This window comes from Rhinolophus ferrumequinum, chromosome 20 (assembly GCF_004115265.2).
Source record: "Rhinolophus ferrumequinum isolate MPI-CBG mRhiFer1 chromosome 20, mRhiFer1_v1.p, whole genome shotgun sequence".
Taxonomy (NCBI): Eukaryota; Metazoa; Chordata; class Mammalia; order Chiroptera; family Rhinolophidae; genus Rhinolophus; species Rhinolophus ferrumequinum.
Window position 1 is genome coordinate 532,792 of NC_046303.1, and position 139,691 is coordinate 672,482.

The following is a 139,691-nucleotide window of genomic DNA, read 5'->3' on the forward strand; positions in this document are numbered from 1 at the left end:
ATATAATTAATTGGGAAGGTGTGTGGGAGGAGCTGCTGCCTGAAGTTGTCCCACTCTAATGCTGTGGGCCCTCCCGGAAGAACTCTTAACAAGGCTCTGCGGGTCTGATGTTCCCGTCCATTAGCTCCCTTTCCCTTCTATAAATAGTGCTCCATCTCCGCACGCAGGCCAGCATATCCCCGTGGCTTCTCATGTCTGTGTACACTGGGTTGCAACCCTTTCTTTTTCCCCAAATAAATCATTTCTCCTGATGAAAAACCTAGCTGATACTATTTTTCAGTCAACATGATTAAAGCACAGGGTAAGCCAAGCAAAACATACCGACGGTTTATATGTGGTTTGACAATTAAGTTCACAAACTTGCCGTGAGCTTACATTGGCAGCACTGTACAGACAACTCGGTAAGGTTTCGTAACCTTGGGATATCAGTGTCTCACAGTTGTGTTTGTGTCGATGTGTGGCGGTGTCTTGCTGAGTGGTGTTCATTGTGTGTTTTTGTGTGCTGTCGCGAGAATGTCTGAGCTTGAATTAGAGCAACGAACAAACATTAAATTTCTTGTTAAACTTGGCAAGAGTGGAAGTGAAATCAGGGACGTGTTAGTCCAAGTTTATGGGGATAATGCCATGAAGAAAATGGCAGTGTACAAATGGATTAAACGTTTTTCTGCAGGGAGAGAATGCATCACTGATGAAGAGAGGTCAGGGCAGCCAGGAAATAGCAGAACTGGTGAAAACATTGCAAAAATTCATTGAATCATGCATGAAAATCATCAACTTACTGTGAGAAGCATAGCAGACCAAGTAAACATCAATAAACAGGAAAGTCTTAACTGAAAATCTTGGCATGAGAAAAGTGTGTGCAAAAATGGTCCTGAAGGAGCTCACCAATGAACTCGGTAAGGTTTCGTAACCTTGGGATATCAGTGTCTCAAGCAAAGGAGAGTTGAAGTTTGCCAAGACCTTTGGGAGAGGCAAGATGATGTTTTGGGCTATGTTATCACTAGTGATGAAACATGGGTGTACCAATATGACCCTGAAATAAAGCATCAAAGAGCACATTGGAAGTCAGCCAATTCTCCATGACCAAAAAAGTTCCATCAGGCCAAATCAAGAGTCAAAACGACGTAGCTAACCCTTTTTTGATATCAGAGGTATTATTCCTTATGAATTTGTACCACTGAACAAACAATTAACCAAGTTTACTATTTGAAAGTGCTGAAAAGGCTGCATGAAAAAGTTAGACGACCTGAACTGTTCACCAACAATTCATGGCTCTTGCATCACGACAAAGCACCAGCTCACATAGCACTGTCTGTTAGGGAGTTTTTAGCCAGTAAACAAATAACTATTGGAACACCCTCCCTACTCACCTGATCTGGCCCCAATGACTTCTTTCTTTACCCAAAGATAAAGGAAATACTGAAAAGACATTTTGATGACATTCAGGACATCAAGGGTAATACGACGACAGCTCTGATGGCCATTCCAGAAAAAGAGTTCCAAAATGGCTTTGAAGGTCGACTAGGCACTGGTCGACCTCCCAAGGGGAGGTCATAGCCTCCCAAGGGGAGTACTTCGAAGGTGACCGTAGTAATATTCAGTAGTGAGGTATGTAGCACTTTTTCTAGGATGAGTTTGTGATCTTAATTGTCAAAGTCACTGAGTTTATGGTAGTTTTGTTATAGCAGCCTGAACAGACTACGATACTATACAATCCAGCAACAGTGCTCCTTGGTATTTACCCAAAGGAGCTGAAAACTTATGTCTACTCAAAAACCTGTTCATGAATGTTCATCTTTGCCAAAACTTGGAGCAACCAAGATGCTCTTCGGTATGTGGATGGGTAAATAAACATGCTCACGTCCCTGAGGGGTGACCGTCTCCCTGGCTGTGCTGCTGGCTGGCACAGAGCAGCTGAGCCTGTCTGCGGCCAGGTCCCACAGACTGCTGGAGCTGGCACCAAGACCCTGACCTGTGGAGCCTTCTAAGGAAGAAATGGAATCCACGCTGCTCCTGACTTCCTCCTGTCTGGGATCTCCTAGGGCTTGAGGAGGTGAAGCCTGACACCCAAGTGAGGTGTCAGGCTTGCTGCGGGGTGAGGATACGTGGCTGCCCTCCTATGAGTTGGCCTGGGTGTAGGTATTTAAAGCCCCGCAGGTAACTTTAATATAGATGAACCTCGGAAAACCAGGAAAACCAGGACACAGATGGTGGTGCCATAAAGAAAGCTACCTGGTCTTTTTCCCTTGTTCCTGGCACAGAGGTTCAAAATCGGCAACTTCCTGAGTGATTGAAGTGTCTTTCGTTATTCATAAGGAGTCCCTTTCTCATGCCGGAGTTTATGTTAATGAGGTGACTCTTGGGTGGCCCCTGGAGGGCTCAGGGTGTGTGGCTGGTGGCCAGAGGAGCCCACAGTGATGAGAGGGCTGGGGACTGATGTCACCACCAGGGGACAGCCTTCCATCACATACCTGTTCGTGAAGCCTCGAGAAAATGTCTGGACACCGAAGCCCAGAACCCAGGCGACACGTGCCGGGAGGGTGGGTCGCCCACCCACACTCGGAAGAGGCTCCTGTGTCTCCCTGCCCCGCCTTGTGGGTGTGTCCCTCTCTTTGTTGGTTGTTCCTGCTCCACATCCTTAAAAACAACTATAATCCTAAGTATTGTGCTTTCAGAATTCTGTGGGTTCTAGCAAATTATTGAATCTGGGGGGGTTGTGGGAACCCCAAATTCATGGCCAAGTGAGTCACAAGGGAAGGCAGCCCCCGGGCCTTGAGGCAGCGTCTGCAGTGGGGGTCCTGTGGGACTGAGCCCCTGTGGGCCTGACTGGAACTCGATGGTCGGTGTCAGAACTGAGCTGAGTTATAGGACACCGTGGGGTGTCCGCTGGGCAGGCACACGGGACTGGAGGTCCCCAACAAGCTACCGGGAGTGGGGTGTGTGCCGTAATGCTCGGTAACTCTGCCTTCGCTCCCTGCACAGCCGCAACGTGGTCGAGGCGAATGAGGTGTGGACAGGCTGTAACCCTTCGAGCCCCAGCCCAGCCCCCCGCAGGCTCCACTTTGCTCCTGTCCCCCACCCCCACCCAGCCATGCCCTGAAAGGGGTCAGATCCTGAGGGCCAGCGCCTGAGACTGTGGACAAGCCTTCCTGGCCCAGCTGGGGTCCCCCCCGCCACCCCTTCCCCTCCCCGGGGCCTGGTGCTGCCGCCCTGCCTGTTTCCCAGAGGCGGGGCCTGCATGCTCATCCCTGCCATCACATGCCGGGATAGATGGACAGAGACGGGCAGCGGGTGGGGTTTTATTAGCAGCAAGCAGTAGGCCTCATCTGGATCCCGGAGAGGAGGCTGAGCAGCCCTGTGGTCACTCCTGGCAGCAGGGGCTCCCGGTAAACCCCTCACTGAAGGTGGTCCTCTGTAGGGAACACAGAGTTCTCAGAGGTGGCACCGCCACAGTGGGGGCAGGGGCCCTGAGAGTGGGTGCCCCCCAGAGCCCTCCACACCCCCCACACCCCCGGCCCTCACTGTGGTTCCCGGGCAGCAGGTGGCAGGGATGTCAACTGGGAACCGCATCTCCAGGCTCCTGACCCAGAGCTCCTCCCACAGTTGGGAGCGCCGCTGCTCCCCACCGTTCAGGTTGAAGGCTCAGGCCTTGCAGGAGGGCAGGTGAGACCGAGTCCCACCTGGTAAGTCTCGGCTTCTCTGAGCGACCTTTGCTCACCCCACACCCACTCTGTACCCCAGAGGCCACAGCAAGTGCCTGCAGAGGCCTGCAGGGGGTACAGCCCCCATCACGCTGCCTCCCTCCCAGACCCTGCAGTGCCGCCCTGGCTGGGTGGGGTGAGACGGAGAAGGGTGTCCCATCCCTAGGCTGTGTCCTGGGGGTGGGGCCTCTGGGATGCTTACCTGCTGTGGGGTCCAGACACCTCATGGCACACAGGCTGAGGCAGCACTTCTTGTTGCTGTCACACTGGTCGTCCCCAGAACACTTGCTGCTCTCCATGCAGGGCCCGGGGGTCCGGAGGGCCTGCATCTGGGGGCAGCGGCCAGCCTTCTGGACACGGACTAAGGAGAGACAGGCCAGCCCTTCATGGTCTTCCGGCCTTGCTGAGGCCTGGAGCCCTCGGGCAGGGCTGGGAGGGAGGCTGCCGTGCCTCCTTCACTGAGCCTGGGAAGAGTTGGGGACAAAGGCTGGGCTCATACAGCAGCTTATGGGGCTGCTGGGGGGTCAGTAAGAGAAGGGTGTGGAGTGCCAGCTCAAGGGGCACCCCTCCCCTCAGGGCTGGGCTGGGGCACAGGCTGGGGCGTTACTGATGAGGGGGGCCATGCAGGACTGGCCTTGGTGCCTTGGTGACAGTTCTGGTCGGTGACACAGATGTTTATGCAGGACTCCTCAGAGGAGGAGGAAGAGGAAGAGCTGAGCTCGGGGCACACGGCTGCCGGCCCTGCACACAGGAAAGGCGGGTGGGCAGGGGGCCGGCCAGCGCCAGCCTCCCCCAGGGCTCCTCAGGGACAATCAAGGTGAGGAAGGACAGGAACCATGGGGCATCTGGCCCCCAGCAGCCCAACAATCCATTTGTGGGAAGGAGAAGCGTCTGCCAGCAAGGGGACAGGGCTGACAACAGGGGTGCAGTTCAGCCCTTGCTCTGAGGACAGGCTGCCCACACCCAGTGAGCTGCCCGGTCATGTCTCATCCCAGGACAGTGGCCTTGGCCCTGCACGTGGGCGTGCGTGGAAGATCTGGGCAGCGTCCTGATCTTCTGCTATCACTGACTACCCCCAGGGGTGCACCTCCCCCATCTTCTGTCCCCGTCACCAAACCTGCAGGCCCGTGGTGGTTCAGGGCTGCATCCCAAGTAGAGGGACGTGGGGAGGACCCCCGGCATGTCCGGGGGAGGAGGGGCCGGCCTACCTGGCAAGGTGATGGCGGGGCCAGTGCGAGGGGCCTCCAGGGCCAGCAGGGCCAGGCTGGCAAGGCGGTACATGGTGGCACGTGGTGCCTGTAGAGGAGGTGGCAGGAGGGGGAGGGGGATTGGTGCTGCCACAGCTGGGCCCAGAGGCTTCCACCTTGGACAGGCCCCAGGCTGACGGCTGCTGTCTTGAGTCATGTTTTAAGAATTTAAGCAGTTCCCAATAAGGTGGCTGTTTTTCCCACTTGGAAAGGAATGCACATTTATTCTGAGAGTTAGGAAATGAAGTGTGGCAGTGGGGAGAAATGGGCTCCCTGAGGACAGCCACGTGTTCTCCACAGTGACGGTGACAGAGTGGGACCGGCTGGGATGGTGATGTCCCCCTTCTGTCTGTGTCCACAGGAGAGCCAGGGGAGGGTCTGGGTGCTGAGGGTTCTGGAGGCGCTCATTCCTCTGTGGTGCTTTTCGTTTTTTCTGGAACCTTCTACAGCCACTGTCGTCTTGTTTCTGAGCTGCATGCTCCTAGCTGAGTGTTGGGAAAGGGAGGACAGGCCCAGAGCCGGGCGTCTGGGAGGGCAGGCACCAGGAAAGCGCCTTCCCAGAAGGGCCTGTGGCCAGTGAGCAGGCCAGACACGGCCCTTGTCCGGGAAGTTCCTGAGGGCCTGGACAGGGAAGGTGGCCTCAGGGTGCCCATGTGCTGATGGACAGTACCCACACCTGGTCCAGGCCGCCCTCCTCTGCCTGGCCTGTGGCCTCCTGGCCTTGGACACAGAGCGCTTGGTGCTCCCCTGAACCCCCAGGCTGTACCAGCCCTGAGCACGCCTCCATTCTGATGGGTGGTCACGTGCCCCTGGCTGTCCCCACACCGGCTCAGCAGAGCTCTGGGGCCTCAGCCCAGGCCCCTACCAGGGAGGCAGTGTCAGCTCTGGGGGAGTGGGGTCTGTATATTCTGGCAAAATGATTCCCCCCGCCCTCGAGGCAGCACACAGGTACCAGGGGCCACTGGGACTCTGAGAAGCCAGGGGTGGTGAGGCCATCGTCATCCACCGACAGGCCCTGCAGCCTTTTTGTCCCTGCTCTCCTTCCCTCCCTCACCACAGCCGGGAAGACTCAGGGACCTCCTTGCTCAGGTGCTGGACCCAAGGCCAGGCCACTGGCCAGGGCTAGCCTGGTTCTGGGGCACAGCCCTCAGCACAGGGCCCGGCAGGGGTCCGTCCGCCTCTCCCCTCCTCCCTGCTCCGCTTGTGACCATTCCTTCCCAGACTCTCCCAGGGGCCCAGGTGCTTACTGTGGCACCTTGTTGGACACGTGGGAGAGGTGCTGGATGCAAAGCTCTCCTCTCTCACGTCCCTCTCTTCACTAGTCATGGTGTCTTAAAAAATGTGTCAATCTAACAAAATAAAAATGAAATGTGTTATGGCATTGTCCGTTTTGATGCCGACAGGAGCGCATGCAGCTCTTACGTGGAGTCTCCCAAAACACTGGCTTCCCGGGCCCCGTTCTGCACCCACACTCTCAGCTGCCTGCTCCACGCTTTTCTTTTTGTTTTCCGATTCCAATCCTGCTGAGGAGCAGCTTCCTGTTAGTCCTTCTTTCCTGAGAAACGAACCATTTGGCTGCTTTGTCAGACTGGCTCTCCCACCAGCAAACCCACAGCAGCCCGCGAGGGGCCTGGCCAGGCCGGCAAGCCTGGGGTCCGCCTTGCTTCCGGGCTACTCAGTTCTACATGTATTTTTAGGTTGATGAGGATGAAAGTGTCCTTCTTTGTTTTTATCTTTTATGGAGCTATAATTCACACACCATAAAATTCACCCTTATACACTGCACAATTCCTTGGTTTTCAGTCTATTCAGAGTTATGCAACCAATGATTTAATTCTAGAACATTTCATCAGTGCAAAAGAAACCCCATACCCATTAGTGGTTACCTTTTATTCCCCCTCCCACAGTGCCTGGCTCCCACCAATCTTTTTTTTAATTTTTATTATTATGTTTTTTTAAATCGGGGACTATTGAGGAACAGTGTGTTATTCCCGGACCCATCGGCTCCATGTCAAGTCGTTGTTTTTTCCATCTAGTTGTGGAGGACACAGCTCACTGGCCCATGTGGGAATCGAACCGGCAACCTTGTTGTTATGAGCACCGCACTCTAACCACTGAGCTAAGCGGCCTCCCAGCAATCCGCTTTCTGTGTCTGGATTTGCTTGGACGTTTCACATACATGGAGTCACACACTGGGTGGCCTTGTGTGTCTGGCGTCTCACTGAGCACTGTGTCCTCGAGGTCCCTCCCAGTTGTGGCGTGTCTGTGCCTCGCTCCTGTTCATGGCTGAGGAATGATCCAGCGTGTGGATGGACCACGTGGTGTTCCCACTTTTTGGCCGTCGTGCTGATGCTGCTCTCAGCATTCCTTCCTCACTTCCCACCCCAGTGGTCCACACGCCCCGTGGATGGCACCGGGCAGCCCGAGGAGGAGGAGCCAGGCTTCCATCCTTTCCTTCAGCCTCGTTGCTTGTCATTTTCCGAGTAACTGGTGGGCTCCTACCAGGAAGAATGCTAGCTGGAAAGGCAAGGCCAGGTCCTTGGTTCCTCCTGTTTCTTAGAAAGCGCTGCTTCTCGTGTCTGAGGTTCCTTGGTAGCCAGGGCCTCTGCTCCCCTCCAGCTGGGGCTCATGGGACATCGCGGGTGCCGTGTACCCGTGGGCAGCCAGGCCCGGTGGGCACACAGGTGGCATGCATGGCCCTGCTGTCTTTGTTGGGAGATTTCCCAGTACTGCTTCAGTCTCCTTACTCAATGGTCTTTTCAGATTAAGTCTTTTCAGATTAAGTCTACTCCTGATTAAGTCTTGGTAGGTTATATATTTTTAGGAATGTATCCACGTCTCCTAGGTATTATCCAACTTGTGGCATAATTACAACTGTTGGCCCCCTCCTCGAGGGGACCACCTCCTTCCGTGTTCACCGAGTCCCGTGGGTCTGACGGAGGGCTCGTTCCCTGCTCCGTTGGGACACAGCCTGGCCCAGGTTAAGTGCGGTCAACACTGGGCCCACACAGGCAGGCTCTGAGGGCCCACTCACAGCACAAGCTTCCCTTTGATTCAGGAGGGGTGCGCAGGGCCGAGAGGGACACGGTGGGGCAAGGGCTCAGGGATACATCACTCACGAAGACCTGAGCCCCTGCGCTTCCGCGGCTTGGTACTGGGCATGGGGGCGTAGGGATGGGCAAGGCAGGCTGGCACCCTCTGACAGCTGCGGAATGCGGCCGCTGCGCGGCTGACCCCCACCTCGTCTTCCTCTGCCCCTGCCTTCCGTGCTGTGACGGTGCCATCCGACACCACGGAGAGCCCTCCCTGCTGCAGGCCCCCAGCACTCTCAGGACGTTTTCCTTTCCCCTTTTCTTGGTTTAATTAAACAGAAGCCTGGGTTTTGCTGAGTAGGACTGGGGAAAGAGCAGTGAGTGGCTGCCAACCACTGTGGACTTGAGTGTCTCCTGAAACCAGGAGAGAGAGAGAGAGAGAGAGAGAGAGAGAGAGAGAGAGAGAGAGAGCATGTGAGCCAGCCTGCTGGCTGGGATGGTGTGTTAATGGGGACAGTGTCACTTTGGGAAGACGAAAGGTTCTAGAGATGATGGTGGGGATGGCTGCCATCCCACACTGTGAATGTACCAAACGCCACTGAGCTGGATGCTTAGCAAGGTTAAGATGGTGAGTTTTAAGTTATAAGACACAGAAAGTTGAGTCCTGGGCCTGGGGCAGCTGGGGAACAGCTGAGGGTCAGACCCCCTCTCTGTCACTCCTCTGGAGACAGACGCTCTGCTGGCCGCATCATGCATGGGTGTCACAGCCGCACTTCACTGAGCATGGAGGTACAATGGTTTACAGTCTGTCAGCAGGGGGAGCCAAGCACCCGTGCACCTGCCCGCCGGCTGCCTCCCCTGAGGCTCCATCCCGTGATGCCTTCTTTAAAGTGACTTAGACCCGGTTTGCAGTGAGAGCCGTCAGTGTCGGAGCTCGGGGCTCGGGGCTTGGGGCTGGCGCTGGCTACGCCTGGGCCTGGCCCTGTACCCACCTCTCACTCGCAGTTACCTGGAACCCTCCAACCTTCCAGCAAAACCTGACCGCCTCTCATTTCCAGGAGGAGCAGGTACGAATCCCAGAAGCACAGAGAGGGTGTAGCTCTCTCAACAGTAGCCTTTGGAAATGCTTTCTGCTGGAGATGGCTTTCACCAGGCCTTGTTTGTTTTGTTTTTTTAAAAATTTTTCAGTTAATTGACATGCAGTATTATTTTATTTTAGTTTCAGGTGTACAGCGTAGTGGTTAGATGTTTCTATAACTTACGCAGTGGTCCCCTCGTCCGATTTGTCCCCATGTGCCACCATACACAGTCACTATGGTACTGTTCACTGTATTCTCTGTGCTGGCCTTTACATCCCCAGGACAGCAGCGGGCTTGCAGCCTGAGGATGAGGGCGTCTGCGTGCCGCCCTCTGGGAGGGTGCTGTCATGTGGGTCTGTGATCCAGGGCGGTTAGGCGCTGGAATGTGACCATGCCACAGACATTGAGCCGGACCCAGTTAGTCCAGAGGCGTAAACAGTGTGGAAACAGTACACTGAAGACGCTCTGTGGAAACTTGTCTGTCCCGTGTGTGTGACCTCCCTCCTGGTTCTCAGCCTCACACAGCAGGCTGCTCGTCGGCTGCCTTACTAACCAACGGTACCTTCACCGACGCCCCAAACCAACACGCATGGGTTGGTGCTTGAGGTCCCACTGGCAAACGTGGCTTGACGCTTCACACCATGAAACCGTGCAGTGCGATTTCATACCTTTCTTTTCTCTAGTCATAGCATCCAGTTCCTTCTGTAAACATCGTTTGCTGTTTTATTTTCTTGGTTCTCCCATCCACATGGAAAGGAAGAGAAGGTACCACAGGATTTAGTGGTTGACGTTTGCTTCTCTCAGTCTGAGAATTTCCTCTGACAATAAATCTGTCACTTATTAACAACAATTAGAGAGACGTCCTGATAAATATGGTGTAACAAACCCAGATCTTAGAATCTCCCTTCTCCAATTCTTGAAGACATTGATAAACAGTAGAAAAAAATTAGCAAAACAATTCCCACTGTCAAAAAAAGAGGTATAAATCCATGCCATGCATTTGAGAATGGCAGCCACAGAAAGTGACAGAAGATTCTCGTGCAGCACAACTGCCCAGGGACCATTCTGGGAGGAGAAAATTCAATAAAATCTCATCATTCTCACGTAAACTCCTTAGTCTTAGGAGTACTGGACAGAAAGGGGTGTACGTCCTGGAGAGAAGTTTCAAGAAGCCCTCACGTTCGGGAACTCTCAGCTGCTGCTGTGGAGTCTCAAGATCTCAGCAGAGGCAGGAAAATGACCAGGTGTGACATTTTCTAGGACTCCCCCTGAGTATCCTGCCGAGGGACCTGACATTCCCTGAGTGACACTGAGCACATCTCATTTAGCACGAGCTCAGAAAAGACAATAGAACCCAGGGAATCCAGCAAGATGAAAGGGACATTTTAGAGCACGTAACGTCAAGTGGATACAAAAAACAGAACTTTCACAGAACAAAAAAATAACCAGGAACAGAATATACAGAGCTAAAATGTCATCAACTCTTCTAGAGGCAAGGCTTGAAATAACCCTTGTGAACAAACAGGAGCTGCACTGACATTAAAGCAATTAGAAAACATCACAGACTTGATGGGCAGACCGCATGACCCAACATCAACAAAATTTGTAGACCTTAATTAGAAAAACCAATCAATGAACAGAAAGTGTTTTAAAAAATCGAATAGAAAAAGGTTTCTGAAATTAAGGAAACCTAAAGTTATAGATTGAACATGAACAACTAGGAAGAAGTCTAGAAAAAAATTCATTATTAAATGGATGTATTACTAAGTGGGCATGTTTTGATTAAATTATTGAACTTGCAGAGAAAAGAAAATTATTTGGGTTTTGAGGTAGAAATGCAATTTATATACAAGGAGAAGAAAATCAAGCTGACTACATACTTTGCAATATTCAATGTGAAAAGACTACTGAGCAATTAATTATTTGGGGCAATTAAACTGTCACCCTGAAATGTTGAACCCAGTAAAACTGTTGTTAAGTATAAAGGCCATAGGAGACATTCTTTAAAAATGTCAAGAAATATAGACACAATGAGTACTTCCTAGGGGGAAAAAAGAGACCAGTGAAACAATCAGGTGACTCAAAGGGGAGTGAAGAGGTCACACTCAGGGTCAGTGATCACTGATCAATGGAGCAGCTTCCAGAAAGTTCTGAGGGAAGGAAAGCATGACCCAGGAATTTTATGCCCAGACAATCTTTCTTTCAAATACTAAGGATGTCGACAGACATTCTTGAGTGAGCCAACCTCAGAGAAGAAGTCACCCATGACCCTTTCCTGAAAAAATATGACAGTGAAATCCAGCCAACCAAAAGTTAATAAAAACAAAGAGTGTAGAAATGGACAGAACTGGAGAGTATATAGAAGCCATAGAAATACACTTCTGTATGTGGGGATTTGGATTATCAAACGTAATATAAACGCTATACATCTAGACAAAACAAAATTTTCACAAATTTGTGAGGAGTTCCTGCGTATTTTCTCATGCCTCCTAATTGCAATGTGTTGTGTATTTACAAAACCTTTTAGGAATCTACATTGTCTTTTTTGGTGAGTAAACATTTATCTGAGGTTCAGCATTTATTGTTTCATCACAATTTCTTTTTATTTTTTAATATATTTCAAGTAAATTCAATTTAAAAAGTTAAATTGAAATTAGTATGTGTAAGATGATTCCATCTCAATAAAATTCAATTTCTCTTCTCATCTATCTATAATTTTTCTATCAATCATCTATCTTTCTATCATTTATCATCTATCTGTCTATATCATCTCTCTATCTTTTATCTATCAATCATCTATCTCTCTATCCTATCTTATCCTATGTTATCTACCTACCACGTATCTATCTATCATCTACCTTTCATCTATTATCTATCTATCATCTATCTACCTACTTATCATTTACTTACTCCCAGCTTAACTATGTAGTATTTCCGTTTTTGTGACATTGTCTCTGTGCACATGTGTGTAAGCAGTGACAAGTGTTGGAATCATGGTAACTACCATGTGTCTTAGTCTGCTGAGGCTTCTGTAACAAAATACCGCAGACTGTGTGGCTTTAACAACAGGATTTTTTTTCCTGACAGTTTGGATGCTGGGAGTCCAAGATCAAGGTGATGGCTGATTTGGTCTGTGGTGAGGGCTCTCGCCCTGGCTTGCAGATGGCCACCTTCTTACTGCATTTTTCACGTGGTAGAGAGAGAAAGGGAGAGAGAGAGAGTAAATTCTCTGCTATCTCTTCCTATAAGGACACTAATCCTACTGGATCAGGGCCCTATCTTTATAACCTTATTTAACATTAATTATTTTCATAAAGATTCTATCTCCAAATACAGTCACGTGGAATTTTGAGGTGGCAAAAGCATTCAGTCTATAACCCATTGTATAAAAAAGTTGTTTTCTCTCTGTGTGTTTTCCCACATTTGTTGACTATTTTACAATCTTACAAAATATTCCTATAAAATTTTATAAAATAGTCATATTTTATAAAATTTTACATATCTTATAAATTTTATAAAATAGTCATTATTCTAAAAATGTATACCTGATGTTATAGATTTTACTGGGAAGTAGGAATAACCAGTGTCATCTCTATAGCTTTTTTTTAAACATGACTTACAAGCACCTTCCATTTATTTATGACTCTCCGATCCGCTTAAGGTCGGCAGGGACACTGAAGTTCACAGAGGCTCTGGTGTCATAGCTAGTGAGTATTCGAGTCCAAACCCAGGTCTTTATTGTTTATCATCTCAATTTTTCTCTGTAGTAAAGGGTGTACATTTCAAGGTAACTCAGTAACTTGCTCTTTATGTGTTTACTGATTCAATAATCAAGTTCAAGATCATTCCACATAGTAAAAGTCAATTTGATCCTGACTTTGCAAAGAAGTAAAGACAGCTTTGATGCCCCAAAGTAACTGTTGTAATAGAAGGGAGAGTTCTGGCCCAGGTGATGGTGGCCTCTGTGTAGCAGGGACACAGAAGTCAAGCTCTTTTTTTTCCCCAATAAATTTTTATTGAGGAATATTGGGGGACAGTGTGTTTCTCCAGGGCCCATCAGCTCCAAGTCGTTGTCCGTCAGTCTAGTTGTGGAGGGCACAGCTCAGCTCCAAGTCCAGTCTCTGTTTTCAGTCTTAGTTGCAGGGGGCGCAGCCCACCATCCCACGCGGGAATTGAACCGGCAACCTTGTTGTTGAGAGCTCGCGCTCTAACCAGCTGAGCCATCTGGCTGCCCAGAGGTCAAGTTCTTGTAGAGAGGTGTGGAGTCAGTTCACTTGTTACCTGGCCTCACGTGACCAAGGAGGTCACTGCGCTGGGTGACTCAGCTCCTGGCTTTTCAGAAGCCACAGTGGCCTGGGAAGCCTTCCACCTGTCGGAAATGTCCCTTCTCATGCGCACTCAGCATATCCTTGTCAACACATTCCACTAATTCTGAGGTTTCAGAGGGCCAGGAGCGCTGGAGGGTAGGACTTGGGAGGCAAAAAATACCGTCACACGTTTTGGTGCCAGGCTTCCTCTCTGACCCCTCCAGGAAATTAGAGTTGGCTTCAGCTGTGCCCCACTCCTCCTTAGGGCGTCTTCTGCTTAGTCTGGGTGTCCTCCTTTTGGGTAGACCAGTTCTCCATCAGACACAACGTGATCACCAGTTAGTCTGACGGATACAAAACTGCTGCTTCTCACCCTAATTTACCCTCTGCCTTGTGCTGGCTCTGGGAGTTTGGACCATCATGGCCACCTGAAGGGCCAGAGCAGAGGATGGGCTTCCCGGGCCGTGAGCCCTCGGCTCAGGACTGTACAGTCGTGCCAGGGGTCATCACACTTGACGCTGTTGGGCTGATTCCTGGGCGCGGGTCCCCGAGCCTCCCAGCCACTGCTTGTGGCTGTGCAGGGTGCGGAGGCAGAGCGACGCCACTGGGGAGGGGCACGCTGGTGCAGTCAGTCAGCCCAGGCTGGGAGCGAGGGCTGCGGCTTTGCTGCGAACTCCCAGGGCCCAGCGTCCCCGCCCCAGCTACCCAGCTGGGCATCCTGGACCCAGCGTCCCGGGGCGCGGGCCCCGCGTGGTGGGCTGGCCTCTGCTGCCCCCTGCCGGTGGCGCGCCGCCACGCGGGCCCTGAGCTCGCTCCCGCGCGTTGGCGGGTGTGCGAGCCCCGATCTGCCGCTGCGGCGCTTCAGAGCGGAGCGCAGTGTCTGCTCAGAGACAGACGGGCTGCCTTCCTTAAGTGTGCAGAGAGGTCTCGCCTGTTGGCGTGGAACTGGCGTCTCCCCCAGGCCCCTTAGCTTTCTTTGCCGGCACACATCTGAGCACCCCTGCCCGAGGATCTTGGGGAAACTGCCTTAGAGACCAGCGCTGGGGGGAGGGGCGGGGGAGCGGAGGCTCAGGGGCACGTGGGCCGACGCTCTGCAGACCCGAGGGCCGGGCCCCAGGGAGGGTGCGCCTGCAGACAGTGAGGGGCGGGCCAGGCCAGGGACACGCCCTCATGACTTTCAGCCCAGGGTCCCAGCTAACATGCGTGTCCTCAGAAACCTGGGGAGGGGACCAGGGCTGGAGAACGCGGGCCTGTGTGGCTTTGTGGCTGTGCGTGTGGCCATGTTCCGAGCCGGACTTGCCGTTTTGCCCGGTTTGGGTCCTGGTTCTGCCACGAGTGTGCTGAGGCGCCTGGAACTGCTCGTTCCACGTCGGGAAAGTGACCAGACTGGACAGATGTGTTTCTTGGGCTAACGGTCTGCCCCTTATTAAAATGCAAAGCCCCAGGCAGGCGACACGCCACATTATTAAGAATGACTAGTAGAAAATTTTAAATGCATTTGTTTCAAAACGAAGTGCTAACCAGCTCTGAAGACGCTGGGGAGGGGTGACCAGTAATGATTATTGTCCTGGAACAGCTGACTGCATATTTCAGGCAGAGTGGAAGAGGCTGGGGGTCCGGTAGAGGGGAAACTAAACTTTCACTCCTGGGGTGGGCAGGTACCAGGACTACATTTTTACTCCCCCCTCCACACTTTATGTTTTCGATGTCAGATTTTTAGATGCTTTTGTTTTGTATATCTCCTAACCACTTATTGTAGTTTGATTTGAATTTGGTACTTCTGTCTTTTGACCCATGTAGTAGCTTTTTAAACGCATGATTCACTGTACTTATTAAATATTTGGCTTCACCTGTGAGCTTTTTTTTTTCTTTCTCACATTTTCTTATTTCTGGTTATAGCCTTTCCTTTCCTGCTTAAAGAACACACTTTAACATTTCTTGTAAAGCTGGTTTAATGGTGATGAGCTCCTTTAGTTTTGGCTTGTGCAGGAAACTCTTTCTGTCCTTCACTTCTGGGTGAGCCTGCACTCAGGCGATTGAGGTGCAGGGGGACACAGGCGGTGGTGCTCACCACAGCCCCTGGAGGCCCCACGCGGGGCCCGCGCCCCAGCCTCTCTATTCATTCTCTTTCTCTCATTTGCTGTTCAGTAGCTGTTCATTCAGCCCTCAGTTGTCTCTCAGGAGTAATTCCTCTATTGGCACATCAGTGGGGGCTTGACCCTCAGGCTGACTGGCTGTGGGGTTTGGCCACGTCCACAGCTTACAGGCACAGTGTGGGCAGCTTACCCCACTGACTGGGATTCTCCCCAGTGGGCTCTGGCCCCAGGACCGGGCTGTCGCTAACGGGTGGGCTGCCTCTCAGGCTGCCGTTCCTCCTGGGCTGTGTCCCTGAGGCTCGGTGTCACTGGCTTGCTTCCGTAGCCTGGAATCAGCATGGTGGCTCCAGCTGGTGGTGTCAAGACGTGGCCTCCTCGGCAGTTAACTCCAGTTAGCGGTGACGCCTTAGTCATGAGCTGGCTTTCCGACTAAACAGCGGCCTTCCGGTTTGCAACATGAGAAATGAGGGTTTTCAATTCTCAGCGCCCTCCCTCCCCCACCATTTCCACCTGTGGGATCTCAGGCCTTTGTCTCTGCAGGTCTGGCTTTCTGCTTGTGGAGCCAGTGACTCAGGCTTCACTTATCGGGTGGCAAATTAGCTCCAACTGGTGAGTTTTTGTAATTTATTGAAAAATGCTGAGTACAGAACATTGAGGGCATCACAACAAAGGCAATATAGGATGTAGGGCACAGCCATGAAACACAGAACATCTGTATATACGGGGTGCCTGGCTACCCTCATTTCGGGTTCTCTGGAGTGAAAGTGGGTCATAGCTTTTCTCCCCCCTCACTTTTTAAAGATAAACGAGGTTTAGCAATGAGGCAGGCTCCAGTTTACACCCATGACCTCTTGTCAGATATGACGGGATGACTCTGTCACCAAGCAGACAGTAGGACCCTCAGGAACCTGCTGAAGGCAGGGAAGGGGACCAAGGCTGCAAAGCCAGACTTGGGGTGTTGCTTCCCCTGCTGCACACCATCAGGCCTCAGCCACACCCCCTGCTGGCGTGGCCGGGGACCAGAGTCACCAGAGCAACCCACACACCTGTCGGTGTCCTGGGAGCGCAGGTGGTGATGGGCAAGTGTCCGCATAGTTTCTACAAAACAATGAGACTCTTTAAAGGACTTGAGTGAAAAGAACAGCTTCCCAGCAAATACGCTAAATAAACAGCGTTCACCTCCCCAGGAGCATCTGTGAGAGCCCGATGGGAACGAACGGAAACACACAGTGAATGAGGTGCATGAGTGCGTCTGAGCTCCACGGGCCTCTGGGAGGTCAGAGGTGGAGGAAGCGCAGCAGGCAGGTGACAGGTCCCCAGCCCAGCAGGCAGAATACATCATTGCTCCTCAGTTCATCTGTGCACTCAATGCAAATCCAAGTCTTTAAACATCTTAAAAGGATTTGGGAGTGAATGAAGCATTCGAGAAAAACCCTGAAGATAAAAGGAAAGCACATGGGCAAGTGTCCCCTCAGCCCTTTAGTTCTTCTGGCTGTTCCAATTACTCAAGTGACACACAGAAGATTAACAGGAGAAATGTAAATGTCAGTACATGTGCTCGGGGAATTCACACAAGCATGAAAATTCCAAAGACAGTGAGGCAAAAGGAGGTGTGTATGTTATTTTGGAGTGCGAAGGGGAAGGTGGGCCATTCACAGGAGATGAGAAAGGCCACTTGGAAATGGGGACACAGAGGGGAGCCCAGGGAACAGGCTGTAGCGGGGTCTGCCTGTGGGCCACACTCCATCGCCTGTGCTAAGGTGACCTGCTGAGGGGCACTTCCTGAAGCAGGCCTTTGCATCGGAGTCCTAGGCAGGAAAGGAGGTACAAAACGCTCCCTGAGTTTGTTGTGCTTTAACTGTCTTCAGCTCGAAATAATCTTCACATCAGGAGGGAACATGATGGGGAGACTCGCTCCTGACCCCCCATTATCAAAGCTTTTAGCAAAATAGAAATGATTAGGAATTCAAGTTCTTTAAGACAGGGCCACCAAATTAAAATCCATAAAAGAAGGTTGAAGAAAAATATGGGCACCGAGATCAAAGGACATGAATGAAAACACACTGACTCTCGCGGGAAGGAGTGTCTAAGGAAGGGAGGGGCGGGTGTGCTTAGGAATGTTCCTCCAACGAGTGGAAAGCTAGCAGAAAACATGAAATCAAATTATCATGGAGACAATATCCTCAGCTTTGAAGTAATGTGAGAGATCAGGAAGAGTTAGATTTATTTATTTATTTATTTATTTATTTATTTATTTATTTATTTATATTTTTTTATTGGGGAAGGGGAACAGGACTTTGTTTGGGAACAGTGTGTATTTCCAGGACTTTTTTCCAAGTCAAGTTGTTGTCCTTTCAGTCTTAGTTGTGGAGGGCACAGCTCAGCTCCAGGTCCAGTTGCCGTTTTCTAGTTGCAGGGGGCGCAGCCCACCATCCTTTGTGGGAGTCGAACCAGCAACCTTGTGGTTGAGAGGACGCGCTCCAACCAACTGAGCCATCCGGGAGGCAGCTCAGCTCAAGGTGCCGTGTTCAATCTTAGTTGCAGGGGGTGCTGCCCACCATCCTTTGTGGGACTCGAGGGATCGAACTGGCAACCTTGTGGTTGAGAGCCCACTGGCCCATGTGGGAATCGAACCGGCAGCCTTCGGAGTTAGGAGCACGGAGCTCCAACTGCTTGAGCCACTGGGCCGTCCCCAGGAAGAGTTAGATTTTAACAAAAAAGTTAAATTATGATACCATAGAAAAATCCAAAGTCAAAGGGACAGAGCTGGTTGCTGAGTAGCTGCCGGGCGTGGAGTGTTCTGCAGCAGTGGGGCCAAGAGGTGGGGCAAGGCTGGTTGGCAGCCTCTCCAGGGCATTTTTCTGACCTGAGTGTCTTCACCCAGGTCAGAGGATGATCCTGCTTTCTTAGAATCGGGAGGAAAGAAATCGGTGACCACTGACAGTGGACATAGAGCGCGGGCATCCAGCTGCTAAGATGCTGACTCTCGCTGTTCCTGCCACATACCACACACAGGGTCTGTGAGACTTAGAGTCTCATCGACATCTGCGTAAGAAAAACTACAGATGGAGATCCCATAGACAGAGCTATCCTTTCCTTGTTTACTTCCACCTAAGTTCTCCTTCATCCAGAAGAGAAGCATGAGCAGTGGACAGTCACCCGATTGATCAGCTCCCTTAGATTTCGTAACCTAGAGGGAAGCACCTCTGATTCTCGCCAGCCAACTCGAGGTGCTAAAGAAGTACTAGGAACAAAACACGCAAACCCTCAATGCTCCCATGAAAGCAGGTGAGCATCTGCCATGTCCCCTGTCCCTTCACACGAGCCGTCAGAAGCAGAGCAGCGTCAGCGGCCTGACTCAGTGCCCAGAAAGGCCCAGGGATAGGCCAGGCTGTGTCATCCCAACCCTGGAGGGTGCTGTCTGCTGGCACGGCAAGGGCAAGTACGAATTTAAAGAAGAGGCCCCAACCTTCTTAAAATTAAGGGAGCGATGGCCCTCCCTTTCCTGGAGCATGTGCTTTAGGGAGAGTGCAGTTGGAAGTCCTCTGTGCCCCAGGAAATGATAGAAATCTGCTTAAAGTAAAATAAGGCTCTCTCCAGCTTGGCAACCCTGGAGTGTCTTTCCCAAGGACACTCCTAGGCTGGCTGGATGACTGGACAGCATCCTCTGTCCATTTTTCCGATGGCACGAGGCTCTGTGTATCCACGTGTGCTGAAAAAGGGAATCTGAGGAGATATTTTGTGTTTTTTTCCTAAAGAAGCTAAAAGAATTGCTGATCTTACAAGGAAACTGCTCTCTGAAGACATTCATGCTACTTTTGCACATTTAGAATTTCAAGCAAAGTCCAGATTTCTGGGGTTCACTGAATCACAAACATCCGGACCTCATGCAATGTGGACAAGGCTGGTGGGACCAGCTTCTGGAACCCCCGAGCTCAGGCTCCTGCCCCCCAAATTCTTCCTCCTGGGACTGGAGCACAGAGCCATCTTTTGGGAGCGCAGAATCCAAGAGAGACCGTGTCAGTTTCTAGTGTCTGTGGGAGGGAGAGCGCGGTGGGTGCCTGGCTCTAAGGTACAATGCCCCCTCCCCGCTCCCCATCTCAAGGACAGGAGGCGTTTCTTCTGTAAAGAACCGATTGGCTGGCCTGGGTGGTCACCCCAATGACCAGCGTGTCTAGGATGGACCGTTGTGGCAAATGGTGCTGTCCAGTCTCTTATGAGGACTAATGACCGTCTGTCTTGAGAGCATGTGTGCAGGGGGCTTAGCCCTTGAGGGTGGGGCTCCTTTCTGACCCTGCACGGCTCTCAGCCTGGGATGTGCGTCCCATTCTCTTATTTTGCTTCTTCAGTGATAGACTGGTTTTCATTGTTCCCTGTGAGGAGGTTTTCTGGGACGGGAAGTGCTTATGTTTTCAGTTACGTTTCCGCAGCAGTGAGCAGGGCTGTGGTCAGTGTCAAGGGTCAAGGTGACCAAACCCTGCTGGTTCTCAGCAAAGGGGGGGGCACCCGCAATCTCAGGTTGTTGTGACATCAACTACTGTGTGTAATGTCCAGAAGCTCAGTCTGTCCTCTGGGCTGCTGTCCCTCCATCCTGGTGCTTGGCCGAGTCCTGCAGTGATCGAAGGAGGTGTCCCAACCTCAGCCTGTTGAGGGACCTGAAGAACCAGTGTCCCCGGCCCCCACCCTAGGCTGGCCGGATGACTGGACAGCATCCTCTGTCCATTTTTCCGATGGCACGAGGCTCTGTGTATCCACGTGTGCTGAAAAAGGGAATCTGAGGAGATATTTTGTGTTTTTTTCCTAAAGAAGCTAAAAGAATTGCTGATCTTACAAGGAAACTGCTCTCTGAAGACATTCATGCTACTTTTGCACATTTAGAATTTCAAGCAAAGTCCAGATTTCTGGGGTTCACTGAATCACAAACATCCGGGCCTCATGCAATGTGGACAAGGCTGGTGGGACCAGCTTCTGGAACCCCCGAGCTCAGGCTCCTGCCCCCCAAATTCTTCCTCCTGGGACTGGAGCACAGAAAACGCAAGGGCAGGGCAGTGCTGGCAAGGGGTGTGGTGCCACCCAGGAGGGGACTTGAGCCTGGCTCCTGGGTCCCCAACCCTGAAGCCATATAAATGACCGAGGAAAACACAAATGGGAAAACTTTTGCAGCCCCCAAACTAGAGAAGACTGCCACGTGCCACATGCTGCCCGGGCTGTGTGGCCGGGCCACCTTTGGCAGAGGACGTGGCTGCCCCACTGCTGAGGAGATAACCTGCGGTCTATGAAAAGGAGATTTTCAAGTAAGGGGTGGCAGCGGCGGGTACAGCTTATCAAACACACAAGTGCAGTGTCTCCATGAGAAGGAGACAGCAGCACGTGCTCAGTGTGGGGAGGAAACCAGGGCAACGAGATGAAGCCAGGATAACAAGCTAAGGCTTGAGGTGACAACAGAGACAAAGTAAAAGGACCATGAGGAAACACAGTAAATAGTTTGCGTTGGCCCCCTTCCTGTCCAGGCCCTCACCGCCCCCCAAACCCACACACACCTGTGACAGGTGGTCCTGGGAGCACCCACTTTTCCCGGGTGGGATGCCCAGGCTTCTCCTCGCTGGTGGGGAATCCCTGGAAATCACGGTGAGCTGGACCTCGAGTGCCCACACAGCGGTTTCTATGGAGCCTGTGAACCGCCCCGTGTGAGCATATCTTCCTGCTCATCACACTTCCGCTGCCCCCTGGCCAGCTCCTCTGTGCTCAGGGAGAGGCCAGCCGCCCGCCCCAGGCGGAAGGGCTGGGGATCCCCCCTCGAGGGGAAACCGCCGGCAGTGCCACCCCAGATTATATTTCTAGTGTCCTTATGAGCAGTGGAGGCGACCCCAGGCTGCGATCATCTCTCTGTGTCCCTCTGCCACGGGAGGACAGAGGAGAGGCGACGTCTGCAGGTAGGAACGAGTCCTCACCAGGAACCCAATGGCCGGCACCTCGCCCTTGGACGTCCAGCCTGCAGACTGTGAGAAACAATGACGCAGTGTGGACGGATGGACCGGGCTGCATGGACAGTGTGGACAGAGGGTCTGGGCTGCAGTGTGGACAGAGGGACCAGGCTGCACGGACAGTGTGGATGGAGGGTCCGGGCTGCACGGACAGTGTGGACGGAGGGTCTGGGCTGCACGGACAGTGTGGACGGAGGGTCCGGGCTGCACGGACAGTGTGGACAGAGGGTCCGGGCTGCCCGGACAGTGTAGACGGAGGGTCTGGGCTGCATGGACAGTGTGGACGGAGGGTCTGGGCTGCAGCAGGCACCTTTCCTTATACCACAGACTTAAGTTCTCAAAGGCATTTTGTTCTTGTCTGAAATGTGCCTACATCATACCTGCTGTAACAATAGTCACCTTGTTAATATAAATTATGCTCATATTGTTTATGACCTTTGGAAATTATATATACAGGTTATGATATGTAGGTTAAGCCAGGTAATAAAAGGGAATAAAAGTTCCTGCTTTTTGGTCTCCTGTCTCAGTTCTGATAACTTTCCCTCTTGTTCTTTGTCTTCTTCTTTTTCTCTCCTAGTCCAGTGACTCCTGGAAGTGCTGCTGTCCCCCAGTCCTCTCTCCACCATTGTGGGGGGGCCCTGGGGAGAGGCAGGGTCCGCAGGGGAGTTCTCAGCCTGGGGAGGAGCTGATGAGCCCAGGGTGGGGCTCCCAGCACAGCAGGGAGGGAGGGGCGTCTGGGCGTGTGGGCCAGTGTGACTGGGCAGGGACTTGTGTTGGTGAAGGGGGAGGGATGTGGCAGGGTTAGCCGGGGAGGGGGGACGTTGTCCGAGGTAGCTGGAGGCGCTGGGGGTGAGGGTCAGCGCTGGTGCCAGCCACACCCTCCAGTCACAGGCCACTGTGTCAGCCCATAGCCTGTCTCCTGTGAGAGGTGATGGCCCCTGTACTGTGTCCACCTGGGGGTGTAGGGACCAGCTCCCTCACCCAGGTGATGCAGCTGCAGGTCGGAGCTCCCGTGTCCCCTGCTCATTCCTGCTCCCTGACTCACAGGCATTCACGCGGAGGGCTCACCCTGCAAACTTCCTGCTCACAAGTTGCCATGTCAGAAACCACGGCTGAGCTCCACCAGGCTGCAGCAGGGTCAGGCGAGATGGTTTGTATTCACCAGCTGTCAGCTTCCATGCAGGGCTGCAGGAAAGGCTAAGGAGTGAGGGAGCCCCGTCATCAGCCGAGAGGGGGCACTGTAGGCCAGCGTGACGCCCCAGGTTGCACAGAGAACAGCCAGCGGCTTCCTTGTTCACCGCGGATTTATAGGACAGCTGAGGGTCCTGGGGCCACAGCTAGACCGCGTGAGGTCAGAGATCAGGAGGAGACCGAGAGGCAGTACCACCTGCACTGTGGGGAGAGGCCCGGACGGCACCTGCTTACTCCAGAAAGCACTGCGAGCACCACGGCTGGATCTGGAGTGAGACGGCTTGTTGTCAACACGTTACAGCTAATGCGGAGGGAGGCTTCCTGGGGGGCAGCCCGCTGGCTTCCCAGAGAGTATGAGTTTGATGCAATTTAATTTTTGCAAAAATACACCGTCTTTTAAAAGGCTGAGAGCTATAAAAACAGCCACTTACAGTTGTTAGAACGGCATTTTTCTTTTCAAAATAATTTAGTCTCTAAGGAGTGGAAAGGAAACCGTGGCTTCGGGGGGCTGAGGAGAAGGCGTGGCTGGCGAGTTCCCTGCTGCTCCTCAGTTTGCCCTTCACACCGAAACCCCCAGATGAAATGATTTTCCTTCTCCTTTCAGAACAAATCAGGCATCACACAGAGCCAGTGAAGAAAATTGATTCTATCATTTCTAATGAGGAGAAAAACCGCACTGAGGGCCATGGATTTTCAAGGCACATTTGCAAACACGTCTCTGGGAGGTTGCAGGAAATATGGGGTGACCTGCGCACTACTCTCCTCCAAGAATGGCCACCCTCAGAATGACCGATGTGGGTCTCTGGGAAGAGGCCAGCTGCAAAGGCTGTGTCCTGTCACGGACCCTGTGCCAGGCCCATGGCGAGGTGCCCCTGTGGCTCTCTGCCCTTGGCCCCAGAGCAGGGCCCTCGCAGCTCAACAAGGGACAGCTGTGCACACACGGCCTGGCCCACGGCTGCACTGAGGCTCATTCTCACCCCTCGCTGCCTCTTTCCTGTTTCCAGTGCAGGCGTGAGTGAGCACCCTGGAGCCGAGCTGCTGTAGGGAGCCGTGCGGGACCTGCAGCGCTGTGCCGCGGTGCCGTGTCCCCATGTGTCCCCACCTCCAGCTCACGGCAGTACCTGGCCACAGGAGGGCTCTAAGTACCGTCTGTCCGCTGCCATTTGTACTCACCGTGGAAACAAGGGCTCCTGCACCTGAGCGTGGGCTCTTTAGGCACAAAGAAATGTTTATTGGTAACACTTTGTAATAAATACAGCAGGTCACCTGGGAAATGTTTAAAATGCACATTCTCAGCCCAGACCTACCAAACCAGAAACTGGGGGGCAGCCCTCCAGGGGTCCCGATGCTCGAATTTGCGAAGCCCTGATTTACAGCACTTAATTTGGGGGAAGGCTTCGATCACATAATTCAGTGAAACACACACGCACATGCACACACGAAAACGGTATAAGGCTCTGTGAAGGCACAGAGCAAAGCAGTGGGCGGGTTCTGTCTGTGAGTGACAGCTTGAACGTCTCTAGCTGACTTTTCCCCCAGATCTGGTAAAATAGGGTTTTTATCATGTGTGTGCACACCCCTAAATGATGCACAGTTCGAATTTGCTTGCTTTCAAGTTTTATGGAAATAGTACCACCGTTTCCCGAGCCGTGCACATTTGCGCATGTACCGACGCCGCACGTATTTTTATCGTCCTATAATATTCCGCCAGACCGCCGTGTCATTAGTCACTTTCCTCCTCCGGTGGCTGGAGGGTTGTTTCCTGTGTCCTGTCGCTAGAGACAATGCAGTCTGCACCTTCCAGCGCTTGTGTTGGGCGCACGTTCCATGCCTTCTCCAGGCTTTTGAAACCCAGGACGGCCTGCTCTGGGTCACCGGGCTTGCAAATGTTTACATTTACCAGATGACGTCAAGTTGTTCCCCAGGAAAGATGGTTTTCCCTCCTGCTTCTGTGCTGCGTCTCCTCACACTGGGTCCGTGCCCTCTGGGGGGCGAGAGGGGTTCCATCGTGTTCCCCCGTCAGCTCTCATGTTTATTTGCCAATTTCATTTACTCTCCCTGAAAACATTTGTCCCGTCTTCCCATTTTCAGGGCACGGGTCGTTCATCTTTTGTTGTTGATTTGCGAGAATTTCGCATATAATTTGGGTGGTAACCCGCTCTCATCTTCAGGTGGTACAGGCCTTGCCAGTTTGTGGCTGACCCTTCCTTGTTCGTGCTGTGCTTGGTGCACAGAAACTTTCAGTTGTAATGTCATCATATTTGTTCAGTGAGTGTCTCGTTTGGGCATCTTGTTGACGCAATCCTTTCCTGCCCCAGGGACAGAACGGCCTCTCCTCTATTTTTCCGGAAGAGAGTTAAAACGTTGCCCTCACGTTTGTCTTTATTCCATGAAGACTGGAGTTCTGTGGGAGGTGTGAAGTGAGGACCCAAATTCCGGATTCTCAGCAGGTTACTGAATGTCTCTCACTTTCCCCGCGGGCGGTAACGCCACCTTCGTCATATATCAAACTTGCACGTACATGTGGGTCCATTTCTAGGTTATTCTCTTCCCTGGTTCCACTTGTCACCCAGCTTATTCCGCAGCAGTGTCAGCTCTCCTTGGTCTCTGCCCTTACACAGAGTTTTCGAATCAGCTCGTCAATGTATCTTAGAAAACTCTTTTGGGATTTGGGTGGCATGGCAATAGGTTTATAGGTCAACTTGGAGAGACTGGATATCGGATGTAGGGTTTTCTTACCCACGAACATAGTGTATCTGTCTGTTCATTTGGGTTCTCATCAGCAATTTCTGTAAAGTTTTGTATTTTTATCCCTATATCACTCGCGCTTGTTTTGTTAGATTCCTTCCTAGGTACCTATAATTTTTGCTATTTTTATAAATGGGGTCCTTTGGAAAATTCTGTCTCTGTTGCACGGTATAAACATGTTGGTTAATTTTTGATGTTAGTCTTATGGTTAAATGCATCTCACTTCTAATAATTTAGGTAAAGACTTTGATGAATTTTCTATGTATAATATCATAATATACAAATAATAACAGTCTGGCTCTTTATAATTTTACAATACTTAAGCTTTTTGCTCTTTTAGATTTCTATACTATTATACTTGGCTCACGGGTGCTGGTGTGCTCAGGTGTGAGCAGGGGTGCTCAGGTGTGCTCGGGGACGTGGGCTGGTGTCGTGGGGCTGTGCACTTCCGCCCTTGGGGCCTGGGGCCACAGCCTTTGCGGCCACAGCCCTGAGCCCTGTGTCCTCCACGCAGCACCCTGCCCATCCTCTTGGAGTTCTGATCTCTGCCACGATGACTTCTTAGAATTCTCTGTTTCTTCCCGGAAAAGAAGAAGGAATGAATGCACGATACCTGCGCGTTTCCTCCCTGCTTGCCCAAGCACCGGGAGGAAGGCTGCTGGGAGAAGCCTGTGTCGGGAGAAGGAAGGCTTGCCTGCAGTGTCCCAGCTTTCTCTCTTTTAAACAACCTCTGACCAAAGGAAGTGCCATCTGCTATGGTTTCTGGGGGCTCTGGAGACAGGTCTACTGTCCCGAGAGCAGGGACTTAACTGAATGGAATGAATGCATACATGGGCTCGCTTCTCTCTCTGTCTATAATCTGTCTTGACCTGCAGAAGAAATGGCACAGCACTTGCCTGTGCTTTGCAAGGACCAGAGCCACTCCCCACACATTCTGATTTCTTCTTTGGTCTGCACAGGTCCTGTAACCTGTTAGATTTCAACCAAATGTCGTCGTATTGAATTGCATTTTTCTGATGATAAAAATCTGTCATAAAATTTTGTAAACCACAGAAACATGTACAGGAGAGGAAGACGTCGTCGGTATTCTCCGCACTGGACAGGCGGGCCCTGGCTTTGCGTGCTTCTGCCTGCTGGCAGCTTCACCTGCAGCGCACGTGGGCGGGGTGACACAGGTGTGCCAGGGACCACGGGTGACTGAGCAGCTGGCCCTGACTCCGGCCTCGCTGCTCTGGAACTCTGGGCCCTCAGCGCTGAGACCCAGTATTTGCTGAGGACCAGCCCGGGGAGGGGACATGAAAATGAGTAAGAAGTGGCCATGGTGCCCCAGGAGTTCACAGGGAGAGGGTGGAGGTGGCTTCGCAATTGTCACTCAGATTGTCATGGTTTCCGGGTGCTGCAAATGGTGCTTGTCTCACGATAGAGGTGCTTGTCTCCTTTCCCCACCTGGAGGTTGGAAATCAGAAATCAGGGTGTCAGCAGGGCCATGGGCTTTGAAACCTGTGGGAGCAGGCTGTCTTCCCTCTGGGTCCTCTCCTCTTACAGGGACACCCAAGTGCAGGACGGGGCACCTCAAGTCCTTCAGTGCTGCTGTGAAGACCCGATTTCTAAATCAAGTCACTTTCTGAGGCTGCAGCTGGACACGAATGTGTGTGTGTGTGGGTGTGGGGGGTGTTCCAGCTCGCTACAAAGGCCAACATGGGGAGCAGAAAGGCAGACGGAGTGCGGAGGGGTGAGCTGGGACTCCTTCTCTGAAGAGGGAGACAGCTGGCCCATCCTCGGGGCCTGTGGTGACTGTGCTTCTGTCCCTAGCATCCCAACCTTTCCTGATTGACATGGCTCCAAGGGGGGCCAAGCTACGGGTCTCCCCGACATCCCTGTGGGCAGGGGACCTGGGGCTCCCGGCACAGCAGCTGTCCCAGGTGAGGGCACAGGGCCCCAGCAGGCAGGCAAGCTGGGGCTGTTGGGCTGTCTTTGAGGCACGTGGCCAGAGCTGACCAGGGAGTGACCCAAGGCACAGGGACACCTTGCCTGTGTTGTGTCCCTCCTGCTGGCATCTGGGAGATAAGGTGAGCACCTCAGGTCCCATCACAGACACATGTGAAGCAGCTCCCACCCCACCCCTGCTCTGGGCTGCAGTTGGAAGGTTTCCAGCCAGTGCAGTGGGTCAGACTGCCCGGCAGAGGAGAGGATGGACAGGGCCCAGCCACGCAGGGGACAGCAGGGGACCTGAGTGGGGGCAGTGGGCAGCCAGTGTGCAGGGGAGAGGTGCTGGCCAGCCAGCTCACAGTGCCACCAGGCCTTCTGCGGTCAGCTGGCTGAAAGGCTGAGTTAAGCCAAGGGGAGGGGTCTTGCGAGCCGTGTCCCTCGAAAGCACAAGCACTCGGCTGTCCTTAGGGTTTCCCTCAGGACGCGTGTGCTGTGAAAACATGCCTGGGGGATGCTGGCAGGCAGGGGAAGCCCTGTTTCTAGAGCAAGGAATGGGTAGGGCCCTCCCCATTTAAGTGTGCTGGCGACTGAGTGATGGCAGGGTGGCCCCAGGGCTGCTGGCAGGAGGTGGGAAAGGCTGGATGGGGGCGGCTGCTCAGGGCAGAGGCTATTTTGGGGCGGACCTCCAGGACGTGGGGACAGATGGCACGTGGGCGAAGGAGGGAGGCGAAGACGGAGGCTGCAAGCTCCAGGCGGCGGGTGAGGCGCTGTCTGCAGCCCAGGCTGGTCTGGGTGGGGCCCTGCCAACATTTCGGGGGCGACCTGAGCCCTGTGAGCACACTGGGTGTGACGCAGAGCTGCCGCCCTCAGCACAGGGAGGGGACGTTCGTTGGCAGAGCCACAGCACCGCCGTCAGCAGGCGCTCGTGGCGTCTCGGGCGTTTCTCCAGCATCTAGTCCCTCCTTTCACAGGACAGTCTCTTCTAAATGCTTCTGGACTGTTGGTTTCCTTTTCATCCCACATGGCCTTTCCAGCCGTAGCACCTATATTTAACCTATTTAATGAGATTTCTTTTCCAGTAATTCCTGAAACTGGTAATCTCTAATTGGGTCAAATTCTCTATCCACAAGCTAGCGATTCTATTTTTAGCACAAATCCTCGGGCTGAAACTCTGCCTCTCGGGCGCAGCTGTCAGAGCTGGCTCCGTGTGGGGACCTTATTTTCCGTCTTCCCGGTGCGTGTGTGAGGGTGTGCCTGGTGCCCAGCCTCGGCGCCGCCCCCATCTTCAGCCCTGACCCTCGGGGTGGTTTGCACACATCCATTTAATGCCAGTCACCTTAGGTCCCCTGTGTTACTATAAATAACCAAGTGCCTAGGGTGAGCGCGGTGCTCACCCATCCTGCCCTCTTTGTCCTGGTTGTGGACGTCCCCAAGGGACAGTGAGCACTAAGGGTGTTGTTTCATGAGTGTCACTGTCACTGGGGGCTCACAGACAATCCCACCCTTGACCCCATTCAGCAGGGGACCCCACCTGCCTTAAGGTGCAGCTGGGGACCACCTGCAGGGTACAAGGCCCTGGTCCACACGGACCGCCTGTTCTCGTCCTCTCCAGTGGCAGAGCTGAGTCCTGGATGCTTCTTGTGTCCTCATCTTTTTCCCTGCTGGACTGAGAGCTCCTGGTGAGCAGGGTGAGGGCTCTGTAACTGCCTGTCTCCTAAGGTGGCTCTATCTTGGGGGGCCTGACCGGGGCCCCTGACTGAAACGCACATGTCTCTGCACAGGACCAGGCAGCCATGTCTGGGGAGAGCCCCCGATGGTGCTGGGTGTTGGTGTCATACTGTCCATCTGCTGAGTGGGTCGTGGGGGACCCATGGCCATATGGAGCCCAGCCCCATGTCCCTAAAAGTTGGGAGAGGGAGACAGGCTCACAGGAAGAGGGAGCAAAGCGCCTGGCTTCTTACCCGGCCCCGATTGCCAGCCTCCATCTCTCAGCTTCTGTGCCAGGCAGGCGTCTCCCTCTGGGCCTCTTCTGGAAGCTTCTGCCCCTCCCACGCCCACGCCCCCACGACCTTAGGTCTGGATGGGGTCCGTCCTAACCTCAGGCAATGTCCCGCTGGTAGAACTCCGCCTGGTTCGGGCTGCCATCTCTGGTTCCTTTTCGGCCTAGCTCCGCCGTCCAGCCGATTCCAAAACAGAGCACACGGGGTCCTTCCTGAGAAAGTCACATTGACATGGCTGTAGATCAGCCGAGAGGTGTCCAGCATCGAGGTGGCAGCTGTGTCCCAAAGGTGCCCTAGGGTGATGCTCAGCCGGGTGCTGGGCCTGGACGCCCGCCCGTCCCCTCTCACGCTTCACCCCTGCACCTTCCCGCGTCCCGGCCACGGTGCCGACGACACGTGGTGAGGACTGTAGCACTTGTGAAGTTGCTGTCATTTTGGGATAAACAGGGATAAGTGACAACCTGTCCGGGGAAACTGCTTGGTGGCTGACCTTGCTGGAGGAGAGCCGTGCCCTCCACAGCGTGGCGCAGATGGGAACCGGCAAGCCCCGTGTGAGAGTGCTGTCCGCGTGCCCAGGTGGCGACAGCCTGCTCCTGAGCAGGGCATGTGGCTTGCTTGGCCGCCGCTGGGCAGAGAGGTCCCCTTCCTTTCGGAAATACCCACCATACCTGCTCAGAATCTATTCATAACCTCTTTTTAATTTAGTAGAAAATTGCAATTGAGAGAAGAGCGGTGGCTCACGTGGGCTGTGGTCACGTGGTGGACACGGCTCTTCCGTGAAGACCCAGTGTGTGTGGGTGGGCTGCATCTGACAGTGCCATGGCCTCCCTCCCAGGGTTATCCGAACCCTTCTGCCTGCTCGTGGCTGGTACCCACTCCTCGTGAGGCCACGTGTCCCACCAGATGACACAGCCACCTCAGGGGTCCCAGACTCTGTGCAGGATTCCTATCGGGGCACCACAACTGCCCTGGGCCTCAAGGGCTCGGCACCCTCGTGGGTCCTGGGCGTCACCTGCGGAGGCCAGCGTGGCCTCACCACCGTCCCCACCCCAGGCTCGTCTGAGGACGTGCCTGCGGCTCCTTCCTTCAGAAGCACCTGCCACAGTTGTGGTTATCTACTGTGCGGCTGCTGGCCTGGTGCCGGCCCGTCCCTCTGCCAGGAGTCCTAAGTAACAGGGCAATTGGTGGAAAGTGCTCGTCACACGAGCCTCCTCCTGCCAGCCATTCTCCCTGCAAAGCAGGCGGATAGTTGGATGACATCTGATGCCTGTCACCTCGCAACTGGCCGACACCTGGTACAGGGGGAACCCGGTCACCCAGAGAGCAGAGGCAGAACCCTCTGAAGCCTTGTCAACCTTTATCCCACCGCGCGGTGTGTCAGGGGTTGACTTAGACAGTCCCATCTGGCCGTCTCTGCCGAGGGGTTCAGGTGATTGGTATCTGTGGGGCCTGAGCCAGCTGTCCAGGCTCCCAGTGTCTGGATTAAGGCAGTCAGGGTCACTTCTGACTGGAGGAGTCCCAGATAGGTCCCTTGACAGTTTCTAATCGCCGTCTACAAATTGTGTTGGTGGCCCTGCATTCCCCAAGCCACACGTCCCCAGGAAACATCCCAGACAGCTTGGGAAGTGGAGCACTGCGTCCAGCTGCTTGGGGGATGCAGCCGGCTGAGCCTGCACCAACAGGCGCCAGGGTTTCTCCATCCTAATGGTTAATAGAGCCTGTTGTGTGGGTGGTTTGGTTACCTAGCACCGGCTTTGACCAAGTCGGCTTTCCGAGAGTGGTCCCTTGGTGAGTGCCAGCTGCCCATTTCCCCACATGGCGGGGCAGTCCACCAGGCGGGATGCCTCCCCACCCACACACAGGAAGCGTGTGCCAAAATGCAGAGTGGCTGCAGGGTAGAAACACGCGCTTCTGGAAGCCAAATCTGCAGCTGGAGTGCAAGGGGCTTGGCGAGGGGTGTACAGTGACTTCTCGGCAGTGACGGTCTGTGCCCAAATATCTGACAGTCACAGAGGCCTCACTCCTGTGAGCACAGAACCCGACTGTTTAGGGGCAAAGCCGGCTTTGCTCTGTGCTCACTGAGTGCAGGTGTGTGTGTACTGGGCCTCTCTTCCCACGAGAACTCTGTGAGCCAATGCGAGGAGGAGACGAGGCACAGAGAGGTTGAGTAACCTGCCCAAAGTCACACAGCTGGGACACGTGACTCAGGGTCCCTACGTAGCCATGACACCACACGTGCCCCTGTGGTGGCCCACCCACGATCCAGGGCAATTTGTTTGGTTTCTCCAAAGGCGAGAGCCCTTGACAGTTGTGAGGCTCCAATACAAAGATACACATGAGGCTATAGACGGTGAAAAGTCAGACGGATGCCGAGCGGTGTCACTGTAGCAAGAAGCATTATATTCGTGTCTCAAGGAGGCCCCACCCTCCTTACTAACACGGGGAGGCCAATGGGTTCTCGCAGACCGAGAGGGCTGACGGTAGCATCCGTACTTGTTCCGAGAGGAAAGCATATGTGTGGTTACGGGCAGGTGGCTGAATGCCCAGCCCCACAGGACCAAGGGGACCTATGCTGGTTCCCTCCTGCTGCTCGGTTCTGGGGGAGGCGGCCCCCAGAAGAGCAGAACTTCCTGTGTGACCCGGGGAAGCCCCTTGCTGATACTCACTTTCTGTGATGTGGGCAGTCACGCAGGATGGACCATGTGCCAGCTGCATAGTTTGCTGGGGCTACCATAACAAAGATGCAGACCGGGGGCTCAAAGGACAGACATTTACGCTGTTATGGACGTTTGAGACCCAGGTGTGGGCAGGGCTGCTCCGTCCGGAGGCTCCAGGCAGGACCGCTCGGCCTCCTTCCTGACTTCTGCTGGTGCCTTGGCTTGTGGCAGCATCACTCCCAGTTTCATGGTGTCCTCCCTGTGTGCCTATCTGTCTTCAAATGTCCCCTTTGTAAAAGGACAGTCACATTGGATTGGACCCACCTATTGCTGTATTACCTTGTCTTAACTACATCTGTAAGGAGCTTCTTTCCAAGCAAGGCCACTCTCTGAGGTCCTGGGGGTTAGGACCTCAGCATATGAATTTTGGGGGATACAATTCAACTGACGACGCCCGTGGGGCGCTCCAGGTGTACCCCGTCACTCTTCTCAGTGATGTCCCCATGTCCCTGCTGGGCATTGTCCATGTCAAGCCCTCTTCTTCCAGCTCAGCAAACGGGGAGGGAAGAGGACATGTCAGCAGTACAAGTCCCCCCTCCCAGTCCCCCATGACAGTGACAGCCCCTCTGGATTTAACCATGGGGTTGGCATTGGGAGGCCGACATCCCACTGGGCTCTGGCTCGTCCGGTCTCTGTGACTTGGCATGAACCTCTCCAGGCCTCTGCTTCTGTGGTCAACCTTCTGTCCAGGGAGCCACGAGGAGCCCGTAGGATGACCCACAGGGCGGTGCCGCAGACCCTGGGAGCTGTGTCAGGACAGTGTGGGCCCTGGGCACTGAGCCTGATGAAAGCGGGACAGGCTCCTTGGTCCGCAGTCAGGCGCGGGCACCATCTCGAGCTCCTGTGGAATTGAGGGGCCTGGTGATATTGGGGGAACGCATTTGTCAAGATTCCCCATGGGGAATAGAGCAGGATTTTGGCATTTTTAACGCCCCAAGAGACCGCCCAAAAGACGGCAAACGGCTTGGGAAACTGAGGCTCGGAGGGGCAAAGCGGGCACCCAAGGTCACCCGGCCGGTTGGCGGCGGGGGGTACAGGGGGCGGCATGGGGGTGCGCGTGGGCCATGCGCGCCCAAGCGGGCGGCTCCAAGCTCGGCTGTCGCAACGCGGTTGCCCGAGGACCGCGGCGGGGGCGCGGGCAGCGCCAGTGCGCAGGCGCGGCGGGAGGGAGGGGACGCGCTTGGGGCGCGCGCGCGCGCGGGGCAGCCGGCGCCCCAACTTGGCCCGCCGGCCCCGGCGCCTCGCCGCCCGCCCGCCCTCCCCGGCGCCCCGGCCGGCGAGGGGCGCGCCCGCTGCATGGCGCTGAGATGGCGGGGGCGCCGCGCGGCCGAGGCGGAGGCGGCGCGGGCGAGCCTGGGGGCGCCGAGCGGGCTGCCGAGCCAGGCGGCTGGCGCGGGCTGCGGGCGTGCAACGAGGACTTCGCGTGCCCCGAGCTGGAGGCGCTGTTCCGCGGCTACACGCTGCGGTTGGAGCAGGCGGCCACGCTGAAGGCGCTGGCCGTGCTCAGCCTGCTGGCGGGCACGCTGGCGCTGGCCGAGTTGCTGGGCGCTTCGGGGCCCGCGCCCAGCCTGGCGAAGGGCTCACACCCGGTGCACTGCGTGCTCTTCCTGGCGCTGCTGGTCGTCACCAACGTCCGCTCGCTGCAGGTGCCGCAGCTGCAGCATCTCGGCCAGCTCGCGCTACTCTTCTGCCTCACCTTCGCGCTGCTCTGCTGCCCCTTCGCGCTCGGCGGCCCCGCCGGGTTCCACGCCGGGGTAGCTGCGGGGTCTGCGACGGCCGACCAGGGCGTTTGGCAGCTCCTCCTGGTCACCTTCGTGTCCTACGCCCTGCTGCCCGTGCGCAGCCTGCTGGCCATCGGCTTCGGGCTCGTGGTGGCCGCCTCGCACTTGCTGGTCACGGCCACCTTGGTCCCTGCCAAGCGCCCACGTCTCTGGAGGACGGTAAGTACCGCCGCGCGCCCCCTATCTGGTCTGGGGCACACCTGCCCAGGAGGGACTGCAGACACAGGGAGCTGGGGCGCATCTATCTATTAGGGCAGGTGGGGAAACTGAGGCCCCGAATTGGGGGGGCAGGTGCATTCAAGGTCACTCAGCGAGTTGGAGACGCAGTGGGGGCTGGCCCCCTGGGGTGAGGCTGTTTCCTAGTTACAGTCTACAAAGCGCCCCTGGATGTGGAGTGTGGAGACAGGAGACCAGAATGGAGAGGGCAAGGGTTGCTCCAAGGTCAGGCAGCTGGTCAGCCGCCACACGGGGCTGGAGCTTGGGTCTGTCGCTCTGGATGCACCCATCCCCGAGGGAGGGACGGAAGGTGGGCGCGGAGAGCGGAGAGCGGGTCCAGGCGGGCAGGGTTCCTCACTGGCTGTGCGCACGGCTCGGGGCTCTTTTCCCGTGCGCCTGAGACTCGCGCACGGGGATCGCAGACTCCCCTCCCAGCCCCGAGGCCCCCCAGGGACATGGGAGTGGAAAGGACTTTGACCCCCTTCAGTCTCTGGCGTCCCCGTGGTGGACCCGTTTCCGTCGAGGAGGACTGGGTTTGCTGATGTCGCACAGGGTTTTCTGATCCCTGCCGCCCCCGCTCCGCTGTGGCTTGGCACTGGCTCGCAGCACCCAAACTTTGTCACTGTCATCCGGGTGGGGTGGGCTAGATGGTGGTAAGGATGAGGTCGCGGTCCCTTCCCACCGGCTCCTCCCAGGCGAGGACCCTGCGACTGGAGCAGACGTCTGCCGTGTGGGGCTTTCGCAGCTTCTCCAGCTCCTCCGCCACGCAGCCCCTCCCACCCGGGCTGGGAGCGGGTCCCTGAGGGAAGCTCTGCTTCCGTCTCGGGATGTATTTTGGCAGGAGGGTGGTGGGAACCAGAGGAGGAAGAGGGAGGGAGAGAAGGCGACAGATGGAAGCGATGGGGGTGGGAGTGAGGAGGGAAACTGGACAGACAGGACAACTGGGGTTTGGGCGGACCAAGGCTCCGCCACACCTGGCCCGAGGGAGCCAGGTGCCCCCAGACTGTGATGCCTGGGTTGGACGTGGTCAGAGGGGCCACAGGACACAATGCTGGGCCTGCACTTCAGAACCCAGAGAGGGGGTGGGCCTGGGAGGGCTGGAGGGTGGAGCACCTGGAGGGACCTGGAGGGAGGAGCCAAGACAGAAAGAGAAGTAGGGGTGAGGGCCAGATACAGAGAGGAGGCAGAGGAAAGGGAAAAGACCCGAGAGGGCTGCTAGTCCAGGGAGGGGGCGGGGAGGGCTTCCAGCAGGCGGGCCTCTTGCTTGCCTCCTCTGGGTGGCACCTGGCCTGCTTGACCTTCTCAGGGGTCACTCCTGCAGCTCTCTCCCTGCCACCCTCCCCTCTATTGTGTGTCCCCCATCCAGGACAACCTCCCCACAAGGACCAGAAGAGAGGCAGAGAGGCCAGGTCAGGTGTGTGTGGGGGGTGGGGCCTGAGCTGACCTGACAGGCTGGCGGGCCACGGTGGGTGCAGGACGCTGAGGGTTCAGCTGGTTCTGTGAAAGGCTGTGCTGTCAGCCTCTCCTTTTCACATAGAGAATGTTCTACACAGCTGCAGTCATCCCTGTTAGAGAATTAAAGATTAAAAGAGGGAGGAGAGAGTCGGTAAAGGAGCCTGAGGCCCAGGGAGCTCTGGCTCCTCCGCAGGAAGACGGGAGCCCATCTTAGGGAGCAGACATCTGGGGTTCACTGCTCCTGGCTGTGCCCTCCTGAGCAATACAGGCCCTTCCCTTGCTGAGCCTCAGTTTCCCCACCTGTATAAGGGGCATGGCGGCTATCCTGCAGGGCTGTGGTGAAGGTGAGACGTTCATGCTAGAAAAGCTTGTTTTCGAAAATTCCTGCCATTTCTAAATCGTTTGGCTTCTTTAGAATGTATTCCAATTCTCGAGTGGATGGCAATGGTGGGCGATAGTGACAAATTGATGGGGGTGGGTGCAGAAGTGCACATGGTGAGGGGAATCGATGATGCCCAGGGACTCCCCCATCTCTGCTAGGAAGTCTGGGAGTCTGTGGCTCTGTCTTGAGACGAAGTGAAGAAGACAGCACCCACTTTTACAAAGCACGTGCCCCGCCTCTCCCTGCTCCACGTCTTCCTGCCACCCTGTGGGGCAGGCACCTGCTGACAGTGGCTTCCTTAGCACCGTGAATTTGGGGGGCAGAAGGCCTCAGAGCAGGGGGATGCCCCAAAGAGGCTGAAGAAGGACGATACACGAGGCCGTCTTTGCTGCACAGAAGCAGCATGTCACACGCATGCTGGACATAGGGTGCTCTGGGGACAGACAGGGTCAGGGTGCTCCGAGCACCTCTGGCCCCTGCAGGGAGGATCTTGGGGTTTCTTTCAGTCTCGTGCTGCCTTGCTGTGCGGCATCTGGGGTGCTGGCCCTGTGCTTTGGGGCTCTGTAGAGGCCAGGCCAGCTTTCATGCTGGGGAGCTGAGAGCATGCAGAAAGTGGGTGCAGGATCCCTGTACAGGGCAGGACCCCCTGTGGCTGGGGGTCCCTCCTGTGGGCACCCTCCACTATCTCCAGCATAGTCCCTGTCTGGAAAGAGCTTGCTTTATTTTTGAGAATTTTTGTGGGAGTTTATTTGAGCCAAGCTGGTGACATGCTGGGAAGCAGGCTCTCAGACACTCCTGGCGGCTTTTTGTTGTGATTCTCAGTCTGCAGCGTCTCCTTGGCCCTCAGAAGTGGCTCGGCTCAGTCTGAGAGGCCTCTGATGTCCTAACAGCATTCAGTCCCAGCCCCTCCGGGGGCAGGATGTGGAGCGAACAGAAATGGCAGGGGCGTTTGCTGGGAGGGAGTGAGGACAGATGCCTCCCTCTGCGGGGGCCGGGGGCCCTGGCCGACGGGACAACGACAGGGGACTCAGTAGTAGTTGTCTTGACAAACTGATACACTGGCTGTTTTATGGCCCATTCAACTGCTCACGCAGGTTTGTAATCTAAACCTCAAAGATGGCAGAAGGGAAGCTAAGATGATGAGAAAATCTCAGAAGGGACCTTACTGATTTTCTTAATTATAGTGTTTATTTTGAGGGCTGGGGTCCACTTTTCACTTTTTCTAAAAGGTGGTGTTGGCCTCTGTGCAGGCGGCGTCTCCTAGGGCCTCCTCGTGTGGCTCTCGTGGCTCTTGCAGGCTGATGGTCCTGGCTCCCGCCTTCAGCCTTGACCCTTTCCAGACCCTGCCTCCACCAGTGGCCATGGCCAGGGGTCTCTGCCACCCGGACATTGCGTTAGAGTTCATCTCTCTGGGCAGTCTGTTCACATTCCTCTTGAAGGCTGTTTCATGGCCACTCCCTGCCTCCCCAGCACTTGTGATGGGTCCTCATCCTGCGTCCCTGTTGTCCCTCCTCCCTCAGCCCTGCCAGGCACTCGGCGACCTCACTCTTGGCCCTGCCAGGCACGTGACCTCCCCTGCGCTGGTCCTTCCCGCTCTCAGCCTGTACTCTTGCCCTGTGTGGAGGACAAGGGGAGGTGGAGCCATGGTCACACCCCGCCCCCCCACCAGGGCCATCAGTCCGGCAGTCCTGAGCCCACCAGAGCCTATGTAGGGTCCATGGGACCCCAAAGCCCATCCTCCCAGCCCTGGAACCAGAGATGGCACCTGGGTGGGGCGGGCAATGTAGTTATGTGCTTGTTGGTCTGGTGACCTCAGGGAGGCTGGACCTCTCTAACCCATGTCTTCCCCCCAAATATGGACAGTGGCAGCCTCACCCCAGGGCGTGCCTGGCTCCTGCGTCCTCTGCCCTGGTGAGATGTGCACCCCTGTCTGCCATCTCCAAGTGGCCTGCAAACCGCTCCCACCACTGCCTGCTGGGGACTGCATCGGGGGGGCCCTCTGCTGCCGCTGTTGCCTGGTCCTTGTTTTGGTCCCCAGGCTCTGCCTCCAGGTGTGGCCCACGTCCTCCCACAGCGATGATGGTGGGGACAGTGAGGACAGGTCACTGCCCAGGAACATGGGCCCACTGCGGTTGTGGGGCTGTGAGCTGTGGGCTCCAGAAGGGTTGTCGGGGACAGTGGCCCAGAAAGAGGCCAGGGTGCCGGCCAGCACTCATTGAGAGCCCACCCGCAGAACCCAGCTGGGGGAGGGCTGGGGGAGCCAGCCGATTGCGGAGGGTGGGGACTGGGGAGGGGCGTGGGCACTCCTACTGGCAGCATCCCGGGGCAGGACCTGCTGTCGCTCATCAGATTGGGGGTCAGGAAGCATCAAAGGTGGCAGCTCCAAAGTAACTGTGGGACAGTGAGGAGGGGTCAGGCCCCAAGAGCGAGCAGCTGGCACTGTGGGGAAGGGGACCGGGTTTCCTCAGCTCAGGAGGGAAAAGGACAGGTACGGGGCTCGGAGAGCGCTGACCACAGGCTGCATCGCCACAGGCTGGCCTTCTCAGCCTCACCGGAGCCCAGAGACCAGCCGTAGGGTGGCTACCCCTCACTGGCCAGCCCTGCCATCCTCGCCGCTGTACAGCCCTGCCACCTCCTGCAGTCCCAACATGTGCTCTTCCCCGAGCTCGGGTCCCTCTCAGCCTGTTTTGCTGCCAGTGACCCAACACCCCCTCTAGGTCACGCCGCTGGGTGCTCAGTGAGCACCCAGCTGGGTGATGGTTCCCTGGGGGGTTATCATGGCTGGAGTAAAGTGGGTGTGGAGGGGTGACCGCCCCTACTCCACTAGTGCTTTCCTCCCTTACCAAACTGTCCTGCCCCTCAGCCCTCGGCACTCCCTGACCTCGGTGGGGACGCCTGCCTTCCCCTGTCCTCTCCCTGGGCCAGCTGAGGCCTTGCTTCCTGGAAAAGCTGTGTCTGTCTGGCCCATGAGTGTGACCTGCAGTGTCCTGAGGAGATGACAGCCGAGAACTCTGCTGCAGGGGCCCTCAGAGGCTGGGGTGCCGGGCAGGGAGAGCATTTTGGGAGGGGCTGCTGCCGCCGGGCAGGGTGTCCTACGTGTCATATGTTCTGCATGTTCAAGACGGTAAAATAAAGCCGGGAGCGACATGTGGGAGCCAGAAGGCTCGTGTCTCCTGGAAGGAGAAGTGTGCCTTGTGCCGTGGCTGTGCCTATTGCTGTGTCTGTGGGCACTTTAATACACTCAGCATGATTTAAATATTGACTACAAAGATGCACTTTATTGTTTCATATTTGCTGGTCTTCCAACTGCCACCAGTCAACTGTCTTTGTAAACAGACTGGCGTTAGCATATGCCCAAATACAGCAGACGGTCTGTTAGAGGGCAGGAAAGCCGCCTTGATCACCGGGACTGCACACGGCCCCCGGGCACAGCCAGAGCTGGCCACCCAGCCCGGTGAGAAGCTGGTGCCGGCACCACAGCCACAAGCCTGGAGTGCTAGATAGGGGAGAGCACCCAGGCTGAGAGAACTAGGGATGTCCAAGGTCACGTGCGGGACGATCAGGGTCAGAGTGGGCACTGTTTTGCAGAGGACCTTCAGCCAATCCCCTAGACCCCTCACGGTGGGTGGCTGTCCTCCCTCTGGCTGGCAAAGGTTTTTCATGAGGAAAACCTTATGAAATATCCCTCCAGGAGGAATGTTTTCCCCTCACGTCTGCCTGAGATGGTAAGGTGTGCGTATCCACTCTGTCAGGTGTTTGTGGCACTGAACTGGCTCTGTCCCCTTGCTGACAAGTGTTATCCTAAAAAATGAAGGGCCTTTCAGAGTGACAGGCGACAAGCATGTATTGAGAACAATAAGAAAAGCTATTTGGGCAGCACTGATTGAGGCAGAAGCCTGAATGGTGTTTGGATGAGGAGACAAAGGTGATGGGTGTTTATGAGAAAGGAAAGGGGACAGTGACATCCGCAGAAAGGAGGACACTGCTGTTGGTGCAGATAATGTAACATAGTGTCACTGATTCTAAACAATGTTTTTAATTTTCAGTCTGGTAATCATAAGTGCTTTCTGTTATGTCTGCAAACTGTTCTTTGGGATACAGTGTTGCTTTAGGCCTGGTCCGGGGGTTATTTTGTACTGTTGTAACATCCACACGTTTGAGGCATGACAGGCAGGGCAGCCATGCCTCGGGGGGTGGCAGCCCCGCCGCGTTTGGCTCCCTTCACATTGTTGAAACGAGTTCACTCTTTTGTTTTCTGGAGATGTTGGCTGAGTGCTGGGGTTTATGGATTCATGGGCCTCGTCTCTCTCTGTCACCTCCTGTGAACAGCTCTCATGTTTCTAGGTGGAAGTCATTGCTGACTACAGCCCTTTATGTCCACCCCCCTGAGGGACATGTGTTTGAGGTTGTCCTGTCACCTGGAGTAGGACACAAGCAGCCCCAACCCCTCTGTGTTTCCTCCTCTCTCCTCCTTGTGGCCTCTGCCCTCTCAAGGCTGGAGACCCCCGTGGCTGGTGTCTCCCCGGCCCCGGCCTCCAGTCCAGCCCATGCCCTGGTGCTGCCAGTGGTCCGTCCATGCGACCTCTTGGTCTCCTGTCTCCTTGTCCTGCAGCTCATCCCGGTCAGGCCATCCCACCCTCAATGCCTGGAGCCCCGTGACCATGACCTGTGGCTGGCCGGCAATTGTATTTATTTCGTTCTGTGTGATGTAAGCAGCAGATAGTCCTGGGTGAGGCGGATTTCTGGCTAATTCACGAGGAGCAGGGGCCCTGGGAGCCTGCCGGCAGTGCCTGGCTCCATCAGACACGGAAACCCTCCACGTTTGCGGTGATGGGCAAGCGTTGGGAACAGCTCTCATAAACCCCGTGGGGGTTTATGAGATACCGGGTGGTTCCTCTGTGGCTGTGAGCTGGAGGCTGTGAGGTCTGTGGAGCCAGGCTCTTGCTAGTGCCTCGCTGTCCTCTCCCTTCCAGCTCAGCACCAACGCCCTGCTCTTCGTGGGTGTGAACATGTACGGGGTCTTCGTGAGGGTCCTGGCCGAGCGCTCCCAGCGGAGGGCCTTCCTGCTGGCCCGGAACTGCATCGAGGACCGGCTGAAGCTGGAGGATGAGAATGAGAAGCAGGTCGGTGCGCGTCCCCACTCAGGGACAGGGTTGGGTGGGGATGGGCCCCATCCTGGAAGGGGGTGCTGGAGGGACATGCCCTGGTTCTGGGAGGACATACCCTGCTTTGGATGGGTGTGCTGGGGGAGGTACCCTGTCATGGGAGAGGCTGCTGGAGGCCCAGCTCTGCACTGACTACTGTGTGGGGCAGGAGTGCCCATCAGCTTCTGCAGGTGGCAGGACACGCAGGGCTGGGGCTGGAGGGGCTGGGAACAGGGTCCTGGAGTGGGTGGAGTCTGGGAGGAGAAGGAGCAGCTGCCTGGGGCACATTCTTGGTGCGTGGGGGGAGGCTTTTAATTTGCTGTGGCCCTCAGTGGAGGAGATTGGAGGAGGTGAGCGTGGCCGGCCGTGCACACGAGGAGGGACATGCGTGTGACAATGCGGCCGGCCACAACGTGTGCAGCAGGAGACCCGTGAGATGCGGTATGGGCTCAGTGCAGAGGTGAGGGCCTGCAGGTGGGCGGGCAGACGTGCTGGGAGAATCGTTGTGTTCTCTCCTGTGCAGGGTGAGCATGTAGCAGAGGTGCGGCTACTGCTTCAGTCTGTAAAGCGGGATGGACTGCACAGTGTGGCAGCCACTTTCGGGAGGGCAGAGCGGGGACTGGTTCTGAAATGCACGCCCCAGTGTTAGATTCTGTCTGTCTCAGTTGCCAGCTGTTTGTTTGGGGACAGGAACCAGCAGATGGAAGCCTGAGAAGCATGGCGCCTGCTCCGCTCTGGTCCTGGGCTCTCAGCCCCTCTCACTGATTACAGACTCGGTGCCAAGATTGTTCTGGCCCAGGCTGACCAGTTACTTTTGACACAGGTCGTAGGGTGCCTCACCCCACGCCTGGGGGACAATCTCTGACTGTTCCAGGGAACGGTGAGCTGTGAGCGTCACTGCTCAGCCTGCCCGCCGGATTGTCCCTGCACGGCCTGTGCCTGGAGTGACTGAGTTTGCGGCAACGCCGTGACGAAGGTGATATTTGCTGCAGCACGAGGGGTAGCCCTCCCCTTCTTTGTGGTTTAAAACTAAGAGCCCTGCAGTCAAGGAACAAAATTTTAAAAGAAGTGTGACTTCTTTGGTGCAAAATCCGAGTTTTGATTGGTTTCCTGCCCTGCTCCCTGCAGACACAGACACACGTGGCCTCCCCGGACTGGCCTCAGAGAGCCAGGTCCCTCCACTGTTTCTATAAGTGCACATATTGGAGCAGCTGTCCGTCCCGCTCAGGGCAGCCCACAGAACCAGAGGGGCCAGGGGATGGTGGGCAGGGCCGTGTCTGCCCGCTGAACAGTTACATGCTTCCAGACGGTTCTCTGCTGCACTTTGACAGCGCTGCCCTGCTGATCAGTCCCTGAGGTGACCTGTTGAGAGGGACTCGGGGAGGCCGAAGCGACGCCACCCCCTCTGTGTCAGAAGAAGAAGCCTGGCCGCAGGAGAGGGTCCTGGCAAGATAGAGATGTGTCTGTCCTTCCCGTCTGGGTTCTTGGTTCTTTAAAGCTAATTTCAGGCCTCTGCTTCATAGTTAAGCTAAAGAAACTGTGTTCTGTTTTATCAATTTGAGTACAGGGGCTGGCTCAGACAAAGTAATTCACTGGAAGGAGAATGAAGCAAGTGACAAAGTGGCTGGTGGCAGAGGGTGACGGCTGGAGCCCAGAATGCCCTGCCGCCATGTCTCAGGTGTCCTCATGCTGCATAGGCTCACACGGAGGGTCCTGGCTCATGGACACCCGGGGACACGTCCCAAGGCCGTGGAGATCTTTAACAGGCCTTCAGTTTCAGAACAAAATGTCAAAATTGATTCTTTGAAATAGAAAAGCCTTGGAGACCTGGATCGAGAAGAAAGAGCAGACAGAAAGGAGAGCGTCAGGGACAGGAAAGCTCAGCCGCAGACAAAGGCAGGTTAAAAATAGATAATAGGGAAACACTCAGAATGATCTGATGCCAGAATATTTGAAAGCTTAGACAAAATGGTCAAATTCCCAGAACGGCATCAGTTACCAGAAATGGTTCTAGAAGAAAAAGAAAGCCCAAAGCACCCTGTGACCAGTAAGACACTGAATCAGAAATGGAAAGCTTGCCAGCAAGAAGGCCTGGCTTGCTGGTTGCACAGACAGGATCTCCAGGGGAGAAACTGCTCCATTTCTATGAAGGTGTTCATCTCAGGCATCCTAGAGGTGGAATCACAAAGTGTGTGGCTTGTGGGGTTGCAACTTGTCATAGTCCTCTGGAGATGGATTCAGGCACAGCAACAGCCCATTCCCTTCTGCTGCCGAGCTATGTCCGCAGTGGGGTTGGGGGCACCCTTTGCCCAGGAGGGCATCCGAGTCCCCAGGGGGCACTCCTCTGGAAAGCTCAGGTGTTTATTCTATCCTCTGGGGGAAAGAACGACTGATTCCCTGGAGACCAGGAGAAAAATGCCATGTGGCCTCCAGACCTTCTTTGTTTCTGTCTGTCCCTGGGTACAGGGGCTCTCCTGGCTCCCCTTTGCGACATCCCTCTCTTCATGCGGGGCAGTGGGGGCAGGCAGCGGGGCCCTTGCTGCCTGGCTTCCTTCCTGTGACCTAATGCCAGTGACACTGGGGCACATGGCCAGCAGCTCAGGGAACAGTGGGGTACCGAGGGCAGCTGGCTGTTCTGGAGGTGATTCTGGCATCTGCCCAGCACTCCAGGAGCAAGTTATCTGCGCAGGACCATCCAGGCCTGGGCCGGGCAGCGCCCGCAGGACTGGACCACGTGCTGGCCTTGCGTCCCAGGTAGGCACGTGGACGATGCACAGGAAGGGCCCTGCTGTATCGCGCTGCCCATTGCTCCCATCCAGGAGCGGCTGCTCATGAGCCTCCTGCCCCGGAACGTTGCCATGGAAATGAAGGAGGACTTCCTGAAGCCCCCTGAGAGGATTTTCCACAAGATTTACATCCAGCGGCACGACAATGTGAGGTAGGGCTACGCTGGCTGGCGGCAGTGGGCCTGGGAGCTGAGCTGGAGGTGATGATGGAGGTGGGAGATGATGGAGGTGGGAAGTGGTGGAGATGGGAGGTGATGGAGGTGGGAGGGATGATGGAGGTGGGGAAGTGGTGGAGATGGGAGGTGATGGAGGTGGTGATGGAGGTGGGAGGTGGATGAGGTGATGGAGGTGGGAGGTGATGGAGGTGGTGGAGATGGGAGGTGATGGAGGTGGGAGGTGATGGAGGTGGGAGGTGATGGAGGTGGAGGTGGGGTGGGAGGTGGTGGAGGTGGGAGGTGGTGGAGGTGGGAGGTGATGGAGGTGGGAGGTGATGGAGGTGGGAGGTGGTGGAGATGGGAGGTGGTGGAGATGGGAGGTGATGGAGGTGGGAGGTGATGGGGTGGGAGGTGATGGAGGTGGGAGGTGGTGGAAATGGGAGGTGATGGAGGTGAGGTGATGGAGGTGGGAGGTGATGGAGGTGGGAGGTGGTAGGAGTGGAGGTGGTTGAGATGGGAGGTGATGGAGGTGGGAGGTGGTAGGAGTGGAGATGGTGGAGATGGGAGGTGATAGAGGTGGGAGATGATGGCTGAGGTGGGTAGAAAGCACCAGTTTGAGGGGAGGAGGGGGCAGGCTGTGTGTCAGCAGATCCAGATGAGCACCTGCCTAGCAGGGAAGCAGGGTCCCACAAGGGGGTGGAGTGGTGGCTTCTCAGGTGACACCTGTCCACAGCTGCTGTTTTGATTATTCAGCAACTCCTCTTTCCTGTGTTGTCAGAGAGGTCGGAGCTCTGGCGCTAAGCAGTGTTGAGCAGTGAGTGGCATTTTGGCTGGGAATTTCCTGCATCAGGCTAACAACTCAGCATTATTCCAGTGGGTGCTGGGTCTTGAGGCGGGTTGTCCTCTTCTTCCACAGTCTGTCCATCTCACGACAAGCCCTGCGGTGGGGTTGTTGTTCCCCACGTTACAGGTCAGGAAACAGCCCGCTGGAACAGCATGCCCAGACTCCTCTCAACTTCGTTTGTTTTGTTTTTAAATAGTCTGTATTTTGTCATGTTAAATCTTGCACTTCTGCCTAACGTTGTCAGTTTGGGTGGCACTGCACCTAAGTGTCATGCAGGCAGGAGATGGTTTGGGACACCCCATCCCGCTCTCCCGGTCCCCTATTCTTTGCTGGTTCATTGGTGTTGGTGCTAGACCTCCCTGTCCACTGGGGCCTTGTGACACAAATGGGTACGAAAGCCTCATTGTCGAGTGCTGCAGGACCGGGTCGCTTGAGCTGGTACTTGTTTCATCCAGGGCCCGAACTCTCCCTGTGTGCGAGCCCGCATGGCTGACTGTCGTTCTGGCTGAGCTCCTTACCTGTGGGCACATTCACTCCCACAGTCAGGCCTCTTGGTAAGGACCAGTGTTGTCCTCCTGCAGAGGGGCACACTGAAGACCCCGTGTGGGGGCCAGCATTTGAGCCCAGGGAGGACGTACCTCTCCTCTAGACACTGGGTTCTGTTGATGTCATCACAGCCCTGTGGTCCACCAGCATTGTCACCTCCAAGAGAGGAAACAGGTCCAGCAAGTGAGGCAAGTATGAGGACTCCCCGCAAGTGAGCAGGGGCTGAGGCTGGACCTGGGATTGGCTGACATCAGATAACATCTGCTTAGACTTTTCCCATTGGCCCACAGCCTCTCCTTAGTGGTAAGGACACAATATAGCGACCCCCAGCCTCTGCTGAAGAAGACCAGAACATTTCCAGGGAGTGCCTCCTGTGGCAAAGCATCTGCACGCAGTAGGGAAGGCATCAGATTGTCACCTGGGGCTGCAGGTGGAGGTGGGCATGGTGCATGGGTGCCCAAGTGCCGTCTCCCACCTGTCCTCTGACCTGGGACAACAATCGGGGTGTGGCCAGTCACTACCTCCCTTCAAGGCTGAAAGTCTCCACTTTTGCTCCCTGGCGGGAGCCTTGTTTGCCAGCAGCTTGTGGGCCCCGTGTGCTGGATACGGGCACGACAGGCACCGAAGCTGAGGCTCCCTGCGGCAGGTGGCGCCAGCCCCACCCTAGCCCCTCTGGCCACCCTCCCGCATGTGTCGGAGCCGTCTTTTCTGCAGCTCAGATACCAGCTTCCACACTGATTCCCTGCTGCCCTGTCAGAGTCCTTCTGTGGGTCCACATTGCTCCTGCATTAAAGTCCACCCTTAAGCCGCCTTTCCCAATTCGTACCTGGCTGATGCCGTCGGGAGTGGGGGTAGGGACATCTGAAACCCTCCTCTTCATCAACGCAACGGCAATCCCGGCAAACACGGTCAGGATCAACACTGTCAGAACATGGGAAATTAACCAAAGCTTTGCAAGAATTCAGGAAGACTTAAGAAAAACAGCGACCTCTGGTGAGAACGGGGAGCTCTGCCGACTTCCCAGTCACTCTGTCCCATCTCTGTCGCCACAGCGTCACGATGGCTTTGAAAACCCACAGCTGCGAGCACAGTGGAAACCTGCAGCCTGGCAGCCCCCACAGGGGCGGTCGCTTTCACAGCCCCTTTGTCAGAGAACACTTATAGTTTGACTGGAAGTTCCCTGGACGTCCTGTGAGCACGGGCTTGTCTTTATGGGAGCTGATTCAAAGCTCAGTGTGAACAGCTTCTGTCCAGGGTGTTGGATCAAAACACTCGGTGGTAACTGTTTAGCGTCAGAGCTGCCCTCGGCAGCACGACCAGCTGAGGCAGGAGGCTAGGGAATCAAAGCACAGCGGAAAGAAAGCTGAGGAACGAGGATGCCCACGGGCATCTGGAAGGCTTCTGGGGGTTCTTTCTGGGAAGGCAGAAGGCACGCGCAGGCTGTGCACACGCTCAGGAAGGCCTGACAGGGCCCTGCCCTCCTTAGGTGCAGGGAATCAGCCTACGCGCCTTACACTTGTGAGTCCATTTAATACTCACAGCCTCTGAGATGGACTCCAGTCTCATCCTTATTTTCCAGAAGAAAGGACTGATGGTGGAGTGCTAGACAGGCTGCCCTGGGGTCCCGTTGCCGTGGACTGGTGTAGGGTCCCAGCTTTCACCCTGCTCCCCTCCTGCCCTTCCTGGGTTGGCTCTGGGAGCCTTCATCCTGGAGATGTGCTGCACTGCTTACAGCTTGGCCCCGAGTTCTGGCCCGTCTGCAGCTCTTCTTTGGCTTTTGACAAGTATCGTATGGTTTTCTTGCCCACCTTAGTTTTGCACATGCTGTTTGTACTTCTGAGTCTCCCTCCCTCCTCTCTCCCCTCCTTCCCTCCTTTCCTCCCTCCAAGGGAGGAGTGTGCCCTTGTCATCTGCACAGCACAGTAATCAACTATCAGGCTCCAACAATGTCCAGGCCTCGTGTCACCTGTGTCAGCTGGCAGGAGATGAAAGAGGGTGCAGAGGGCCCCTTACTTCTTAAAAGCACGTCACTCCTGCTCTTGTGCCACTAGCTACAACTGTCATGGGCCACCCTGGGAAGGGGGAAGTCCCAGTGGACGTGGAGCTGCTCCCCATGCCCTGGGAGGGTCAGCAGGACTCTGGATGGCTGCAGCGTCTCCTCCCCTCCGTGACCACGAGGAGTCTGGCTTCTCCCAGCGGTTAGTAAATGGGAAGGACAGAGCCTTGGTTTCCAGCCTGGTTGAGGAATAATGGGGAGATGGTTTTAAGGTGGCTCCAGGGGCGGGCGTGTGTCGTGTACAGTGGAGGTCGCAGCACCCCCTCTCTTGCAGCATCCTCTTTGCGGACATCGTGGGCTTCACGGGCTTGGCATCCCAGTGCACTGCCCAGGAGCTGGTGAAGCTGCTGAATGAGCTCTTCGGCAAGTTTGATGAGCTGGCCACGGTAAGCGCAGCCCTGTGTTCCAGAGTCATTGGCGCTGGGTCTGGGGTCCCACCTGCCTGAGAAGTGGGCTTGCCCAACATGGTGACCGCTGTGTCAGCTCACTGCTCAGTGACATGTTTCCTGGGGCCGCATGCTGGGTTTGCAGAGAGAAAGCCGTGCATCCGCCCAGCGACCGCCTGCTGTAAACATCTCCAGGCCCATGTAGGCTGGCAGTGCGGTGAGGCTGTGGCCGCCCGCGGGGACGTGGTGGCCGTCATAGCCCCTTGCCCGCCGGCCTTGGCAGAGGCCCTGCAGCCGGCCTGAGCTGCCTCCTTGTTCCGGTGGTGAGCAGGGAAAGCATCAGTCTTTCATCTCTAAGTGTGACGCTAGCCCTACGGTTTTTGGATGCTTTTATAAAGTTGTGGAATTCTTTTATTCTCATTTTGTTTCTCTCAGAAGTGGATGCCAAGTTTTTGTCCAATTGTGGATTGCGTCCTACAGCGATGTGCTTTTTCAGTTTTTCAGTTTTAGTCTGCTAATATGATGAATAACGTTGATTTGTGGTAGAACGTCAGAACAGCATTGGCTTCCTGGCACCAGCCCGACTTGGACAGACTGTCTTACCCTTTTCATGTGTTGTGGGCTTTGATTTGCTAACATTTTATTTAGAATTTTCCCATTTATGTTCCTGAAGGATGTTATTTGGTGGCTTTTCTTACGTTGTCTTTATATGATGTGAAGGTGGTGCTTATCTCACAGAAGAGCTCAGGGGTATTTCTTCCTGTTCAGTTTTCAGTTTTCTGGGAGACTTTGTGTGGAATTGGTATAATTTCTTTCTTAAATGTGTAAATCCATCTGGGCCTGCACTTTTGTTCATGGAAGTTTTTAACTACAAATTCAATTTCTTTAAATAAGGCTAGTCAGGTTATCCTTTTTCTTCTTCCTCGAATGAGTTTGATAGTTCTTTTTTTCGTCTTCCAAGGAATCTGTTCATTTAATCTAAGTTGTAAAAATTAGTAGAATAAAGTTATTCACAGTATCTCTTGTTACCCTTTTACTATCTAGACTCTGTAGTGCTGTCCCCGCTCTTGTTCCTGATTTTGGTAATTTGTGTCTTCTCTTTTCCCCTGATGATTCTGGCTTGGGGTTTGTCAGTGTTATTGATTTTCTTAAAGAAGTTGCTTTTGGTTTCATTGATTTCTCCAGTCTTCTATTTTATGAATTTTCTGTCTGATTTGTATTATTTTGTTTCTTTTGCGTATTTTGGTTTTATGTTGCTCTTTGTTTTGTAGTTTCTTAAGGTAGAAGCTGAGGCCATTGATTTGAGATCTTTTTTCTCTTCTAATAGAAATGTTTAGCTGTGAACATCCCGTGACGTACTGTGTTAGCAGCATCCCCAAATTTCTATGTTGTATTTTTATTTTTATTCAGTTCAAAAATTTTTCTAATTTCTCTTTTGATCCTTCTTAGACCCAATGGATTTTTTTTGGGGGGAGTTTCCAAAGATATTTCTATTTTTTACTTCAAATTTAATTCCATTATTCCAGAACACATACTTTTAAAATTTGAATCCTCTTCAATTTATGGCCCAGAAATAGTCTACTTTGGTGAATGACCCATGTGTGCTGGAAAACACTGTGTCTCCTGCTTTTCTAGAAATCTTGTGTTCAGGAGTGTTTTGTGCACAGCGGTTAGGCCAGTTGGCTGGTGCGGTGCCCATGTGTGGGGATGTTTAGGGTTTCCTGGGACTTGCTCCTGGCGAATGAGAGGAACCCAGACTCTCCCACCTGGTCGTCGGCCCCACTTCTCCTCTCAGTCCTACCGGCTTTGGCTCCTTGTTTTCCCAAGTTCTGCTATCAGATTTGTAGACATTTAGGATTGTTAGCTCCTCATGCTGAATTAAGTCTTTTCTCACGAAGAAATTACCCTCTTATTCCCGATCCTCCTCTGCGCTCTGTGATCGGGTCTCCTGTTAATACAGCATGCCGAGTATCCTGTGATTCTCGTCAGGAGGGAAGCTTCCCCCATCCTTTTGTCTTTAATCTCTCTTTCTAGGTAAAATGTTGACTTTAAGTGTTGGGTTTTGCTTTTTTAAAATCTAATCTGGCACCTTGATCATTTTGTGTTTGGACAAAAACTCACCACCCTTTTCTAAATACCTTTTGTGCCCCCTCCCCGTCCCCTCGGGGACCCCAGGTGCCCCAGAGCTCAGATGCTCTTATTTTACATTTTGGATTCCTTTTCCTTCTGTTTCCTTCGGGACAGTCTCCACTGCTGCCGTTCGTCCACGGAGCAGCAGCCATGCAGACACTCCCATCTCCACAGGTTCACTGTGGACCTGTCCCCTTGTTGAGGTGACTGTGAGGGAGCCCCAGATTACAACAGCCCCATTCCGTCCATTTACTGCTTTTTTTTGGTTCCTTTGTGCATTGATGGAAGTGTATATATTTAGAATATATTCTCTAGTCTTCTTGGGCCGTCTTGTCTGCGCGCCTGGTGTGGGGGGCGCGGGCCCATCAGGTGTGCAGGCGTGGAAGGTACACACAGCTGTGCTGCAAACACACCTTTCTTCACGCGGTGCCTGCCGGCAGGTAGACAAACATGGAGCGTGTTTGCCTTGGGCTCCGGGGTGGCACATGGTTTGTTTGCCCCTTATCCACGGACAGGCTGCAGAAGTCAACAGTGCTTTTGACCTTCCCCCACTTACTGAATCCATTTTAGATTTGCTTTTGCTCTGATGCCCCGTATACTTGGGAAGCTGGTCACGTCCGTCTGAGCTGCTGGGGAGACACCTGTCTGGGGCTCAGTGTTGTTCCACACCTGGGGGGGGGATGAGCCCTTCTCTGGATGTCAGGTCTCAGTGGGAAAGTGAGTGGCTACACGAAGCACATGTATATTCGGCTGGTTCCAGGAGGCCACATGCCGGCTGTGGGGACAAGTCTGTATCCTGGCGTGGCCTCGTGTCAGTGAGCCGTCTGCATGAGTCCTGGCCTCGCCCCTCAGCGTGACAGGTGATGGAAGCCCATTCTGGGCTCTGGTCTTGAGCCCGGAATACTTCAGGGGCTGTTTCTATACAGAGCCCGTCACACTGCTGAAGCTTCTTAGCCCCCGTGGGGCTGTCCCTGCACATGGCAGGGATGTGTGGGATTCAGGACGGTGCAGGTGGCCCACTGGTCACTCGTGTCACAGGGCAGTTGGGGCTGGACAGGTGCGGGAGGCACTTCCTCTCGGATCTGAGCGTCACATCCCGTGGGGCTTGTTGAGTTGCTGGTGAGCTGTCCTCAGGGACGCCTGCCCGTGGGCCGGCCAGTCCATGCGGTCCCGAAACACTGACACCTGGGAGCCCTGGTGACGCCTAAGGACCAGCCCCCAGGAACAGTGGGACAGGAGTGTGAAGAGTGGGCGGGGAGGCCCAGCTCGGCTGTGGGGCTGCCTCTGCACGGACGGGCAGATGGACGGACAGACAACAGCACAAAGCACACTTCAGGGCATGGTCGGCGTGTCGTTCAACCTGTGACTCCGGAAAGGTGACTGCTGTGACCTGTGTTAGTGAGTGCAGTGTTTTCAGTTCTCTGTGCTGCTCGGATGTCTGCAGAAGGGATCCGCGGAAGCAGGTCCAGGGCCAGAGACCTGCCCGCTGAGCTCCGAGCTCACATGTGTATTAATGTCCACGCCTCCTCATGCCCCTGGCTCTGGACACTTCCTTGGGCCTGATTCAGGGGCCAGGTCTCAGCGGGCAGCTGTGAGGACTCCCCACCTTATCCTCACATCCCCTACCAATGGCAGCTAGTCCTGTAAGCTTTCAGAGCTGGCCACGCTTCAGGCCTGACGCCTGCCTGGTGGTGAGCTGTGGTCAGCGGCGACTCACGCTTGGACCCTGCTCTTTGGCAGACTAGCTCGTATGTGCTGTGGGGTACGGCACGCGCCCGGGAGAGAGGCGGCAAGCAGGCCTCAGCCTGGGCACGTACAGTTTTGGGGACGGGGGACACTGGGGCTGATAATTTTGGGATGGCAAGACTGGGCTGAACGAGACGATGGTGGAGTATGGTGAGCACGTAAACCAGACCTGGGGGACAGTCTGGGGACACGGCCAGCAGCTGTGCAGTCCACCCCCAGCCGAAAATCTGACCCAGGGCTACGAGTTCAGGGATGAAGTCGAATGTCAGATAGCAGAGAGGAACACCCCCAATTCTCTGGATGTGTGCATGTTCATGTGTGCTGTGTGTGTGTACACGTGTACGTGTGAGCATGCCTGTGTGTGTGTGTTGTGTGTGTGGCGCACACTATAAGGCGCCGCTGAGAAGAGGCCGGGAGGGCACCCCCCCTCATCGGCATGGTTGTTGCTGAGGCATCAGCAATGGTTTCTGATTTCCTGAACTGCCCCAATGAACCTGGGTTTCTTTAACCTTCATTAGCAGGAAACAGAGACTGTGTGCTGAGAGGAGAGTAGATATTGGGAGGACCAAGGTGCCTCATGTGCATGGAGGCCACCCGTCGAGACGTAGAGATGGGGAAAAGCATTTCCTCAGCAGCTGGGCCTGAAGGGCTTTCCTCCCAGCCCCGTGCCCCCTGCCCCCACGTCCTGGAGCCACTGCCATCCCAGAATCCCATCCATGTGTCAGCCCCTGGCCTTGCTGGACCCCACCGTTTCAGAGGTGGCCTCAGGGGCTGGGTTACCTTCAGGTTCTGGAATCACAGTGGTTCTCTCTTCCTCGTAGGCCTGGGGTGGTGGCAGGCTGCAGGTCAGGGCCTGGAGCGGGAGCGTCTCTGCCTGCCTGCCCCCTGGCTGCCTGCTTAGGCCAGGCCAGGGGTCCAGAGTTGTCTGGAGGCTGCAGACCACACCGGGGGGCAGAGCACGAGACCCTCCCGCTGCTGCTTGAGGGGCTTCTGTCGTCATGTCCTGCCACTCGTAGCCCTTCCAAGCCAGTGCTCCAGCCACCCCCCCGCTCTGTGTCCTGTGCTTTGGCTGGAAACAGCTGTTCAGGCATCACAAACGCTCCCTGGAGGGAGCTCCAGGTGCTGACTTCAATATTTACAGGGAAGAGTTTAAACTCTAAAACACCGACCAGTGAAAAACGGCCGTTTTGGTCTCTCGGGCTTGCTAACAGAAGCCAGGACACTTGAGATGAATAAACCAGATGATGTGTTAGCATTTGCTTCCCCATTGTGTTCTGGGCCATGTTGGCTGCCCTGCGCTAGAACCTGGCCAGGAGGGACACAGCTCTGCATCTTGGGGAACCCCTTACACTGACGGGCTGTACCCACACTCCAGTGGTGTGTGTTGACCGTCCCGCTGAGGACGGCCGCTCCTTCAGACACCCCACCAGGAACAGGGTCTCGTCTACCCATGTTGCCTGTCGCACCACCGATCGTGGGCTTGCCTGTTGCCTCTAGATGTCCCTACTCGGAGTGCGGCCTCCCTGGGGAGTCACGGCACCCCAGACCTCTGCTTAAACCTCCTTCTAGCAGCGGTTCCTTCCCGTGGGGCTTGCCATCGCAGAGCGCACCGTGCCAGCCCCCCAGCGACTTCCCTTCTCTGTGGGGGCCGCCCTGTGTCTCCGAGGCACAGGTGCGGCTGTTTGTGGCAGCTCCTAATTCACCTTTGAATCTGACAGCACTGCCCCCCAAATCTGCCTGTCGGGTCTGAGACCATTCACTCACTGATACAAACCTACCATTTCAGCAGCCTCATGCTAAATGCCTGTCGTCCCAGGCCAGGGTGTTGGGGACACGCACAGATGAAGGGAGGCCTCAGAGTCACGGGGCCTAGACACAGCTGGGAACACCGCAGAGCCAGCTGGGGGCACACGCACACCCATGGTCACCCACACGCACGTCCACAGAGATGCCACCAGGCGGGGCAGGTCACCCGAGACTCCAGAATTAGGTGACTCATCTGAAGTTGTAAGACTAGTGCCCGTGTGCCAGTACGCGCTGTTACTTCTGTGTGCCCTTGGGAGGGAGGGGTCTCGAACCCCAGACCGATGGCATTGAGGACGCTGCAGGAGTCAGTTCGTTTGTGTGGGTTTGGGGCTCAGAGTTAAACGGAAGCAGTGGGTGTGTTCTCAGGGTGGGTCTGGAGCTCTGGGCTCTGCAGACCTCAGGCTCAGAGAGGCCGATGTCATGTGCACAGCAGCGGACAGACGAGGCCGCTGCTCAGAGAGAACCACTCACACGTCCCGTGTGCCTGGACTCGGGGCTAAAAGCTGCAGGGACAGGCAGATGTATGTGACCTGCCCTCCTGGGTGGGTGGGGTGATCTGACATGTTCCGAAGGCCGCTCTTGAGGACGAGAGCCCCGCCTCAGGAGAGGAGCTGGCTCCCCAGGGGGCTCCCCGACCTGGCAGGGTCTGTGGGGTTCCCGAGCAGAAGGCTCAGTGGGTGGACCCCTGCCTGGAGCAGGCCTGAGCGCTGGTGTGGGGGACCCTGACCCAGCCATGGGGCCCACGGGGGAGTCCCCTGGGTCGGGCCACGGCCCCTGGCATGGGTGGTGCCCTGTGCTCAGTGGTGACCGCATCTGGTGGTGGGGAAGGTGCCCGGTCCAGGTTATAACTGACGTGCCGTTTGCCTCTCGCCTGAAGGAGAACCACTGCCGCCGCATCAAGATCCTGGGGGATTGCTACTACTGCGTGTCGGGCCTCACCCAGCCCAAGACTGACCACGCCCACTGCTGCGTGGAGATGGGCCTGGACATGATTGACACCATGACGTGAGTGCCACCGGGCGCGTCGTGTCCCTCGTGGACGCTCACCCCCTTCTGCCCCAGGAGGCCCCCACAGGCTGGTGCTGTCCTGGCCTGTCTGTCCAGGTGGGTCACCTGTGCCAGGGCAGCAGAGGACCACCCCGGGGTGAGGAAGTGCCACCCGGTCTGTGGAGCCCCCGTGACCCTCTCTGCACTTTGTTGGGACCGCGTTCTTAGTCCGTGGTAACCCAGGTGTTGCCAGGTATGCATTAGTTACCCACAAAAGTGGCTGTCAGAGCTTCACGGGGCAAGATGGTCAAGGAGTTGCCTGGGTAAAGACGTGGCCCAAAGCCAGCTGAGTTCCACTAGGAAAGGAACCGCGTGTGCTTGTCTTCCTGCGGCAGGCGACCAGGCCTCAGTCGCCCTCTCCATCTAGGAGCTTTTAAACCACCTCCGATCACCTGGCACAACAAGCATGTCTTGTGACGGATGCTGCCCTCACCTCCCAGGCTGTCTGGCCCAGGCCTCAGGGCCTCACGCTGTCCCGTGTCCCTCAACTGGGGGCTGGAGTCCGAGGTTGGCCGGTCTGTGAGCGGCTGGGGAGGTGGCGAGCGCATGTGGGTCTGTGGTCTGGTCTCAGTGTTCACGTTTTCTCTTGTTTTCCCCACCAGTGGACAGGCCATAATTTCGTCCCTGAAGTCTGCCCACCCACCGTTCAGGGCAGGCGTGCAGAGCTTTGGGCCTCCCCATGGGCCAGTCTGTAGCCTCCACCTCAGTTGTGGATCTCAGGGTCAAACCCTGACCGTTCCGAGGGCTTCTGGGCCTCAGAGACGGTCAGATGTTCCCCACGGTTGTCATACTGGCATCGGCCAGCAGGCGGGCACCCTGACCAGGTCACTGGGACACATGGCAGGTCATGTCCCTTCTGGGTGGGCTGGTATGATGCTGTGTGACATGGCTGGTGGCCAGGGAGCTGGGCACCTGCCTGGCGCGGCCCCTGCCTGACTGGGGCCACAGCTCGGGGTTGGGCTGATGAGGCAGGAGATGCTGGCACTTCTGTCCCCATGGCAGGGACAGCGTGGCCCGGCCCTGTGCTCATGCCTCGAGGGGCAGATGGCGGCACTAGCCCACACCCTGTGCCTGTGTGTACAGGTCTGTGGCTGAGGCCACCGCGGTGGCCCTGAACATGCGTGTGGGGTTGCACACCGGCCGGGTCCTGTGCGGTGTTCTGGGCCTGCGCAAGTGGCAGTACGATGTGTGGTCCAACGACGTGACGCTGGCAAACGTCATGGAGGCCGCTGGCCTGCCTGGGTAAGTTGGGGCAGGCTGTGGCCCCTCTCTGGGCCCTGAAGGTGGGTGACGGGATTTGAACCTGACCCCCCAGTAGGGACCAGGGAAACCGTCCCCTGGGAGCCACCAGCACCCGCAGAAAGGACAGTGAGAGGTCCTGGGCGCTGTCCGAGGTGCTGTTGTCCTTGGTTTGCTCTTTCCTTCTGTGTGGGAAGTGCTGGGGTTAGAGTCCCACTGGGGAGCTGTGGACAGCATGGCCTGGGGTGGGTGATGAACGGGGGCTGGGCCAGGCTTGGGGGTCCTGGGGCTGGGTGGGGACGGGTCCATTGCCACCTGTCAGCCTTCCCTGGCACTGAGGAGACAAGTCAGTGAGGGGCAGGGTGGGGGTCTCAGCCGGAGGTTGAATCTGGGAGTCGGGCTCACAGGGCCACTGAAATGTGGCCCCCAGGAGAAGGAGAGAAGATGACAAAGGGCTGAGTCCTCTGAGAAGGGCAGCAGTAGGCAGAGAGGAGAGCAGGGGCGGGGGTGCCAGATGGGGAATGTGGGGGCCACGAGAAGAGGACAGGCACAGGGTCAGGGCACGTGTGGCCAGCGGTGGCCTCTGTAGACGGTTCAGGGCCCAGGGAGGCCCGGAGCGCTGCCTTGTCCCCCCACCTTCCTGCTCACGTGCCCAGAGGACACACGTGCCTGAGGGTGAACGCACTGTCCCCACGGCACTGTCCCCACCCCCTTGCCTCATGTCGGGCAGCGGGACCAGCAGCAGCCCTGACCACCGCCTTTGCTGACCCATGAGGGATGCTGGGCTCGGTCCATGTACCGTGGGGGTTTCAGGACACCTCTGCTTGTTTGTCACTTCACTGCCCCTCCCCCCCGGCCCCTCTCCCCTCTGCCTCCAGCCACCCCTGCTCTCACCCTCCCTGCCTGTCCCACCCTCCAGTCTTCCCTCCCTCTTGTTTCTCCCCAGTGTTCCTTGTTCCTTGTGGAGCTTGCGATGCCTGATGGCCTGGGAAAGACACTGCCACCACCCGCAGGGCCTAGGGCCTTGTACACTGGCCAGACTAGCTGGGGGCCTAGGCCCGTGGCCGCTCAGGGGAGGCTGTGCCCTGACTCTGAGCTGCAGGGTCACGCTCGGTCCCCATCTCTGCTTCCTTTTCTGCAGGAAGGTCCACATCACGAAGGCGACGCTGGAGTGCTTGAATGGTGACTACGAGGTGGAGCCAGGCCACGGGCAGGAGAGAAACAGTTTTCTGCGAACTCACAACATCGAGACCTTTTTCATTGTGCCCTCGCACCGGCGAAAGGTGGGTGCCGGCACCCCTGCCTCGATGGCTGTGTGACCTTCTCAAAACCGACTGCTCCTGCCTCTTCTGGAATCACGCTTCTCCAGGCCTGGAGCTCTGGATGGAGGGCGGAGGGCGTCCCCACTGCCACCTGCCCTGGCCTGGCCTTTTATCTTTGTGTGGGGAGTCAAGTCTGAGCCGGAGTTCTCAGGGACAGGGCCTTCACTGCCTTTCCTGCAAAACAGGCTTGGAAACCCCTGCAGGGTCAGGATGGGGGTGCCCTGTAACCCTGAGGGGTGCTGTGCACACAGGGGGCTGTGACACATCTTATGTGGGGCACTCGGGGTCCCCCTGCCCAGGGAAGGTATTGGATGGGATGGATGGAGGGTGACTGAGCTGCTGCCAGGGCCGAGGGGAGGGGCCAGGGCCGAGGGGAGGGGCCAGGGCCGAGGGGTGGGGCCAGGGCCGAGGGTTGGGGCCAGGGCCGAGGGGAGGGGCCAGGGCCGAGGTTGCCAGTACTGCTTCAGGTCACAGCGGGGTTGGGCAGGATGGAGAGTTTCCTGGTTGCCTGTCCTGATGTGCCTGTGGGCCAGGGCTCTTCAGGCCCTGGGATGCTGTGGTCTCCATGTGACTGGAGTGGGAGGGGCAACCGGCCGGGGAGGAGAAATGGGGCTGGGGTGGGCTTGGCATGTGAGTTGACTCCTGAAGAAGGGATGTGTGTGAAGGAGCATAGGTGCTAGCGTGGCCTGGAGAAGGGCCAGGTGAGAGGTCAGGGCTGGGCCCCGGGAGGGCTGGCATCCCCCGAGAACCTGGGGGTGGAAGGCAGGGGCTAGGGAGGGAGGCCTGTGAGCCACAGGGACCCTGGAGCTTGTGAGTGGGGAGCCCCTGTCTCCTCCAGCAACAGTATCTGGCGATGTGGCAGCAGTCCGCACAAGGAGCTGCCCCCTTGGTGACACGTGGGTGAGGGGAGAGAAAAGGGGGTAGGCAGAGGGGCGCCTTTATAGGGGCACTGAAGTCCCAGGGGAAGGTGGGTGGGAGGGGGCCTGGCTGGTGGGTGACATTCCCCAGCCACCTGACCCAGCCGGGTAACGGTGACGTCCAGGGTGTCCAGGTTGTCCCTCACTCGGACCCCAGGTGTCCCGCAGGTGGTGGGTAGAGTTGGGAACCAGACTGCTGGTCTGTCCCTGCGTGTCCCCGAGGCGTGGTGCTTGAGCAAAGGGCCCTGTCCCGTTGTAGCCGCACTCTGGGCAGCCGAGAGGCAGGCGTGTGCTCACACGTGTGCTGCGTGTCTGCACAGGTGTTCCCGGGGCTGATCCTGTCAGACATAAAGCCCGCGAAGAGGCTGAGGTTCCGGACCGTGTGCTACCTGCTGGTGCAGCTCATGCACTGCCGGAAGATGTTCAAGGCGGAGATTCCCTTCTCCAATGTCATGACCTGCGAGGACGATGACAAGGTAGGGTGCCGTCCGGGAAGCTGCAGAGCTGGGCTGCTTTCGCTTCCCCGCAGACACCTGCGTCTCATCCTGTACGTTCTGCAGCGTGGCGCTCCACGTTTCTGTGGATTCATGCTGAGATCCCGCTCATCCACGCCTGCATGGCAGCCACGTGGTCCCAGGGTCACCAGCCCGCCCCTCCCTCTGTGGGAAGTGTCCCTGGCTGTCCCCTCCCGTGGGCTCCTGTTTGGTGTCCCAAGGCCTGGCCTTGGCTGAACCCCGCTGCTTGACTGGGCGCCTGCAGGGTGGCCCCGCTGCACTGTTTTCGGTCTTGCTTCTTGGGTTGGTGACAGTCACCTTCGGGTCTTCTGGCCTCTGCTGGGCTGTGGGGGAGGGGCTGTGGGGGTCCTGAACGTCCACTCAAACCACATGCGCCTCGTGTCTGTCACCCAGGCCAGAGAACCCTGGTCCCCTCCAGGGAAGGCCGTCCCCCGGGGTAGGAGGGCTGTGTCCCAGGAGCCTGGGGTGGGGTCTGGCCACCACCACTTTGACGGCAGCTTTGCGTGTCCTCCCCATGTCCCCGACCTCGCCCGGTGGGATGTGCAGTGTCTGCGACCCGCATCCTGCCGCTCCCGCTGTGCACCTGCCCCCCACCCCGTGACCATTTTCTCTGCTTCTGGGTTCTGTGCCTTTAAAAAGGAGGGCATCACCAGCTTTACAGGCTTTTTAGGAAAGTCTGCCACTGTCACTCGAGGTGGCTCATTGCCTCAGGGATTTGTGGTTCTGTGAGCTCATGTTTGTGGGAACTTTATGTAGAAATCCCTTAGGAACTATGTGGGTGTGAATTCCGTTAGGAGGTGGGCCTCCCCTCCTCCAGGCACTGGGGGCTGTGCACTGAAAGCCTGGCTGTGGTTTCTAGACATCCCAGGCAGTACATGTGTGTGCATGCGTGTGCATGTGTGTGTAGGCTTGTCCCAGGGGGCGTCTCGATGGCAGCTTCGCTTCCTCAAGGTCTTCCCGGGCGGTGTTTGCTGGTGTTCCCAGGCCTGGGGTTCAGCAGGCTTGGCTGTCACGGCTGCCTTGTCCGGGCCTGGCTTCTGTGGAAGCTGGCTGTCAGACACGGGCACGCGTGGCACATCAGCCACCTTCCCACCCAGGCTCCCACCTCTGGGTCCCCATCCTTCCCTGACTTTCTGGTCAGCTCAGGTGTGCAGTTTCAATCGTGTCTGTGTGTGTTAACAGAACTATCTGGAGTTTGTAGCAGGAGAGTTTTCAGGCCATCTCATGGCCACACGGCCAGAACAGAAACGCTGAGCTGAGCGTGGCCTTCTCTCTTCTCCCAGATACCACTTGACCCCCTAGCACTGGGACTCGCAAGGGGAGTGAGGCGCCCCTCGGACACATAATTTAAGTGCATGTGCCAAACTCAATTATTATCAAGATAATTAACGGTTAATGCAATACTTCTAATCAAATTTAATCTGAAAGACTCCACAGTGAACAAACCCCTCAGAATTTTCGGTGAACACAGGACAATGCAGAGCCCCCAGTGAGAGGGATGGGAGGGGGTGTCATTCCCCTTTGGTGACTGACGGGCCAGCTTAGTAAGACCTGGCAGCCCAGACACGGCTTAGCCGCTGTGCTGATCTGGGACAGGGCCTGAGGCCCTGGGCTCAAAGTGGCTTGGTGAGCCCTCTCAGCACGGATGTCCCCATCCCTCCTGGGTGGAGCGGCCCCCACTCAGACCTCAGGGCACCAGCAGTGTGTCCCACCCCACCCAGCGGCTCCTGAGGTTCAGGAGAAATGAGACGCCTGGGCTCTCTGGCAACCTTTCCAGCTGTCTGACCCTGGTGCCCTGGGAGCGTGCAGGAGCCCTGCCAGCTCTGTCCCTCCCTGTCCTGTGTGACCCCTGTGCAGGCCCTTCCCTCTGTCCTCTCACACCAGCAGTAAGTGGAGTTGTCAGGATTCCTCTCCTCTGTCTCCCATGTGCTGAGGGTCCCTGAGTCCCCGAATGCCACTCTCACACCCTGACATCTCTGGGTGCTGAGTATGTTGCTGGGTAGAGCCCATCTTCTGTTTCCTTCTCTTCCATTGAGTTGCTTTTGCACTTTGTTAAAAAAAATATCCATTGTCTGTACTTGTGTGAGGCTCCTTTGGGCCTCCAGTCTGTTCCACAGATGTGTATGTCTGTCCCTCTGCTGACAGTACATTGTCATGATTGATTTATTAGATGATAAGTCTTAAAACTGGGTAGAGTGACTTTTATCACTTTGTTATTTTTAAGAAAAATGAGCTATTCTAGTCCCCTGTCTTCTCCATTTAATATTAAGAATATGCTTGTCTGTCTACAAAAAAAAAATTCCTGCTGAGACTTGACAGGAATTATGTTAAACCTGTGTATATCAATACAGGAGAATTACTGTGTTACATCTTCTAATCCATGAGCATGGTATGTCTCTCCACATACTGAGATCTTTGATTTCGTTCGTCAGCTTTGTATAGTTTTCAGCATATAAATTCTGTACATGTTTCGTTTGATTTATAGCTAGTGTTTCATTTTCTCAGTGATTGTACGTGGTCCTATATTTAATTTTGGTCTTCATGTGCTCAGTGCTAATATCAAGAAATACCACTGTTGTTCTTTTTATGCTTATCCTGTATTCTGTGGCCTTGTGGAATTCATTTGTTCTAAGAATTGTTGTTTGTTGTGTTTGTTTTGGTATGTTTCATGGGATTTCTATGTAGGACATCATATCATCTGCAAATAGGGACAGTCGCATTTCCTTCTTTCTGATCTGTTTGTCTTTTCTTTTACTTGCCTTATTGCATTGGCGGGGGGTTCTTGCACCGTGTGAATTTGAGAGTGAGAGAAGACATCCCTGCCTTACTCCAGGTCACAGAGGGGAAGCATTGCCAGTTTGACCACTGAGTACGACGTTAGCTGTACGTAGTCTATAGATGTTCTTCTCCCAGTTGGGGGAGTTCCCCTCTGCTCCTGGCTTTCTCATAATTTCTATCATGAATGAGTATTGAATACTGTCAAAAGCTTTTTCTGTATCAATTGACACAACCGTGGGAGTTTCCTTCTATAACCTCTCAATATGGTGGACTGCCCTGATGTTGAAATATTTAAACAGCCTCGCACCTCTAGACATGGTCATGGTGTATAATTCTACTTATATGTTACTGAATTCTATTTACCAATGTTTTGTCACAGGTTTTTGTGTCTTCATTCATGAGCGATATAGCCTACAGCTGCCCATTTTTGTACTTTCTTTGGTTAATATTGACTTTGTAAAGTGAATTGGGAAGTATTGCCTCCTCTTCCATTTTCTGGAAGAGATTGTGTAGAATTGTTGTTAATCCTTAATTTGGTAGATTTCTCAAGTGAAGCTATCTGGGCCTAGAGATTAGTTTTTCAAAATTACGAATTCAATTTCTTTAGTAATTATAGGGCTATTCAAATGACCGTTTCTGTTGTGTGATGTGTGGTAGTTTGTGTTCGAGGAGTCGCTCGCTGATTTAAGTGGTGACAGTCACGGGTGTAGCGCTGTTCGTACTGTCTGCTTATTATCCTCTTGATGTCTGGAGTAAAGTTACATTTCATTCCTGAATTTGTTAGTATCTTTTTCTTTGTCACACTTGCTGGAGATCTGTTGATTTCATTGACGTTTTCAAAGAACCAGCTTTTTGTTTCATTGCTCTGTGCTGGGCACAGAGTGCACTGTCCCCACTGCACTCGTGGGGGTCCTGGACCCCTCCACACGGGTCCGCTGTGTGGAGGTTCCAGACCAGGAGCCCTATCACTGAGGATGAGCTAACCACCTGGGTTCGCGTGGCCAGCAGGTGGTGGAGCCCAGCCCCCCCGGGCGGCAGTGCGTCAGGGTGCAAGCCTAGGGAGTAAGTGGTGAAGTGACGACATTCCTTTTGTTCCTTGATGGCCGCAGCGCAGGGCGTTGAGAACAGCTTCGGAGAAACTCAGAAACCGCTCGTCTTTCTCCGCAAATGTCGTCTACGCCACCCCAGGCACTCGCGTCAACAGGTACATCGGCCGCCTCCTAGAGGCCCGCCAGACCGACCTGGAGATGGCGGACTTGAACTTCTTCACCCTGAAGTACAAGCAGGCTGAGCGGGAGCGAAAGGTAGGTGACTGGCCAGGAGTGGCCAGGAGTCCTGCATGCGGCGTCCTTCTCCTGGTCTGGCCGGCACGGTGCTGTCCCTGTCGGTGTTGCAGGGGCTCTGGGCACTGGCGGTGCCCTCGGGAAGACAGGCGTGGCCCTGTGGACAGCAGCACCACCTGCGCCTTTCTGTGTCTGCAGTACCACCAGCTGCAGGACGAGTACTTCACCAGCGCCGTCGTGCTCGCCCTCCTCCTGGCCGCCTTATTTGGCCTCATCTATCTGCTGATAATCCCGCAGTGAGTGTGGCTCCCGGTCGGTCGGTCGGTTGGTTGGTGGTCGGTCGGGGGAGGGCCACCGAGTTCTGTCTGTGCACATCATGGCCCAGTGTTTGGGGACTGCACGAGCCCACAGCAGCTCTGCACTGACTCCATAACTGGTTTTTCCAGCCTTGCTGGCAGTGTGTGCGGCTGTTCTCACTGAGGTTTTGATTTCCCGTGTTGCAACTCTGAGACACTATGTTTGCAGTGTGTCTGTCACACAATGCACCATTGCCTTCCTGACAGCTTCCGAGGGAGAAAATCAAACAGAGCACCAAGTGGGCACATTGGTTTCTAGGTGTGTGTTGTTTTCAAAAGCATAAAAAGGAGGAAAAGTGGCCTCTGAAAAGGAAGAAAACTACAGTGATTTTATTAACGTTTAATCATCATGAGTCAAAATGAGTTTCCAGAAGGCGCAGGGATGCCAATCCCCGCCCACAATGTGAACACACTGTGCCACCTGGATGTTTCCACCTGGGGCTCAAACTTTTCCTGGAAAACAAAGCTCGGGTTCCCAGCTGGAGCCCAGCAGGACGGAAGGGCCTCTTGCAAACTATCAGGACTCAGGTCCTAGAGGGAGGTGCTGGGGAGTCTGTGCAAGTCCCCAGACACTGCTGCTGCTTCCTGGGGCCCAGGGGACCAGGTGGGGCGGGGGGGGGGGCAGAGCCTCAGGCTCATCTCTCGGCCGGCTCACGGTGACCACGTGTCTTCTGTTCTAGGAGTGTGGTCGTCCTGCTCCTGCTGGTATTCTGCATCTGCTTCCTAGTGGCCTGTGTCCTGTATCTGCACATTGCTCGGGTCCAGGTACGTGCGTGCATGTGTCCTGCACCTGACATCACCTAGACAGGTCCATTTGTGGCCTCCGCCTGCCCTTGTGGCAGGACAGGTGGGGCTGTGGAGGCATTTGTCCCCTCGCCAGCCCTCCTGATAGATAGGGAGCAGGAGCTCGTTAAGCCCCATCGTGAGCCAGGCATTATTCAGAGGTTGTGGCATGACGGGGGTTGACGGATAGTGCCCGAGTGAACACGAGATGTGGACAGGGGAGCGCTGGTTTGTCGTGTGTTCGTATGGTAGACTGGGGGTTCATTTATTCAGCAGAGATGGCATCAGTATTTTGCAACCTTCAAATTGGCACTCCCTGGGGGCTGTGAAACCATTTTTTTGTGAGGTGTGGACAAAAGGAGTGGAATAGAAATGGATGGAAACCATCATCCTGCTTCTGACCTAATCAGGGCTTCCCAGGATCTTGCTGTAGCCGTGTGTGTCTGTGGCCGTGACGGAAACATGCTTCTTAATTGAGTGCCTGCCTGCTCAGAGCCTCCAGAGGCCCTGACTTGGCTCCTTGGGCCGGAACGCATCACACGGTGGAGGCGAGAGCCGGAGCTTGGGTTGTGTACTTGTCCCGTTGCCCAAGTCGTTTAAGCGCTGAAGTCAGGTCACCCGGCAGCTTCCACCACATTACGACTGACCATCCACAGTGTGACCTCTAATTTCATTTGTATTTCTAGTTTCAAGAGTGTGAGTCTAAAAAGATCTCTGAGTTTTATCCATGAAATTGTTGAATGTTGCAAAATGTATTTAGAGCAAATAAATTTAAAATACAGTGTCTAATAACAAAAATTATACAAAACCTGTTTGAAGAAAAGGATAAAACTTAAAGCATGTGAGACACCAGTAAATGGAAATTCTTACCATTTATAAGATAGAAGGAGTCAATATTATGAAAATACCAAGTTAACATATTTAGTTAATTTTAGTGCCAAAGTCACAATGCAGGGGATGGGGAAGTGTTGCTCTTTTTAATTTAAAGGTGTCAGTGTCTCCCTTTTTTGGCAAGTTTCCCACCTGGGAGATTCACCGTAAGAAAACGCCAGGAGGTTGCTGGGGGAATGTACAGTGGACGGCGGCGGCACGGAGGTCACGCTGCACATCCGCTGGGGACTGTTTACTTTGGACATTAATCCCTGTGTATCAAGAGGCTATTTTAAAAATAATACTTTGTTGTTCAGTGTTTCCCAGGGTGCCTGACAATCCAGATTCGCACGGTCTTGTGTATTTTCATAGCAGTCTTGATCTACTCTGTGGCCCAAGGATGTGTGGTGAGCATCTCTGACTCACAGCAGGGCTGGGTGTGGCGAGCAGAGAGGTGTGGGGATGAAGGCACGCCTGTGGAGAGCCACGTGGGGGCCGGCCTAGGGGTGGGAGAGAGCACTGGGGGATCAGACAGGCCTGGGGGTGCCCGAGAAGCGGGAGGACTTCATCCAGGGGAAGAAGTGCAGTTTTCTACCGGTAAAGGGAGACCTACTCCTTCCTAATGTAGAGGACAGAAGTACCAGGGGCAGGAGTACCAGGATGGAGGTGGGGCAGGAGTACCAGGATGGAGGTGGGGCAGAGTACCAGGATGGAGGTGGGGCAGAGTAACAGGATGGAGGTGGGGCAGAGTACCAGGATGGAGGTGGGGCAGAGTAACAGGATGGAGGTGGGGCAGGATTACCAGGATGGAGGTGGGGCAGAGTACCAGGTTGGAGGTGGGGCAGAGTAACAGGATGGAGGTGGGGCAGGAGTACCAGGATGGAGGTGAGGCAGAGTACCAGGATGGAGGTGGGGCAGAGTAACAGGATGGAGGTGGGGCAGAGTACCAGGATGGAGGTGGGGCAGAGTACCAGGATGGAGGTGGGGCAGAGTACCAGGATGGAGGTGGGGCAGAGTACAGGATGGAGGTGGGGCAGAGTAACAGGATGGAGGTGGGGCAGGAGTACCAGGATGGAGGTGGGGCAGGAGTACCAGGATGGAGGTGGGGCAGAGTACCAGGATGGAGGTGGGGCAGAGTACCAGGATGGAGGTGGGGCAGAGTACAGGATGGAGGTGGGGCAGAGTACCAGGATGGAGTGGGGCAGAGTAACAGGATGGAGGTGGGGCAGGAGTACCAGATGGAGGGGGCAGAGTACAGGATGGAGGTGGGGCAGGAGTACCAGGATGGAGGTGGGGCAGAGTAACAGGATGGAGGTGGGGCAGAGTAACAGGATGGAGGTGGGGCAGGTACCAGGATGGAGTGGGGCAGAGTAACAGGATGGAGGTGGGGCAGAGTAACAGGATGGAGGTGGGGCAGGAGTACCAGGATGGAGTGGGGCAGAGTAACAGGATGGAGGTGGGGCAGGAGTACCAGGATGGAGGTGGGGCAGAGTACCAGGATGGAGGTGGGGCAGAGTAACAGGATGGAGGTGGGGCAGAGTAACAGGATGGAGGTGGGGCAGGAGTACCAGGATGGAGGTGGGGCAGAGTAACAGGATGGAGGTGGGGCAGAGTACCAGGATGGAGGTGGGGCAGAGTAACAGGATGGAGGTGGGGCAGAGTACCAGGATGGAAGTGGGGCAGAGTAACAGGATGGAGGTGGGGCAGGAGTACCAGGATGGAGGTGGGCAGAGTACAGGATGGAGGTGGGGCAGAGTAACCAGGATGGAGGTGGGGCAGGAGTAACAGGATGGAGGTGGGGCAGAGTACCAGGATGGAGGTGGGGCAGAGTACCAGGATGGAGTGGGGCAGAGTAACAGGATGGAGGTGGGGCAGAGTACAGGATGGAGGTGGGGCAGAGTACCAGGATGGAGGTGGGGCAGAGTACCAGGATGGAGGTGGGGCAGAGTACCAGGATGGAGGTGGGGCAGAGTAACAGGATGGAGGTGGGGCAGAGTAACAGGATGGAGGTGGGGCAGGAGTACCAGGATGGAGGTGGGGCAGAGTACCAGGATGGAGGTGGAGCAGAGTAACAGGATGGAGGTGGGGCAGAGTAACAGCATGAAGGGGGGGCAGGAGTACCAGGATGGAGGTGGGGGTTGGCAGCATTTTAGTGGTCTTTGCCCACTGGTCCAGGTGCTGGGATCCTGCTCCTCCCTTGGGTTGTAACAGGCCTTAAAGGACTGTGAACAGGCAGGATGGTTGAGTCCCAGTGGTGGCGCCTGGGGGAGTGGGTGGGCTGCAGAGGCTTGGGGCGGAGGGACAGCTTCTTGCCCTCCGTTCCTCTTCAGGTGGGCTGCCTGCCCTGGGCCTGGAGCTCCAGTCCCAATGGATCCCTGGTGGTCCTGTCTTCTGGAGCCCAGGACCCAGTGCTGCCGGCCCCCCCCTGTGAGTCTGCACCCCACGCCCTGCTCTGCTGCCTTGTGGGCACCCTCCCGCTCTCCATCTTCCTGCGGGTGTCCTCCTTGCCCAAAATGATTCTGCTGTCCGTGCTCACGGCGTCCTACATCCTGGTCCTGGAGCTCAGCGGGTACACCAAGGCTGTGGGGTAGGTGCGCCTCTCCCCCAGAATAGAGCAGAGCAGGTGTCGTCATATTTGTGTGAATCGCTACATGTTCTGGTTGCTGGTTGGGAAGCTCATTGGTTGGTAGCCTCGGGTTCCGGCCAGATGTAGCTCAGCCTGCGCCTGTCCCCAGTCTGGCTGCAGGTGTCGTGTCTCAGGGGCACTCATCAGATGGGCTTGTGTTTGATGACAGAATCTTGGCACTGACTGGGTTCCTTCCTCGGCTTCCCCAAGGGGCGGCTCCGTCTCCGGGCGCAGCTTCGAGCCGATCGTGGCCATCCTGCTGTTCGCGTGCACGCTGGCCCTGCACGCCCGGCAGGTGGACATCAGACTGCGGCTGGACTACCTCTGGGCTGCGCAGGCAAGATGAGCCCTTTCTGCTCCCTTGGGGGTGGCAAAGGAGCCCCTTGGGAGCAGGTGTCCAGTGGGGGTTCCAGCTGGACCCCAGCTGGGTGGGAGGGCATGCATTGTCCAGGGTGAGGAGTGGGCTGGGGCCTGAGTGCAGGAAGGCTGGGGGATGAACCGTGTCTGATGGCCAGAGTTTGTCCCCAGAGGCATTCCAGCAGGGGGGTGATGGTGCAGAGGAGCTCAGCCTCTCCCAGGCTCGACATGACGAGGGTGTCATCTGGATTGTGGGAAACTCCAGAAAATGCAATTTCACTCAGCCCATCCTGGGTTTAGTAGGTCTGCAGGTAGGGACTGGAATCTATGTTTTAATGTGTTCCCTGGGAAGTTCTGACACAAGAGGCATGAAGGGGCTGAGAGGCAGTGGACGTGGGAGCTGCCCCTGGGCCCTCACCCCCGGGAGGCAGGTGATGGCTGCCACGGGTTTGCCCTGTGCACCTGCTGTAGCCCAGGTGCAGTTCCGGGTCCTGCCCAGGCTGCGTGGTGGCCCGGGGAGCCCTGTGTAAGGGCTTGCAGCCCAAAATGTCTACCCACATCTGGATTCTGGATCCCAGGCGAGCCGGAGACCTGAGCCCCTTGGCTCCTCCCCTTGGGGCGGGGATGCCCAGGCTGGGCTCTCTGGACAGCACCGGCCTTTCCTGCTGTAGACGGGGTGCCCTTGTATGGGCTTTGCACGTGGGACACAGCTGCTGCTGGCTCATCCCCTCCCCTTGAGGGACTCAGACCCATCACAGCCCCGTGAAGCACCCCCAGGGTTCTGGGAAGAGCCACGAGGACCATGGGAGGATGAAGAGCTGCTGTTGAGGGGACAAGACAAATGGCAGCAGGAAGGGTCTTCGAAGAGACCCCAGGTGGGCAAGGTGGTGGGGACCACGGAAGGCTCAGAGCCCACGCAGAGGCCTGGCCCCCAGGCCTCCCTCCCCCATGGGCAGGATGGTATGAGCTCATTGCCGTGTCCAGAAGGCAGTGGCAGGTAGGGGACCATCTGCAGGGTCCCAGGGCCACCAAGAGGGCACCTTGGCAGTGGCTCTGTGGAGCCCAGGCAGGGCTGGCCATTGGGTGAGGGGCTGTGGCAGAGGGGGAGTGGCCTCAGAGACGAATCACTCAGTCTGGCAGAGGGCAGAGGGCAGACTCCAGGCAGGTGAGGTCGAGAGCTGATGGTGCCTGGCCCACCTGAAAGATGGGGCAGGTGTGAGGCAAGCCCAGGTTGGTGGGGGCCCTGGGCACCACAGCGGACAGTCCCTACCCCAGGCCTCGAGGGCAGGGGCAGTGGATCCCGGAGCCTGGGACAGGGAGGGCCACCAGACAGGATTCACGACCTTCAGCCAAGGGACACAGCCAGCCCGAAGGGACCATGCCAGGAGGGACCCAGCATACTATCCTCCCTCATTGCCCGCTGGCCAAGCCCAACAGGAAGCAGGTGGCCAGGGACCTGTGGGTAGCGTCCTCCCTCCCATTGGGCTGGGTCAGAGCAGATGCCAGCACACACAGCAGGCCGGCTGCTGAGCCACGCCAGGCAGTGGAGAGCGGTGTCTTTGTGGCAGGCTGTGCCCTGAACTTGGTCTTGTCTGGCTCTGGCTGGCTCTCCAGGGTGACTGGGCTGGCTAGTCCTTGAGATGTGTCTACCTGCCGTCAGCTGGCACCTCTGGTTTCCAGTCTTTCATTTATGAATAGCTACTCAGAGCCTGAGAAGAATGGGTAGGCGGGGAAGACCTGGACCGGCCTGAGGGCTGGGCGTCTGCTCTGCTCCGGTCCTCACACTGACAGAGCAGCACTGAGGTCCTGGCTGACGGCTCTTCCAGCTGGGGATGCCCCAGGGCAGGCATTTTCTCTCATCTGTGTTGGCAAGAGCTTTTCTGATGTTGGTGTTCCTTTAAATGTCATTAAACATAGCAGGTGACCAGCGCTGCCCTGGGGTTCCCCTCCAGTGATACCACGTGCCCCACCGGTCCCACTGCGAGGCTGTCAGGGATTCAGTGCAGGAGAGCAACTCTGTGTGTCCCAGGGGAGGGCTCCTACACAACATACATGACATAATTTTCCAAGGATATGTCACAAGAAGTGCTCCCTCACTTTCCAGTAAATCCAACAAAACAAGGACGTTTCTAGGCTTTGTGTTTTTGCCCTTGGATATTTAAGCATGTTGTGTAGATATCAGAGTCCTCAAACAATTGCAAAATTGCCAGGCCAAAGATTCGTGGGTTAATTATTTATTGAGACTGGGTTGGTTGTCCAAACCTATATGAACAGACAGGCTTTTCGCTCCAGATGACTTCCTCAGCCTCCTGGCCTTTAACCATCAGAACGCTTCTGTTCCAGTGAGATTTTTCTCTCTGGACTCAGTAGGTAATCACGGCATCAGTTGTAATTTTGATGATAATAAAACCACTTATTTCTGTACCAGTAAATGCTCATTCTGAGGGTGGCTGTGCAGCCGCCGTTATCTGCGTTCAGAGGGAGGGCTGGCACAGACACGGAGTTCTGGTGCTGCAGCCAAGCTAGCGGCCGGCACCCCCTCAGCTCACCTGTGACAGTAACACGGTCCTGGGGTGGGGGCAGTCACCACACAAGCCGCAGCGCCATTCTTCTACACACACATCTTGTCACTTACAGGAAGCACCTCGGGGCTTCTCGTTGGCGTCTCCGAAACTCCAATATCACTGCTCTTGCACTTTGGGGCCATTATTCAGTAAAATAAGTTACTTGAACACAAGTACCGTGACACCATGACAGTCGATCTGATCACCAAGACGCCTGCCACGTGATGAACAGTGTGGAGATGCTGGACAAAGGGACGATTCACGTTTCAGGCAGGATGGAGCAGGACAGGTCAAGGTGTCATCACACCGTTCAGAACGGCGCACAATTTAAAACTTATGAATTGTTTATTTCTAGAAGATTCCATTTAATATTTTTGGACTGTAGTTGACCGTGGGTAGCTGAAACCGTGGACAAAGGTGACAATTATACAAGTTCCTCTGCTTGGTTCACAAGAAGATGGACACTTACCAGTCAAATTTCAACAAAAACTTTTGCACTCGTGAATGGATTAAAAAATACATGATGATTTAGGAAGACACTAATCTGATAGCCCACAAATCTGAGCAAATTGTAAATAAATTGAAATAAACTGAACTTGGAACCAAGGCTTCTCATCACAAAGCAACAGAGCAAGATTCTTTTTAAGAAGTTGAAACACGCTCACCTACACTGCTTTCATTAAAATATTAGCATTAACAGTGACTTTTTGTTAAGAGCAAAATATGCCACTAATAAAGTGTTACTTTTAAAAATGTTACTTACTTCCACTTCATCTCATCTTTCAAAAGCCTTTCTTTTGTGTGTTGTGCACACGTGTTTGTAGGTGACTGGTCACGCCTGTCTTGGGGGCGGGGTTCCCAGTTCCACTCGGAGCCTTTTCTTTCCCTCTGGTCGTTCCGGTGGGTCCACAGGCCCCGCCCAGACTTGCCCGCGCCGAGGGCTCCTGTCTGCAAAGCCCACGCTCCGACCAGCGGGCTGCGTAGCTCCTGGCTCTTCTCTTGTCCTCACCTGCCGCCTGTCTACCTGCTTTCAGGAGCAGGAGGAAGCAGGTCATGTGGTCAGTCTCCTTGATAACTGTGTCACCGGGCTGTTTTCCTTGGAAACGCCCAGAAGGAGGCCTGGGGGCTGCAGGCCGCCTCGCCTGCTGGTTGTCGCCTCACCTCACCGTCCCCTGTGTCCAAGGGAATACGGGCTCCTGTGCCCACGGTGACCTCTGCAAATCCCTCGTCTTGCCTGTAACTGGCAGGATCACCACGTGAGATCCAGCAGCACGTAACTGACCAGCTCAGAGGTGCAGCAGTGACTTCACAGAGGCGACACTTCCTGGCCTGCTAGGCAGCGTGTGCTCTTCTACCCCCTTCGTAATGGGTACTTTACACCCATTTTATGAAGAGGAAACTGGAGCACGTCACCTGGGCAGGTGACACCAACCAAGGAGTGGCCTTCAAGACTCAGCTGCTGGTGGCCCGGTTGCAGCCGTCACTGAGGCGCCATGTACGACTGACGTTCAGGGGTGTGCTGCCCCGTCATGCTGCCGCCCACCTGGACATGTCCCCCAAGCTGCGCTCCTGTCGCAGGTCGGGCTCTGTGCCAGGTGGGGAGCCCAGCTGTGTCCATGGGACCCAGAAGCTTCCGTCGCTGAGGGCTGGTGCCTGACCACTGGCTGCTGTTGGCACTTTGCCAGTGGCGCCCTTGGCGCAGTCACAGTGGCCGATGGGCAGGGCCGTGGAGTTCGGCTGCTTTCCTCTCTGCCGGCCCAGGGGCAAAGGTCCACAGCTGGGACTTGCTGTGCCCGCCGGCTGCTCTGCCGCATCCCCCTGGTTGGACCTGGTCCTGGGAGCTGGTTCCTGGCTGGGCTCCTTGGGTGCTGGGTCTGCCCAGTCAGGTCCCCACAGCTTTCTGCTTGTGTCTGTGCCCAGGGAGGTGGGAGTTTCCAGAAGAAGCAGGAGCTTGGGCAGGGTGGCTTTGGGCATTCCCGTGAGCGGGGCAGGTGGCAGCACCCCAGTGCTCTGGGGCACATTGGGGGTGACATGGGGGGCGGTGTGACCTGACAGTGGGCTTGTGCCTGGGAAACGGCTGCTGCAGACATCTGGTCCCCAGAAGGTGGCTGGGGGTAGACTCTGGAAGTGGCAGACTCATTGTCCTTTGAAAGTTCCATCATATCGGGTGGTGAATTATCCAGGAAGTTGTGGATCTTCTGGGCCCCTGTGCCTGATGGGAGTGGGGGCGCCTCGGCAGTTTGGTTTGGGGGATGAGAAAGCATATGTCCATAACTTCAGTAAAGGTGTCAAGTGGACGTTGGGTTCTTTCTTGTTAAAGGTAGTGAGGCTGATGTGGTTGAGGACAATTGGGGGCCAGTGCCCTGGGAGAGGGACGGGGCTCAGCCCCAAATATGCAGGGGAAGTGGGGGTTTAGCCAAGCAGCAGGTGTGGGCCAGCAGATGGGGAGACGTCATGGGTACTGGGGGGTTTCTGGCCAAACCGACCTAACGGGATTCTTGCTGAGGGCAGGCCTGGTGGTCCCACGTCACCTAGAAGGGGGGTCAGATGTCAGGGGCGGAGGGCTGGCTGCACTGGCTGAGCAGGGATGCCCAGAGTCAGGGTCCGGTCGGGGAGAGCATCTTGTCATGTGGGGGTGTCAGTGAGTCTCACGGAGGCTGTACCCGCGCAGGCAGAGGAGGAGCGAGACGACATGGAAAAAGTGAAGCTGGACAACAGAAGGATTCTCTTCAACCTCCTGCCGGCTCACGTCGCCCAGCACTTCCTCATGTCCAACCCCCGGAACATGGTGAGCAGGCGGCGTGGCCGGGCGCTGACAGGTGGGCTGCTGGGGTGGGGTCCCAGGTCCCAGCTGGGGGTCTGATGGGGTGGTCCTCCCGTCACTTCTCTGTTTAAAGTCACAAAGCATGGCCATCTCTGAGCCCTCCGTCACACTGAAGTTGAGGGGTCCCCTCTCCCACCCCCAGGGGCAGGGAGTGTCTGAGCCACGCTGCTGGGACACACAAGGCACCCCAGAGGGGTGTCCTCCATTTGCTCCCGTGAGAAAGCATAGTGCCATTGTCCCCAGGAGGAAGGACGGCCGCTTCAGTAACCTGGGCGAGTGTGGTTTGCGCTGGTCAGAGCCTTCTGTGGTCGCAGCTGCCCAGTACAGCTTGGGACCACCTGGACCCACAGAACAGGGCTGGCCAGCGCTGACCACAAAGGAAGAGGCTGGGCTGGAGGGTCAGCTTCAGCCTGGCTTGGCCTGAAATAGCTCCCAGGACTCATTTCCCTGTGGCTGGGCCTTGGGCCAGGCGGAGCCCTCCCTCTGTGCCCCCTGGCCTTGGACACGGGGGTGGGAGGGAGCTGGCTGCAGGGCTCTGCACCCACTGTGCCGAATGACCTCTGGTGGTCCCTAAGCCCTCTGAGCCCTGCATGGTTGCTGACCTGACCTTTGACCCCCAGGACCTCTACTACCAGTCGTACTCGCAGGTGGGCGTCATGTTCGCCTCCATCCCCAACTTCAATGACTTCTACATCGAGCTGGATGGCAACAACATGGGGGTGGAGTGCCTGCGTCTCCTCAACGAGATCATCGCCGACTTCGACGAGGTAAGGGCGCCTCGCCGTCCCCACCGTCCCCACCATCTCCACCATGGGGGGTGGGGTGGTGTCCTGGTGCTGGGCAGCACCACCTTCTCCCAACCGAGTCCTGAGCTGGGCCCAGCACCAGATCACATGCCCTTTAGAGGGATGGGGAGAAAGCACATGTCCTCTGTCTGCTTGGGGTGCAGACCAGTTGTGACATTTGAGGAGGGGTCTTAGCCATAAGACGGGGAGGAAGGCTGCCAGGGCGTGGCTGGGGGCACTGGGCTGCAGGCCAGGCGAGGACACCTATCCCCTGTCTTTTAAACACGGGCTCAGGCTGGGTGGCCTCACCTACAGGGTGGATGGTGGATGGGTGGGTGGGTGGTGGGTTCCTCGTGCCCTCCAGCGCTGCGTCCCTCCCACGGAGGCCCGTTCTCCTCCCGGGTGGCCGTGAGCTGGAGGACAGGGCATGTTCTGCACCTCTCAGTTCTGCCCAGACCTTGCCTGGCACCCACAGCAAAGAAGACATTGCTTTCTCATGCGCTCGTCCGCTCTGCGGCGGCTTGAGGCGGCCTATCGCTGTCGTGACTTGTCTAAAATGTTATGTAACGTTGAACAGTTTTGTGTTTTAAACGAAGCTCATGGAGAAAGACTTTTACAAGGACCTGGAGAAGATCAAGACCATAGGCAGCACCTACATGGCCGCGGTGGGGCTGGCGCCCACAGCCGGGGCCACGGTGAGTGCCGTCCGGGGCCCTGCTGGGGCCTGGGTTCCAGCGCCACCCCCCACTGCCCCGGGACCCTGGGCAGGCTCTGCTGAGGGCCTTGCTCTCCCCTTTGCATTGGATTAGGACAGAGGCCTGTGGGCCATCTTGTCAGTGCCCAGCTCTCTCCAGACACAATGTCCGCACAGAGGCCAGTCACTGGGCCTTCCTCCATCCCTGCCAGCTCCGCCAGCCTGGCACCACTGAGTGTTCTGCTGTCCAAATACAGAAGTGAGAAGAAAGTACTCATATTGTCCCTAAGAAAAATAGGCAGAAAAAGAGAGGGAGATGTAAAGCAGAAATACAACAAATGGAAAATGGTTATGAATGTGGTAGAGACTAATCTAGCTATATCTGTAACCACATTTTTGTTTGTTTTTTCTTGCTTCTAGAATTAAGTGAATCCTTGTCATCTTTTCTTTTTTTTTTACATTTTAAGTTTTATTTTTCAATTATAGTTGACATTCAATATTTTATCAGTTTCAGGTGTACAGCATAGAGGTTAAACATCTGTATAATTTACGAGGAGATGTCCCCATGAGCCTAGTACCCACTGGCACCACAGCGTGATCACCGTGTTATTGACCACACTCCCTGTGCTGCACTTTCCGTCCCAGTCACTGTTTTGTGGCTGCCAATTTGTACTTCCTAATGCTTTCACCTTTTTCACCCTGCCCCTCACCCCCTCCCGTCTGGCAACTATCAGTTTATTCTCAGTATCTGTGAATATTTCTGTTTTGTTCTTTTCATTTATATTGTTCTTTAGATTCCACATATAAGTGAGGTGATATGGTATTTGTCTTTCTCTGTTTGAATTATTTCACTGAGCCTAATAACCTTTAGGTCCATTCATGTTGTTGCAAATGGTAAATAATCACTTTAACTATGAATGGTAAATACACCACTTACAAGATGGACACTGACACAGTGGCTTAAAAAAAGATTCAAATAGGTTTCCCACAAAAAACACACTCTAAATATAAAGACACACAGAGATACATTAAAAATAAAAAGATGTAGGAAGAGATACCGTGCTAGCACTAATAAAAGAAAATTCAAGTAGCTGTCTTAACTTCAGACAAGGTAAATAAATGTCAGATCAAGGAAAATTAGCAGATGGAGATAAAGGGTCATTTCCTAAAGATGAAGGAGTCACCGCTCCAAGACAACAGTCTTTAATGTGCGTGCAGTTAATAGAACCTCAGAATATGTGGGCAAAAGCTGGTAGAAACACAGAGAAATGATGAATCCAGTTAGCGTTGGAGACTCCAACACCCTCCATCAGTGATGGACAGGTCCAGCTGAAGATCAGTACAGGTAGTTGCACAGAACAGCATCGTCAATCACCAGATATGACTGACAGCTGTAGACGCCTTCATCCCACAACAGCAGAATGCACTTCTTCTGAAGCGCACATGGGACATTTACCAAGATAGACCACCTCTGGGCCATAAAACACAACATAGGTTTAAAAGAATTGAAATCATATAAAGTATGTCCTCAGGCCCAAATGAAATTAAACCAGAAATCAATAACAGGAGATAACTGGAAAATTACAAAATATTTGGAGATTAAGCAACATACTTCTAAGTGACATATGGATCAACAAAGAAGTCTCAAGAGAAATTTAAAAATATTTTGAACTAAATGAAAATAACAATATAATTTGTGTATTTTCAAAATCTGTGGGGTGCAGCAGAAGCAGTGTTTAGAAGGAAATTTATATCATTGAGTTCATATATTAGAAAAGAAGAGCAATCTAAAACAGATAATGTAAGCTTCCATCTTAGGAAACTAGAGAAAGCAGAGCAATATAAAACTAAAGCAAGCAGAAGAAAAGAAATAATAAAATTAGAGCACAGACTGATGAAATTGAAAACAGGTAAGCAGTAAAGACAACCAATGAAACCTAGAGCTGGCTCTTGATAACCTCTAGCCATGGTAACAAAGAGAAAAAGAGAAAACACAAATTACTAATAAAAATGAAAGAGGGCGCATTTCTACTGAACCAATGGTCACTGAAAGGATAATAAGGTACATTATAAACTATGCCCACAAATTTGATAACTTAGAGGAAATGGACCAGTTCCTTGAAAGATACAATCTACCAAAACTCACACAAGGGGAAATAAATAATAGGTCTATATCTATGAAAGAAATTGAATCAATGATCAATAGTCTTCCAAAACAGAAAGCTCTGGGCCCAGATGGGTTCACTGGTGAATTCTATTGAACATTTAAGGAAGGAATTGTACCAATTCTCTAAAATCTCTTCCAGAATATGGAAGTAGAAGAAATAGTTCCTAACTCATTCTATGAGTCCAGCTTTACAATAATATAAAAACTAGATAAATTATAAGAAAGGAAAATTACAGGCCAGTACTTCTCATGAATTTCGATACATAAGCCCTTAATAAATATGAGCCAATTGAATCCAGCAATGTACGAAAAGAATTACATATCACATACAAGTTGAAATTACTCCAGATATGCAGTTGGCTCAATGTTTCAAAATGAATTAATGAAATTCACCATGTCAACAGAATAAAGAGGAGAAATCGTGATCATATCAATTTATGTAGAAAAATCATTTGGCAACATCCAATATATCTATTTCTGATTAACACACACACACGCACACACACATATACACACACCTCTCTCTCAGCAATCTCTAGGAATAGAGGGAAGCTTCCTCGACTTTATAAAGAACATCTACAAAAAACCTGCAGTTTAGCATCATACTTAATGATGAGAAACAAATGCCTTCCCTTACTAAGATCAGGAACAAGGCAAGGATGGCCCTTCTCAACAGTCATTTTCAGCATTCATGCTGAAGTCCTAATTAATACAATAAGACAAGGAAAAGAAATAAAAGGTATATAGACTGGGAAGAAAGAAGGAAAACTATAGAGACAATAAAAAAGAATCAACAACGATAGAAAACTTCTGGAACTAATAAGCAATTATAGCAAGGTTGCAGGATATAAGATTAATATGCGAAAGTCAACAGCTTTTCTATATACCAGGAATGAAGAAGTGGAATTTGAAATTAAAAACACAATAGTATTTACATAAGTACCCCCTCCCCCAGTTAAAAACCAGATGTAAATCTAAAAATGTATACAAGATCTATATGAGGAGAACTCTAAAATTTGGATGGAAAAGATCTAGGTAAGGAGGGTCTATGTATCTTCATAGGAAGACTCAATATGGTCAAGATGTCAGTTTTTCCCAACTTATCTACAGATTCAATGTCATCTCAATCAAAATTCCAGGAGGTTACTGTGCGACTATCGACAAACTGATTCTAAAGTTGGTGTGGAGGCAAAAGACCCAGAAGAGCCAACACAATATAGGAGAAGAACGAAGTCGGGGGCTGACACTGCCCGACGTCAAGACTGACTATGAAGCTGTGATGATCAAGACAGTGTGGTGCTGGTGACGAAACAGACAAACAGATCAGTGGGACAGAATAGAGACCCAGGAACAGACCCCACAAGTACAGTCAACTGACCTTTGACAAAGGAGCAGAGGCAAGTCAATGGAGCAAAGATGGTCTTTTCAACAAACGGTGCTGGAACAACTGGTTATCATCTATCTTTTATCATCTCTTCTACCTATTACTGTCATCTGTCTGTCTGTCTATTAGGTTGGTGCAAAAGTGATTGTGATTTTTGCAATTTTGAACCTTTTAAAATGCAATTACTTTTGCACCAACCTAGTATCTTTAAATATTTAATCTAAACAGAGTTTATACTCTTCACAAAAATGAACTCAAAATGGATCATTGACCTAAATGTAAAACGCAGGGCTATAATTCCCTGCACCTGGAAGATAACACCTGCGTCCTCTCAGGAGGACACCTGAGTGGCAGTGGGGAGGTACCGCACCAAGTGCATGATCCGTGAAACAAAACATCTGTAAGTTGGACCTAATGAAAATTTCAAAATTCTACCCTGTGGAAGATACTATAATGAGCAGGCAATCCACACACTGAGAGAAAAATCTTTGCAAGCAAGGATACTGCAGTCGTGGCTACATGAAATCCTCTATTTGTCAAAACCCACAGAATTTATAACACATAGAGTGAACCCTAAAGTAAACTGTGACTCTAGTTAATAAGAATCAGTGCAGGTAACAAATGTGTCATACCCTAAATCAGAATGTTAACAACTGGGGCAGCTGCGTGGGGACGGGGCGTGGGGTGGTGGGGGCTCTCCACACTGTCTGCTCAATTTGTCTGCAAACTCAAAACTGTTTTTGAAAAAACAGTTTTTGAAAAAAGCATTAGCTTTTGAAAAATTTTTGAAAAAAGCATTAGCTCCCCAGCTTTGAGGACTAGTAAAATACCCCTTAAAAAAGGAAAGTGAGAAACCTTGATATCATTAAAAAAGAAGAAAATGTATGGCTGTCGTTTCACGTAACACATGGCCTTTCAGTGCCACAGAGCGAGGACAGATGTGGTCTCAGTGTGGGAGGGAGGCAGAGCTGGAGCTGCTCCCTGATGGAACCCTCCATGGACCTTGTTTTACTTGTGTATGACGGCCCGTGACAACATTGTGAGCGCGAGCTGGGACCTCTGGTCCCCACTCACAGGCTGCCCCCTTGCCTGCAGCAGGTCGGCCTTGGGGTGGGTCTAGCCCCTGGAGGCAGCACTCGGCCTCTGTGTCAGTGTCCTCCTGTCTGAGGGGACGACCCTCATGCCCAGGGCCTGCTGTAGGTCCCGCAGGTCCCTGAAGAAAACCTGGGCACAGTCCACCGGGCTGCTGCCTTATGTAGGATGAAGGCCCCAATCCCACCAGGGGCACAGGCTGGTACCCCCTCCCCCCAGGCAGCACCCGCTGAGTGTCCCTGCCCCCTCGCCCCTGCACCCCCAAACACAATGACCTGTGTGTGCTCATGTCCAGGCTAAGAAGTGCATCTCCTCCCACCTCAGCACGCTGGCGGATTTTGCCATCGAGATGTTCGACGTCCTGGATGAGATCAACTACCAGTCTTACAATGACTTTGTGCTCCGTGTGGGTATGTGGCGCCCAGCCTTTGCGGCACTTGGGCCCCAAGGGCAGGTGGCCTGGGCTCAGCCCCTAGGAGCAGGGGTCAGCAGGCCACCCCTGGTTTCCCAGAGGGAGGGTGACACCTCCTAGATTGACAGCTTGGGAACATAGGGACAGCTGTCTCTGAAAGCTGGGCATCAGTGCCTTAGGACCTGGGAGGGCTATTGTCCAGCTCAGGAAACACATGACAAATCTCAGTTGTCGTGGAGACGTTTAGATGCACCTGAGTCCACACTCAGCTGGAGGCAAGTGCTCGTTCACATCAGCTGACCCCAAATTCTAGAGCCCAGGCCATGGTGTAGACGCCCAGAGAGAGGCTCGCGGGAGCCCAGCTGTGCAGTGCAGGCAGGTCTTTGACCTCCGGGCTCCCTTCCCTTGGCGACCAGGCACCTCTTGGCTCTCCTGGCCAGCCACACCCGGAGCCCCGTAAAGAGAAGGGTCCTTCATTCCCCTTCAGAGTGCCCTGAAATGCTGTGAGCAGTTCTTGGCTCCCTCAAATAGCCTCAGGGTCCCATCCTGGGAGATAGGGAGGAGCCACTATTCTTACTTGAAAAGGGAGCTGCCATCAGGGCACTGGTGATCCTGCAGACTGAGTGCTCAGCCTTCCTGCTGTCGGCTCGGCCCAGCGAGGTCCCAGGAGATGGGGCCCCTGGGACTCAGGACGGTGCAGCCTGGTGGCCACGTCCACACACAGGCTGCGCCGCCGCTCTGCGAGGCAGTGGGTCCTGCTTTGGGAAGGGGCTCGTGCTAGGTGACCCCAGGACTCCGCCATCCTGCAAGGGGCAGCGCCCTTCCCTGCAAGCATCCCGCTGACGCCACATGGTGGTCACCTTCCAGGAATCAACGTTGGGCCTGTGGTGGCCGGGGTGATCGGGGCTCGCCGGCCGCAGTACGACATCTGGGGAAACACGGTCAATGTGGCCAGTCGGATGGACAGCACCGGGGTCCCAGGCAGAATCCAGGTCAGTTCAGTCCAAGTCCCCCAGGCACAGGCACCCTCCTGCAGGTGGAGACTCAGGGACGGGGTCAGGGGCCAGCAGGCAGCCAGAACCCCACTGACGAACGGCCACACCAGTTGGCAGACTTGGTGAACGAAGGGCAGTAACAGCCTGTTCGCCTTTCTGTAGGTGCAGTGTGTCTGTTCCAACCTCTGCCGTCCACACCGGCGGGTTGGCCCAGGGCCCAGGGGCACCCCGTGCGTTCAGACCCAGCGGCAGATTCCCTGGCCCCAGGAGCCCAGCGGGTCCTGATGTTCGGGGGTTGTTTTTGTTTTCCGTGCTGCTCTGGATGATAGGTCGCACTCATCCTCACTCCTCATCCATTCCTTCGTCCATTTGTTCCTGCGTCTTTCACTGGAGGAATGCTTACTGAAGACTTGGCACATGTTTTAGGAGCCACGATAGGACCTGGCGAGACAGACCAGGTCCCTTGGGGAAAGGCACTTACTGTCCAGTGAGGGATGGGACAGTGGCCAAAGTTGGCTGGCAGGAAGGACATGCCCTGAGGATGTGGGGGCTTGGGCTCCGGGTGGGCTGACGATCCCAGAAATGGGCCACCACGTGGGGTCTGCTCCAATGAGAACAAGGACAGAGCAAGGAGCCGTGTCTCTTCAGGTTATAGAACTTCGTTTGAAAGTACTTTCTCGTCTTTTATCATTTTTTCTAACTTGGTAACGCAGGAATTCTTCTAGCTAAAATATTGGCTGGGACCCTGAGTCTCAGGGGACTGAAGTCTTGCCCTGCTTTCTTTGGGGGATGTGCCCACCACCCTCTCTGCTGGTGGCCCCAGGCTTGGACCCAGAGGCACCACGGGTCCCTGGATGGTAGATCTGAGGGCTCCGTGCCAGCTTCGGGCTGGCAGCCTGGTGTTGTTCTGCTCTCTGCTGTCCGCACCCCAGCATAGATGGTACCTGCCAGCCCCTGACCCCGGGTGATGTCCTGGGCTCCTGTGGGTGCTGAGAGCCCTGGCTGAAGAGCTCACACCCCAGCCTGTGGTGAGGTCTATGCGGGGCCATCAGGCCCCCCTCCCACTCTGGGCCCTCCCTGTGGTGAGCGCTGCCCTCTCCTGCTGGTCTAGGGCCAATGGCAGGCAGGACTCCCAGGCTTGGCCCCATCGGGGCCCCTCCCAGTCCCTGGGTTCTCGCGACAGGTTCACGTCCTCAGCAAGTGACCAGAGTGACCACAGGAGGAGCAGAGGCCCCAGCTACTGACTGACGCCCTTTTCTCCCCTGCAGGTGACAGAGGAGGTCCACCGGCTGCTGAGGCAGGGTGCGTACCACTTCCTGTGCCGAGGCAAGGTCAGCGTCAAGGGCAAGGGTGAGATGCTGACATACTTCTTGGAAGGCAGGACTGATGGAAACAGTTCTCAAAGCAGGTCCCTGAACTCGGAGCGGAAAATGTGTCCTTATGGGAGAGCTGGCCTCCAGACCAGACTGGCTGCAGGCCGTCCCCCGCTGCGCCCCATGGCTAGCCTCCCAGTCGGAGCTGGGCTGGGGGCTCCGCAGGGCTCGGGGCTCACCCCCCGGCCCCCTGGCCCGCACCTGGCCCTTGGAGCAGCTGGGAAGGAGGCTTAGTGGAGTTCATGCTGGCCGCTGGGGGCACAGAGCAGAATTCTCGGGGCTCGGTCACCGCAGCAGGACCAGCCCGGCCAGCACAGAAGGGCTGGGGAAGGGGTGCTGTCCAGGCAGGACCTGAAGCAGCTGGGCAGTGACTCGGGGAGGGGGAGCCCTGTCTGCACGGACACGAGGCTTTTCACACCACCCTGCCCTCAGTGGCTGAGGGAGCTGGCTGCCCAGGTGGCCAGGTCAGCCTAGGAGGTCGGGACCTTCAGAACTCCCACCAGGGCTGGCTGGCTGGTCTCGTGCGAGCCCTGAGACGGAGCCTAGTCAGCCCAGTGTGGCAGGTCCCACATGGGCAGCTCCAGTCCTGGGTGGCAGCCAGCTGGAGCCCGGAGTGGGAGTCAGCCCTCTCTCAGCAGGGCCATGAGGGCTGGGACCAGGCCCACAGCTAGCTGGGCCTTGGATGGTTTGGGGACAACTGAGCTGCCCCAGCCCCACCGCGTGGATGGTGGAGGCTGCGGACTTTTCTCCAAAGCCGCTTTTTGCTAAGAGCCAGAGGCAGGTCTTCTGGAATTTTTGGGGCCCTGCAGCCATATCTCTGCATTGTGACCAGCACCTCCGGTCGGCCCCGCCTAATGGTGTCGGCTCCCAGAGCTCCCAGCGCCCCTACTCTGCCGTCACTGGCCGGTCAGTCAGTGTAGTTCTTACTTCTGTGTGGCATCTTGGGCTCCTACACGTTGAAGGACAGTGCAAGGCTTGGTTGGTTTTGACAACGTGACCCTCACAGCCGTGAAAAACTTCCTTGACGGAGGTGTGTCTGGCAGAAGCGGCCGGGGACGTGGTGTTTGGAATTCGTTTCTGGCTGTAAATCTGTGTCCCTGCTCCAGTCCGCAGGGACCATGACTGCAGGCAGTTCTGTGGAAGTCTGGGACCCCCCCCCCACCCCCTCCTGGGTGTCTCTACCGTCGCATGGAGGTGGAGAAAGAGGACTGTTGTTTGTGCTGCTGGGGACGGGTCTGGGAGGGACAGTGGGAAGGGATGTGTGTGGACACCTCAGCTCAGCGCAGGGAGGAGGGTGGCGGGATCTGGGGGCAAGTCAGCCGTGGATGGCCGTCCACAGACGCACGGCTCCAGGAGGGCTCTGGGCTGCAGCTGAGACCCACTCGGTCGAAGGAGCCTGGGGAGCCCTCGTGCACGGCAGGAACAGGCTCCCTCTGGACTGAGCCCCGTGGGATGGCTGGTGCTGTCCCTGGAATTCCCAGCGAGGGCGTGAGATGTGGCCTCCTACTTGGGGAGGGCTCACCCCCACCAAGCCGTGTCGCCGTGGGGGGGCAGCGGGTAAAGGCCTTTCCTCCCTGAGCTTTGTGGTGCCCCCCGCTGAGGACCTGCTCTGGCCGTTGCTCTGTGGAGAAGTACAAGGCGGCTGAATTCCAGCCCTCTCCTCCCCACCCGCAGACACAGTGTGACTCCTTCAGGGGAAGCAGAGAGAGTGTGGCCTTTCTGCCCGCTCATCCCAGCCCAGCTCGCACCACCAGCAGGGCGGTGCAGGGGGGTAGGAAGTACAGGGCCTGAGCTGTGCGTGTGCTGTCACATGACAAAGGGCGCTTTGCAGAGGGGGTCACGAGCACGGCCGCAAGCTGGGGAGAGGACCCTGCTATCCGGGGGGCTCAGCATGACCAAGTGTCCCCTTAGAAGTGGAGGAAGGAGGCAGGGTGGTCAGGATGATCCAAAGATGAGGGGCTGCTGCCGGTAGAAGGTGAGGGTGTCCCGGCCGTTACCCCACAGTCACAGGCGCTGAGCTCAGCATCAGCCCCAGTGAGTGGAGGCAGGGGGACCCGGGTGACAGCCCAGCCGACAACACCAGGCGTCACCTTGCAGGGCTGGACCTCAGGTCCACAGAGCCGCTGTGCGAAGCCTGGAAACATGCCACCCTGTGGCGTGCAGCCGCCAGGGGCCCTCCCACGCCGATGCCACAGCGCCAGCCAGCCTCAGCAGGTCCAACCCTCCTGCTTCCTGGGGCGCGGGCCGTGAGCCGGCGGTCCTGGGGTTTGGTGCGAAGCACTTCCTTTTTATTTGTGGTAAGATTTTGTTGTGTTGCCTTATTTATTTTTCATCTTGTACGATATTCACGTCCCGACGTCGGAGCCTTTGAGCAGGATACTCTAAGTGATTGACTAGAAAGCTCTGTAAATACCACACCAGTCCTACGACAATGAAGAAAGTGGACCCTGTGCGACAGGTGCACTTCAGCCCGATACGCGTGCTCCTCACGCGTCGCGCCCTGCGGGGCGACACCCGCCCTTGGCAGTGACCCATGTATCCTGCATGACCCTTGTGTGCCTGTGCCCAACCTCAGTAGCGTAGAATAGCCCGAAATCTACAGACCCCTGGCCCTGGCCGGTTCTCTCCACGGTGCTGGAGTCCTGCAGGGAGACACCCCCACACAGCCAGCTCACGGAGCCTGCTGTGTTCATCAGGCTCAAAAGCCACCAGGGCTTCCGGACACCTGGTGTCCCTAGAAGCAATAAGTAACTTTATCTAAACTGTAGAGACAAGTCTGGTCCAAGGCTGGCTCAGAGACGGGTCACGGGACGAGTCTGCCTGAATGGGTGGCACTGTGGGGCTGCCCCCCCCGGCCCCCAGCCCTTCCTGCAGACGCAGCTCGGGCAGCTCACTCTGGGAGCTCGCTGTCAGCGCCCTGGGCTCGGGAAGCAGAGGGCCTGCCTTAGCGCTTGCCAGGTTGCCCTCAGGTGAGGAAGGAGGGAGGCGGGCATCCCAGCTCTGTGCACATCTGTGACTTGTCCCCATGTCTCAGGTCGTCCAAGGGCATGGCATGTGCATGTGCTGTGCCCCTGGCCGGCGCCCGTCTCCTGGTACACAGGCTGCTGCCGGGCTCTGGGCACGGGTGGGATCCCACCAGTCTTCAGACACCACATGTGGGCACCAGGTAGGCCGTCGTCCCAGTGGCCCTGGAAGCAGCGCTGAGCCCTGCTTTTACTCCCACTCCAGAAGGAAGGGCTGGGGTACCACTCAGCCCTGTCTTTAGGTTTTCTGCCAGGCAGGGGACCTGTCTCCGTTCCAGCGTGCAGCCTTCTTCTGCACAGCATGTCCCAGGGTCCCGAGTTGGGTCCTGCAGTGTCTGCCGCGTGGCAGTCCCTCCCAGAACACAGGCACTCAGCCTGTACGGCCAGCGCTGACTGTGCACGCAGGTGCCCGTCACGGGTGCAGGTCACCGAGCAGCCCTGGGATGGGGCGGCTGAGCTGCTCTTGCTACTTTTGGTCCTGACACCGTGTGGACCTGTAGGCTCTCCAAGCAGTGACGCCCTGGACCTACCCCCCTTTAATGGCTTCAATTAAAAAAAAAAACAGAACTGAAAAACCAGAAAACATCAGCCTTCTGAGAGGCTGTTGGCTTTAAAATATTGCTTTGGTGCAGCAATGAGAAACGAGTGGTGCGGGTGGGAGGTCGGGCCACGCACGTCCCTCGCCCACTGTGGATGTTCCTGCTGAGAGCCTGAGCCGGCCGGCCCTGGTTCCCGTTTAAAATCTGGGCTCCACAGCAAGTGACGATGACTGAAGGTTCCTGCTACGGTAGCTGGGACCTCAGCTGGGCTGGGTTTAGATCAGAGTCAGGACCTGCTGGGGGCTGCGGGGCGAGGCCCGTGTCTGTCAGGTGGCCATCGTGGTGACTCAGGCCTCCGTGAGTCGGGGACAGCAAGGAGGTACATGTCCCCCAAGGACGCCGACACCACCGTCCCTGGGCTCACGCAACACAGGCTGAGGAGAGGCTGTGGCCTGGGGTGCACGGCTGGCAAAGAGGGCAGTGGGGGGGGCCTAGGTCAGTGCGATCTCCATGGGCCCGGCTCCCCACCACACCCACCAAGTTGCACCTGAGTCGGGTGGGCTCGGGCCAGTGTCCTTGGCTGCAGGGGTCCCAGCCCAGGCCTGAGGCTGAGGGGCTTGAGGTCTGCCTGCCTGGAGGGCAGGGTGTGCACAGGACGGCAGGCAGGTCCTCACCTGGACCTCACGCTGGGGCTCGTCCTCGAGGCTGAGCCTGTCTGTCCTTCAACAGCTGATCTTGCAGGATGTAAAATGTTTGGCCTGGAAAGTCCCTACTGAGTCCGGTCACACCTTCTGTCGTGACCCATATCCCGTGGCAGAACCTGTCACTGTCTAAGAAAACAGGCTCTCCTTTGGCGATGTGGTGTCCCCATCTTTCTGTGAAGCCCCTCTGACATCAGACACGGGAGAATGGGGTCCCCCAAACCGTACATGTTTCTCCACTTACCTGGACCCAACCCATCTCCCGGCTCCTGGTCAGAGCCACCCTCCGTCACTGTCATTGTCACCCTGCTGGCCTGGTGTAGGCTGTCAGTGTTCTTCCCTGGGGCTTGGAGGGCGGCCGAGAGCGGGTTCACTGGGGATTACGACGAGTGGTGGGAAATTGGGTGCCCCGGCCCTCCCCGGGCCCTGAGTCTCCAGAACCGGCAGCTCAAACTTCAGGTGGGTCGGTTTCCAAAACGCTCACTTACTGAGAACTGATGTTTAAGTGGAGGGCATCCTAGAGTCACCCCCGGGAGATCTGTCCAACCTCTTGGGCTTGTGAGCCACGTACAGGCAGTCGGCAGGACAGCCATTCGTAGCCGTGTCCAGGCTTTCGCTCCCGTGTGTGCAGTGGGCACTTGGCACACGGACAGCCAGAACTTGTTACTTGCCTCCCACCAGCAACCCCCATGCAGCCTTGGGCCTCGGGCCCCGGGCATGAAGCACACGTCTCGGGACCGTCCCCTTGTCCTGGGAACCCCGAGGAACCCCGCCACCTCTGCACACACGGGGAGAGCCACACTCCCAGCAGGCGTCCTGCAAAGCTGAGCGGTTTGGCCCCCGTCCCTGTAAAAACTGCGACACATAAGCCATTCACTCTCAGAGTCGCATGCCATGAAGACCCTAATTGTGTGAAATTTAGTTTGAAGACATGCAGCATGCACAGCCGAAGGACAGGTGGCCTCAGGCCATCTGCTGGCTGGCCGCAGAGCGTCCCCGGCATGGTGGGTCCTGCAGCCTGAGCCCGAGCAACTCCTGCACACACCTGCCAGCCCCGTCTGTCACTGACACTGATTGTGCACCACCTTGCACAAGCAAACACAGCGGAATGTAGCCTCTTAGCAGCAGATCCCATTCTCATTTAGGTAAACCCATGTCCACTCGTGGACTGTCCGTCCTCGATAAGAAAGGTGTGTGGCGGCCTCAGCCCTCTGTGTCGGCTGGTAGGGCTGTCCCTCCACGGGGTACAGTGGGTGGCACATGGGACACGTCTCCCACTGGGAGAGTTCCCTGAGCATGCTTTAGATGCGAACGCAAGATGACGATCGGAATGACAACTCAATTTCACCGGTAACTTCTCATGATAGATTTGTATGATCAATACGGGTCTATTTTTATGTCAACTGGACACTGTAGAGTACCTTCCAGTCTTTTCCAAGATTGTTAAATTGAGACAAGTAATTGAATAATTTGTCCTATTTTTATTTTAAAAAAGTGAATGGACTGAAATGTTAAATGTGAATGTACATTTCTTAATTGCAACTTTTCTACTGAGTGTTTGCACTATACTTTCTGGAACCTTATTTAACAAAAGTAAAAGGAAAAAAATTGCTTGACTAAACTCTGTCATTTTAATTGAAAAGCGAATGGTTGTGTGGCCGTTTTTAAGGCCACTCCTGCCTGACTCACTGTCCTTCAGGGAAGGACACTTTCTGTGATTCCCCAAAATGTGCCCCATCCTTCCTTGGGTCCTGGCTGGGCTCTGCCATCCTGTGAGAAAGCCCATTGTGTCACAGGTGGATCTGTGGTGACACACTGTGGCCCTTGAGTTTTGCTCCTAAACCAGAGATTCTAAGGGAAGGTGATTTGTACAATTCGCACTACCCCACGATTAGTCTCCCCCTGACAATGAGTTATCTTGCTAGTTTAATCTTTTATAAAAGAATAGGGAAAAATCTTGTTGCCCCATAATCAAAGCTGGGGTTCACCCCCTATCGATGTACCATGTGCCCCCACAGACCTAGTGGGTGGAGGGGTCCTGGGGCTGGCCTGTCTGTGGGGACGGGAGTTAACCACGCTGCTAGCTCCAGGGCACCACTGGAAATTACTCATGGGACATGTGTCGAGAACATCAGGGGAAAGTCCACTCAAGGCTGGTGCAACATGGAGGAGATTGGAGCCCACTCCCAACACAGCAAAGACGGCTGGGATTGTCAGCCCCCGGGCAGAGTGAGGGGCCCATGGACACACAGTTACTGAGACGGGCTTGGTCAGATGCCCAGGCCAGGGCCTTGGACTTCACAGTGGGGGAGAGATTGGGGTGGGGGGCTCCATCAGCAGGCTTAGTGGGATTGTTGGCTAAAACTGGGTTTGGCAGGCCAAGGGCAGGCCGAGCAGAGAAGTGCCCCAAGGAGCCTGAACAGAGGGATCAGGGAGGGTTTGCCACTGGCCACACCTAATGCCACCCTCGGGGGAAGCCTGTCCTACACCTGTCCCACCCGCTGGAGAGTGTGTGGCACGTCCAGGGAGAAGTCTGGCCGGGGCTGCCCCCACTCCTGCATCCTGGAGCCTGGCAGCCCTTGCCCTCTACCGTGTCCCGTGTCCACACACGCTGAGTGTCTCCAGGTGCTGCTTGGGGGTGCCCTGCTTCATGCTGGACGAGGGGCCAAGGAGGTGGCACAGGAGGGGACTGGAAACATAAGCATTCTTTGGTTTTTTAGAAGGAACGAAAAGCAGACCATTTTAAATAAAGTAGGGATGAAACTTTTACGAGGTAAAGCCTGGCTCCGAGTATGTCGGCCTCAGCAAGACGGTCTGGGGTGGCGGCCTGGGTGCTGGATGCCGGTTTCTGTGTAACTAAAGTGCGCTGGGTGCCCGTTTCTTCTTCCTCAGTGTGAAGCTCATAGGACCTGAGTCCCTTTGGTGGGACCCTCAGTTCAGTGCTGGAGGGGGACAGGGCAGGAAGTTAAATTCCTGTGCCCCCAACTAAAGAAACAAAACCAGTGCCCACAGATCCCAGAGGCCCCCCAGGAGAGAGCCCTGGGTTCCAGCCTTTCCTGGGGTGGCGTTCTGAGCCCATGAGTGGGACGCCCCAGCCTTGGCCAGGCCAGTGGGTGGCTGAGCTCCTGGTCTTTCTCTGCCAAACGTCATCGCAGCATCTAAGGCTCATCCAGATGCTGGAAGCAGGGACACGCGGAGCTGCAGCCTCATCTGGGCGCCGGCACGTCACCTGACACCTCTCAGCGCCACACGTGCACTGAGCACAAAGCTCCATTACAGGTTACCCACCCCACCCGGCCTGACAGGTACAACACAGGGAGGGGGTGCCAGTGAAGGGGACCTGGGGCAAGTCCCGAGGAGGGCATGGGGTTTACAGACAGGTGGCCGGATGGACGGCTGAGCCAGTCAGGCTGGGGGTGTCCCGAGCGCACCTGCGTGTCTCAGTCGTCCTCTACGGTGAGTTCATGCTGGGTGGCCTCCTCAATGCTCTGAAGTTGGCGGGCCTCCCACTGCCGCACTCGCTCCATCTGGGGAAGGAACAGGCTCTCTGAGAACACTCTGCGGGGTCACTGGCCTTGCCGGGGACCAGCCACGTAGGCTCAGCGACGCCCATCCCAGGCTGCGGACACCATCTGCGCCATGAGCCAGACTGCCCTGGCCAGCCTGCACTGCCCCCCTGCATGAGCCGGGCACCGTGACCCCATGACAGAGCCAGCAACCACCCAGAGTGCCGAGGCTTGCTGTGGGGACAGGTGGGGACAGGTGGGGTCAGGCTCTGAGGAGCTGGTTTTGACCGGGGCACAGAGAGGTCACTGGGGAGGTCGTCAGGAGGCTGAGGGCCCGGGGACCCTCCTGCTGACTGACCACCACCACTGGGACCCTCGGGCGCCGGCTAGAGCAGAGGGGAGGCCGCAGGCGTTGCAGGGGACATGAGAGTGAGCGGCTTTCCGGGACTCCCACCCATCCTGTGTCATCTCTGGAACATGGGACAGTCTACACGGTGTGCCCAGGATTTTAGGGAGCAACGGGAACAGGTCACAGGTTTTAACTGCACAAGCAAAGATACTCCACCTGGGAGCACTGGGACCCCAGAGAGGGGCCGGCCACCAGCCTTGTCCAGCCTGTGACCTCACCATGCCCTCAGTCATGGAAGGGCGGAGACTTTGCTCCCAGCTGTCACAAGCCACCTCCTGGGGTTGGGGCAGCATTGGGTGGGGGCCTACCACAGCAGCCAACTTCTTGGGGTTCTGAGACCTCTTCCTGGCTGTGTTCTGGATCCCAGGCAACCCCACGTTTCCTGGCCAGCTCTCTGGGGAGTCTTCCTGCCACTGCTGCTGTCGTCGGGTGACCGAGGCTGGCACAGGTGGCTCTTCCTCAGAAGTCTGGGGGTCCGAGTCGGGCCCTAGCTGCCCACTGGACTCCTCAGAGGCCCAGATAGTAGAAAGCTGTCTTTTTCTGAGGGAGGATGACAGGACCCGGGAAGAACGTGAAGGCAGCGGTGACCCATCAGCAGGGTCCCCTCCCCAGTGGTAGGGGACACGGCCCGGTGGCCTCCTGCGCCAGGGAAGGGAGCCTTCCTCCGGGGTGCTGTGCTTGGGGACTGGCCTCGACGATGGCCATCTTGGCACTGAAGGGGGGTCCTCGTCCTCGGAGGAACTCCAGCTGGGAACCTGTCAGGACAGCACAGAGGTGGCTTCCAGTGGAGGCCAGGGATGGTCCCTGAGCCCAGCGGGCACTCTGTCCTCCAGGCGCGACCCCCATGGCCCCAGGGAGGGCAGGCAGCACCCAGACCAGGCCCAGCACCAGACTGGACACGGACGCTACGCCTGCCTTTTCATTAGTTTCGTCTTTTTTGGGGGGTCAAAACTTTAAGCGCCAGTCAAAAATGTGTTGTTAAGGATGGGATCAGGAGATGGTGGCTTTCAGGTAAAAATATTATTTTTCAGGAAAAAAAGTGCAAAGTGTTGTCAATGAATTCATCTTAACATTTAAACTCAACATAATAAAGCAAACCCGTTGAAAACTGCAGGTTTTTGGACATAAGTCATGTTGGGCAGGTTGAGTGTCGGGAAGACACGCAACCTGCCCTCTCCAGTGTGGTGTGGAGGCCGGCATGGCCGGGACCCACCCTCAGAAGTCACACACACACACGAGGGAACACAAGCGTATTTTCTTCCTAACAGGACCTGCTTTTTACTCACCTACGAATGATATGAACTAAGAACCAATAATGACACGTTGGTGATTTGATATATTCTTTGATGAAATAATATTGTAACATAATGAAAGCTTAGAGATGAAACAATTCAGTGTTGTTTTACCACACAGAATAGATGATCCAAATATGCACTGGGCTGTCATAGGGGAAAGTGGGGGGATTTCAGACAAGCAGGGAACAGTGTTCTCTCTCTCCTTTCACGTTGCTCTGCCTGATTGGTCATTTGGAAAAACCCCAGAACAGTAGTAAAGCCACAGCCCCACCCCCTGCCTCACCCTAAAATGAGTTACAAGGGGTTGAATATTATGCTCTTTAAAAATTCATAGATTACTTGGAAAAAAGAGAATTAAAAAATCTTATATCACATCATTCAACAAGATAAATTCCAAATGGACATAAGGTTTAAATGTAAAAAACAAAAGCATAAAAGTTCTGGGAGGAAATATTGGTTATTCCTCTGAAGACTTGTCAGAAGTAGGCTTTCTAAGGATAACACACAACACAGAGGCCACAGAACAAAAGAAAAAGCTAACCTAAATGTAATTAAAAAAAGAAAACTTCTACAAAGCAAAAAAAAAAAAAACACAAACAAACAACAAAAGATGATATACTAAGTGAGAAAAGACAAACCACAATGAAAGATGAAAGGGGCTACTCTTCCTAATACCTGAGAAAAAACCATCCCCCTAATGGAGAAATGTGCAAGGACCTTTCACTGTTTTTTATCTGCAAACTTTAAAAAATATACTAATAAGGAGCTCCATGTTTTGGGTAGAAGGAAAATAGGAATCTAAAGAAGTTCTAGAAGGGGCGGCTGGATGGCTCAGTTGGTTAGAGAGCGAGCTTTCAACAACAAGGTTGCCAGTTGGATTCCCTCCCATGGGGTGGTGGGCTGTGCCCCCTGCAACTAAGACTGAAGGACAATGACTTGGATCTGATGGGCCCTGGAAAACACACTGTTCCCCAATAAAAATATTTATTAAAAAATGAGTTATTGGTTGTGAAAAAAAATGTTACAGAAGAAGCAAAAAACAATGTTTTCTTATGGTGGGGGCTGGGCAGGTGGTGACAAGGGTCACTGTACGCCTGTTTATTTCCTATTTACAAAAGAAAAAACCCCTGCTTGTCTGATGAGGAGATGCAGGAATTCGCCTGTCCCTTAGGGAGTGCCCAGGGGTCCCCACCCAGCTGTGCCTCTGGGGCCCAGTGCGGGGTATGAGGTCAGGTTTTGAACATCACCTGCAGACCGTTACCTAATTCTGCACCCGGTTCTCGTTTCGAACCTGGAGCCCCTGCTCCCTGTGGCTTCCCAGCTTTCCTAGGACAAGGCGGGGGGAGGAGGGGCCACGGTGCCTGGGCCCCTGGCCTGGATCCGCACCCTGAGGTCGCTGGGATGGCCCATTGGGGTCTGGGGCAAGCGCCGGCTGGGGCTGGGGCGGCCCAAGAGAATGGGGTGCGGCCTTCCGACAGGGGAGTCAGGTAACGACTAGGGGCGGGGACCGGATGCCTCAGTGCCCGCCCCCCGAGAGTGCGCAGACCGAACCTCCTGGGCCTCCTCCACTCCGTCCACCTGTTCCCCGGGCGCCCCCCTTCCTCTATGGCACCCCTCCCTTCCTAGCTGTCCTCCCCACCTGGCGCCCCTCCCGCCTACCTGCGCCCCCGCACCCCCCTCCTGCTCGGCCCACCTGCGCCCCGGGCTCCATCCCGCTTCCCGCGGGGACAGCCACCTCGGACAGCTGCTGAGCCCTGCGAACCCAGCGCCCTGAAGTACGTGGCGTCCTCACCGCAGGTGGGATCAGGCGCGCAGGAGCCCACCTGTGCCTGGCCTCCACCTGATGACCCCGTGGCTGCGCAGGCGCAGAAGGCGCGGGCGGCATGAGCCCTGAGGGTCGGCACCTGATGGTTCCTAGCCTTACCTGACTGTGTGTCCGGCCTTCAGGAAGTCAGGTGCCTGTGGACTCCCGAACAGGAACTAGCTATGGCGGTTCCCTCACTATGTGCCACATGGTCTAGGCATCAGCGGGACAACCCAAAGGAGTGGTGGTCAGCGTCCCAATTTGGTCCCCATGGCGACTGAGACCAGACACCCCATGTCATATCCTGAGGGCAGCGTCAGAGGCAGGGAAGCTGAGCACGACCACAACTGTCGCAGTCCAGAGTCCTGCTGCTGTGAGGGTCCTTTCCAGCCTCCAATCAGAGGTTCTCAAACGAGCTGATGGGAACCCTGCCCTGGCCCAGTTTCTGCGTGGGGACCCATGACTAGCATTTCTAACAACTCCCAGGTGCCCTGCATTAATGAGCGGCCAGTTCACTTAGTTTGTACTGATCCCCTCCCACTCCTGAAGCATTTGGGGGAGGGGACTAAGTGGAGAAAGCAGTGGAGAGGCCCAACCATGTCTGTTCTTATTCCTGTGCCTGCCCCATCATCCCCATTCACGGAGGGGAAGACTGAACCCAGAGAGGCAGGACAGCTCAAGGGCACTGACTGAGTGGTGGTGGCAGACCAAGACGGGAACCTGGCCTGCCAGGCTCCAGCAGCAGGGCTCCTGACGTCTCCTCTACTGTAGAAAAGGTACCGTGCCCTAAACTGGCAGCCAGCGCCTGTGTGGTTTGGGGCGGAGGGGTTGTGGCACTGTAGGGACAGGGCCAGGAGAGCAGTTTCCAGGCTCTCGGCCTCACGTGGAAAGGTGCTGGCTCAGGGAGTAGATGGCCGTCAGCTGTAGCCAGTTGGCTGTTAGCCACTGTTTTGTACATAACTGCCGTGGCCACGTCAGCAAGCGCAGGTGTTGTTGATGGTACGGACTGTGTGGATCCTACTTCCTGGTTGGGGTACTGGTGGGTGTTTGCTTCTTGTGCCTCGACCAGCTGCCAGCGAGAGTATAGTGGTATGAACCCCGTGCCCGTGTTCCTTTTTGGTCTCCACGTCTCGCGCATTCACCTGCCAGGAGCTGAGACCCTGCAGTATAGTCACCTGTTCTGTCTTTTCTCTGTAAATTGAGGCGCTGAGGCAATCTCCCAGTCCTTTGAGGTCCCTGAATCCTGGGGCCTGACCGAGGGTCAGAGGCATGGCGCCTCCAGGGGCTGTCCTGTCTTCGTCCTGTTAGCACAGACCATCCCAGCCTGAGACTGTCCCCCCACCCCAGTTCCAGTGTGTGGGCCCTGGGCAGTGGGCAGGAGCCACCTCACCCTGGGGGACACAGCCCTTCTGACTGCAGGACTCGGGGGGCCAGACACTTGAGGCCACATGTGGCCTTTCAAGGAGCAGTTCCACTTACAGGAAAACCAGGAGATGACCAGCCCAGCGCTCACTCATTTCCTGACTCTGACGTTCACGGAGCGTTATCTTTAAGAGCCCAACGGAAACAATGCCCATAGCCAGGAAAAGCACACTGATGAAGTAAATTAGGGCTGCTCCAAGGACAGGGACACTCTGCAGCCAGTACTGTGTGTGTGTGTGTGTACTTCAGTGTATGCACCTGCACGCAACACACCCTACAGACAAGGTGTCCATAAACACATTACGTGAGAAAAGGCTGTAGAACTGACAGTATCGTGTGATGCCATTTCAAAAATAACACACACCACACACGCACACACACACATGCATGCACACACACGTATGCACAAATGTACACACAACATTGGACTAGGGACTACGAAGGAAGAGGTCGTCCCTGTTTTGGGCCAGGGTCCTTGCTGTTTGCCCAGATCAGAGATTAGCAGACAGGTGGGCGTGAGCCGCCTCCTGTGGAAGGGGGAGGCCCTGCTGCCCCATGGGTGGGTCCAGTGGGCTTGGTAAGGGGACCCTGATGGGCCTGTAGACACAGGAAGGGTCGGGGCTGTGCCAACCTGGCGAGATTGTGGTGACTTTTCCACGGTGGTTAGCGGGCGGGCTGGGCGTGCATTTAGTGTGGTGCGGCGCCCTTCGTCGCGCGCGGACCGGGCAGCAGGCCAGCCTTCGCACAAGTTGACATCATTCCTGTTGATCAGAGAGCTCAGCAAAACATATTTTTGTTTTTTCCTCCAGGTTGAAAACAACTTCCCTCAGGGGTCCCTGGATTGCGGCATCCTCTCCCTTTGAAGCTTGGCTTTGCCCTTGACCCAGCATTGTTTTTCAGAGCATGGATTGCCCAATTTTCCACTGCCCGTGAGCAAGCAGCGGGCTGTGTGAAGGCGGAGCTGGAAGCAGTGAGTGACAGAACGGCCCGTGCGCTTCTCACCCAGAGAGCCCCCCGCCTCTGCTAAGAATGGTGGTGACAGCTCAGGTGCACTCAGGGCTAACGTGCCAGAGCAGCGTTGTCCCCCTTTCACAGGCGAGGAAACGGGGGTCCAGGGAGGTTATATAATGTGCCAGGATATAGGCATGCAAAGTGCCAGCACAGATGGTTTTGCTGGGGGCCACGGTTTCACTGAAGGGACTCAGCTCCATGGCCCGCCCTCCAGGGCCAATACAACATAAGATCTCAGGTCCTCAGGTGCAGCCTGTGACATCTGGACCCACAGGTCCTGTCACCAAAGGTGGGGGAGGAAAGAATGCAACACAGAAGCTCAAGACATGCACTGGGGAGGGAGGGCTGGAAGGAAGGGCCCTTCATTCTGAGGGGTAAGTGCAGGAAGGGGGTGATCAGGATAGAGCCATGGAAGAATGAGCTTACAAGATGGACAGAAAAATGATGGAGTAGAGAGATGTGGATGATAGGGAGACATGGATGATGGAGAGACGTGGGCGATGGAGAGACGTGGGCGATGGAGAGACGTGGGTGATGGAGACAGGTGGATGGCAGGGTGATGTAAAGAATTAGGTGATGGAAATTTGAGCATGAGAAACAGTAAGGAGAAACTTATGGAGATGTGATAGTTTTGTTTTCTGGGCTGGCAGGGGGACATTAAGGCTGGACCATGAGTAGGAGTCCACAGGCCTGGGATGGAGGGGGGAGGCTCCCAGGCTCAACACGGAGGATGGGCTCCCTGCACCTGTGCCCCACAGGGAGCACCTGGCCACCCAGTCGGGCCGGCCTTGGGAGTCAGATCGGGGGGCACAGGAGGCCAGGCTAGGCTGTGGACCCCCAGCAGGGGGCCACAGGGGCTGGGTTCAGGCACCCAGAGATGACCACAAGCATGGCCACCTCACTGTGACTCGGCTTGCTGGGGGGGGCACTTATCTCACAGGACAGACAGACAGGTGGCCCACACAGGCCTCCAGGAAGGTTCCCACTCCTTTTGTGGGGTCAGATGGGGGAGCACTCTAGGGGTTTGGTGGCCGTTTGTTTTGCTGCTTGCTGCTGTGGGGCAAGCAATGGAAACACTGGGAAATCGATCCGTGTGGACAGGGATTTCCACTACGTGCAGGCTTTGGAGAGGGAGCGGCCGGCCAGGTGCACAGCGGTGAGTGCCCGGGGCTGACCATCTGCCAGCACACGCAGGCGGTCCCCGGATGTTTACGGTGAGCCTCTCATGTGTCATTAAGAAAACATTTCTGGGGCACACTGATTCCGCACTGAGGAAGTCGGGGAACAGTCAGAGCACAAATTCCTCTGGAAATGGAACCATTCAGGAACGCACAGCAAAAGTTGTGTTAACCAAGTCCAAAGCAGCGGCCTGGGCTGCTCCTTAACTGGACACCAGACTTTGCTCTGGAAAAATACTGACAAACATGGCCGTAACCTTCCAAGAGCCGTCATTCTCAGGACCTTATTTTGATTGTTGCCGGGGGGGGGGGGGGGGGGGGGGGGGATGCTGCAGCTGTGACCGGTCTCTGGTCACAGGCAGAACAGAAGGAATCTCAGGGGTGGTGGCCAGAAGCGGAGTTAGCACAGTAATTCTAATTTGGTTATTAAAACTAGGTGATGAGCTAGGTAGTGTAAGTGCCTGATTTTACCAAATGCAGCTACATCACGTAACCCCAGAAGGATCAGCCAGGGCACAGGGAAAGCCAGTCCCCTCAGTCTCCAATTGCCACCCCGATGGGCACTGGTGTCGTTTCTTCTGCATCTTCTCAGGACTTGGGCACATTTTGAATCGCAGGGACAGAGGAGTTCACATTACGTGATGTGCACACAGCGTATTCTGTGCGGCTCCTGCTCACCTCAGCTGTGTGGCCTCTCAGTTTGGGGATTTCTCTCTGAACACAGAGCTGCCCGCTCTCCAGGGACCGGGTGTCAGTGAGCGTGCCTCCAGCTCCTGGGAACAGTGCAGCCATTTCTCACTGTCTCTGAAGGTGCAGTGACGTTTCTGTTGTGAACCAAGAGAATATTCAAGAACTAGGAAAGCCTTGGTATTCGACTCCTGATCAAAGTTTGGTCTGAGCTAGAAAGTCAGAAGCAGCCTGGGGTCTTGGCCCTGAGGCCGCCTCCTCTCTGGAAGTGCAGTTAGTAAGGCTGGTTCTGGGCTGCGGTGAGTTCGGGCAGCTTGGCCTCAGCCCTGGGGGAACCTTCTGCTCCATTCCCTCCTCCCTCCTGGAGAGGCGGTGGTGACTGAAGCTTAGTGGCTGGGGACCTCCTTCCAGCAGAAGGAGAAGCAGTCTGGGCTTGGCCACTAAGCCAGCCAGGGCTGATAGAGACCTTGATTCTAAGCCAGTTTTCCTCTTCTCTCCCTGGGCCTCAGTGTCCCCATTTGCCAACGGTGCTGATCTCTGGGCTTTGCCGGGGTCAGCCATGGTGCCCTGGAACCAGACGAGGCAGCGTCTCCTCCAACTGGCTGTGTGCCCGGTGGGAACCCCATGACAACAGGACAAACAGTCTGAAACCTGGACGTTAATCCTCTTTCCACCCCCAGTTTGCGCAGGGCCTTGAGCGCACGGAGAAAACAAACTTATTTGGAACACTGGCCGCCAGCACGCGGCTCTGCCAATCATTAACCTCGAGGTTCAGGTGACCCGGCCCCCAAGCCCTTCAAAAGGCGCGCGCTGCGCCCAGCGAGCATCCACCGCCCGGCGAGTACCCACCTGCACCACCGCGCAGCGAGCAGCGAGCAGGACCTGTCCGCCACCAGACCCGCTATGTCCGCCACCCGCCCCGCTATGTCCACGGTCCCTGCTGCCTGCGCCTGGCTGCTCTTTCTCCTGCTGGCCGCCCAGCTCGGCGCGGTCGTCGGCACTCCCCAGCCGTGGCGCTGCGCGCCCTGCTCCGCGGAGAGGCTCGCGCTCTGCCCGCCGGTACCCGCCTCGTGCCCGGAGCCCGCCCGGCCCGCCGGCTGCGGCTGCTGCCCGACGTGCGCCCTGCCGTTGGGCGCTGCCTGTGGCGTGGCCACTGCGCGCTGCGGCCGTGGGCTCAGCTGCCGGGCGCTGCCAGGGGAGCCGAGGCCCCTGTACGCCCTCACCCGCGGCCAGGGCGTCTGCATGCTCGTCCCGGAAGACACCACGCCCAGCGCTGAGGCCACAGGTACTGCCATTACCCACACCTGGTCCCCTCCCCTGGGACAGAGGAGCCGGCGTGGGGCGGGTAGGGGCAGGGCACGTCCAAAACCCACAGCCAGTGGGGCGCAAACCCGCAGGGCCCAGAGCTTGGGGCGGAAGCCCGTAAGGGGCCGCGTCATTGACTGCATGTCCTGGGGGAGGGGACCAGGAGCGCCGGCGACTTGATGGGAGAGCTGGTGGGCAGCCCACTGAGCGTGCAGGGGCCGGTGGGGGCCGGGCAGTCGGGGTGCCACCAGGGCCCCGCCCTGCTCTCTGGGGCCTCCAGAAGGCACGGGTTGGGAACCCCTCCGGCTGCCCCCCACCAATGTTTGGAATGTCCTCTGTAACATACGCCCTGTGGAGACAGCATGTGCTTCCCAGATGTTTACAGAACATAATGTGGGAGTTTAGGCTGCAAACCTCACTGCACTCAAGCCACAGAAAACAGTGTTTGAGGCACCTGCCGCCTCCCCACAACTTCACAACCAGGCTCTTTCCTGAATTTAGCGGTGATTTGTTTGTAGTGGGAAGCAGAGGAAGTACTTCCTCTCCCCCCACTGCCCACCTCCCCACCTCCAGGTTCCCTGCTGGGGCGCCTGGCCCTCCATGCAGGGGACACAGCCTTCCTGCTGGTTCTCTGCCTTCAGGGGCAAGGAAATGGCGTGGTCTCCATGGTCCTCCAGACTGAGGGCTCCCCGCGGCCCCTCAGGAGGCCAGTTCCGGGAGGTTCTGTCCAGCACCCGATATAAACCCTAGGACGATCTGCAAGACACCCCTCTCTGGGAGTTGTGGAGACCCTCAGTCTGCAGGGAGGCTGAGAGGAGGGCCGAGTGAGCATCTGGACTCACTCCTACACGGCCCCACGCTGCTCACCTGGAGTTACTGAAATGTCCGTTTTATGGGCGGGAAGCCAAGGGCAGGCTCAGGGGTTAAGCCGTAACCTGTGGCTGCTTCAGGGCTCCTCCCCGGGACTGGGACAAAGGTGCATGTGGCTCCCTCTCTGCTGTGGAGCAGAACACAGGGCACCCTGGCCAGACCCGAAGCTTAGCGTTTTCCCAGAACAGCTGGTGTCACTCTCCCAGAAACCTCGGAAGTGCCTGTGGAGAGGGATGCCGCACCGCTCTGGGTCAGCGTCCCAGCCTTGCGTCCCAGCCTGGTCTTTTGGGAAGGGATGCGACTTCAGGGGGCCAGGTGCAGACACCTCAGGAGGTCTCATGGTCTGTGGCGTTCCATTTTCAGATGCAAAGGGCTCCATGGCCCCAGAGAACGTGTCCCCTGAGAGCGTTGAGATGACCCAGGAGCAGTTGCTGGGCAGTCCCCACCTGATGGGCCCGTCCGGGGATGAGCTGCGCACCCTCAGGCACGCCATCAGTAATTTCCAGAGTACAAGCGCTCTCGAGGTCGCCGACGTCACAAAGGGGAAGGTGAGGCTGGGGCAGGGGAGCTGCTCGCTTGACCCGCTGTGCTGGGCAGGCAGATGAGCCTCTCGTGGGTCCTGAGGCCCTGCACACAAACATGCTCCTCCCCCAAGCCCAGCAGACATTTCTCAGTGGAGCTTTGAGCACAGGACTCTGAGCAGAGGGGCCTGTGCAGTCTCTGCTGTGCGACGTTAGACTTGTTACTTCATGTCTCTGAGCTCGTCTCTGAACAAGGGCCTCAGATGAGACGCCAGCCAAAGAACATCACCACAGACTTCTAAAGCTTACAGCAGGCTTAACACTCCCCACCCCCCCAAACGCATCTCCCCCCACCTTCTGAAAAAACCGGAGTAAACCACACATAACATACAATGTAGCACTTAGCCACTTGGAAGTCTCAAGTGCTGTAGCATGAGGACAGCCATCACCACTGTCCACCTCCAAACTTGGTCTTCCCAAAGGGAAACCGCCCATCCCTGGACGCCCTGCGGCCGCCTCACTGGCGTCAGTTTTTAATTCTGCCACTTGAGGGCGACAAAGAACCGAAGTTGGAGTGACTCTGGTGGATTTGTGCAAAAAGGTCACTTCCACAACCTGCGTGACCCAGGAAAGTGAAGGGTTGAACCATTCTCCTGATACTTCAGAATTTCATCTGGAAGTGATGACAAATGAAGAAAAGTTCAATCTGACCCAAATTACCCAGAAAAATGCCTTCATCCTTACCCGATTTGGCTCCTGTAAACTAACATTGTAGATGGCAAGTCAAAGACGCCTAGAAATCTCTGTGGCTAAGTTCTCCATTCAGAGAGGGTGCCGTCCTCCTTTCAGCCAGGCGGCTGCTGCCAAAGTGACCCACGGGGCAGGAGCGTGGGAGAGAGCCATGGTGGTTAGGGGAGTTTAGGGCACCAGGTCCCGTCCTTAACAAGCCAAGACGGACACTGAGCACCACTGCAGGACACAGGGAGGTGCAGAGGCCGCTCCACGCCTGCCCTCCAAGGCCACACTCAGCCTTCTCCCGCCCCGGTGTCGCCTAGACTGAGAATTCACTTGTCATTTATCCTGATGTCACGTTACTCTTTCAGGGGCCCTGCCAACGGGAACTGTACAGCGTGCTGGAGAGATTAGCCGAGCAGCAGCAGAAAGCAAGAGACGGGCTCTACACCTTTTATCTGCCCAACTGCAGCAAGAATGGCTTCTATTACAGCAAACAGGTGTGTGTCCCCACACAGCCCACTTACCTCCGACACAGTGCCCATTCCCCAATGCTTCAGGAAGCTCCAGAGCTGATCTGTTAAGTAAAAACCAGCCCTCTGGTCCAAGGAGCAGACAGCCTGGGAGCCTGAAGACCAGCTCTGTGCTGACGGCTGCGGAGGACACCGTGCTCACGGCCTGGGCAGGCGGGGCCTTCTCACCGGCCACCCCAGGAGAGGGAGCCACTCTGCTTAGGAGAGCTAGCCTCGGACACCTCTTGCTTTTTTCTCCCTACAAGGGGAAAGAAACTATAAACACAGTAGTATTTTCTCAGCTGGCCAGGCAATCAATGAGATCAAACAAAGACTCAATTTGGGGCGCCCTTTAGGACTCAGCGAAGCACAGGTTCTGTGGATATTAGGTGGGAAACTGAAGACTGGGCAGAGCTTCATAACAGACTAGGAGTTTGTGGGGAAGTCCGGGGGCCTGGGCTCTGCCACGGGGGCATGATGCCAACGGCTGTGCACATACCACACCGTTCTGCACACACGCAGAATGGCCACTTGAGCTTTGTCTCCAGTTTACAAGGAGAACCAGGGCCCCTCCTGGTTCCTGGGTCTGCCCGCGGTCATGGTCACGGCTTGCGGGTGGTGCCCGCGGCCCAGGCTCCCAGCCGCCACACTCTCTGCATGGTGCTGGGTGGCATGGACCTCTGTCTTCCCCTCCCTCCAGCTTCCCACTGACTGCTCTTGACCTTGGATCTTGTGTTTGCAGTGTGAGACGTCCCTGGATGGAGAGGCGGGGCTCTGCTGGTGTGTCTACCCCTGGAGTGGGAAGAAGATCCCAGGGTCTGTGGAGGTCAGAGGGGACCCCAGCTGCCATCAATATTTTCACTGAGAAGAGAAGCAATATGCCCTATTCTTTCACATGAAATATTTAAGTACATAGTATATTTATACTCTATAACACACACTTTTATATATATGTGTATGTATATATAGGAACTACTTTTTACACTGCACAGACTACTTGATGTATAAAGGTGTAGTTTATTTATTCACTGTAAGTTATTTTTCTACACTGTAACTTGTGCTGTATAATTTATATATCATGAAACACTTCTTACCATGTTCCATGTAAATGCATTTTAGCTCTTCAAAGGTTTGTGCTTCTCTTTGTAAAGAGCACGGGAAAAGACTGCCTAGAAAACACCAAATCAAATGTGTAGCTGTGGTTTTTCAAACGGACCAGTGGAGGACAGTGAAGCCTGGCTGAAGAGTACATGCTCCAGTCTGTTCCACGATCCCTGGTGCCTGTGAATTTGCAGAAGTTCCATGTTGATTAATCACAGCTGGAGGTGGCGATGTGGCTACATGTAAACACAGGCACTGTATACATCGTCAGACACACTTGCACAATGTGAACAGTTCAGAATAAATGTTCTCGGGACGTTGCTACTGCTGTGGATTCTTGCGGAACCCCCTTCCTCTCGCAGCTCCTGGCCCCAGCCCTGGGGTACTGCTCTGCTGAGGTCCCCCGAGACCAATGCTTCCACTGTCCAGCGGCACCGGGGCCACCCTGGGCTGGGCGCTGTCCCACCTCCTGCTGCCCTAACCTCTCCGTTCGCCCCTTCCCTTCCACTTGTAGACAGGCCGGGGTTCCTCCCATCTGACATGAAGACAGAGGCACTCCTTGATTTGGTCGCCCACCCTCTCCTCTCGCCTCCCCTCAGCCTGTCCTCTGCAGAGCGGAGTGGCCTCCTCCACCGGGGCTCCCTGCCTGCGTCTTCTGTTGGCACCGCTCAGCCTTGGGCACACAGTCCTCTCTGCTCCGTGGCTCCCTTCTTCCTTAAAGTGTTACCCGCTTGCTTGTCCTGACTGCACCCCTCATCCTGGCCCTGCCGAGTGCTCCTTCCACAGCGCTCCTTGGATGGGCCTCTCATGCATCCCAGGAGACCCCACCAGGGCCTCCTGGCTGCCCCGCCAGCCCCGTCTCCCCGTCCTCCCTCAGCCTGAGCCTCTGCTCACCCCAGGTCGCCTCACTCCTCTCACAGTCCCCCCCTCCCCGTCTGGGTTCCCTATGTCCCCCTTCACCTTTCGACCCCACGGTTGCCATCCTCCATCTGCCCACTCATTAAGAGCGATCTGTGAACTCAGCATTTCATATCATAATATCTGAAGAAAATGGATGCAAAATCCTCAACAAAATACTAACAAACTGACTCAGGCAACATATTAATCATTCACCACAACCAAGTAGGATTTATCTCAGGAATGCAAGGTTGTTTTGACATCCCCAAATCAATGAATGTAATAAATTGTATCAATAGAATAAAAAAGCAGAAACCATATGACCATCTCAATAGACTCAGAAAAAGCACGTGATATCCAACACCCTTTCATAATTAGAAAACTCAATAGACTAAGAGTAGAAGGAAGCTGACACAAGGCTTCCAGAAAAAAACCAGCAAACATCAGTTAGTGGTGAAGCTCTATCTATGTCCCCCTACGACCAGGACAAGACAAGCCTGTCTGCTTCACCCCTTGTATTCAGCATCGTACTGGAGGTTCCCACCAGGGAAAACAGGCAAGACAGAGAAAGAAAAGGCACCCAGATAAAGGAAGCAGTGAACTATACCTATCTGAAGATGACTTGACCTTACATGTAGAAAGCCTAGGTAATCCATGAAAACACACTCAGAACTAATAAATGAGCAAACAACACTCAGGAGACAAGATCAACACGTAAAATCAATTGTATTTCTATGTGCTTGTAGTGAACAATCCAAAAGTGAAATTAAGCAAACAATCTCACTCATCATAGCGTCAAAGAGATTAAAATGCTTTGTAATATATTTAACAAAAGAAGTACAAAACTTAGACCCTGAAAGCTATAAAACATTGTTGAAAGAAATTAAAGATCTAAATAGACGGAAAGCATACCATGTTCGTGCATCAGAAGATTTGACAGCATAACGTGGCAATACACCCTAAACCGACCTACAGGTTAAACACAATCCTTTTCAGAATCTCAGCTCACTGCTTTGAAGAACCTGAAAAGCTGATTTTAAAATCCATAGGGAATTAATTGCAAGGAGCCCAGAACAGCCAAAACAATCCTGGAAAATAAAAAATAAAAGAACAAAGTAGGAGGAGTCATGCTTCCTGGTTTCAAAACTTACCACAAAGCAATGGTAATGGTGACAGGGTGTTACTGGAACAAGGAGACATTTAGGTCAAGGGGAGAAATAGAATTGAGAGACCATTCGTAAACCCATACGCTGATGGTCAACTGATTGTCAGTGAGGGTGGGAAGCCATTTATGAAGATAAAATAGTGTTTTTTTTTCAATAAATAGGGACAACTGGATAGTCACACACAAGAGAATGAAGTTGGACTCCTACCTCACACTATATACAAAAGTTAAGACTTAAGTGTAAAATCTGAAAATTTAAAATTTTAAGACAGTAACATAGGTCTTTATGACCTTGGATTAGGCAAAGGATTCTTATAATAGGTATCACACCAACAACAGAGGCAATAAAACTAAAAACTATAAATCAGACTCCATTAAAATGAAAAACTTATGTGCTTCAAAGGCCACCATCAAGAAAGTGAAAAGACGACTCACAAAACGGGAGAAAATATTTGCAAATCACATATCTGATAAGGAGCTGGTATCAAAAATATATAAGGAACTCCTACAACTCAATATAAAGACAACGTAATTAATAAATGGGCAACATCTATGAATAGACATTTCTCCAAGAAGACACACCCTGGTCAGTAAAGCATATTAAAGACACCCAGCATCACCAGCCACCAGGAAAATGCAAACCAAAACCACACTGAGACGTCACTTCACACTCACGAGGGTGGCTACGATCAATAGACAGGTAACAAGTGCTGGGAGGATGTGGAGACATCAGACCCTGGCACGCAGCTGGTGGCAATGTGAACTGGTGCAGCCACTTTGGAAAACAGTCTGGTAGTTAGTTCCTCAAATGATTCAACATAAATTTACCGCGTGACCCAGCCTTTGTGCACATACCTTGCTCACAATTGCCTGGGGCTTCTCACTGTTTCTGGTGACCTTCAAGTTCTCCTTCAGGACTCATCCTGGGCTGCTTCAGCCGTAACTTGTACCTGATCCGACGCCCTCATCCCCAGACTGCCTCCTCTGGTTTTTTCTCCTGTGGAAAGTCTGCTGCACGTCGCTCAGATTCGCTGTCGTTTGTGACAGCCTACCTTCACCTTTTTATGCCCACACGCAATCCATCCAGGTTTTGGGGTGCTGTCTTCCAAACATGCCCCAGCCTGGCCACACAGCCCCCCTGCACCAGCCCTGGCTCCTGTCACTGCTCCCCCATGTCAGTCCCCTGTCCCCTCCGCTCCCAGCTCCCACTTACTCCGGCCCTGACCTGACCTGTCTCTGGCCTCAGCTCCTGTCTCCCACCGCCCGGCTGGCACACGGACCCACGCCCGTCCCCTGGCTCCTTCCAGGCTTCCTGTGTGCCTTCCAGCTGTGCTTTGGAGAGGAACAGTGGGGCCAAGGAGTGTGACCGCGAGAGGAAACATCTCCCTGGACAGGTTGTGTCAGGTGGGGTCTCAGCTCCCGCTCCCCACTTAAGAATGCAGGACATGGCGAGGCCAAAACGGAACACCCACGGAGCCATGGAAAGGGGAGTCATACCACTATATTCTCACGCCTGGCAGCTGGTCGAGACACAAAAGCAAACATCTGCCAGTACCCCAGCGAGGGGTCTTCCTGCACCCCAGTCTCGCTAGTGGCCGGGCGAGACACTAGAAGTAGGACCCACACGATCGCAGTCAACGTCCACTTCTCTGCCTGCCAACCAACCAACGCGGCCATGGCAGTTATATCAGTGGCTAATGGCTAACTGGTTACAGCTGATGGCCCACCAATTACAGCGGACGGCCATCTACTACCGGAGCCAGCACGCCTCCACGTGAGGCCGAGAGCCTGGAAACTGCTCTCTGGGACTCTGTCCCTACAGGTTGGCACCAGAGGAGCTAGGTTTCAGGACACACCTTGTCATGGTCAGTGACCGTTACTCTTCAAGTGTGTCCACTTGCTAGTAGAACCCTGGAAAGCCACGCCCAAGTCTGCATGGACTTGACCCAGGGGGTGGAGTGGCCACACACACACTCCATGGTGACGGTGGCTGGGGACGTGTGGTGTTGGGTGGGTGAAGGGGGAAGCCAGGGGCGCTCCGGGGGTCCAGCTGGCCGGGTGAGGGAGGGAAGATCAGGAGAGAGTAAGGTCCAACGTCACGTGTTCACCTGACAGGACAGCAGAGCACTTAGAAGGAAGGGGGATGGAGGACATGGACGGATGGCTGGTGGGGTGAAGGAGGCACGTGATGTGGTACTTCCGGGAAGGCACGTCAGGGGCTCCCAGAGCTCCCAGCTCCTGGCGCCATCCGGTGCAGGCCCAGGTAACCACGCCCCCACCCCGCCCCCACCCTGGGCCGTGGGCGCTGCTCCCCCCCGGGTGCTTGCCTGCTGGGGGGGCTCCCTCTCTCCCTCCAGCCTCATGACTTTGCAGGAGCCTCACCTCCAGAAGCAGCGCTCTCCTTCCTGGATCCCCTGTCATCTCCTAGGACCACCCCCACCCCTGGGTCTCCAACACTTAGCACTCACTGCTCAGCACACGTGCCTGGTGAGAAGGACGCAGCTTAGATGCTTTCCTAGTGAGTCAGCAATGGCTCTAAACACAAGATTCCTTGACACAGTACATCCTTCAATGTCCTGAAGTCACAGGCTCGGCACTGTGCCTGAAGTGGCTTTGTGACAAGGGGCAGCTATCGCAAGACTAGGGAGGGGGTACTGAGACCCCAGAACCCCACCACTGTTTCCTCCTGCCTTGTGCACTCCCTTCCCCAAGCAGAGAGCGAAAGGACCAAGGGGAAGGACATCAGGCTGAATTGGCCAGTGTGTGTCCCCTTGTCCCTGCCCCAGAGGACAACAGGGACAAAAGCTAAATGCAGCAAGGGCCACAGAGATGCTCCTGCTGACCTGCTCCCGGGATGGGACGGAGTGAGGCCAGCGACCAGGCCTCCTGGCTGGAGGACACTGCCGGTGACCTGGCGCCTGTGGGGCCGGGTGGGGCGGGGCGCGTGCTTATTGTGCCATTCTGACCAGTGGACCCGTGGGGACATCCTGCCCTCCCTGATCCTTCTGTTATTACAGTCACACCGAATCGGGGGCCAGTCACTGCCATGGGGAGAGGGGTTCTTTATGGTGAGAACTTTATTTATCAATTATAAATACATTGCAAGACAAACTTTTTAAAAATATTTTTTCCCCAAAAAAACTTAATTAAAAAAATAAAGACGAGCTAATAGGCAGGCAGATGTCTGGAGACCCCGCTGTGACTGCGGCGGCGGCAGGGCCCCGTGGCTGTGGTCTGTACTGGGGCTGAGTCTCGGCCGGGGGTGTGTACACAGAGGCAGCAGCTCAGGAAGAGGCTTCTTCTCTGTGTCTGTGTGTGAATCAGAAAGAAAGGCGGGGGGCCATTCTGTGCTCCTGCTGGCCTTGCCGGCCCCCCACACCCCGTCTGTCTTCCTGATTAGATACAATCATTACTGTTCACATCGTGCCAAGGAGGTCGAAAGGTGAGAGACGAGCAAACTTCCTTTACCTTGAAGGGACTTATCCTCAACAGTAACCTTGGTCTTGAATTTTTGAGCAGGAAGGCACCATTTTCTGCCATCATCTGAAGCACCGTGCTACTATTTGCGATGCCTCTGAAACCAAGGGTTGGCACTCACCTCTGTGCCCCTGGCCCCCCGCCCCATGGGGCCACCAGGAAAAAGCCCTGTCAGACAACAGAGGGTTAGAAATACCCGCCATAACGGGTTCCCAGAGTTCCCCAGAACGTTCTTAGTCTCTTTTGTTTGTTTCTTTTAATAAGCAAGACTCTGCCGATTCCCTCTACCAGTTCCCACATGGGGCAGGCGACCTGAAGGCTGGAGCTATCTTCTGGGTGAAGGGACGCAGACTCTCGCTCCAGGGGGCGTGTCGGATGTCCAGACATCACAGTGCCGGGGCTTCCTGTCCTCGAGAGGCCGGGCTCATGTCACAGAGGGGATGAAGCGTGCAGCTGCTAAGGCGCGAAGTGGGGGTCGCCGCGTCAGTGAGCAGGGCGTCAGGCCTGGCCGTGCTGTGCTTGAGTTTACAAGTAGTTTTAAAGGAAGCGACAGGAAAAAATCACACTGTTTCATCGACTACTGCAAAGTGGAAAAACACTCAAGTTCACCACATAGAAGAAAGAGCCCTAGGCATTTCACGCATCTCTTTCTAAACTTTGGTTTTAAGAAAAAGAAAAAAATTCTCTACAGAAAGAAATACAAATCGAGACTGTAGCCAGCTGCTGATCACGTCGTTGGCAGTCTTTTGTGCAAAGTAGGCGTATTTGAGCTCCACATTAACTGAAACAAACAGAAAAAGAAATATATTGAAACACCCCCTACATCAATCAGGGCCCCGAGCCTGCCCTGGGACAACGCGACGTGACCCCAGGCCCACACTGCTAACAAAGCTCCATAAGACGCTCACAGAAAGTCACCCTAAAATCAGAATTATCTTCTCCAATTTGCAAGGAAACAAAACATAAAAATGAAATTTTGTTCTGTTTATGTAAATTTGTCTTGAAGAGATGAAAATATATTTATTCTTTTTTTCCCAAAGCTCTCTCATTTATTAAAAGAAAAAATATTGAATATGGTAGCATTCTTTAAAATGATGGTTTAAAATTTCATTTCCGTATCAGACTAAATAAACTTTATTACAATTCTATTAACCACAGACTATCAGAAGATCCACAATGCATTTTACAGGAAAAAATATAGCCACATCTTTAACTTAGAAACACGTTCCTTTAACAGGTTCCTTTGGATGAAAAGAGTTTATCTGTGATGATAAAGGAACTGTCAGGCTTAAGGGAAAAAGCTTAACTCAGAAAATCTTGCATTGTATATAAATGTTCACATGATCTTCATTCTTTAAAATGAAGCGAAGTGTCTCTGAGAGAGCTGGGCCCAGACCCTCGTGTTTAGTTGGGCTGGGCCCCCTGCACCTTCCTTAGGGGTCTGTCCCGGGCCAGGTGTAGCAGCCTGCAGGCCTGTGTCTCAGACCCTCCCACCTGCCCCATGGCTGAGCGGGAGCCAGGTGCCCTGGCGCCCCCAGCCCCAGGCTTACGTGCTGTGTCTACTTGCTCTCCACGCTGTAGCAGTGCATGTCCCCTTTACCCTTCGCGTCGTGGCCTGGGAGGGGCTGCCCGTACTTATCCACACACCAGCAAAAGCCCCGCTTCCTGCCTTTGGAAGGGCGGCACTGTGGACGAGGCACAGGAGACCAAGTGTGAACACGGAGGCCCCAGCGCAGGGTCCTGATGGCAGGGGCAGGTGCCAGGACCCAGGCTGGCTTCCCAGCACGGCCAGAGAAAAGGCCGTGGACAGGCCGGGCAAGGCCATACGTGCACAGCTGTCCACAAAGGCAGGGGGCAGGGCTGATTGTGTCCCTCAGGGTCCTGGGTAGACATGGACACTCGGCCACAGGCCCATGTGCTGAAGGGGGGACGAGAATGGCCCATGCCCTGTGTCCGTCACGTGTGTCTGACAGCACACCCTATGCCACACACAGGCTGGCTTCTCAAGGAGTTTGCTGGACAGTGACGGTCGAGAGGCCACGAGGCCATGGCCAGTGGAGAAGGCGGGCCTGTGGCAGAGCTGTTCAGTGCTGATTCTGAAGGTACCAGAAGGAGTTGTCCGACTAGAAAGTCAACTGACATGCTGCCACCATGTCACCGGGATCTATGCAAGCGACTTCCTGTGGCTTAAAATATCCCCGTGTGCAATGTGTTGGACCCTTTACAGCCTGTTACTGTCAGGAGGCCAGGTGTGAGGGGACAGTGAATGGATGGTGGGAGGGCCAGGCCCCGCGGGGCCGCGCTCACCTGCTTCTTCTTGTAGAAGCCCTTCTTGTCGCAGTTGGGGATGTGGACACCCCTGGGGCTCAGCATGTTCAGGAACTTCAGGTGGTTCAGTATATCCTCCATTTCCCGGCGGCAGGGCCCCTGGGGGGGGAGTGGTTATTCGGGAGCTCAGCTGCCCCGCAAAACCCAACATGCCTGAGCCTGCCTGGCAGGACCTGCGCTGCACCCATGAGTGCAGTCGTCACCACTCCTACAGGGACAACCACGGCCTCGTCTCTTGTGTGTCCCCAGACAAGGCCCAGAACCGAGGAAAGAGTGACCCCAGGCCAAGCAAACAGAGTGCAGTGTGTGTGACAGCGTTTCCCTGAAGTGCAAGGCCTGCACCTCACGCTTCCAGCAGCGCTGTTTCACCTTGGCCCTGACCAGAGCTCCGAAGGGGTTACTGTCCTTTGTGGAAGGAGGGGCTCCAGGCTGCCCACTCACAGCTGGCTGGACTTACCCACAGGGCTCCTGAGCGAACAGGGACCTCGTGACCTCCGAGCGCCCAGGTGGGCCCCACCCACCCGGTCAGCAGGGGGACAAGGGTCCGACTCACGTATTCCGTGTCCCGCTTGGACTCGGAGGAGAAGTTCTGGGTGTCTGTGCTCTGGGTCTCGTAGTCGACCTTGTAGCGCTGGCTGTCCTTGGCGTGCCCTCTCTTGATGACGTCCATCTTGGTGTGGCTGGGGTGGAACTTGGAGTCGGGCGCCCGGTGTGTCTCTGGCGGCACCAGGCTGCCCGTGTCCCCGACACTGGGGTCTTCCTCCGACTCGCTGCTGTTTCCTGGAAGCCACAGGGAGAGCAGATGGTTAACGCAGTCCTTTCAAAACCTGCCGTGGCACCCAGCCACATCTAAGTGGGGATGGTACTCAATATTCCAAGTGCAGTCAAGAAAACACCTGGGTAATGTGACTGTCATACTAGCGGTGGCGGTAGTGGCTTTACCTCAAGCAGCTGGTTTAAAACGAAACGTGAGCGGAGCTTTTACAACATGGGTGTTGCTCAGCTTCCAGGCTTCCCGCCTCCACCAGGAGGGGGCAGAGCTGAGCCCCAGGGAGCCCGGGGCAAAGGAGTCACAAATCCCGCAGGCCCTGCCTACCCCTCCCGCCCCGAAATCAGCAGTGCTGGGGGTGCCAGCAGCACCAGGAACCACTGCAGCGCCCCACTGGGAGGCAGGCTGGCGGTGTGAAAGGTCCCCTGTCACACCTCTAACTCACTGTCCACCCAGAGGCACTGCTCAGACCTGTCTTCCGGGTGACCTTCCCGGGTGAGACCTTCCTGTAGTGGGCACGTGAGTGACGGGGCTCAAATAGCCCAGCGCCATCACGGCTCCCACTACTGTGGCCACAGCTTCCACTCCCAGAAAAGGAGGCCGCCTCCCGTAGGACCCTCCCCGAAATCGACGTGGTGAAATAATACCTGCGGTGACACTGGTGTCGGATGTCACTGTCATGGGGTTTAACTACACTGAGGAAGCTGCCCTGACGTGCGGCCAGAACGTCCAAGATGAACTTGGGGCAGCTGCGGGGCAGGGGCGCGGGGGAGGGTCCCTCCCCTTCCTGTCCCTGCAGTCAGGTAGCTGCGCGCGCGGCCACTCCACTCAGTCCAGAGCGCCCTGATGTCCCCCTCGCCATCTGATCCCCAGTGGGCTCCGCCTGGGGCGTTCAGCACCCTGCTCCAGCGGATGGTTCTCTGCCCTCCAGGAACATGCCGGGCATGGTGGCAGCGGGCCACCGCCGGGAAGCCCGCCAAGTCTGCCGGCGCTCGGGGAACGCTCCCGGGGCTGAGTGGGGCTGGCAGTCAGTGTGCTCCAGCTGCAGACGCCGTGTTCTCTTCTGGAGGCGCCAAGCGCAGCGTGCACTCACGGGTGTGGGGGCTCCATGTCCCCCCAGGGAATGATCCTAGGAGGCCCACGGTTCCCAAGGGGTGTGGTGCTGGGAGGCTCGTTCGTCTGGCCCAGCGCCCACGCTCTGAACTGGTAGGGTTTGGTTTCAATTTCCTTTAATGTTCGTTTCTTCCTGTTTCTTTTTCAGGGAGGTACTGGGGCAAAGGATATGCTAAGAATATGTAAATAAACATATTTGCATTTCTTTTCCAAGAACTCTGAGTAATTTCTTAAGCACCCCTTTCTAATGCCTCATGATTTAGGCTTGAAGAGGAAACCTTTCCTTTTAAGCAACAGAGCATTTTAACTTTTGACTGTCATTTATGTCCCCCCCCCCATGGATTTTAGAAGTCACTTATGTCTCTTTATAATAATTTTGTAACAAACACATCAATTCACACTGTGGTAGTGATTAATATGTCCAATAAAGCAACTAAAGAAGACAATATTTATAAGAACCTCTCAGATCACTTTTTGAATGCCCAAAAACGCGCTGCAGCAGTGAGCTGGCACACAGCGATGGCATCACTTTGCCCTTCGAGACAAACGCCTCTGGTGATTTGAACAGTCTTACTGGTACGAAACAGTACTGTGTCAAGCAATTGAAAAATTGTCTTTCCACCGGTCCTGGGAGAAACGGAGCCAGCGCTGCCTAGCAAGCACACAGCCTCACGCCCGCGGAGTGTGGTAACGGGGTGATAAATGGAGCCCCTCCTCCCCACGCCGGCTGGTGGGGGCGGGCGGTCGAGTTCCCCGAGTCTTTAGCTGTGTCGGGACTCTGCTCACTGCACTAGCTGGCTAAGGCTGGCTAAGCCTGCGTGAGAATTGGAGGAACCCCTGTTCAGAACACGATGTGCGGTCCTTCACCAGCCGCGAACCTGACGCGTCCTCCGGCTCCGGAATTGGACGCATTCCTCCCACTTCAGGTTAAGGCAGCAAACAGCCCTGGGGCTTCGTCCATCTCCCTTCCCGTTACCGAGTCCTTGGGTCCACACTGCCCGCAGCCTCAGCCCTTGGCCTATGTCTGAGGGCCGCTCAGGCAGGGGGCGGGTGGGGTGTGCCGGGGGCTGTGCGCAGGGTCCTGCCTCTGAGGGACCTTGGAGAGCCACCTCTTTCTAAACGTCAGATGTCCAACCGCAAAGACACTAATAACCCGATTCCCACTTGGCTCCTTTAGGGACACTCCGGGACGTGACACTGCTTTGCAAACCGTAAGTCTGCGCAAATGTTACTATTTTTAAAGGCAGGTACCATTTCCTACTATGCGGTCCCAGTCCACCTCCCTGCAGCCCGGCCCGCAGCCCTCGGCGTGGATATGCTCGCTCCCAGTTCGTGGGAACCGAAGTCGCGTTCCAGAGCCTGCGGCACAGTCCACGCCCACGTCCTCGCGCTGCGCGGGCTCACGCGGCCGGGAGTCTCCTCTGTCCAGGATCTTCCCATTGACCACCAACCTCCGTATCTGCTCCCCCCCCCCGCCACGATATCTTTCACCCACTGTCGCCGAAATCGCTTTGCAATTTACAAGCACTGGGCACTCAGAGAACCGAGCGGCTGCGGAGAGTCCCTCGGGTAGCGCCCTAGCCTCGCGGGGCCTCAGTCTCGCCACGTACCACCCTTGGGCCGCGGAAAGCAGTGGAGTCTCCGCAGCGGCACCGCCCAGTCCCGGCCCTGGGCTGAGGGCGCCAGCCCCGGGGCGCACCTGGCGCGGGTGGCTCACCTGGAGCGAGCGGCGCGGGCAGCAGGTAGGCGCGCAGGCGGCCGGCGGCGCTGGCGTTGGCGCAGAGCCCGCGGCCGTCCAGCAGCGCCTGCAGCGGGCGCAGCTCGCCCGGCTTCGGCTGACAGCGAAGGCCGGCGCCGCAGCGCTCGGTATAGACGCCGCACGGCTGGCCCTCGAGTAGCGCGCACGTCAGGCAGCAGCCGCAGCCCGGCTCGCGCACCAACTCGGCGCACGCGGGCGAGGCGGGCGGGGGCGCGCACTGGGCCAGCGCGCGCGCGTCGCAAGGCTCGCAGCGCACCACAGGGCCCGCGCCCGCTGCGCCCGCGCCGGCCCGCGCCCCCGGCGGCCCTCGGAGCAGCGCCAGCGCGGTCAGCGTCGCGGCCCAGAGCGCGGGGCACGTCAGCTGCATGGTGATCGCCGCGAGGACCCGCAGCTCGGCCGGCCGGGGCGTGCGGGGACCGTGTGACACGAGACTGCGAGGCTGCGGTAGTGGGACAGGCAGCGGCTAGTTCTCAGCGTCGCACTGCCGCGCTCGCATCTGGACGGCCCCGGCGCGCCGGCCGCTATATAGAAGCCGTTGTGGCCGAGGACACGCCCCGGAACGGCGCGCAGGGGGTGGGGGGAGACGGGGGCGGGCAGGCGCGGACGAGGCTCTGGGGTCGCGCATCTCGCCCAGTGCAGCTGGGCCGAGCGCGGAGGTGTGCAGCGCGCGGCCACCCGGGCACCTGCTTCTCACACGAATACCTGACGGTTCCCAAGAACCCGGCTCTCTCATCACCCAGTAGCCCTGGTGCCTCCGGCCATCCCGGCGTCTCCAGCGCCCCAGTCACTCCAGCACCCCCGCCTGCCCCCGGCCTACCTGGAGTCCCCGCCGCCCTTCTCCCTCTGTGCCCCCCGGGTGGGGTCTCCCGCGGCGAGCCTGCGTCGGGGAAACTGGTGTGCGCTCTCCGCACTCGTGTGTACTTTGCAAAGCTTTCCAAAATTCAAGTCCTCGGGCTTGGGAATTCGTGGGACATTTCTGATGAGACCCGATTCGCCTCAGGTCTCGGGGAGCCGAATATTCGGGGTTTTATCTGCACCCGCCGGGTCGTTCGTCCCCTTCCCGGGCCCCACAAATGCGCATCTGCAGGTGTGCACGTGGGCTTTGCCCTTCACAGGGTCATTTCTCAAAGCGGTGAGGGCTTACACTTGCTGTCGCCCCACAAGTCCCCAGTAGGCAAAGTGGGCCAGCGTGGAACGAGTCCTGAGCAGGGCTTGTCCAAGCCCTGTCCAAGATGACCTGTTTTAGGTGTTCTCCCTGATGACGCTTTCAAATAGAGCTTCCATCCACAACAAAAGAATAATATAATACAAACAAGTAAAGTGGGCGTTGCCGAAGTGCAATTAATAATCAAACAGTCCTTAAAAATGGTGATTTTTCAATATAATCTCCCCCCGGCCACTTAGTACCCCTGCACTAAGTTCTCCCTGGTGCGCGGAGGTGGAGACTTTGCGGTTCTTTCATTCCGCGCAATTAAAACACTGCGCCATTGAGAACCCGAGGTCGGGGTGAATTGCATCCACCAGCTCCGCGTAGGTCTTTTCAGCTTTGTGTGCGCTCCCCTTCTCCAGGTGACCGACAGAGGACGCGCGTGGTCCAGGATCCAACTGGAAATTACACTTTCGGAGAGAGCTTGTGAATCAGCCTTGGGAACCGGTGAGGCCACAGCGGAACCGACTTTCCTGGACGCTGTTGAAATTGGACACTTGCCCTAGGAGTGAGTGGATAGGTTTCGTGGAAGAGCCTTTTGCAGTTTGCTCCAGAAACAGCAAATTAGGGCCTCCTTACGTCCAACCCTGGCGAGCCCTCTAGTAGCGGCAGGTGAAGGTGACATTCATCCATGCCACTCACTGTCTCTCTGTGTGTATGTGTGTAAATATATATCCCCCTTTTAGAATCGGAAGACCAATGTTCTCATGGCGAATAAATAAACACTACATAAAACACCGGTAATATCGAGGCTTGACAAAGGAGAAGAGAGAAAAGACATAGCCTGTCTCCTCCCCCCCCCCCGTCCCCCCCCTCAGAGCGCAGCCCCTGACTCGGGTTCCCCCTCCCCCCAGATGGTGCCATAGCCGTCTGTCCTGACTGCCCCTCCGGTCCTTGTAGCTCTGTGTTACCTGCTTTGACAGCCAAGAACAGGGTCTCTGATTTCATTGGAAACTTAAAGGAAAGGAAACAAATCCCTCAGAGTCACATCTATTCCTGAAATAACCACAGAGACTTGATTCTGAAATTAGAGCCGGGATGTGTCTCCAAAGATTGTTGAGGTCGCAGGCCCGCTTCTGTTCAGTTCAGTGTCGTACACGGGCCGGGCTGGTCACTGTCAGTGTGGCTTTTTTCCCCAGCGTGGTCATCTGAGTAGTGCACAGGGGAGGCAGGGAGAATGCCTAAGCCCTTTCCTCGGTCCTGCTCCCCAAACCCCAACCCGGCCGTGAGGTCGTGGCGAGTCCCTAGGGGGCGCTGACGCTCCAGGATGTCCGCGAACAAGCTGGGGACCAGGAAAAATTGACCGTTCCATTGTAACGCTCAAGAATATTCCATAACAATGTGTTATAGAGACTGTCATCGCCTTTTCCCTGGAATCTTGCAACAGAGAATTGTTTCAGTATTTAGTCATTTTAATGACAAAACTGCTGGGAAAACCCCCCAGAATGTAATTATTGCAGGCAGGACTTGATGGGATAAAACTTAATTTTGTGACATGCTGGCTAACTTTGTCAGATTGTAGGTCAATCTGGCGTTCGTGGCTATTAGCACAACCTAGAGCGGTTAGTGGGAAAGGTGTTTCTCCCCCTGTTGGAGGTACTTGGATTACAACTGCTTAATAATTCGAAAGTATATACACACATCAGAATAACAGACCCCTGTCACCACCAAAGTTTGGGTGGCTGGGGTTCTGACTCGCGCCCAAGGGAGCCTTTTCCGACTCTCGCTTCCAAAGTCTGACCCGACTCTGTAACACTAAGTACCCAAGAAAGTTGATCCTGCCCTCCTGCCCCCAACCCCAGCTTTTTCTAAAATGTAAACAGCTTTCCAACCCTTTCCCCTGCAAGAAGCGCTCTCTTCTTCAGAATACTTGCTGAAATGCTGGTGTCTCATGAAACAAAAATACATTAAATGCCAAGGAACTTTGGAAGTCCAATGTGGTGAGAAAAATCATAATCCGGTAAGAAAATCTTAAAAAGTATTTTTCTTAGCTTCTTGAGTAATGAAGTTTCGTCGGGGCATTAAACAGCCAAAATTAAAATCTGTTATTTAATATTATTTAACAAAATACTGCCTTCCTTATTGCCTGATAATTTGAATATTCATTCTCTTCAAAGAGCTTTGGAAAAGTAACAGTCAAACCTAATGCAGGGCCAGCTTGGTTAGGTGATTATTTTGCTTCAAATCCACAGGGCTCTCGATTTTCTTTGCAGGAAACCCCAGACCTGTGGGCCCCCTCCACAAGTGCCTCCTTCCCTGGGAGGGGGTGGCTCCTTCATGGGACCCTGGGATCTCTCAGGTGCCCATGTGGGCCGTGGGCAGGGCTGGAGCTAAAGCGGACTACAGGCCTTTGCAGAATGCCTGGTGGTCCTCCCAGACCGTGAGGAGCTGCCTGTCTCAGTCACTTCCCTGGGTTGAGAGTTTCTCCTTGTCCCTGGATTCTGAGGGGGTGTGAGGCCTCTGCCCACCTCCTTCCAGGGACACACCTGCCCTCTGCAGTGGGGGAGGTTTCCCACTGCTACCACACCAGGGCCTGGGGGCTGGCAGCTTTGGCCGCTCTTCTTCTGCCGACTTGGCCTCTAATAAACTCTTCGAACCCAAGGGGATCTGGCTGTTTCCCCCCTGCTGAATCAGCTGTGTCAGGCTTGCCTTGTGCTCAACACCGCCCCAAGATTCAAGTTCCCACTTGGGGCTTTCTAGTGGGAAAAGGCAGCATCTGAGCACATCGAGGCAACAAGTTGCTGAATGCTGGGTGTGCAGGTATGACTGGAGCACCATCTGTGTGGCCTCCACGGTTCCCTGCCCCACCTGGAGTGGGGCCGCTGTCGCCCGTGTGAGGAAGGGGAAGGGGGTGGGGGGTGTGAGCCGGGTGTCCCAGGTGCGCAGCTGTTGATGGCAGGGCTGTGACAGGTGACCATGGCCCCTGGGCCCGCAGGACAGAGGATGGGGCAGGGCGAGAGCGCAGGCTGTTGGGGTGGCCCAGGCAGGAGGCAAAGCTGTGCAGGCGACACAGCCCTAGTGCGGCAGACGTAGTGTGCTAACATGAGATGCTGAAAGCGGGAAGTCCGGTACTGGGCACGTGAGCTCTCTTTTTACTATATTCACAAACTTTCCTCTACATTTGCTGCCATTTAAAACTGTTCTGAAATTAAAAGTTCATTAAAAATGGAAAAGACCAGTCTGTTTGAAAGTTTCCCTTTCTCGCATTCACCCAGCTGGTGAGTTAAGGAGTCCCGTCGGCCACCTGACTGCAAAGCAGGCACGAGGAAAGTGCGGCTGCGCTGGGCGCCGTGGAGCAGACGCCTGTGCAAGCAGCTCGTGGCGCCAGGCCGGCAGCACCTGAGGGCAGTCGTGGGAGCTCGTCAGCATCTCGAGGAGTGCCACCTCCGGACTGTCATCTGACAGCCTCGCTTGGGCTGCTGTGTTGACGAGAGACGTTGGAGGGCAAGGCTGAGCGGAGGGAGAGCAGAGAGGAGGCTGCCACAGCATCCAGTGTGGGTGAGCATGGGTGAGGTGCTCAACGACGGACAGGGTTTGCTGTGGCTTGGACGGGGCTGTGGAGAAAGACCCAAGTCCAGAAGCACTCCTGTGTCACTGGCCTGAGCCCCTCAGTGGTGGCATCGTGCTCAGCTGAGGCGGGTACGCTGCTGACGCGGTCTGGAGGAGAGACTGGGTCTTAGGTCTGGGCACGCTGAGTCTGAGGTGTGCATCTGTCACATGTGTGGAGGGGGCAGGCGACCACATGCCTCTGCCCTCCGCCTCTCCCCTGCAGAGAACTGAGGGTTCTGTCTTTGGTGACCCCCAGGTGCCGTGCAGACCCCAAGTGCAGTATTTGTATTGAGCTGTCATTCATATACCAGTGTGCCACATAGTTCACCCACTTAAACTGGGCAATTCAGGGGCTTTTAGTATATTCACAGAGTTGTGCAAACATCACCATAATCTAGTTTGACAACATATTCATAACCCCCCAAAAAATCTCCCACACCCTGTGCCCCTTAGCAAGCAGTCTCCTTTTCCTACTGTGGTCTTTTAAATACTGACAATCCCTCTCTGTTGTTGTAGCCTTTTAATGATAAGGAGCCCATGTCACTGGTTATTGTATTACCAGCGTGTAACTATTATGTAGCCTTTGTAGAAATGAGCCACACTTTTAAATATAAAGGATTTAGAAAAGATGACCAGAAGATCGTGTATCTCTAAGCGGAGGAACCTGCTTGTGTTTTTGTGCCGGTGGTTTGCCTGCTGCCGTATTTTCAGATCTGCTTGAGGTGCTGAAGGAAAGCTGTGGTGGAAGTGGTCGTGGCTCTATTTCTTGGCTGTATTTCTTTAGCTCCTGTTGTAAACAAAGCAGAAATCGCCTTGCTAAACCTGGGACAAGTATCGCAGAGGCAAGGAAGCCACCAATGGAAATGTGACAACGAAGTTCAGATGATGATAAACCCACGGCACAGGTCGCACGGCTCATGCAACGTAATTCTGAGGCACAGAAGCAAAGCAAAGAGAAGTCGGAAAGCCTCTCGGGAGAAATAAAGTACTTGGTAAACTCTTGCTTTTCACTGTTTTATGTCGTGAGGATGCTCTGTCTCCTTTTGGCCAAGTGTTTATGGACTCAGGTGACACACTTTTGAAGCTGGAGGGCACCATACTGGAAACGTCCTCTGATACCCTCATTCCAGGGGTCAGAACTGGATGGTGGCACCCCGGACCTCGGGGAGTTAGTGGCAGGTCTCAGCCAAGCAGGGCCATGATGCAGTCGTGCAGAATGGCAGGGATGAGCACAGAACTGGGCCTGAGGGGCAGACCGGGCATTTCCAACTCTATTTTGAGGCTCAGGAATTTTGTCAAACGAAGTCTTAGGTGCACCAACAATAAGAAAGGATTCTGGCAATGGGGACGTAATGTACAGCTTGGGGAGTACAGTCACTAATATCGTGACAGCGTGGGACGGCGTCAGATGGTTTTTGGACTTAATGGTGATCACTTCTTTAGGTGTATAAATGTTGAATAACTAGTGTACCTCTGAAACATACAATATGGTACGTTAACTATATTTTTAATAAAAACTAAATAAAATAAAAGATTAGGGCAGACTCGTTGTGATGGGGCTATCCAGCTGCCCTGGTGCGTCCTGGGAATGCCCTGCAACGTGCCACCCCCAATGAGCACGGGGCTCATCCTTTGAATACCATCAGTGGCTTGCTTGTCCCTCTTCTCGTCTCAACTGTGAATCTCTGAACAGAATGGTTGTGTCTTCCAGGAAACTGCACCTCGCTCAGGACCTCAGGAAAGTTGAACTTGCTCTCTGACTGCCAGGTGCAGGGGACAAACCAGACGAGGATAACTGCTGTCTCAGGTCATGGAGCTAAGGTCCTGTGGGACAACGGTATACAGAGGGATGATAATCAAATAAAGAAACAGCTACACGACACACACTGTGGAGGGAATGCAAGAGCAGGAGGGGACAGGAAGTGGCAGGGTGACTGCAGCAGCTGAATTTGCTGTTTGCATAAGGCAGTCAGAGTATCTCTAACAAGGTGACATTTACATGGATCCATAAAGAAGCGAGGTGGGAGCCATACATAACATAGTAGGGAACACGAGGACAAAGGTCCTGAGACAGAAGCCGGTAGGATGAGTTAAGGAACAGTAATGAGGCCAGCTTGGAACAGAGCTGGAACAGGGTGAGTGGGTCAGAAAATGTGCACAGAAAGCTCTCAGGGAGCCAGTGTGCTCTCCTACCAAAGGGAGGCCGAAAAACCCAGACTCGTCCAGCTCTCTGCGCTTTCCTGGGGCACTGGCAGGCTTTCACATTTCAGAAGAAAGAGAAGCCTACTTGAACTCTCCCCTTCTGATCTCAAGACGAGCTGCAGGCCGTTGTAAGGATTTGGGATGGGGACACTGGAGTAATGTGATGTGACTTGGCTTCTGAGTCTCCCTCCCTCTGGCTGTCCTGTTGAGAACAGATGATAGAAGTCTGAGTGTGGAAGCAGAGGCCATTGGGAAGCTCCTGCAGAATCCAGCACATGGCAAACCCATCCAGTTCACCGGGCCTCTCAGCTGCACAGTGTTCGTGACCTACGTTCCAGTCCATCTGCAAGGCCTTTTGTCTCTACCTCCGAGTTACGCCCAGGATCTGACTGCCTTTCATCACCTGCACTGCTCCTGGTCCACAGCAACTCACGTCTGGTCTCTCTATTGCAGCTGGCTCCCTGGCCTCGTCCCCCTGACAGTCTGCTCTTGGGGCAGCAGCCAGAGGATATTCTGAAATGTAAGTCAGGGGACCGATGCCACAGAAAATGGCAGAGTAGGGAACTCCAAAAGTCTGTCTCTCCACCAAAGCAACAAGTAAGCTGGCAAAAAATATCAGCACCACGTTTTCCAAATTCAGGAATCTAATAAAAAGTTTACTACAACTGGAGGAATAGTTCATGGAAAAAGAGGCGCCTCCATTTTGATGCAGGGCATTGCGGTGTTATAACTCACACGCCTGAACTCTCCCCTTCCCAGCTCAGTGGCAGTTTTGGGGGTATTAGCCAGTGTCCCTAGTGTGACTCGCTGGTGCCAGAGGGGACAATGCTCTTAAATAATTATGGTTGTGTGTCTGTTCGGTGGCTCCCTCGGGGACTGGTGTGGGGCTTTGCTTCACTTGCCTGGAAATTTCTCAGGACTGGGGCATCTCCTGGGTGGCATTTGTCAAACACATTTAGAGGCAAATGTATTAGCAGCAGCTGCCTGAGGCAAGGAGCAAGAGACAGGACAGGCAGCAGACAGACCAGAGGCTTAGAGGGGGCCGGGAATGCAAACGAGGAGGAAGGTCTTGAAAACCTTCCGAGTGTACTGGGAATCTAGGCGGCTACACACATGTCCACGGATGGATGTACGCTCAGGAAAGACTGGCGGAGACCCTAAACTTCCATCTCTGGCTGACCTTTAGGCCCTGCTCATGCTGGAAGTGAGGGATAAGGCAGAGTTATAAATGGCCTAGCCATGCACTGAAGGTGTGCCCAATTCAGGGCCCACCTGCAAAGACTGGGAGAGTATTTTATTATGTTGGCTTCAGGCATTTAAAGAAATCTCCATCAAATCACTAGCTGACCACTAAGCTAACAGAACTGAGACTTCAGTGACCACGTGACAAAGAATAGTCTTTACAGAAAAGAGTTTAGAAGAGCCACAAAACAAACAACTACAACCCACAAAAAGCAGAAACTACAAACCCTGGGGAGAGGGAGATTATGATTTCCAGAGTTACCATATTATAATATTAGTGTCTGTTTTCAACAAAAAATTACAACACATGTAAAGAAACAAGAAAGTACAGCTCACTGAGCAGAAATTGTTCCCGAGGAAGCTCAGACATTGGCTTTACTATTAAAAGATTTAAAACAAACCATCTTATACATGCTCAAAGAGCTAAAGGGAAACCATAGACAAAGAACTAAAGGAAACCAGGGAAAGGATATCTAAACATATAGAGAATATATAAAGAAACCAAAGATAGAAAATATATAAAGAAACCAAATAGTGATTCTGGAGCTGAAAAGCACAATGTCTGAGATGATAGAGGAATTCAATAACAGAGTTTAGCAGGAATATGAAAGAATCTACAAACTTGAAGATAACTCAGTTTAGATTATCCAGTCTGAAGAACAGAAAGGAAAAATAATAAAGAAAAATGAAAAGATCCTAAGAGACCTGTAGGATACCATCAGTGTACCCACATATGCAAAATGGGAGCCCCAGAAGAAGAGGAAGGAGAAAAAGGGACAGAAAAACTATTTAAAGAAATAATGGCCCCAAACTTGCCAAATTTGATGAAATACATGAATCTACACATCCCAGAATCTCAGTGAACTCCAAGTACAGTAAATACAAAGAGATCTACACCATGACACATTATAATCAGGCTTTTAAAAGGCAAAAACAAAGAACAAATCTTGAAAGCAGCAGGAGAGAAGCAACTTACTTTGTTTGTTTAGAAGGGTTCTCAGTAAGAATAACAGACAATTTCTCACCAGCAAGCATGGAGGTCCGAAGGAGGAGGAATGACATTTAAAGTAAGGCTAGAGGAAACTGTTAATCAAGAATTCTAGATCTGGAAAAAGTCTCTTCCTCAACCACAGGGTTGTCTGGTGCCCAGCTGTGATCTTTCAGTTCCGTGTCATCAGTGCCCAGTGGATGGGACATCAGTGCCTGGGGGATGGGACAAGCTCAGTAAGTGTGTGTGGCACGGGCATTAATGCAGCAGTGACCAAGGTGGGCATGGATAACGAACTGTCCCAGGCGCAGCAGACTCTGTCGGTCACTCGCGGCCGCGTGGCTGCTGGCCTTTTGGTTGGAATCAGCCAGCAGTCGCCTTGATGGTCTAGTTCACTTCCTATTCTTGACGCGACTGTGACTTCAGTCAGATATAAACATGTCCACCTTCAGGGAAGATTTATTTGAAATGAGACGAGGCTAGAGCCTTTCTCTTGTTTTTGATGCCATTGAAATGTCACGTTGCCTTTTTTCAGAAAGCAAGGATGACATCACAGCCTCTTGAAACAGTGTTGTTTATGATTTCCAAGGGGTTCATGGAACTTTTTTTTTTTTTTAACCAAGAGGGAGAACAGCTTTTTCATTATACAACTTTGTAAGGAGAAAGTATTCCCTGGCCTGTGTTTAAATTAAAATTAAAAGGCCAAAACATAGATTTACAAAAGCTAAATGCCACAGATGGAAGGAGGTCCATGGAGCTCCTCTCCGGGCCTCTTGGGAGCAGATTCGGGGAAACCATTGGCCCCTCCTGGTCGGGGGGCTCTCGCGGAACAGGCGTGGCCGGCTGTGCTGTGGCCCCCTTGTCAGCCCCCATTCCCATGACTTTGTAAAACAGCTCAGCTTGTACATCCTGGGCTCCACGTGGAATTCGTATATCGAAGGAATTTGGAAGAGAAACATCCAGAAAACCACGTTTCTCCAGTCTACACTGCTCTTATTGCTCCTCCTGCTTGGAGCCTGGGTGGAGCTTTTGACAAGAATTAGTCACCGCAGTAATTAGGTTCCGTTTCGTCGTCCTGTTCTCCTGATGTTTATTGTCTGTTTCCCAGGACACTGACAAGGGAGTGGAATGAACAGGCCCTGGCGCGCTCTCTCACAGTCTCTGCAGCAGGACCTAGCAGTGGTGTCTCAGGTTCACAGGCGAGAAGGTGGAGGTCTGGTGGCCACTTTGGTTTCTTGGCTGCATTTTCGTGTGACTTTCTCTCCACCTGGGCTGTGCTTTATGCCGGGGGTGCATGGGGTTGGCGGATGTGTGCAAAACAGAGGCCGGGGTGTGGCCAGTGATGTGCTGTCATTACAGGGAACGGTCCCCAGCGACACCTCATCGTATTGTCATGGAGCAGTGCTGTAGAACCGTGAACTGTGTGACATCCACAGGCACTGTCCAAACGGAAACACCACGGCCCAGCCCGATGTGCAGGGATGAGAAGAGTCTGGGAGCTTCTCACCTCTCCAGGCCTCAGTTTCTCCCTCTGCAGCAGAGGGGGAAGAGTACATGCCGGGGCCTGTGGCTGGCACTCAGCAAGGGCACCAGGTGCCAGCTCTGGGGCCCGAGACAGTTGGTCTGTGGCAGAGGTGACGACCCCCATGCTGCCGGGCTTCCCGTCTCCTCGTCTGACACCCTCGTTCTGCCCGGTGCGAGGGGCTCCAGAGTCACACAGCCCTGGTCTAGACGGGGTCTTTCTGTCCACGACTGTCTTTGGAAGCCTCAGATCACTCTTCTGTAAGGAGGACAAACATACGCATCTCGCTGGGCTTTTCTGAGGGTACAAGGGCCGCTGAACTTCTGACGTGTTCCCAGCACATCGCGTAGGCTCATGGTGACGTATCTTTAAAATAAAATACCTCCCAGCTGTAGGACTGCCTGAAACAAGTAGATATTTTTCTTTTTGATTCCAGAACCACCAAATGCTCTTGGGGTGTAGAGTTCTAATTTTCTGGGAATTAGTGGGTTGAATGGTTGGCAAGAAAAAATACTTTGTGCTGTTTTTTTTGTTCTTTTACTCTCTTCTTACAAAGTAAGAAATCGATCACTGACAGCCCTGACTTCCAATAGTGCCCCACGTAAAGCCTATGCAACAGCTTGTTTCTTCTGGAGCTTTAAAGCTGTGCACAGTGAAAAGTTCCAGACCAGGTCAGCAACTGTTTCCCGAAGAGGACCAGAAGGTAACTGGCTTAGACTTTGCCGGCCATACTGTCTCCGCTGCAAGCACTCAATTCCGTCACTTTGTGCAAAAGAAGCTGTGAATAGTGCCACAGTGGTGATTGCGGCTACACTCCAGGGAAAACTGCTTACAAAACAAGGTCCCGCGTGGGCCCATGGTTTGCCAGCTCCCACCCTCAATTATGTGGCTCAGCTTCTTCCTAGCTGTGTGACCCTGGCTTGTCACGTTCTCCCTGTACCTGATTCCTCATTTCCAAAGCAAGGCCAGTCCTGAGAAGCTAAAACAACAAAAGCACGTGTACCCAGCACAGTGCCAGGCACGCAGTAATGGAACTCACCGGGTCCTTTACGCCTCCGGCCACGGTCGTGCTTGTCTTCCTGATTCAGCAAGGAGCAGAGAGGACATTTGTGTCTGCTCTGTCTGTGGTGGAGCATTCTGAGACCGTCTGCACCTTAGTGGCAGGTGCACTGGTGGCTCATTCTGTCAGTAAGTACTTGTTTCTCTTCCCTGTGCTTGTAGCCTGTAGTTCTCTTCCTTCTACCCAAAGCCATCTATAGATTCAGTGCCATTCCTGCCAAAATCCCAGCGGTATTTTTCGTAGAAATGGAACAACCCTAACCACAAAAGACTCCCAAAGCCAAAGCAATCAAGAAAGAACATCACACTCCCTGATTTCAAACCACATTACAAAGCTATAGTGGTAAAAACAGCATGGTTTTGGCATATAAGTAGACACACAGAGCAATGGAACAGAATCAAGAGCCCAGAAATAACCCTCCCTCCCATATATTGTCAACTGATATTTGATGGGAGCCAAGGATACACAATGGGGACAGGACAGTCTCTTCAATAAATGGTGCCGAGAAAACTAGATAACCACACGCAGAAGAAAGACTCTGGACCCCTATCTTACACTATCCACGAAAATGAACTTGAACTGGATTAAAGACTTAAATGTAAGACTGGAAACCATAAAACTCCTAGAAGAAAACCTGGGAAAAACTCCCTGACTTTGGTCTTAGCGAGGATTTTTTTGGATTTAGCTTCTAAAGCATAAGGAACAATAGCACAGATAAACAAGTGGGGCCCCATCAAATTAAAACAACCGACAGCACGTGATGTTGTCAGTGCAGTGATGAGGCAGCCTATGAAATGGGAGAAAATGTTGGCAAATCACATCTGATAGGGGCTAATATCTAAAATATGTAAGAGGGCAGCTGGATGGCTCAGTTGGTTAGAGCGCGAACTCTGAACAACAGGGTTGCTGGTTCGATTCCCACATGGGATGGTGGGCTGTGCCCCTGCAACTAAAGATTGAAAACAGTGACTGGACTTGGAGCTGAGCTGCACCCTCCACAGCTAGATTGAAGGACAATGACTTGGAGCTGATGGGCCCTGGAGAAACACTGTTCCCCAATATTCACCAAATAAAAAAAAATGTAAGAAACTCATAATACTCAATAGCAAAAAAATCATGATTTCAAAATGGGCAGTGACGTCAGTGCTGTTTACAAAATCTATACTGAAAAACAACCAAATATCCAACAGCAGGAAATGCGTTAATTACGTTATTATACATCAATACGTGAAGATAAAGTATTGCCGGCTACGAATAAAGATACTGTAAGTTTGGTCTGACTGACAAGAAAGCTATGCCTGTTACACTGTTACACCGAGAAACATGCCTGTTACACTGTTACACCGACAGTCTCCCCCTGCCTACCTTTGCCACGCCTTCCCGTGCATTTTTCGTAACCTTTCCATGAGCGAGGCGTCTTTCTTACTGGGAAGCACCGTCCTCAGGCTAGTCCCCACACTGGTCGCTGTGTCCTTTCTCTTCTTTTCTCGGTCAGACCACACGGCAACATACAAACTTAATTTGCTTAGCGAATTATGGGTACAGTTGTTCTCCATATGCTTTGTATGACTTCTCAGGGTCTCTGAAACAACTCAGGAGAATTAGAACAAGATTTTGAATGCATGGTTTTCTTTTTGTAAGATATAATGAGCCACAATCAGATAAAAAATGTCATTTTACATTTTAGTCCCTTATGGTACCACTAATTATTATATATATTTTTCCTGTGGATTTGTCTTCAGCTGTAGACAAAAGAAGCCATGAAGTGGTTTGACTCCAGGAGAAAAGTAATGCACACAGAAGAGAATGCAAAGCCCGTTGCATCCAGCTGCTAATGCTTGAGTGTGGGGACAAATGATTGTCAGCCACTGACGCCTCAGATTTCAGCCCATTACAGCAGAATGAGGGTGAACTTCAGGCAACTGTGGTCACACCAAACATCTGTCACGTTGGCACAGCCGCGCCAGAGCACGGCTGCCACTTCTTAGATAATTTTTTCTCAGAAGGACTTTAATTGAGACAGTCTTTCTGAAGAGTCAGTGCTTTTAGGGTTAAAAAAGAAAAATGGTAGGTGAAACGTGCAGGATGAATAGCAAAGTTAAAAGTAGAAAAACAAGCTCAAGTTAAATACTGCAATGTGATCAAAGCCTAAAAATGTTCATGACCTTCTCGGCGGCCCTTCTGGCCTGTGAACACCAGGCCAAGTCCAACCAAGCAGCCACTTCATGCAACGCTCCTCCTGTGCCTTTTCTGCATTTGCAAAGTGCACTGTTTTACCGAAAATAAAGTGCTTAATGCACAGGGACAACAGGGTGCCGCTCAAGTCAGGTCCATTAATCGGAGGGCCTCTTGCCACCCAGGTATCTGTGACCGGTACCCCGAAGCGCTGGGTCTGGGCTGCTGACGAGGGAGAATGGGGGGACAGGGGAATGGGGGGTTGGGGGGAAGCAGTGGGGTTCAGGATCCTGTTTGATGACTGGGGAGTGGCCAGATGAGGCCGCATAACCCTAAGTGGTGTCTGTGAGGTGCTGCGGAGCAGGGACACGGGAGCGCCAGCCTTGCTGATGGCCTGGCTTCCAGATGAGGCCCCTGCGTCATGTGTGTGGCGTGACGCCCCCAGGCCCCTCGCTGCATTGGGAATGTCAGTGCCGTCACGAGCGTGAAGCCCTCCCTTGCTGTGGAAGGGGTGTCGGTGCCACATCAAGCCTATAGCAACTGTGAATATTAATTTTTCAGATTTCCTTAAACACACTGAAACCCACTTTGAGCAAATGCAGGAAAAACTGAAGTCATCATGTTATTATATTTTACCATCTCTTAAGCCAAACGCTCTTGCCGAAATGGCAGACGGCTCTTTACTGCCAGGTGGGCCCTCCGCAGCCTGACTACGTTGCCGACACTGGCTACCCCTGCACACACTGGACTTGGTCTGGGTGGGGAAGGAGCCCGGCCCCGCACGGGCCGGACGTCACATTACCTGATAAATAATCTCATCTTCAAATAAGACGAAGTGACTTTTGTCCTGCATGGCACTTTACAGTCACCAGCCTGAAACTCACCACCGGGCTGGTTCTAGTCGGAACCAGCCGAGAGGTGATGCAAACTGGCTCTTGGGTGATTTCTGGCTGTGCCACACCGAGTGACAGCTGCTGTGCTTTTCTGGGGGAGCCCTGGCATTTCCATTTCCTCTCTTGGCCAGAAATCAGATTTTATTCAAATTTTTAAAGTAATTAAAGTTTCTGTAAAATTTCAAAAAAAAAAAGATGCAATAAACTTTGCTTCTCAACATGGGCAAATGTGTGAAAATTCTTTGTGGTTTAATCATTTTATCTCTAACAAAGAAAAACAAAAAGAAATGAATGTGAGAATGTACAGACTCCCTTCCCAGGAAATAGGTTTGTGAACGCCTGGAGGATTTTCTCCCGCAGCTGATGTATTTCTCAGCTGTTACCCCAAACACTGAGGTGTTTCAGGAGGTGGGAGCAAGGGAGAGGGAAGGTCCAGAGCACATTTATGCATAGAAGACAGCGGAGCGGCCGCGGGGTGTGGGCGCCTGAGCCCTTGCAGGCCTGTCCCTCCTCCTGGGCAGCTGGGTGACCTGGAGGCTGCCACGGCTGCCACACCAGCGCTGCCCAGGCCAGCAGAGTCAGCACTAGACATGCGCCCTCCACACGCCCAGCCCATCACCCAGGAGACCAACGTACAGGTGTCCCTGGGACCTCACGCTCACGGCCCTCGGGCTGCACTGCTTCATCCCACATGCACAGGCCTCTGCTGGGGCACCTCGGATGCTCTGTGGAACGAAAGAGACACCCCCTTTCAGAGTTTAGATTCCAACAGGGAAAGGAACGCAAGAGCACAAAGGGATGCGTGAGTGACCGCAGCGGAGAGCAGGTGAGGAGGGTGAGTGGGGGAGGAGGGGCCCAGACAAGCAGACAGCTGGCAGCAGATGGGACGGGTCCCAGGCACACGGACCAGAAGAAGCTGCAGATGCAGATGAGGAGGACGCAGCATGGAGGCCAGGCGGGCAAGAGCAGGGCCAGCGGGGGCTGAGGCCGCAGCACAGGCAGCACAGCACGAGACGAGTGGCACCTGGCTCCCGGTGACACAGCGTTTGGCCGCTGCGGGCAGAGCAGACCTGGGGAAGTTCTCTGTGCCTGTGCTCCAGGGGACGGTGAAGGGCCTTGGGAGGTGGGAGGGCTGGGGAGAGGTGACAAACATGGCATGCAGACCACAGGGGGACAGGGTGGGGGCTGAGTTAGGGCCTTTTGCAGAAATGGATGTGGTGCAGACATGAGCCCTAGCAGACCCCAGATGGGAGAGGCCGGGACAGGCAGGCGCCTTCTGGGGCCCCCGCATTCCCCTGACGAGGGAAGAAGCCCTCTCTTGGCGTGTGGAGCTCCTGGTCTGGCCCCCAACCCTGGGTGATGATGAAGCAGTTGGGGACCTGCCGAGGGTCCCCTTCTCTCTGACTTTGGGACAGGAAGTCTGGGCACCAGCGGGTCTGGTGCCAGGGTTGTGGCTTCCTTGTTGAGCCCTGCTGTGGGGTCAGGTGACCCACATATCAGGGCCATGGCCCCTCCACCCAGGAACCTGGAAAGATCCGGAATGCACCTTTATGTAAACATTCACCAAATGTGTATTTGTAGGGTCTGCAGCCAAAGCAGTACGTTTTTTCATGAGGGAATTTCTGCAATAACTCGCCGCTGTTACTGAAAGCTCCTGGAGGAGACTCTACTCAGAACAGCCTGAGGAGCCAGGTGCTCTCACAAGAAACACATCGCATAAGCAAAGGGCAACTTTTGGCCTTGTGACACCTGGCACCTGGCTGCACTCTGAGAAGCCCCGGGACCGAGGTCTTTGATAATCTGTGTGCCGGGAAATGGAGCCTGTGCGTTTCGGGTACTGCAGCACACTCGGCCCTGAAGTTTTGCGCCATCTCTCACGGAGCAGCAGAGGCTTGGTTCTGGAAAGTGTCCGGGCAGCTCTTGCTGAGTGACCAGCTGGCCAAGGCCACCGCGGGGGGCAGTGTTGGATTTGGGCACAGCGTCCCAGTGCAGTGGCTCGGGGATTTCGGGCGTTTAGCATCCTACGTTACACAGAATTCAGAGTAAAGCAGAATGAGCCGGGGAGGTGGAGGTATTTTCCAGTTGCTTCCATTGTCAGAACTTGTGCATTCTACTCTGGCCTCAGTGACACACAGCAATTACTCAGCGCTCTGAGCTGAACATGTGTTACCCACATGCTCACCCAGACAGCCAGCCTGACTCAGGCCTCAGCAGGTGTTCGGGTCTCTCTCGCTGCTCCTTTCCATGCACCTCCGCAGGGCCGGATGCCAGAGGACAGGTGATATGAGGACACTGGGGAAGCTGTCACTCCTCAGAGCTCAGTGCTGCGGGGGTGAAAGTTCCTCCTGCCGGGGGTGGGGGTGGGGGGAGCTCCTCCTGCCTCGTCGAGGTCCTCCCCCCGCGGTGAACTTGTGGGTCATGGTGACCGGCTGGGTTTCACGTGGTGACGGATGATGCAAACTTGTGTCCTGGAGACAGAAGAGATGCTGAGGATGGTGCTTACGCCCGGCCACACACGCTCGCAGGTGTGTGCTCTAAGCCTGCGCTGTGCTACCTGACATCTCTGCTCGACATTCTGTTATAAACGCTGAGAAGTCTGGTGTGAATACGTTTGCACCTCCATGACCGAGGTCACCCAAGGATGTGCCCGTGGTCAAGTTAGCGATTCTCGGAAAGAAGTATTTTTGTGTTTTGTCCGATCATGACGGACTGAACAGTTTCTTACTGGTGTCTTGAATGCCTCCAGTGGCAGAGAAAAGGCTGAGTGCAGGAGAAAGGTGGCTCACGGTCCATGGGAGACACTCCACTTCCTGGCAGTGTGCCCACGTTGGCCCTGGCCCTTCCCTGGTCAGGTTCCCCCAAAGCAGGCTTCACATGCAAGAGGGTTAGTGAGATTTAGGTCCAAGAAGAAGTTGGAGAAGGAGTCGGCGAGGGATGTGGCAAGGGAGGGGGCCAAGCAGAACTGAGGCAAAACCCAGCTCAGGTGACACATGGGGATGGGAGGAGCGCCAGCCAAGCTCTGAGGACAGGACGCCCCTTCCTTCATGCAGCCCCCACCCCCGTCTGTAATGCCCCCGAAGCGCAGGCTCGGCTGCTGCTCATTGGCCAGCCGGGTCTCTGTGGCTGGGACCTGGGCGCACGCGCTGTGTCCGCTCCTACCTGCCCTATGCTTGACTCTTTCCTTTATCAGCCACATCTTTTTATTTGGAAAACTAACGTTATCCATCAGGGAGTTAGAAGACTCAGATTTCTGTCCTCCGGCCACCTGCATGTGCGGAGCTGCACCTGTGTGCGTCCCTGAGCAGCCCTGCGTGCAGCGGCGTGTCCCGACAACCACAGCCAGTGCTCTCCGTGGGGCGGCCCCGTTCCGCCCACCCTTGAGCTCTGGGAGTCTTGCTGTGTCATCGAATTTACCAGTTATCTAGAAAGATGCCAAATGAAATCACGGGTTGCTAAACATAGCGCAGGCTGACAAGCCTTATTTTCTTAGCAGACGCCTGAGGAGGTGGACTCGTCAGCCTGTGCCTGCCCTTGGAGGAGGAAGGTAACACCCTTACGTAGCCCCAAGAATGGGCACACACGAAACCGCCCGGGGGACGCGTTCCAACCTGAGTCATTTCTATTCACAAGAGAGAGAGGGAGGGAGGGAGGAAGGGTGAAAAGGAGAGATGCGCCAGCCTGGCCCGCCTAGCGCGTGGCCGTGGGGAGTGTGTGGGAATGGCTTCGAGGGGCTGCCCAGGGCAGGCGCCGCACGGACAAGGCCGCACGACAAGAGCCGCGAGGCTCCCCTCAGAAAAGGCACAGAAAGCATGTGTGGGAGCAGGACAAGGACTCCAGGGCATTGAAGCGTCTTCTGTGACGAGCACAGGCCCAGCAGCACCACTGACCTTCCTGTGAATGTCCGGGCCACCTGGCAACGGCGGTGACGTCAGAGGGTTGCACTCAGGGCCTCTTGTGTGGCAGGTAATGAGGCCTTCCCCAGCTTCCGTCCTGGGGGACAGGTGGGCCAGGCCCACGGTGGGACGAAGACCCACTCACAGCCATCTCCGTCGTGCTCTTTGTGGCCAGGACTCTGACACTCACAACCTCAGCGCCCCCATTGCTCCCCGCCCCACCTGCCAGGGCCCCGGGCGCACAGGAGGAAACCGAGGTCAGTCTTTACTCAGAAACGTGTCTTACAGACAGTTCCCACCACTGGACGGCTGGATTGGTCAGTCGGGCGTGGGCTCCGGAAGCTTCTACACCATCACAAGGCAGCAGGGCTGGAGCGAGGCGAGCGGAGTCCGGTTCCAGCCTCTCACTCCTGCCCTCTCCACGTGCCTGATGTTTGGGGGCCTCAGTCCTTTCAGGTGAAACCCCGGTGAATCCTCAGGGCTCCGGGCCAGCGCTGGTCCCCGTCACCTCCCCCAAGTCTGGCCTCCTTTGCTTCAGCCCAGATGTGCCTCTGTTTGGCTCAGATGCCCCGAGGAGCAAGGCCAGGGTCTGTGACGGGCCAGGGGCGCCGTCCTCCTGTCCTCCAGGGTCGGGCCCCGCCACCAGCGGATGCCAGTGCTCAATGGTTCTGCATGCCAGGGGATGACAGAGCACTAACCAGGCCGTTCCCCAGCTGCCCGGGGCCCCCGGGCACACCCATCCCCCGCCTCATCCCCCGTCCTCCCGTGGTGCCGCCACTTCACACGCCAGCTCTGATTCTTGGGGAGATGAGACTCACAGCCCCCTCTGAACCTTGGGGGCCTGTTTGATTGACCACGACCGACACCACCCCTGCAGCAAAGGGTGTCCCTCATCCCTCTGTGTGTCTGTCACCAACAACCCCACGAGTGCCTGTCACCACCCCCATCCTGCACCCGTGGGTCTGAGGCACCCGTGGGCTCACTCGTCAAGGCATGAAGGCTGCCTGCCTGGGACGCTGTGTCCTCAGCCTCACTGGGCACTCGGGCTTAGGACGGACAGTCTCCCTCCTGCAACCAGTGCTGAGCCTGTCAGAAGCCCGGCGTCCTCCAGGCGGGTCGGTCCCCAGCGTCTGATGCCGTAATCACGTCCCCACGGACAGGCTGTGCCCTCGGGTTTTCAAAGCCGCCTCTGCTGCCTGTCCATGGTCCACAGCCTGTGCTGCCGGCACTTTCACTTTTCTCACAGGCTCGTGTCTGAAACCTCGTTTCCTCCTGTCATTCCAGCCCCTAATCTTTGTCGTATGCATTTCGTGGAAGATGAATATTTTCATTATACATCTTCGGTAAGATGCTGCGTGAGTTTCGTTGCCAGGGTTCTCATCCTTTTTGATACTGTCATGATCTTCTTCTCGGACCTTAATTAACTTTCCAGGACTCCCGTGTCTGTGGGAATGGTGCGTGGTCTGAGCCTGAGATCCCCGCTGCTCGGAGGAACCGTGGCATCAACTTTTCCATTTCCTCACACGTCATGAACATGTTTCATTCATCTGCTGCAATTACTGCTGTTTTTCCCCTAAAAATGCCCGGTTTTAATGCAAACCAGTTTTCCCACAGTTACTCAGGACTTTCCGATACGCTAGTCTTGGGCTGTCCTCCGACAACTTCAGCACCGTCTAGGTGATCCGAGTCTCAGAACGTGGATCTTGTTGTTACTACGGAGGTGGCTGGAAACTGAGGGTGGGTGGGTCCTGTGTCCAGACCCTCCCCCAAACCCTGGCCCGGGAGGGAGGCCGTCATCCTCCAAGGTGGGTCCAGGGGAGGGAGTGTGCTGGGAGGGGGGCTGTGGCCCCGCCATCCTTTCTGAAATATCCCTTCCCGGTGCAGTCCTACCTCTTCCTCTCACATGTCAGCCTGGGAAGTCACTCCCTCTCTTCTGTTACTGTCATGGGTTCCCCAGGGGTCATAGGAGCAGGGCTGCAGGTCATGTTGGTGACTAGACGTGGAGGAGGCTACAGCGTTTGTGAGTGGGACCTGCCCCCACGAGGTGCAAGTGTGGGAAGGACACCCAGGGGACAGACGGCAGGGCGGGTGCGGGAGGGCAGCTTCCTGTGCACACAGGGAAGGGGTCTCCCCACAAGAGGCAAGGTTTTCTCTGAAGAGTTATTTGCAGAGCAAGGGGCTTTGGGGTGCATGGAGCTGTCCTGGAGTTGGAACTCGGGGGAGAGAGAAAACCAACTCCACCAAGTGCCAGCTGGGCCCGAGGTGCAAACTCTGGGGAGGACAAGCAGTGTCTGTACTCGATTCAGATTAATCCATGGTTGGTGAGAAACGGCCTCATAATTTCCCAGCTTACAGAGCTTCTGGCTCCATTGAGATGGACCAACGCTTCCCGTTCACATGCATCACTGGGCCTGTGACAAAGGGACCCTGAGCAGGTCACAGCTGTGCTGGTAAGAGGAGAATGGTCCTCGAAGCAGGAGGGGCCCAGGAGGGCCTCTGCGGCCCCGGGCCCAGGTCTCCCGCAGATGCCGTGTGCTGTGCTGGGTTCCCGACAGCCCCCGGCGCGTCTGCCTCCAGAGCTGCCTTCTGTCCACTCCGTCCACAGCTTGCCCACCCCTGCCACACGCACACCCCGCAATCCCCTCCTCCAGCGTTTGCTCCCCAGAACCCACCCGTGTCCTTTCTAGATGGGCTGTACTATATTTTAACCTCATTTACTGTCTGTCTCTCCTACCAGGAGGACAGGCATTCTTGTCTCTTGTTTTCTGTGGCTTCTTCAGCTCCTCTCACCTTGTCTGGCATGTAGTTGAAGCTCAATAAACAGTCGTGGGATGAAGAAATGGGTGAGGTCGTGATGAATTAATCACTGACTTGACCTTGAAGAACCGAGGCCCAAGGTGGACACAGGCTGCCCCCTGCAGCGTCTGTGTGACGTGTTGGTCCCTCAGGTGTGGCTGTGACACTGCGTGTGCACTGACTCCCTCCCCCGTGTCCAGGTCTTGTCCTTGGGGCCTCGGGTGGAGAAGAGCAGAGATGCCACAGCCTGGCCCCTCGCCTTCCGATCAGGAGCCACTGACTGAGAGACGCATGAGGACGCGAGAGTCCAGTTAGGTATTGATGAGGCCGCCTGGGCCCCCCCACGATCGGGTGGGGGGTCCGCACCAGGAAAGCACACCAACGCCAGGTGGTGGGCGCTGGGCCCAGTCGCCCCGCTGCCCAGTCGGTACCTGAGCTGGTACCTGAGCAGCCCTGGGTCTCTGAGGGGGCAGGGCCACACAAGGGTGGCCTGTTAGCACATAGGCGAGAAGACGACCAGCACGGAGTGAAAAAGGGGCACCGCTGGAGATCCCATAGACGTTAGAAAAGGGAAATCAGGGAACATCAGGAGTAAGTTTGTGCCGACGAATTTGACATGGAGATGTCAAAAGGAGGCATTCTTTGAAAGGCACAAATGACCCAAAGCGGGTTTTACTGGAGGGATGGTAACAGGCCTTCGGCAGCTGTTGTGCTGAGTAACCCAGGGCACAGACGGCAGTTCCGCCAGGGAGCTAGTGACACAGGTGATGAGACGTGACAGGGCCCAAGGGAACAAAGGAGGCCTGGGGACTAGCCGTTCTTGACATGGCCATCACCGCGTACCCAAATGCGTATGGTGGCGGCGGCGGGAACAACAGCTGTTACCCAGATACGGGCCGTCAGAGGCAGCGGAGCACGATGCCAGCTGAGGGGCCACCTGGGGCTGCACGGACGTGGACCTTTCGGCACATCGGCTGCTGGTAAAGGAGTGGGTTTCCTCCAGGATGAACGGCCACTGAGACGGAGCATGGGGACTGGGCAGAGGAGAAGCAGGATGGCTGAGGTCGGGAAGGCACTGGACGAGGTGTTTTCTTAGGAGGCACAGTGTCCACTCTGTCAAATGTTGTCAAGAGGCTGGTGCAGTGGAGACTGAAGATTTCCCATGAGTTTTGATAAAGCTGAATTTCTTTGTGACCCCGATGAGAGCATTCCCGGGGGGGAGGGGCAGGCAGGCTGACGGCATGGGCAAAGACAGACTGAGACGCACAGGGTAGAAACGGTTCTCCCCAGGCTTTCACTTGGAGGAGGGAAAACGGTGTGAAGGTGGGAACCACGTTCATACTTGCATGGGGAAGAAAGCTTTCCAAAGCAAGCGTGGACGTGGAGGATGCTGCCAGTGACTGCTGACCATCGATGGGGTTGGACTGGCAGTGCCGACCCTGGCACAGTCCGGGAGGACCAGTCACGCAGAGATGAATCACGCGCTACGTGATGGGCCCTCCTTAACTGCGTCACGGAGGGCCTTCTTCCACAGCACAAGCGGTGTTTCTGCGGAGACCTCGACCCTGACCGCTCTCCCGCAGGAGCCCACTTTCCCGGACCTGGCAAGGCGCGGGCCCGAGTCGCTCCTGGCTGGTACCTCCCGGTGGCTCACAGCTGCCCAGCCACTGTCTGCAGAAGGATCCGAGACGGAGGTCAGGCAGGAACCAGAAGTCATTCTTCGCATCAAGGAATGTGTCTGGATGAGCACCAGGCATTTTCCAAAAGCTCGTTTTGCAGTGATTAAGACATTTCTTGAGAGAAGGACGAGAATTTAGAAATCTTTTGGCATTTCTGGTGTGACAGACGTTTTTCCATTTAGAAGTTCTTCCACTGCCTCATTATTCTTAAAATAAATGTTTACGGAAAGACATTGTTAAAGGAAAACAGAGTTCAGCAATTATTTCTGTTCTGATGCTTTCTCCTTCACTCTGTAAGAGTTGAGGTTGGACCCAGCCCCACATTTGCTGTATTGATCAAGGGCTCACAGCTCTGCAGGAAGTGGATTTTATGAACTTTCTGGGTTAGCCTCTGGGGGTCTTTGCTTTCACAGTGTTTGTTGGAAAGTGACAGGAGTAATGCCTGTTTTCACCCGTCTTCCTCACTTGGTGATGTATCACAGACACGCCAGTTAGGGGGGCTGTGCTGTGATGAGGTTCCCAGCGGTCCTGGTACAGGCCTGTCCTTTAGGATTTCACGAGCCAGTGTGGGGACAGTCCCAGAAGGGAACACTACTGGTGAAGATGAGTTACTATGCAGTGGGTGCAGGCTGCCTGCTGAGCACGGCCCAGGGATTCCCATCTCCCCAGCCAAATGCACTTATGACTTCATCAAAATTAAAAATGTTTGCTCGGCAAAGACCTTATTAAGACGGTGAAACGACAAACTGTTTATTTGCAAAACTGAATATCTGCAAGCCACATGTCTGAGAAAGGACTAGTATCGAACATATGTAAAGAGTTCTCAAAAGTAAATCAGTAAAAGAAGGAAAAAAAAAGAAAAACCAGCCCAGTTAGAAAATGGGCAAAACACACGAAGGGCCCTTTCACCAGAGAGGATTACGGATAAGCACAGGAAAGGAGGCCACATCACAAACCTTCAGGGAGACGCTAACTAGAACCACAGTGGGGCATTGCCACACACCAGTCAGGGCGGTCACAACGCAAACTAGGACAACATCCAATGCCAGAGATGGTGCAGAGAAACTGACCGCCTGTGTGGATGGTACAGCCACTCTGGAAGGCAGCGAGGGCGACACTTTCTTATGAAACTAAACACGCAATGACCACATGACCTAGCATTTTCACTTTCGGGCAATTACCTCAGAATAAGGAAAACTCATGTTCACACCAAAACTTGTACATAAAAGTTTATATATAGCAACTTTATGAGTAAGAGCCCCACACAGAAAAGAGCGCGGCTGCCCCTTCCCTGGTGAACTGCTAAACCGACCACATGTAACGCGTCCATTCTGCTTGTTACTGTAAGGGCAGGAAGAACTGATTCACACGACTGCTTGGCTCAGTCGCCAGAGAATAGATATGCTGTGTGAAAAAGCCAACCCCCAAGATTACATTCTGTGCGGTTTTATTTATATAACATTCTAGAGCTGACAAAATGTAACAGTGGAGAACGGGGTTGGTTGGTGGTTGTCAGGGACTAAGGAGGGAGGGAGTGGGTGTGACGAGGAAGGGCAAATGAGCAATGGGGGGGACGGTCTGTGCCTGGAGTGTGTCAGGATGGGGTCTGAACGCATGCCGGTCCTGCTTATGTTCCTCGCAGCCTTTCACGTCTTATTGTGAACTATTTCCAATGGACGAAGTATTTCACTTTAGTTTCCTGGAGTATTTTTATTGAGGTGCAGTTTACATACAGGAAAACGCAGAAATTTTAAGTGTACCGCTAAATGAATGTTGCCATATGTATACGTTCCCTGTAGTCACCCCCAATATCTCCCTCCCCCAGAAAATTGCGTCTCGCCCCTTTCCAGCAACCACTTCTTGAGTGTTCTCAGCACACATTGATTTGTGTGTTTTAGAGACAAAACCAAAGAGGATCAGAAAGAATGCATTCGAGTGCGTCAGGCTACTTTGCCCAACTGCTCATCTTGTTGGCGTGTGTATGCATGACTTTTGGGGTTGTATTGCTGAGTGCCATGCCGTCATATGGAGAGAAGGCGATTTGGTTACCTAATTGTCTTTCTTCCTCAGTTTGAGCTGCTGTGAACATTTCTGCACAAGTTGTTTTGTGGACACACATTTTTATTTGGGGGGATGGCTGTAAGAGGGGGGTCCTGGGTCGCGGGGTTGGTGCCTGTGAGCAGTGGCAGGGGCAGAGCAGTTTACACGTGCTCGCCAGCACTCGGTGTCGTCAGTCCTTTTTAACTGTGGTCATTTTGGTGACTGTAAAATGGTACCACATTGTGGTTTTAATCTGCGTTTCTCTGATGACTAATGAGGCTGAGCATCTTACCAGCGTTTACTGATAATGTGTTTCTCTTCCTCTGTGATACTCTGCTTAAGTCTTTGCAAATATTTAATTTCTTGTCTTTTTGTATATGTGACTTATATATTCTGTTGACAAGTCTTTTGTCAGATATACATCTTGCAGTCTTGGTAAGCTCACTTATTTCTAATAATTTTAATAGATTCCAC

General features: G+C 54.9%; 3 protein-coding genes across 12 annotated transcripts; 2 read left to right on the top strand and 1 right to left on the bottom strand.

Annotated features, from left to right (window-relative positions):
• The first annotated feature begins 33,322 nt into the window (after window positions 1-33,322).
• On the top strand, window positions 33,323-87,719 carry ADCY1 (adenylate cyclase 1). 7 transcript variants are annotated; one of them, XM_033088412.1, is made up of 21 exons: window positions 33,323-33,971; window positions 40,839-40,988; window positions 43,829-43,947; window positions 47,671-47,782; window positions 54,342-54,469; window positions 55,595-55,753; window positions 56,892-57,033; window positions 58,310-58,465; window positions 62,392-62,586; window positions 62,764-62,861; window positions 63,602-63,686; window positions 64,892-64,981; window positions 66,905-67,161; window positions 67,411-67,537; window positions 68,229-68,432; window positions 72,793-72,909; window positions 73,566-73,712; window positions 74,327-74,425; window positions 79,363-79,477; window positions 80,347-80,471; window positions 81,743-87,719. In XM_033088412.1, exons 1-21 carry the CDS (start codon window positions 33,339-33,341, stop codon window positions 82,079-82,081), a joined length of 3,597 nt encoding a protein of 1,198 aa, XP_032944303.1. In that variant the 5' UTR covers window positions 33,323-33,338; the 3' UTR covers window positions 82,082-87,719. The 7 variants fall into 7 exon arrangements, 6 of the variants coding, with proteins under 6 accessions (XP_032944303.1, XP_032944305.1, XP_032944306.1 ...); XR_004421150.1 differs by lacking the exon at window positions 81,743-87,719 and having other exon boundaries at window positions 74,308-74,425; window positions 80,347-80,364; XM_033088413.1 differs by lacking the exon at window positions 68,229-68,432 and having other exon boundaries at window positions 33,339-33,971; window positions 81,743-82,081.
• Window positions 87,720-96,555: 8,836 nt separating this feature from the next.
• Window positions 96,556-102,779, top strand: IGFBP1 (insulin like growth factor binding protein 1). Of its 4 annotated transcripts, none has more exons than XM_033087958.1 (5): window positions 96,556-96,771; window positions 97,932-98,707; window positions 99,961-100,145; window positions 101,222-101,350; window positions 102,105-102,779. In XM_033087958.1, the coding sequence occupies exons 2-5, from the start codon at window positions 98,326-98,328 to the stop codon at window positions 102,225-102,227; spliced, it is 819 nt and encodes a 272-aa protein (XP_032943849.1). In that variant the 5' UTR covers window positions 96,556-96,771; window positions 97,932-98,325; the 3' UTR covers window positions 102,228-102,779. The 4 variants fall into 4 exon arrangements, with proteins under 4 accessions (XP_032943849.1, XP_032943848.1, XP_032943850.1 ...); XM_033087957.1 differs by having other exon boundaries at window positions 98,103-98,707; XM_033087959.1 differs by having other exon boundaries at window positions 96,559-96,713.
• Window positions 102,780-108,248: 5,469 nt separating this feature from the next.
• IGFBP3 (insulin like growth factor binding protein 3) lies at window positions 108,249-114,455 on the bottom strand. The gene is made up of 5 exons (XM_033088865.1): window positions 113,930-114,455; window positions 110,884-111,110; window positions 110,310-110,429; window positions 109,553-109,687; window positions 108,249-108,783 (listed from the first exon to the last, which is right to left on the bottom strand). Exons 1-4 carry the CDS (start codon window positions 114,336-114,338, stop codon window positions 109,562-109,564), a joined length of 882 nt encoding a protein of 293 aa, XP_032944756.1. The 5' UTR covers window positions 114,339-114,455; the 3' UTR covers window positions 108,249-108,783; window positions 109,553-109,561.
• Between the last annotated feature and the right edge of the window lie 25,236 nt (window positions 114,456-139,691).

Bases quoted from the DNA above. Each gene is read 5' to 3' on its own strand.
- ADCY1 (XM_033088412.1), top strand. From the start codon at position 33,339: ATGGCGGGGGCGCCGCGCGGCCGAGGCGGAGGCGGCGCGGGCGAGCCT. The intron at 62,587-62,763 runs GTAGGTGACTGG...CTGTGTCTGCAG, and splicing joins AGGCTGAGCGGGAGCGAAAG to TACCACCAGCTGCAGGACGA. The intron at 80,472-81,742 runs GTCAGTTCAGTC...TCTCCCCTGCAG, and splicing joins GGGTCCCAGGCAGAATCCAG to GTGACAGAGGAGGTCCACCG.
- IGFBP1 (XM_033087958.1), top strand. From the start codon at position 98,326: ATGTCCGCCACCCGCCCCGCTATGTCCACGGTCCCTGCTGCCTGCGCC. The intron at 100,146-101,221 runs GTGAGGCTGGGG...TTACTCTTTCAG, and splicing joins CCGACGTCACAAAGGGGAAG to GGGCCCTGCCAACGGGAACT. The intron at 101,351-102,104 runs GTGTGTGTCCCC...TTGTGTTTGCAG, and splicing joins GCTTCTATTACAGCAAACAG to TGTGAGACGTCCCTGGATGG.
- IGFBP3 (XM_033088865.1), bottom strand. From the start codon at position 114,338: ATGCAGCTGACGTGCCCCGCGCTCTGGGCCGCGACGCTGACCGCGCTG. The intron at 111,111-113,929 runs GTGAGCCACCCG...TGTGGCTTCCAG, and splicing joins GCCCGCGCCGCTCGCTCCAG to GAAACAGCAGCGAGTCGGAG. The intron at 109,688-110,309 runs GTGAGCGCGGCC...CCTCGTCCACAG, and splicing joins GCTTCTACAAGAAGAAGCAG to TGCCGCCCTTCCAAAGGCAG.